Genomic DNA, 144,179 nt, shown 5'->3' with positions numbered 1-144,179 from the left:
GAAAAGCTATGACCAACCTAGATAGCATATTAAAAAGCAAAGACATAAGAGAACAAGATGGTGGAAGAGTAGGTGGACATGAAATACATCTCTTTCAATGGATACATCAGGAATACATCTTCAGACACAGAAGTGCATGCAGAACACCAGATGAGAGCGGATAGGAGTACCTGACTAGTGGAAAAGAATATATAGAACCAAGCCAACCTGGGTAGGATGAAGGCACTAGGGGGAAAAGCGGGCGTGTTGGTAGGACTGGACCTGCCCCCAGGGGTGGGGGAGCTGAAGCAGGGGCCGATCCCCACAGCGGGGCAATTGTCTGAGTCAGAGGGGAAGCATTTAAGGCTGAGGGTGAAAAAACTTCCCTGTGACAGCCTAAATGGAATGAGAATGAGACAGTCCTTACCACAGCCATACATACCCCAGACAGGGACGCAGGTCCCCTGGAAGGTGCAGTGGCTGGGAGCTGGAGTTTAGGGATTGTGGGGCAATCCCAGGGCAAGAGCTGCTGTTGACTGTGGAGAAACGGATCCAGGTGATGTGGTGGGAATGCCAGGGGAGGAAAGCCAGGCAGCCATGGAAGCAAGGTGATACTGCTGAGTCACGCAAAGGGGGTGGAGCCATCACCATAACCTCTCTTTCACCACAGGCCAGCATCCGCAGCTGAACGAAAGAGAGACCAGCTCATCAAATGCCTAACGCACTGAACTACAGAATAGGACCCCACGCAGGGTGCCCCTTTAAATGCCTGACATGCAGATCTACAGAGTAGGACCCCAGCCAGGGGGGCCCCCTCTATGTGCCTGATGCACCGAACAACAGAGAAGGACCCCAGGCAAGGGAGCCCTCTAAGTGCTTCAATGGGTGGAGCTACAGAGAAAGATTGGCCAAAGAGGCCTTCTGATCACCAGCTACAAGAGGCTTGAAAAAAGACTCTGATAGGACCATAACTCCTGTGGTGGAGGCAGACCGTGTTGCTGCAAACTTGGTGCCTCCAGGGTCCTTGCAAGCCAAGCAGCTGTGCCACCTTCACGCTCAACTCTCACTGGGGCAGAGCTACCACAGGAAAAAAAAAATCTTGCATCTATGCATGCAGGGTTGCTTCTGTAGTGTCTGACTCTTTGCGACCTTGTAGGCTTCTCTGTCAGGGAGGGGAGTTCTCCAGGCAAGAATACTGGAGCGTATTGGCCAGCACTGGCTGCCATACCCTTCTAGAGCACTATATTTCCTGCTGCCCTAGCCACCAACTCCCCTGAGTACCTGGTGCTGCCAGAACCTCTGCGACCCAAGCAGCTGCACCACCTCCACACCTGGCCCTCACAAGAGCAAACCCAAGTCCTCCAGGGCAGCCTCAGGAGCAAACCCAAGTGAATGACCCACATGCAGAGGTGGAAATAAAACCACAATTGAAACCCAGGGACAGTGTGACTAAGAAAGAAGACCCCCAAAACTTCCCACCAGCTGTACAAGCTGAAGATTAAATCCACACGACCAACTAGGCAGACTCTGTATCTATGGAATATATAAAAAGTCATTGAGCGCTCCCTCAAAAGAAAATGCAGTAGTTCTGATAGCTGTGGATGTTGGAGGCAAGAACACACAGGAGTAGGACCAGATCAGAATATGAGCTGCCCCCACAGCAGGTCCAGAGACCAGCAAAGTGTTGGAGGGCATCCTAGGGAAGTGAGGTGGACTGTGACTCCCAGCGAGGGAAAGGACTCTGACAGCAGTGACTCAAGACAAACTCTGACAGCAGTGACTCAAGACAAACATTTATTATTCTTATGTTTTGACTTGTTTTATAGATTCTTTTGCATTTTTTTTCTTTTTTTTCCTCCTCCCCCCTACCCCCACCCCCCTCCCGTTGTAGTTGTTGATTTTATTGGCATTCAGTTCAGTCGCTCAGTCAGGTCTGACTCTTTGTGACCCCATGGACTGCAGCACACCAGGCCTCCCTGTCCATCACCAACTCCCGGAGTTCACCCAGACTCACGCCCATCGAGTCGGTGATGCCATCCAACCATCTCATCCTCTGACAGCCCCTTCTCCTCCCACCTTCAATCTTTCCCAGCATCAGGGTCTTTTCAAATGGGTCAGTTCTTTGCATTGGGTGGCCAAAGTATTGGAGTTTCAGCTTCAGCATCAGGCCTTCCAATGAATATCAGGACTGATCTCCTTTAGGATGGACTGGTTGGATCTCCTTGTAGTCCAAGGGAAGCTCAAGAATATTCTCCAACACCACAATTCAAAGCATCCATTCTTCAGCACTCAGCTTTCTTTATAGTCCAACTCTAACATCCATACATGACTACTGGAAAAACCATAGCTTTGATTAGACAGACCTTTGTTGGAAAAGTAGTGTCTCTGCATTTTAATATGCTGTCTAGGTTGGTCATAATTTTTCTTCCACAGAGCAAGTGTCTTTTAATTTCATGGCTGCAGTCACCATCAGCAGTGATTTTGGAGACCCCCAAAATTGTCGCTGTTTCCGCTGTTTTCCCATCTATTTGCCATGAAGGGATGGGACCCGAAGCCATGATTTTAGTTTTCTGAATGTTGAGTTTTAAGCCAATTTTTTCACTCTTCTCTTTCACTTTCATCAAGAGGTTCTTTAGTTCCTCTTCACTTTCTGCCACAAGCGTGGTGTCATCTGCATATCTGAGGTTATTGATATTTTTCCAGGAAACCTTGATTCTAGCTTGGGCTTCATTCAGCCTGGCATTTTGCATGATGTTCTTTGCATATAAGTTAAGTATGCAAGGTGACAATACACAGCCTTGACATACTCCTTTCCCGATCTGGAACCAGTCTGTTGTTCCATGTCTAGTTCTAACTGTTGCTTCTTGACTTGCATGTAGATTTCACAGGAGGCAGGTAAGGTGGTCTGGTATGCCCATCTCTTGAAGAATTTTTCACAGTTTGTTGTAATTCACATAGTTAAAGGCTTTGGCATAGTCAATAAAACAGAGGTAGGTGTTTTTCTGATACTTTCTTGCTTTTTTGATGATCCAGTGGGTGTTGGTAATTTGATCTGGTTCCTCTGCCTTTTCTAAAACCAGCTTGAACATCAGGAAGTTCACAGTTCACATATTGTTGAAGCCTGGCTTGGAGAATTTTGAGCATTACTTTGCTAGCATGTGAGATGAGTGCAAATTGTGCGGTAGTTTGAGCATTCTTTGGCATTGCCTTTCTTTGGGATTAGAATAAAAATGGACTTTTTCCAGTTTTTCCACTCAGCCACTGCTGAGTTTTCCAAATTTGCTGGCATATTGAGTGCAGTATCTTTCAGGATTTGAAATAGCTCAACTGGAATTCCGTCACCTCCACTAGCTTTGTTCATAGTGATGCTTCCTAAGGGCCACTATGAAATCTAATTAAGCTTTTGAGTTTTTTTTCCTCAGTCACATTTTTTATTGTTATTGTAAACCTCTACCTCTAAGTTGGGCTTTTGCAATTCTATAGAGGTTTTTTTTTTCTTTAAAAAAATTTTAAAACCTATTTTTTTCTACATTTATTCCTTTGATTGCCTCTCCTACTGTTTCTTTACCCTTGCAGTTAATCTATAATGTATATATAAATCTTCTTCATCTACCTCAATTTGACTTTGCATACCTATTCTTTTTCTTTCCTTTCCTCTCAACATATTTGTTAGTTTTCTTTTCATTGTTTTATCCCCCAATTGGCACCTTACTTTAGTTTTGTTTTCCAGTTTGTGCTTTAGTTAGTTTTGTTGTGGTGGATATAGTTTTTGGTTTCCTTCATTCGGCAGATCAATCTATTGTACTTTATTTTTGTTGGACTGCTTTGATTTTGCTTTTGGGTATATATGTATATGTGTATATTCAGTCACACTTTTTATTGTTATAAACCTCTGTGTCTATGTTGGGCTCTTGCAGTTCTGTGGAGTTTTCCTTTTTTTTCTTTCTTTTTCCATTTTTTCTCTTTTCTCTTATTTAAAAAAAATAAATTTAATGTTTAATTTTTAAAAACTGATTATATTTTTCGACATTTATTCCTTTGTTTGCTCTTCCTACTGTTCATTTCCCCTTACAGTTAATCTCTAATGCATATAAATCTTCTTCATCTACCTCTGTTTAACTTTGCATATCTAGTCTTTCTTTTCTTTCTTTCCTTTCCTCTCAACATATTTGTTGGTTTTGTTTTCATTGCTTTATTCCCCACTTGGCACCTAGGTCTAGTTTTGTTTTCCAGTTTGTGCTTCAGTCAGTTTTGTTTTTAACTGGTAAATATAATTTTTGATTTCCTTTGTTCCCTGGGTCAATCTACTGCACTTTATTTTTGTTGGACTGTTTGACTTTGCTCATGGGTGTATATGTATATGTGTATATTCCATTATTTTAGTTATTATTTGCCTGATTTTGTAGTTGCCATTTGTCTGGGGTTCATCTTTGGTTTCTCATTTTTGGATATTCATTTTAATCTCACTTAATGCCATAACAAACCACTTGTAGAATGTTTGTTCCTGACCAGGGATCAAGCTCTGAGCCTTTGGGGTGGAAGCACTGACTCCAAGACCCTAGACTACCAGAGAACTAACCCTAGGTTGTATCAGATAGTGAGAACTCACACAAAGGAAACCACTTGAATACAAGACCTGGCATCACCCAACCACCACTAGCACCCTGTGCAGGACACCTCATCTAAACAACAAACAAAACAAAAATACAAACCCAATTTTCAGCTGACAGAATTACCACCTCACTCAGCCTTGCCCATAAGAGGAAAAACAAACACACAAACAAAAACTCAGCACAAATCCCACCCTATATGAAGCTTACACAAACCACTGGGAGGGCAGAAACAAAAAGGAAGAAAGCTTTCAACCTTGAAGACTGGGAAATGGAGACTTCAAACATAGTAAGTTAAAAAAAAAAAAATGAAAAGGCAGAGAAGTACTACACAAATGAAGGAACAAACTAGAAACACAGAAATCCAAATAAATGAAGAGGAAATAGGTAAACTACCTGAAAAAGAATTCAGAATAATGATAGTAAAGATGATCAAAAACCTTGAAGACAAAATGAAGAAAATTTAAGAATCAATTAACAAAGACCTAGAAGAATTAAAGAATAAACATACAGAGACAAACAACCAAATTACTAAAATTAAAAATACTCTAGAAGGAATCAATAGCAGAATATATGAAGCAGAAGAACGAATCAGTAAGCTGGAAGATAAAATGGTGGAAATAGCTTCTGAATAGTAGAATAAAGTAAAAAGAATGAAAAGAACTGAGGATAGTCTCAGAGACCTCTAGGACAATATCAAATACACCAATATTTTAATTATAGGGGTCCCAGAAGAAGAAGAGAAAAAGAAAGGGTATGAGAAAATTTTCGAAGAGATTATAGTTGAAAATTTTCCCAACATGGAAAAGAAAATAGCAAATCAAGTGCAAGAGGGATAAAGAGTCTCATACAGGATAAACCCAAGGAGAAACAAGCCAAGACACATAATAATCAAACTAACAAAGACTAAATGCAAAGAAAGTATATTAAAAGCAGCAAGGGAGAAGCAACAAGTAACATACAACCGAAGTCCCATTAGCTCAACAGCTCATCTTTCAGCAGAAACTCTGCAGGCCAGAAGTGAATGGCAGGATATATTTTAAGTACTGAAAGGGAGAAATCTACAATCAAGATTATTGTACCCAGCAAGGATCTCATTCAAAATTAATGGAGAAATGAAAAGCTTTTCAGACAAGCCAAAGTTAAGAGAATTCAGTACCAGAAAATAATCTTTGCAACAAATGTTTAAGGGACTTATATAGTCAAGAAATACAAAAGAAGAAAAAAGATTTACAAAATCAAACTCAAACAATTAAGAAAATGGCAGTAGGAACATATATGTCAATAATTACTTTAAATGTAAATGGATTAAATGCTCCAACCAAAAGACTCAGACTGGTTGAATGGATAAAAAAACAAGACCTATATATATGCTGCCTACATGAAACCTACTTTAGACCTCAAGACACATATAGACTGAAAGTGAGAGGATGGAAAAATATATTATGTGCAAATGGGAAGCAAAAGAAAGCTGGAGGAGCAATCCTGATATCGGATAAAACAGATCTTAAAATAAAGAAGATATCTGACAAAATCGATCTTAAAATAAAGAAGATTACAAGTGATAAGGAAGGACACTACACGATAATCAAGTGATCAATCCAAGAGGAAGACAAAACAATTTTAAATATCTATGCACCCAACATAGGAGTACCTCAATACATAAGACAAACAGTAACAGACACAAAAGGAGAAATTGACAGTAACACAATAATAGTAGGGGACTTTAACACCCACCTCAAACAAGTGGACAGATAATCAAAACAAAATTAATAAGGAAACACAAATCTTAAATGATACGTTAGATGAGATGGATCTCATTGATATCTTCAGGACATTCCATCCAAATGCAGAAGAATACATCTTTTTCTCAAGTGCACATGGAACATTCTCCAGGAGAGACCACATCTTGGGTCACAAATCAAACTTCCGTAGATTTAAGAAAATTCAGATCATGTCAAATATCTTCTCCAACCACAATGCTATGAGATTGATATCAATTAGAAGAAAAAAAATGTAAGAAACACAAACACATGGAGATTAAACAATACATTTCTAAATAACCAACAGGACAGGTTACTGAAGAAATCAAAAGAGAAATCAAAAAATTTCTAGAAACAAATGACAATGAAAACAGGACAACTCAAAACCTATGGGATGCAGCAAAAGCGGTTCTAGGAGGAAAGCTTGTAGCAATGCAATCCTACCTCAAGAAACAAGAAAAACATCGAATAGACAGCCCAACTTTACACCTAAAACAACTGGAAAAAGAAGAACAAAAAAGCCCCAAGATCAGTAGAAGGAAAGACATCATAAAGATCTGAGAAGAAATCAATGAAAAACAAATAAATGAAACAATAGTAAAGATTAATAAAACTAAAAGCTGATTCTCTGAGAAGATAAAATTGACAAACCTTTAGCCAGACTCACCAAGAAAAAAAGAGAGAAGATTCAAATCAACAGAATTAGAAACGAAAAAGGAGAGGTTACAGCAGACTATGCAGAAATACAAAGGAATACAAGGTACTGTTGTGAACAACTACATGGGAATAAAATGGATAACCTGGAAGAAATGGCAGATTCTTAGAAAAGTTCACTCTTCCAAGACTGAATGAGGAAGAAATAGAAATTAGGAGCAACCCAATTACAAGGACTGAAATTGAAGTTGTGATTAAAAAAATCTCCCAAACAACAAAAGCCCAGGACCAGATGGCTTCACAGGAGAATTCTATCAAACATTTAGAAAAGAGCTAATGCCCATCCTATAGAACTCTTTCTAAAGATTGCAGAGGAAGGAACACTTCCAAACTCATTCTACAAGGCCACCATCACCCTGATACCAATCCAGACAAAGACAACTTAAAAAAGAAAGTTTGGGTCAATATCACTGATGAACATGGATGCAAAAGCCTCAACAAAATTTTAGCAAACAGAGTTCACCAACACATCAAAAAGCTCATACCCCATGATCAAGTTGGGTTTATTCCAGGGATGCAAGGATTCTTCAATACATACAGATCAATCAAGGTGATATACCATATTAACAAATTGAAAGATAAAAACCTAATGGTCATCTCAATAGATGCAGGAAAAGCCTTTGACATAATTCAGCCCCCATTTATGATTAAGATTCTTCATTACATACAGATCAATCAAGGTGATATACCATATTAACAAATTGAAAGATAAAAACCTAATGGTCATCTCAATAGATGCAGGAAAAGCCTTTGACATAATTCAGCCCCCATTTATGATTAAAATTCTTCAAAAAATGGGCATAGAAGGAACCTACCTCAACATAGTAAAGGCCATATATGATAAGCCTACAGTAAACATTATTCTCAATGGTGAAAAACTGAAAGCATTTCCCCTAAGATCAGGAACAAGACAGGGGTGTCCACTTTCACCACTATTATTCAACATAGTTCTGGAAGTCCTAGCTACAGCAATCAGAGAAGAAAAAAGAAATAAAAGGAATCCAGAGTGGAAAAGAAGAAGTAAAGCTCTCACTGTTTGCAGATGACATGATACTATACATAGAAAACCCTAAAGACAGTATCAGAAAATTATTAGAGCTAATCAGTGAATTTAGCAAAGTTGCTGGATACAACATCAATACACAGAAATCACTTGCATTTCTATATGCTAATAATGAAATATCAGAAAGAGAAATTAAGGAATCAATCCCATTAACCATTGCAAAAAAAGAATTAAATGTCTAGGAATAAACTTACCTAAGGAGACAAAAGAACTGTACACAGAAAATTATAAGACACAAATGAAAGAAATCAAAGATGACATAAACAGATCGAGAGATATTCCATATTCCTGGGTAGGAAGAATCAATATTGTGAAAATGACTATACTACCAAAGGCAATATACAAGTTCAACGTGATCTCTATCAAATTACCGATGGCATTTTTCACAGAACTAGAAGAAGAAAATTCACAATTCATATGAAACACAAAAGACCCAGAATAGCCAAAACAATCCTGAGAGAGAAGAATGCAGCTGGAGGAATCAACCTTCCTGACTTCAGATTATACTATAAAGCTACATCCATCAAGACCATATGGTACTGGCATAAAAACAGAAATACAGACTAATGGAACAAGATAGAAAGCCCAGAAATAGACCCATGCACCTATGGGTACCTCGTTTTTGACAAAAGAGGCAAGAATATACAATGAGGCGAAAACAGACTCTTCAATAAATAGTGCTGGGAAAACTGGACAGCTAGATGTAAAAGAATGAAATTAGAACACTTGCTAACACCATACACAAAGATACACTCAAAATGGATTGAAGACCTAAATAAATGTAAGACCAGAAACTGTAAAACTCTTAGAGGAAAACATAGGCAGAACACTCGATGACATAAATCAAAGCAAGATTCTCTATGACCCACCTCCTGGAGCAACACAAATAAAAAGAAAAGTAAACAAGTGAGACCTGATTAAACCTAAAAGCTTTTGCACAGCAAAGGAAACTATAAGCAAGGTGAAAAGACAACCCTCAGAATGGGAGAACGTAATAGCAAATGAAACAACTGACAAACGATTAACTTCCAAAATATACAATCAGCTCATATAATTCAATGCCAGAAAAACAAACAACCCAATCAAAAAGTGGGGAAAAGACCTAAACAGACATTTCTCCAAAGAAGACATACAGATGGTTAACAACCATATGAAAAGATGCTCTTCATTAAAGAAATGGAAATCAAAAGTACAATGAGATATCACTTCACACCAGTCACAATGGCCTTCATCAAAAAGTCTACAAACAATAAATGCTGGAGAGAGTGTTGAGAAAAGGGAACACTCTTGTACTGTTGGTGGGAATGTAAACTGATATAGCCACTATGGAAGATGGTATGGAGATTCCTTAAAAAACTAGGAGTAAAAGCATCACATGACCTAGGAATCCCACTCCTAGGAATATATGTGAGGAAACCAAAATTGAAAAAGTCGCATGTATCCCATTGTTCATTGCAGCACTATTTACAATAGCTAGAACATGGAAGCCACCTAGATGTCCATTGACAGAGGAATGGATAAAGAGGTGGTGGTGCATATACACCGTGGAATATTATTCAGCCATCAAAAGGGACACACTCAAGTCAGTTCCACTGAGGCAGATGAACCTAGAACCTATTACACAGAGTGACGTAAGTCAGAAAGAGAAAGATAGATATTATATCTAACATGTATATATGGAACCTAGAGCAATGGTACTGAAGAATTTATTTACAGCCAGTACTTTGGCCACCTCATGCAAAGAGCTGACTCATTGGAAAAGAGTCTGATGCTGGGAGGGATTGGGGGCAGGAGGAGAAGGGGACGACAGAGGATGAGATGGCTGGATGGCATCACTGACTCGATGGACATGAGTCTGAGTGAACTCTGGGAGTTCGTGATGGACAGGGAGGCCTGGCGTGCTGCGACTCATGGGGTCGCAAAGAGTTGGACATGACTGAGCGACTGAACTGAACTGAACTGAACTGAATGGAGAAATGGACATAGAGAATAGATTTATGGACATGGGGAGAGGGGAGGAGAGGGTGAGATATATGGAGAGAGTAACATGGAAACTTACATTACCATTTGTAAACTAAATGGCCAATGGGAATTTGCTGTATGGCTCAGGAAACTCAAACAGGGCTTCTGTATCAACCTAGAGGGGTGGGAAGAGGAGGCAGATGGGAGGAAGGTTGAAAAGGGAGGGGCTATATCTATACACATGGTTGATTCATCTTGAGGTTTGACAGAAAACAGCAAAATTCTGTAAAGCAATTACCTTCAATAAAAAAATAAAAAGCAGAGATATTACTTTGCTGACAAAGGTCTGTCTAGACAAAGCTATGGTTTTTCCAATAGTCATGTATGGATGTTAGAACTGGACTATAAAGGCAGCTGATCACTGAAGAATTGGTGCTTTTTAACTGTGGTGGTGGAGAAGACTCTTGAGAGTCCCTTGGACTGCAAGGAGATCTGAAAGGAAATCAGTCCTGAATATTCATTGGAAGGCCTGATGCTGAAGCTGAAACTCCAATACTTTGGCCATGTGATGTGAAGAACTGACTCATTGGAAAAGACCCTGATGCTGGGGAAGATTGAAGGCAGGAGGAGAAGGGGACCACAGAGGATGAGAAGTTTGGATATCATCACCGACTCGATGGACATGAGTTTGAGCAGTCTCCAGGAGTTGCTGATAGACAGGGAAGCCTGGTATGCTGCAGTCCATGGGGTCACAAATAGTCAGACACGACTGAGCAACTGAACTGAACTGAACTGAACTGAATGCAGTATTGAACTCCAAAACAAATATAAAATTCCATCGAAAAGTGGTTGAGTTTCAAAGTTTTGCAGCTTGGAAATTTTTATTAATTACCTGAAATATTCATCGGATTATTTAAATATTTTAATATTAAATTGCAAAATGAATCTTTACATTATGCTCTTCTATATATTCTTGACTAAATGTGTGTAGTTTAAAATTATCACAATACCCCACCCAGTAAAACTGCAGTGTTTCTAGATGGTTATTCAGAAAACATCTAGTTGAACTTGCCTAAGATTTTTCTGAGCATATGGCAAAGAGCAGGGAGCTAACAGTTTCTGTTACTTATACTCACTGGATTTTTCTGGGTTGATATATTTCTGGAACTTTAATATTACTCAAAATAAAGTAGAGAAAACAGCGCAAGGAATATGATTATTTCTGACTGGTGCTTAATCCCCACTGTTGATGGAAACCTGGCAGTTGTAACATAGCAACAGAATCTGACGGCTTTGAATTTTAAGTTACTTTATAACTTAAAGGTGGATGTTTCAGTTTCTCTTCTGCTAATAACTGAGTGCCTATAATTATCACATTGTCCTGGTTTTTTAATGTGCAAAATTGGGTTATAATGTTGACCTTTTCTTTGTGTTTCCCTTTTTCAGAGTATTACTGTTTTCCAAATTTTTTATAGTGGAGTATCACTATGCATATATCTGGATAAAATAAAAATATATAACTAAGAAAATCACCACAAAGGGAATATTGAAATGAGAGAAATAAAATGAAACTGGGAGTAATAAAATGTTTGCCAAGAGATACTGGGTGCTTGTTGGATATGGGCCATGATTTTCACTCTGTGTTTTCTAGCAGCCAACAAAAAAGCAATGGTTTACATAATTTACAGTGTCAACAAGATAAAGCTGATATACCAATAGCCATACCAAAAAAAAAACCCCAGTTGCACGAGAAGCCCCATGCTCCCAGGAACTTCTCCACAGTAAATGCATTAACACTTTCATAGGGCAATTTCTTATACAATTCTTCAAAATAGGCCAATGAGAGCACCCCAAAGTGTAATTTTGTATGATCAATCTAGATGGGACTGTAACACTAAAATTCAGGCACCAATTTTCTTGTGGAAGCACCTAGAGAGACATGGAAGGATTACGCAACTTTAACGCAGCTTTAATCAACCATGTTTCTTTCAAATGAGTCTCTGTTAAGAACTGGATTGCCTTTACAACACACTGTCAGTTACATTTCAAGTTTATTGCCAGTTAAGTTTCAGTGGAGCTGGCAAGGAGAAATGACATTCTCTTGTTCAAGCTGAGTTCAGAAAGGACTGTGAGAGAACAGAGAGCCACCCTACCTATCCATGCAGATGGGCTGAGGAGTCATCTGTGGGCAGGACCAGGACTCTCCTCATGATCATGAACCATGGAATGATATCGTTTAACAGAACAGAAAAAAAAAAAATTAAAGTGAAATGATAAGCGAAGAAACAGACATTTAAATAGGTGAAGTCTAACAGAATGGGAAAGACTAGAGATCTCTTCAAGAAAATTAGAGATACCAAGGGAACATTTCATGCAAAGATAGGCTCGATAAAGGACAGAAATGGTATAGACCTAACAGAAGCAGAAGGTATTAAGAAGAGGTGGCAAGAATACATGGAAGAACTGTACAAAAAAGATCTTCATGACCCAGATAATCATGATGGTATGATCACTCATCTTCACATTCTGGAATGTGAAGTCAAGTGGGCCTTGGAAAGCATCGCTATGCACAAAGCTAGTGGAGGTGATGGCATTCCAGTTGAACTATTCCATATCCTTGAAAGATGATGCTGTGAAAGTGCTGCACTCAATATGCCAGCAAATTTGGAACACTCAGCAGTGGCCACAGGACTGGAAAAGGTCAGTTTTCATTCCAATCCCAAAGAAAGGCAATGCCAAAGAATGCTTGAACTACCACACAATTACACTCATCTTACATGCTAGTAAAGTAATGCTCAAAATTCTCCAAGCCAGGCTTCAGCAATATGTGAACCGTGACCTCTCTAATGTTCAAGCTGGTTTTCGAAAAGGCAGAGGAACCAGAGATCAAATTGCCAACATCCGCTGGATCATCGAAAAAGAGAGTTCCAGAAAAACATCTATTTCTGCTTTATTGACTATGCCAAAGCCTTTGACTGTGTGGATCACAATCAACTGTGGAAAATTCTGAAAGAGATGGGAGTACCAGACCACCTAACCTGCCTCTTGAGAAATCTGTATGCAGGTCAGGAAGCAATAGTCAGAACTGGACATGGAACAACAGACTGGTTCCAAATAGGAAAAGGAGTACGTCAAGGCTGTATATTGTCACCCTGCTTATTTAACTTCTATGCAGAGTACATCATGAGAAACGCTGGACTGGAAGAAACACAAGCTGGAATCAAGATTGCTGGGAGAAATATCAATAACCTCAGATATGCAGATGACACCACCCTTATGGCAGAAAGTGAAGAGTAACTAAAAAGCCTCTTGATGAAAGTGAAAGTGGAGAGTGAAAAATTTGGCCTAAACCTCAACATTCAGAAAACGAAGATCATGGCATCCGGTCCCATCACTTCATGGGAAATAGATGGGGAAACAGTGGAAACAGTGTCAGACTTTATTTTTTTGGGCTCCAAAATCACTGCAGATGGTGATTGCAGCCATGAAATTAAAAGACACTTACTCCTTAGAAGAAGTTATGACCAACCTAGATAGTACATTCCAAAGCAGAGACATTACTTTGCCGACTAAGGTCCGTCTAGTCAAGGCTATGGTTTTTCCGGTAGTCACGTATGGATGTGAGAGTTGGACTGTGAAGAGGGCTGAGCGCTGAAGAATTGATGCTTTTGAACTGTGGTGTTGGAGAAAACTCTTGAGAGTCCCTTGGACTGCAAGGAGATCCAACCAGTCCATTCTGAAGGAGATCAGCCCTGGGATTTCTTTGGAAGGAATGATGCTGAAGCTGAAACTCCAGTACTTTGGCCACCTCATGTGAAGAGTTGACTCACTGGAAAAGACTGTGATGCTGGGTGTGATTGGGAGCAGGAGGAGAAGGGGACGACAGAGGATGAGATGGCTGGATGGCATCACGGACTCGATGGACATGAGTCTGAGTGAACTCTGGGAGTTGGTGATGGACAGGGAGGCCTGGCGTGCTGCGATTTATGGGGTCGCAGAGTCAGACACGACTGAGCGACTGAACTGAACTGAAAACAAAAAAGTAGAAATAAGGTTTAATTTTAAGGTCAAAAAATGTATAAAGACAAATATAATTTTTAAAATATGAAAAAAGCAATTAAATTAAGAAAATGAAAGTTGAAAATAAATAGATGTCGAAGAAGCTATGTCTAAACGGTAAAAAGTTAAGAAAGAGGTTATTAAGACTAAAAGTGGCTTTTAAGACTATAAAATGAAGTTACATTACATTTATTAAAAGTGTAGGAATAAGTTTTTAAGTTAAAAAATAAGAAGCAGAAAATCTAAAATACAAAAATAACAAAAAATTAGAAAAAGAAATGAGGAGTAAAACATCATACAAGTTATTAATAGCACGTTTTAAGTCAATATTGAGGTGATGAACCAAAGAAGTAATTTTTAGTTCAGGCAGAAAACTCAGCCGCTCTGTAGGCAGGCTGGCAGGAGGAGTGCTTCGAGAGGAGGGTTGGAGGTAACCTTAAGTCATTGGAAGGTGTGTCCTTCCTGAAAGAGCAGAGCTATGCGAATTCTTTACCCTACATTTTAGCAGAGAGCCTCACTCTTGTTAGAAACATTCAGAATTATGAACAAGACTGTGATGAACATTTGTGTATCTACATCTTTAATATACATTTTTACTTCTTTGGAAAAGTACTGAATGTTAGTTGATTAAAGTATGTAGACACTAAAATTTTTAAAAAATAATACATAGTGTCAATTTTTCCTCCTGTGGCTGATAGCAATTTATATATAAAGTAGCAGTGCATAAAACATTGATTTCACTTCCCCCTTGGCTAACCCTAGTAATATACACTGTTTTCTTTGGTAATCTGATAGTTGAAAAATACCTTGTTTTAAATGGCATTTCTTTGTTTTGGAGATTGAGCCCATTCTCATGAAAGGAAAATTTATTTATTCAGAACTTTTCCTTCATCTTTCCTCTGTCTGCTAATCTTGACATAAATATTAGAAAGCTTCTTGCAAGGTAGATAATTTAACTGGCAAATAACTTTGGAATAGTTAATACATGCAAAACATATTTGTTCATATTCCTTTTGCTAAACAGGTCTTTCCCAAACTTCCTGATCAATAGTTAGTTCTCAAATCTGGCTTGATTCCTAAGAAAATTAAAATAATGATTAATTAGTGACAATAGTTGTTTGAATTCCCAATGTTTGTTGGTAACATAAAACACATTGCTCTTATGAGCATCTAGCTAGTTTAATTCTAATAAAAAGTGAGGGATTTCTCTGGCAGGGGGCCCAAGTTTGACAGACAGTAAAGAATCTTCCTGCAATGCAGGAGACCTAGGTTCGATCCCTGGGTCAGGAAGATCCCTCAGAGAAGGGAATGGCAACCACTCCAGTATTCTTGCCTGGAGAATTCCATGGACAGAGGAACCTGGCAGATTACAGTCCATGGGGTCGCAAAGAGCTGGACATGACTGAGCGACTAACACCTTCACTTTCTTCACTTTCACAGGGAACTAGATACCACATGTTGCAACTAAGAGTTCACATGCCACCACTAAAAAAGATCCCATGTGCTGCAAGGAGGATCAAGATCAGATCCCTTGCGCTGAATCAGGATCTGGTGCAGCTAAAAAAAAAAAAAAATTAAAAAAAAATTAAACAGAGAGGCTACAAATTAAACCCAAACTGCTCTATTGAATAACCAAAAATAGTTGTTTTTATAATAATTGAGCTATATTATCACTTTTTGTTTTTTTTGGTATTATCAGAACTTAAAAATTAAAACAAAGTGACAAAATTGATATTTAAATTACAGATAATATATCACACAATTCAAATTTTCTGAATATAATTTAGGAACCTACACATTTTTATTCTTGTCTACTGCATATTGAGTTTTCTTTGTTTAGCTTTGAAATGTTTTCTTACCACCCATTTAGAGGATATTGAGTATTCAGAAGATAGGGGCAATAGCTTCTGTATTCTAAGATCAGTGAATGAGAAAATATTAAAAATATTTACATCCCTAAAAAAACAGTTCCAATATTGAAAAAGGAAGGCAGATGTTCTCACATTTTAAAATTAGATTTCAGATTGCAGTATATATAACTACAGGAAAAGTTTTAAATTTCTTAGAGAAAATAGTAATTACAAAACAGTCAAAGTTTCTAAGTAGCTTATATGCTGGTGGCAATTGTTCAAAATGCATAAAATTGTTTGAAAGCCCTAAAAAATTTCAAGATTAAAATTTCATTAGATTATGTTTTAGGGTTTTTTGCCTTTACTTTTAATAGAATTTGTTAAGAATAATTTTCAGAAAGCAAAGAGTCATTACAGTGTACATCTAAGACTTAAATTTTAGAAAAAATGTTTGACTAGTCGAGCATAAAAAACACTCCCAGCATCAGGTGCCTGAAATAACTAGTTAAGTGTTAAAAAAAAAGTTTTAAAAATCATTGCTAATGTGGTAGCAAATGAAGAAAAACCATCAGAGAGCAGAAGTGACAAGAAAACACCAATCCAGAGAAAAAATGAGCACTGAAGTCACTGTTTGTCTAGAGAGAACCTAACAATCGTCAATAGCGCAGGGCCTGGATATTAAAGTCCCAGGCACCCAGGGAGGCTGGAGGCAAAGCATGGGTCTAGAAGGCTATCATAGAAGGCTGGGTCAGAGATAACTTCAAAAATCTGAGACCCCACTTCCCACAGGACAACACCCTTAGTGACTGAACTGGAGGAGAAATTCCCCCTTCAGAGGAAGATGTTGAGAGTATTTGCCAGTCTAGCCTGTGTATTGTGATTTTTACTATTTTATGATACTTTAATATTTTGGAGTCTTGCTTATCTGGGAGAGACTGCCCTGCCCAGGGCTCCCTAATTCCTAGAGTCAGCGAACAACTACTTGAGAGCATGCCTTTCATATGCAAACCAAATGATCCTGAGTCCATATCCTCAACCATCTCCTTTACCTAACTCACACACCAAGCTAAGATGCCTTTTGCTCTACATCGCCCCAAGACCATGGATATTCATGCTACTGTGTGACTTAAAGTCCAAGCCAGTAAGTAAGCCAAGGTGATTCTGGACTGGTAGTGACCCCAAGAGCCCAGCAAAAGAACATGGAAATATTTTGGGGGGAAGAACTTACAGTACATTTTTCAAATATTTCTCCGAGTTCCAAAGAATATCATTTCCTAATAAAATGTCATTCAAAACATGAAGAAATAAGCCATAAGTAAGGTTAGCAGAAACAGAATGTTATGAACCATATTCGCAAAGCCTGCATATATTTAGATGTCAGGGGAGCATGTAATTTCCTTGGTTCTGTCTCGCCACAGCAAAGATTTGAAATGGTGGATCGGTGTTACAGCTCGGTTACAGCTCAGTTTTATTTGGCAAGCAAAGGATAGTACACCCCCGAGGCGTGAGGGCAGGCTGACCCCAAAGGAGAGGCCTCAATCCATCCTGGCTTCCTCCTTTTATATGTTTGTCTCCTCCCCTGCCTCGAGCCTGCCCTGTACAAACTGGCTAGCAAGAAGGGGGTGTGTTTCTTTCACCTGAAATTCTCACTCCAGTCCATGGATCTTCTTTTGCTTCGTTTTTGCAGGCTTTTCTCCTTCTTTGTGTTATAGCCACCACCATTTGGGACTCCTTTTTCCTATTCTAACTACCTAACAGTAATAATCAGAAAAATATAAATAAATGAGTATTTTTTAATTCCTTAAAGAAAAAGAATGAATCAAAAATATAAACAAAGATCAGATTACTGTTGATAAAGAACAAAACAGAAGCTCTAAAAATTAAAATTAGATTTAAAAACCTGATTGATGGGTAAAATACTATACTATACAGTTGAAAAAAGAATCACTACATGACAAAGAAATTACCTGGGGTGCAGCAGAGAAAGAGAAGGAAATGAAAATACGTTTAAGAGAGAAAAGAGGGAAGTGTTCCCACATGCTCCTAATGATAGTTCCGGAATAATAAAATGTAAAGATGGTGTAAAGAAACTATTTGAAGAGATAATTATGATTTCAGATACACCAATATCAAATTCAGGAAAACCAGTGAATTCCAAAGAGGTAAATAAAGCCAAGAGAAGTTTGTTTCATTACCTCTTGCGGTTGGGAATTCTATCCTAGACTGTACTTCTCTTAGGGAGTGCTGGTAAAATAACTCTGTGCCTAACCTACACCCTTGTAATTGTGGGAAACAGGTATCTTTGCCACACCACACAGTGGGAGTACAGGCCACGTCCCCTTGCAGTTGTCTCTCATCTCATCTCTTGCTCCTCTCTTTTACCAGTTTTAAGTCGAGAAAACCAAGTACCCTGCTGGTTCACTAGCTTAGAAAATTTCACAAGGTGGATGATTGTGGTGGAGTCACATTGAATTAATTCTCAGAGCCACACAATATTATGAGAGACAGTGTAGGGAGAGCTTGCAAAGGGGCACCTCTCTGAGAAAACGCTGAGTACATATGTATTGAGTCTTCCTCTTGGACAAGGGAGTCATATAGGAAGGCTTTGAAGATAAGGAAGTTTGTTCTGCACACAGAATGCCCGCTGAGGCTGATGTACCAGTCAAGACATCTGTCTTAAGGGCATGAGAAAGAACACGTAAGGAAAGCGTAAGACACAACAGTCTCCAGAAAACAGGGCCTTGAGAAAGAAGCATTTATATCCCCACAGATGATCAGCAGCCATAATTTAGTGGAAAGAGTAAAGGTTCTGGCATCCTCAACACTGTAGGATGGGGCAAAATAAATGAAATACTCCTCCTCATCGATTGGAGGAGTACGGAAAACTGCTTCATCACCTCTGATTCCTTTAAAAGATGACTTCTGGTCTTCCTTCTTTTTATATAGTGCAGAGGAAGTAGGGAGGTGGAGGGCTGGGGTGCTGGATGGTTCCAACTGAGCTGAAATAGTGCATCTCCGCCATGCTCTCTTCAAAGTAGTTGGCTCTGCAGCTGATAGTTTTTTGATTTTAGAATTTGATATTACTTGACATAATGTAGATTTGGACATTTATTCTGGGAAAATAGGAAAATATACTTGCCTCACTTGGCGTTATATTGTGAACCCTAGACATTAATTCTGGGACAGTAATAAAGTTTTCCAGTGGTGGTCTACCAACACCATGTTATAACATCATAGCTTATCATCATTGACAAACATTGCCTTTTCCATAAATGTGATTGTAAACATCAGTGACAATCATTTAGTTATCTGAACTCTGGGAGTTGGTGATGGACAGGGAGGCCTGGCGTGCTGCGATTCATGGGGTCGCAAAGAGTCGGACATGACTGAGCGACTGAACTGAACTGAACTATATTAAAAATTAATGTTTGTAGTAAAACAATACACATTTTAAAATATGGACAACAGTAGTTGCTGATAACTTCAAACTATAAATAGCATTAGAAATACACAGTGAAGGTAAAGTCTGTACAGGTAAATATAGATAAGAAAGCCGTGTGGTTTGCTGAATTGTTCAGAATGAATAGTATATAGAGTTACTCAACCTGAGAAAATTTTAGGGTGTTAATTTCCTTTATAAATTCAATTACATTCTTCCAAGAGACTTATTCTGAGTCCTAAACTATGTAACACTTGGGAAAAAATTCATTTTCTATTCTCATTTCTATTTCCTCTATTCTTAATCAAATTAGTATAGTACACAATAGTAAAAAATTTGGCTATGTAAAACATTTTAATCTAGTCTCTACAAATTAGTATGAGAAAAACGCAAGTTCTTTCTACCTAGAATATTCAGCCAAGGTATAATTAAATAAAAAGTTGATTCAAGACCTTGCCTTCTCACCTTATGGTCAAAGATCAATTGAGTTTGTTTTTATTTAATATTTATTTCTTCATAAATTCTTAACGACTTTATACAACTGTTATTTTCAGACTTTGGTCCTTCAAGAAAAACTCAAATCCCTGTCACATCTAACCTCTTTCAAAGCTATTATACTTCTTCAGGGAGGAAAAAAGATTAAGAAATCCTAACTCAAAGGTATGACAATAGTCTTACCCATTGATAAGCTTCTCAGTAATTAAAAAGTAAAGAATAGGTGTGATGAATGAAGTTTGATTTTGATGTGATGCTCAGTATATATCTTTAAATGAATTTAGCACACTTGTAGTTGATACAATTAGGAAAAATGACAGCTCTTGGAAACATAGCTAAGCTGACTCTCGCCTTCTGATGCAACATTAAGCTCTCTAAGGAGACTTGATCACACACATCTGCATTATATGAATGACTACTGGTTAAATGAAATTTGGCAATGATTGGTCTTTCCCTATCATTTCCATATTCAGTTAAAATAAAGAGCAATATTTTTCATAAATCCACAAAACCACACTTCAAGGAAAAAGAAATATTTTTTAACAATTCCATTTTATGGAAGAATTATATCTTTAGGATATACTATAAGAACTTCATTTTGGAAATGTCTTCTAATTATTCAAAACAAACATATATGAAATGGTTCCCGCATTTACTGATTTTTTATAGTAATAAATTGGCTAAGATGCATAAGAAAAAAATAGGTCCTCTGACCTCTTTCCCAAGCTACCAATTTAGAAGTCCTATCATTATAGAAAAGAACTAACTTTAAAGTTCCTTAAGATGCATTCTTCAGTCTTGAATATATTAGGGGAAAGGGCAGGACATTTTATTGACAAGAACTATTGTTTCTGATCGTCTCTTCTTTTTGAGAAATTCTACTGCTGCATATGATTTGTTTCAACATGCTAAGAAAAACATTGTTATAAAGTTTCACTTTTGTAACCTATGTTTGCCCTTTTAACATTTTCATAATTTTGAATAAGCTAAAATATTATGCTTCACTATGTTATTTGTGGACATACTTTTTAATGTTCGATATGTGTTAATGAAGCAAGCAGACACTTCTTGGGTCCTCTGGTGTCACTTCTTGCCTCTTGTAGTCATATGGAATAGTCTAATGTATGATTTAATATCAGTATTACTGTTTCACTATTACTGTATCAGTATTACTATTATTATTTGCCTCTACATGTAATCCAGAACTTCCTGAAACATAGATGATTCTACCTCTTAGGATTGGAAAAATAAGAATAGGCTTGACATATCTTAAATGATATCAAACACTAAGATCAGTTCAGTCAGTTCAGTTGCTCAGTCGTGTCTGACTGTGATCCCATGAACTGCAGCACCCTAGGCTTCCCTGTCCATCACCAACTCCTAGAGCTTGCTCAAACTCATGTCCATCAAACCAAACTGATCACATGGATCACAGCCTTGTCTAACTCACTGAAACTACGAGCTGTGTTATTTAGGGCCACCCAAGATGGATGGGTCATGGTGGAGAGTTCTGACAATACATGGTCCACTGGAGAAGGGAATGGCAAACCACTTCTGTATTCTTGCCTTGAGAGCCCCATGAACAGTAGGAAACACTAAGATGCTTTCAGAAATATCTGAGGTAGTATGGAAAAAGACAAGAGGTTAGTTTGTGAGAGGGCTTCCAGGGGCCAGGATTTCAATTTTAATGTCGAAAGGGAAATAAATGATTACAGATGAGTTGAGCATGTTAAGCAAGTTAAAGGAGATATGATTCTGTGATGAAATAAAAATGGCACAAGTTAAAAAGTGGTTGTAATGCTCATACATGGTTCCACTGCTTGTACAAAAATGCAATGTATTAACCTTCATTCCTTGAAACATACACTGAAGATTTTATTAACTATAGGCTTTTAAAATACAAAAGTTGATCCCTCTTTATTTTTTAATGAAGATAAAAATTTTGACACAGACATATGCAAAAGATGGGAAAACTACCATGCTTTCAAGGTGGGGAAATGCATTCAAACTAGTCAATAAAAATAAAATATCAGTGAATCAAAAGAAAAGAGTATAGATCAACAAGACTGTGTAAAAAAAACAGGAAAAATAATGAGGAAACTGCAGAATGCTTGCATTTTAATAGCACAAAAGTGAGGCCAACCAAGAATACAGAGGGAATTTGTCCAGGTAGTGTAGGTTTTAAGGAAAAAAATTGTGCTTTTAGGTTGCCCTGGCAACAGGTGTGCCTTCTTATGTGAAGACATTATAATGAGAAAACCACATGAACATGAAGTAAATTACAAATAGAGGTGGCCCTATCTTTCTTGGACATAGGTTTGGAAATGAGTTTGGAATGGGTGTACGCCATCAGCTTAAGATGAAGTCATGAGACTGAAGATTTGAATGATATCCCAGAGTGAGAAGTTGTATGCTCACAAGCTTCTGAGGATGGCACAAACCTCTTGTTACTTTATTCTTATTTTTTTTTACTGATTTCAGTTGAAGTCAGGAAAAATAAATAATGTACACACATACTCTCTTCATTATCACTCCTGGGAAGGGACTTGGACTGGGAAACTATGGGAGGTCATTTTTCTGGCAGTCTGTGTAAGGTGGTTTTGGACCCAAACTACTGTAGCAGTCTGGGCTCTGGGTGACTCTCCTGGCTCCGATTAACACACCAGGTCTGGATATACCCCTCACATGTAATGTTTCACTTCTGTTAGATTTATTTTAATAACAGAAACACAGTGTTTCTTGAGTCTACCACGTTGCACTGACAGCAGCACGAAGTGCTAGAAAGTCCTTGCTTATATTGAGCCAAAATTTTCTTGTCAGTTATTTCAGTCTGTTAGTCCTACGTATGCAGTTTGAAAAACATTTTAATCTAGTCATGAGCTCCAGTGAGTTTAAACTGTCTCTCATAATATGTTTAACAATGATATGCCTCCTAGTAATCCTTTTTCTGTTAGTAACTCTAATGAATAAGAATGTATGCCCTATCCAAATGGTCTAAGAGAACACAGTTTTCCTACAGACTTCTCGTTTCTCATCTTGCAAAAAAACAAAATTAAAGACCTGGATCTGAGTAATAAAACTTTTGGGTTTCTTGTTTTTTTCTCTCTGGAGGATATATATATATCAGTAACGTGAAGCTTCCAGATAACTACTTTTCTTCTACTTATGCATCAGGATTGGGTTTCTGATTCAGAGAAAGGCGGTAAAATAAATAAAGTGAAGTTATTAGTGTTTTTGTGAAATAGGCATTTCCTCTCTTTCACACACAATTATGGAAAGTTCATTCAGTAACACTGGTTAAATTTTTGATTCCTGGAGACTTTCTAAGATGACACATATTGTGAATGTGAGAACTAGGTGAAGGGTTTTAGCGTGGCTATATCCTTCAAGATTTACTCAATTCAAGATTTTAAAGACATCAAAGTTTTTAAAAAAGATATTAAATAATAATAGTAAGAATGTCAGTAGAACATATGTAAGATAAAAGGACAGAACACTTGAACAACAGCTGAAATCTATTTGTTCAAGTTTCTTCACTTCTTGAAGTGGAGATAATAGACTTTAGAAGTCAGATATCAGAAATTTATATCTTGCATGGAAATAGTACACAAATTTTTTTTTTTAGTGTAAGAGAAAAGACAAGTAATGATAAGGAAAATTTTCAAGGATTTATTTGGCAGTATTTCATGAGCATGGACAACATCAAAATCAACTAAAGAAATGGTTCAGATCAGTGCCTGGCAGCTTAAAAAGACATTTTAAAGACAAATGTCAAAAGAGAAAGACAATATAAAGAGCAAATAAATTATGAAGTAAATTAGTATGAATTATAAGGAAATTAGAATATTTCCATATTGACAAAAAATCCAACATTTATTTAGAATTTTAAAGGAAACAAAATAATTCATGGTAGAAAAAATATTCAAATGATGTTTAGAGGGAAAAGGAGGACTACAGTGTATTAATAATATGAAATTTATTGAAACTATAACTTCATTTTTTAATAGGAAGGGTTAGGTGAAATTTAGAGGTAGGATTAGGTAATTGATGAAATAGTTACAGTTTCTTTAAAATTGTTAGTCATAATTTAGACTGTGTTAATTGTTTAAATTGTGTCAGTCACAATTTAGAATAATTCAAAATATATTCTACTGAAATTATACTTTAACAAAACCTGTTAGGTAATTGACAAATGCATCAATTCTGAAAGTGAATAGGAGATAATTTAATAAACTACTTCATGATGTAAAGAATTAATGCAATTTAATAGAAAAATGGTAATTCATCTTTTTGTTCATAACTATTTAAATCTTACATTAATTTTACTTACAAAACTGAACATAAATATAAAAATATTGGCAATTTAGGCAAGCAGAAATAAGACAAATATTTAACAATTCATAATCTATAAAGCAGAGACTTGCTTATTGTTTTATTATGCAGGGTAATAATATGAATCCACTTAAAATTAGTTATAATTTTATATAACTGTCAGCATATGCCCTTTTCCACCAGGAAATACAAGACAAATTTTTGAGCTGCAAACACATTTCCTCATTTAATGGCCAGTAATAGCTGTAATTAGTTCTGGAACCATAATTCAAGCAAACATTATACGATTATAATTAAATATAGAAATCCACACACAAAAATAGTTGTGAATCTGGTACTAGCAAATAAAGTTATCTTTGTTGAAATATTATCACTACCTTGATCGTAGGTAAAAATACAAATTTCAATCAGTAGTCGTGTTCACTCTCAGATTAGGTTGGAACATAAATGGCAATTTGGAATAGACTATCCTAAACATGGAAGTTTGCTCAAAGACTTTCTTTAAAGATAGGTGCTCAGAACTAACAGAAGTTAACATTAAATTTCAACAAGTGGGTTTGTTTAGTTTCTTAGAGATATTAAATATATTATATTTATTGAAAGGTGGGTAAGGTTAGGAAAGTATGAGAAAGACGAGAGCCTAAGGGAAATAGGAGACAGACAAATGGACACAAGAAAAGAGGCAGTGGTGGAGCGGGGCAGGGCAGAGAAACCAAAGGGTAGTCACTGCAGAGACAGTGACATGGAGAGAGCCGAGGAGTATTCTCATTTCCTAAGCAGTGCATCCTACAATTAGAAAGTCATATATGCACATCTGCATGCCTTTTAATTTCCGTTTATATTTATTAGCAATTTCGGTCAGAATTGAATTTTAATCATGATGATTAGACATGGATCAATTGTGAGTGAAATGTATATACAGATTTAATTGTAGTTACCATTCAATATAAAGTAAAGAATCTGCCAGCAATGTGGGAGACCTGGGTTCAATTGCTGGGTTGGCAAGATCCTCTGGAGAAGGGAATGGCTACCCACTCCAGTATTCTTGCCTGGAGGATGCCATGGACGGAGGAGCCTGGTGGGCTACAGTCCATAGGGTTGCAAAGAGTAGGACACGACTAAATGACGAACACTTTCAGCATTCAATAAATCATTCACATTGTGTCACTTTCCTTCTCCAGGGGGGAATCTTCCTGACCGAGGGATCAAACCCAGGTCTCTTGCATTGCAGGCAGATTCTTTACCATCTGAGCCACCAGGAAAGCCCCAGTTTTAAAGGATTTGACTCAAATAACTAAAAATTAGTTACATATGGCTTCAACCAGTTGAAGGAAACTTGTTGGCATGACACTTGGTGGCAGCCCTCAGTAATATGTAACAGGTAAGATGTTTATTTAGGTTCCACTAATTTCCACGTGTTGGTTAACATGGTAGAAAAATGATTAAAATAACGAATGATTATATTAGGCCTTTTTTATTTTGTGTTCAATGTTAAGTAAATACTACAGTGTTCAAAACGCTTTGCTAGGTATGTATTGGTTTGATCACTAGCTTGGGGTAAATATCCGGGGGTGGAGTTGCTGCATCACAGGGTAAGTGCATAGGAGACACTCCTACTGTCAATCAAAACAAAATAATGCAAGAAGCTGCAGATAAGGAAAGGGTTTATTTGGGGTCCTAACCAAATTGTATACAATCCCCTAAGTCCCCATCTTTTGAAGTAACCAACTTTTGCTTTAGTGTCTCCGGGCCTCCCCTGAGTCTCAAAAGCTGGTTCAAGAGTCAATAATTAGGAATGTAAACATGTAGAAACAAAGAATAGCTGTTGGGCTGGGGAACTGGCAACAAGTAGGACTATAGATCAGCCCCATCCCAGAGTTACCAAACTCCCACTTCCCTCAGAGATATAGATAAAGGTCTGACACACATTCCTAAGTTGTCTTTACAGAAACCAGATCCCCATCAGATGAGGACTGCTGACCAAATCACGTAGATTTGGTTCAGTTAAAGCCAGAAGACTGACGATGCTAGAAATTTCACCTTGATGTCAACTAATCCTAGAATCAAGCACAAGCTGATTAGGCACCCCACAGCTCCCCCTCACACTGCCTTTGAAAACCCTCCCCTGAAAACCACGGTGGGGAGTTTGGGTCTTTTGAGCATGAACTGCCCATTTTCCTTGCTTCAGTTCAGTGCAGTTCAGTTCAGTCGCTCAGTCGTGTCCCACTCTTTGCAACCCCATGAATTGCAGCACGCCAGGCCTCCCTGTCCATCACCAACTCCTGGAGTTCACTCAGACTCAAGTCCATCAAGTCGGTGATGCCATCCAGCCATCTCACCCTCTGTCGTCCCCTTGTCCTCCTGCCCCCAATCCCTCCCAGCATCAGAGTCTTTTCCAATGAGTCAACTCCTCACATGAGGTGGCCAAAGTACCGGAGTTTCAGCTTTAGCATCACTCCTTCCAAAGAACACCCAGGACTGATCTCCTTTAGGATGGACTGGTTGGATCTCCTTGCAGTCCAAGGGACTCTCAAGAGTCTTCTCCAACACCACAGTTCAAAAGCATCAATTCTTCGGCACTCAGCTTTCTTCACAGTCCAACTCTCACATCCATACATGACCACTGGAAAAACCATAGCCTTGACTAGATGGACCTTTGTTGGCAAAGTAATGTCTCTGCTTTGGAATATGCTGTCTAGGTTGGTCATAACTTCCTTCCAAGGAGTAAGTGTCTTTTAATTTCATGGTTGCAGTCACCATCTGCAGTGATTTTGGAGCCCCCAAAAATAAAGTCTGACATTGTTTCCACTGTTCCCCCATCTACTTCCCATGAAGTGATGGGACCGGATGCCACGATCTTAGTTTTCTGAATGTTGAGCTTTAAGCCAACTTTTTTCACTCTCCTCTTTTACTTTCATCAAGAGGCTTTTTAGTTCCTCTTCACTTTCTGCCATAAGAGTGGTGTCATCTGCATATCTGAGGTTATTGGTATTTCTCCCGGCAATCTTGAGTCCAACTTGTGCTTCTTCCAGCCCAGAGTTTCTCATGATGTACTCTGCATATAAGTTTGGGGCCCTACAAATAAGCTATACTTTTCTTTACCACAACCCAGTGTCAGAAGGTTGGCTTTGCTGCATTTATGATGAGTGGACCCAAGTCCAGGTTTAGCAACATTAAGAACTGCAGTTCCGGAGACACAGAATCTGGTAACCTGAGGCAGGGCAACTGGTGCAGTCACTATAGTCAGTAATAAAAATGACCGATGTCTGCTCTGGAAGCTTCATGGTTGCTTTCTGGATAATAATGAAGAAATATAGGAAGTAAAAATGTATCAGTTTTGCTGACAAGAATGGGTTCCTGTTTGAAACATGATTTGCTGGGAGAGACAGAGGAGATCGCCATAGGCTGACAGGATTTGAGAGAAGGTCACAGAAACCAGTAGCTGACAGGTTGAAAGGACTGAAAGACACTTGCTGCCCAAGGCCTGGGAGGTAGGATTCAAACAAACGGTCTAAATGGTGCTTTTGGATTTTACTCTCTCTTCCAGGCAAGGGAGAGCTTCCCAGGTGGCTCAGCGGTAAAGAATCTGCCTGCCAATGCAGGAGATGCAGGGTTGTTCCCTGAGTCAGGAAGATCCTCTGGAGATGGCAGGCCACTCCAGTATTCTTGGCTGAAAAATCCCATGGATGGAGGAGCCTGGAAGGCTACAATCCATGGGGTTGCAAACAGTCAGGCATGATTTAGCGACTAATCAACAGCAACTGGCTGGTAGCTCTACGCATGCATCCCTTTATGCCAGGAAACTTCAGGATGGGATGGATTCAAATAACAGTCTTTTGGACACAGGCATCTATGTGCCTAGTTCTAGGGCAGGAAAAGGTGTGGGACTCAGAGATGGATAATAAAAGTACCAAGAATGTAACATGTGGAGCCATGGTTCTATGTGAAAGGACAGGAAAAAACAGTCCAGCCACAGTCCAGGTGCTGGGAAGTGCACAAGCACTGAGTCCAGGGAAAAAAGGAGGGAAGAACCTCTCCACTTATCCTCCCCACCTGCACAGTCACTGCAAACTCCTCCCTGCAGGGAGATCATAGCTTCGTGACACCTGTGACTGTGACCTTTGAAATGCTAAGTTAACTCATACAGCTCTGAACAAAAATTCAAGAAGAGAAAAACAAATTTAATAAAAAGATTATATTTTATTTTTACATATACATGGGCAGCTTCCCAGGAGAAGCAATTAGAGCTTATGGCTTGGGTTGGACAAAGGATGGTAAACTGTGAAGACATGACAAGGCCAAGGGGTTTGAGCCAGTGCAGTGATTTCTGGAAATGTGACGAGGAAGATGAGGGTTAGTTTAACAAGCTCACTGGTACAGATTTCTCTCAGCCTTAACTCCCCATCTCTGGTGATGTCTTTTTTCCTTCTGATACAGAGAAGGTGCCTTTCACCTGCGATTTTTGTCTCCTTCTTTCCAGAAGAAAAAGGAAGATCAAAGTGTCCTGCTTGATCTGCTGCTTTTAGTCAAAATAGCTAACATTCCAAAGAGGCATGTTTTGGGACGACCTGGTCTGAACGGCTACAATTTGTTGCTGTTAAGTCTGAACAAGTAGTAGATAATGTGGGTGTTATATGCGATAATTCCCTACCTTCTAGGTGCTAAAGAGGATTGATTATTCCAATCAGGAAAACCTTAAAATAGAGGGATGTTAGTGGGACACATATTAGAGACAAAATGACTCTATGACTAATGAGTTTTGCCATCCTTTTTGCTGAAAAGAAGCCTCTGGAATTTCTGGTGGTGGTGACACAAGAATATAGTTTCAGATAATTAAGTAAAATTCAAGTTTTGCTTTACTTTTTTAGCCTTGGTTATAAAAACATTCTTTCCCACAGTTGTTTAGAATTTAGATGTTCAATTGAAATTACTCCCCAGTCATTCACAACTCTTAAGGCGGAAGAGACTTTAATTCTTAAAGTATTGTTTCCAGAGAAATTAATATGTCATGTCGAACATTGTTTTTGGATGTTTATTCTGAAAGATAAATTTGATTTCTGTTTGGTTCGTTAGATAAGATACTACAGGCTTCCCTCGTGGCTCAGACGGTAAAGAATCTGCCCTGCAGTGTGGGAGACCGGGGTTCAATCCCTGGGTCAGGAAGATCCCCTGGAAAAGGGAATGGCAACCCACTCCAGTATTCTTGCTTGGAGAATTCCATGGATAGAGGAGCCTGGTGGGTATGGTTCATGGGGCTGCAGAGTCAGAAACCACTAAGCGACTAACACTTTCAAAAGTGGAGAAGGCTGAAGGATTAATATCTAAAGGATTTCTGCAAAGAGTGAATATACAGATATTTTAAATGAGCATTTGTTATTTTATTACACCTTTTCAGTTGTTAAGATTGATTTTATTGAAAGTTGCATAACCCAATTGAAAAAGAATAGTATAGGATCGTAGCAAGTTTGCGAGGGGAAGGAGATTTCTAATCATAGATATAACATGGAAAGGTAAGCAAATGTGTTCAAGTTTGCCTAATTCCCAAGGACAACACTGGCTGTCATGTGTTTCATATTGTCATATCTAATCAGTCAATCAATGGACTTCACAGAGATGCTACAACCAACAAAATACTTCAGAAAAACCTACCTTTAAAGAAGCACAATTCTTCCTCTGCCAAACTGGAGAGTTTCTTAAGATACCCAAGGATATAGTCCATTTTGCTTCATAATTCTATGAAGAAACAAAGGTTTATTTGCCATTTATATTTCCTCTTTCATGGCTTGCTACAAAAATTATTCATAATTTAAGTCTCCAATTCTCCTTTCTGAAAACTCTCATTTAAACTACTGTGTTCTGTTATTTTCAAAGTAGTGTCACAATAATTATGTTCTACCCTGTTAGATAATAAAGATAAAATTTACTCTCAACTTTTTGTGATTTTTTTGGTTTTTGTTGTACCATTCTGTTTCTGTAACTATCCATATCAAGTTAGTTTTCCCTAGTGCTAGACAGACACTTTTGCATTTTACATCATTGCTATTATTGTGAGGAATGGTATTAGGGATGATTAGTTCTGTTTTTCAACAGTGAAATTCCTACACAACAATGGAAGTGGAAACCCAAGCAAATGTAGTTGACGAGTTTTTTTGGTAATTACTTTGTCAATTCACTCAAAAAAATAGATCTATATTGAATGTTGACTAGGAGCCAGGCATTGTTTTACATACTGGCCATACAGATGGAGAGTAGACACCAACTACTTTTCTAAAGAAGCTTATAATCTAGTGGGAGGAGCTAGAGAAGAAATTGAAGGGTGGTAAGTCTATGCTGAAAGAGCAAGTCGGGGAAGAGAGTGGAGGAGAGGAAGGTGTTTGTTTATTTGACTGATGGCTGTGTCTCCCAGAACAGACATACACTACCTACAGACAGGGACTCTTCCCTGTGTTGCTTGCCACCATATCCCAGTGTATACCATTAGATGTGGCACTTACCAAGTGTTGAATAAATGGATGGATACAACCGGTGTTAAATAATTCCTCCCCCTATCCTGATCTACTTTTTTTTTTCACACTACTTTATGTAGAATGTCATTTACTTATTACTTATGTTTATCATTTATTATCTGTGTTGCTGGGCTAGACAGTCACCCGCAGAAGCAATAAGAATTTTTATCCATTTGGTTCACTGATGAATCTCAAGCACCAAGGCTATTGCCTAACAAGCAGGCAGTAGGATTTAATAAAAACTTGTTGCATGAATGAATTTTAGTAAGTGATTTCACTAAAAGGAAACAATGAGGTTATTAACTTCTGACACAAGAATTCTGTTTGCTACTTTTAGCAAGCCAGTTTATTCCTGCCTATAACACACATTCTGATGGCTACTGACAAATTCACAATGTATGTACCCAAGAATCCTAGGAATAAAATGCTTAAGAAACTAATCCTGATGCCAAATTCATGTACCTTGGAATATCAAATGCCACAATGTACTATCTACTCATTCAGCTATCAAAGGGACAGCTTCTCTTCTATTATTAAGATTTTTTAAAAGGGAAAAGTGAGAGAAAAGTATGTAAATGAGACATGACTTGACAGTCCTGGTGTGGATTCTTTCAGTGATTGAAACTTAACACAGAGTTTTGTTTTTTCATTTGAATAAAATGATTTTGATCCTTTCCTATACAAGACACATAAGGCACATCCACCATTTATTTTCTGACAAAGCTAGGGGGATACTTATATTTCAATCCAGGAGTTTCCTTTGTTATCCTAATAAAAGGATCACAGGTTTTAAAGAGTTGCCATTTACACTGGAAAAGCCACAGGCAACTCTAGAAATACAACCTGAGGATCAGAGTTCAGGAAAATGACACCTGCAAATAAATGCCCCATATGAACATAGTTTTAATGCTTACGGCGCAGAAGTCAAGTGCACAGTATTTTTCTCCCTGGATACCTTGAAACACCTAGTGATTTGTTCAAGCATTTTGGAAACATTTCTGTTCATTACTTATACATGACTATTATATTAGATTTTAGTTTCTTAAGGGCAAGACATAGACTTCTAAATCACAGCCTGCCCAGCGTCACGTGTAGGGGATGGGTACTCTCTTAAAAATAGTGAACTTGTGGAATCCAGAAAAATGGTAGAGATGATAAAGAACAAATATATGGATACCAAGGGGGACAGGGCAGAGTGGGAGGAACTGGGGGCTGGGATTGACATGCAAACACTATTGATACTATGTTAAAATAGATATAATGAGAACATCCTGTATCGCACAGGGAATTCTATTTAGCGCACTATGGCGATCTGAACCAACAGGAAGTCCAAAAGGGAGGTGATACACGTCGATGTGTGGATGACTCACTTTGCTGTACAGTAGAAACTACCACATCTTAAAGCAACTACATTCCAGTAAAAATTAGTTTAAAAAAAGAGTGAACATCCTTGAAATCATTTCCAGGTAGAAAACTGTGGGTTATTCTCCATTCAGAAAGTTATGGTCATTTATAGAGACTTTAAAATCCCACCATATTACATAATATGCACTGGGCTCAAATGTGAGCAATTTTTATGATCCTAATTTGCCTCTTTTCTCCCTTATGTCTTGCTCGGGACTTCTAGAAGATTCTATGCTTACACTAAAAATTTCCAAAGTCTGTTTCACACTTTGCCTAGTCCTGTGTAAGCTGCTATCGACAAGGGTTTTATGGGGAAGTAAATTAGAAAACATTATATAAAAATTGCCTTCTGTTAGAGGTTTATAAGGCAAGCTAGGATTTTAAAAACTGTAAGAAAGTCTGCATAAATTGACCCCTTTAACCTTGTTTAACATCACATTTCCAAAACTTGTTTTTTTCTCAGAACTCTTTTTTAACGTAATAATAACTCTATCTTTGATGTTACAAGATACCATCTATTTTAAGACAACTCATTAATTTATGTCCCACCAAGAAAGGAAAACACTGACAGGATGCCTTTGATTTTTAAGACTCATTTAAATATACAGCTGACAAAGCACAAACTCAAGAAATAGCACTTTATTCTACATAATGAAATGGAAATATATATTCTAGTAATGAAAAATTAAAAAATTTAAAAGACGTATTATTGTCCATTTTAGTAATTTTGGTAAGTCTATCAATTCTTTTATAGATTTCCATACACTGTCAGAGGCTGTCCTTTGAATTGTGATATAAACACATTTAATAGTATGTTACCATACCACCTTGAGAGTCCCTTGAGAGTCCCTTGGACAGCAAGGAGATCCAACCAGTCCATCCTAAAGGAAATCAGTCCTGAATATTCACTGAAAGGACTGATGCTGAAGCTGAAACTCTGATACTTTGGCCACTTGATGCAAAGAGTTGACTCATTTGAAAAGCCCCTGATGCTGGGAAAAATTGAGAGCAGAAGAAGGGGACAACAGAGGATGAGATGGTTGGATGGCATCATTGACTCAACGGACATGAGTTTGGGTGAACTCCAGGAGTTGGTGATGGACAGGGAGGCCTGGTGTGCTGCAGTCCACGGGATCACAAAGAGTTGGACACGACTGAGTGACTGAACTGAACTGACCAAACAAACTCAGGGGCTTTCCAGGCAGCTCAGTGGTAAAGAATCTGCCTGCCAATGTAGGAGTTGCAAGAGGCACAGGTTCCATCCCTGGGTCGGGAAGATCCCATGGAGAAGGAATGGCAAGAAACTCTAGTATTCTTCCCTGGGAAATTCCATGGACAGAGGAGCCTGGCGGGCTACAGTCCATGGGGTCTCAAAGAGTCAGACATGACTTAGCAACATTAAAACAACAGTATCACCTCATACATTTCTTTTTTTAAAATTGATTTTTATTGGAGTACAATTGTTTTACAAAGTTATGTTAGTTTCTGCTCTACAGCAAAGTGAATTAATTATACATGCACATCTATCTGTTCTTTTTTAGATCTTTTTCCCCATATAGGTCTTTACAAAGTATTGAGCAGAGTTCCCTCTGCTCACTGTTCCTCATTGGTTATCTATTTTATGCACAGTAGTGTATATATGTCAATCCCAATCTTCGAATTTACCCCTCCCCTCACTCTTTCCCCCTTGGTAACCCTAAGTTTTTTTCCTACATCTGTGACTCTTATTTCTGTTTTGTAGTAAGTTCATCTGTACCACGCTTTGAGATTCCATTTGTAAGCAATATATGATATTTGTCTTTCTCTGTCTAATACACTTCACTCAGCATGCCAATCTCTAGGTTTGTCCATGTTATTGCAAATGGCATTATTTCATTTTTGTATGGCTGAGTAAAATTCCACTGTTACCTCAAGAAACAAAAAACTTGCTTACATTTCTTTAATCACAGTTGTAATATCACACATCATGGTTCTAACTCTAGATTTTTCGAGTGTAAACACTTTGAGACTTACAGGCAGTATTAGGAGAAAGCACCTTAAAGACAACGCCAGGGCTGACAGGGACCACATCAACTTGTCCTCACTGATCACTCATGATACACTTCATTACAGATCGGGCTCCTTTAACCCGCCTCATGATGCCTGCATGTGTGAGTTTCAAACCAGATGTTTAACTCCTCTAGGTGGGATCCATATTTTCACTTCTTTGTATCTTCCCACCATGTTCACCTGGTGTGAGAGTAAGGTCATTATAAATCGTATTTATTAACAAGAGAATACTCTTCTCCATGCAGTAGCCAGGTATAAACACCGCCTATTTGCAAAATCCATTTTATGTTACTATGTTTGTTAGCAAATCACACTTTCGTCTGCCTATTTGTAAAGACTTTTGTTTGTTCTCTTCCCGACCCAGGGATCGAACCCAGGTCTCCTGTATTAGAGGCAGACGCTTTAACCTCTGAGCCACCAGGGAAGCCCCAATGTAATTCTATAGAGACATTAAATCAGAAAAGCCACACAATTTTCTGGTGCTAAAAAACATGTCATTTTAATAATTAAGATACATAAATAAAGTGTTTATGATAGAAACAATAAAGTTGTCTCTCAATTCTGTACAAACACTGAATTTCCAAGCAATTTGTAAGGAATATATTCATCTTCTTACATTCACAATAATGATTGAACAATGATGTTTATCACTTTTAAATTTTTATATTCTACAAATTCACACACTATTAATTTATAGTATTACAGTGCTTGATAATCTTGACAATATGAAATAAAATTCTCCTAATGGTATATAGAAAATAAAATAAAATAATTAAAATTCATTTGTATACTTTTTATTAAAACAAAATAATTTTTTCTGTAAAAATAAATTATGTACTTTGTGTTGAAACATCATTCTATTAAAGTGTTTAGAAAATAGTTACATTCACGTTTTGGCAGTGTGCTGAAACATTCTTGTTTGCCATCCCCTCATGCATGATAAAGTCAGGTGCAAGCTGTTCACATGTGAGAAAAACAGCTTGTTTTCACAGGAAAGGAAATTATGTATGAAATAGAATTCATAAAAAACCCAAGTGTCCTGTGATAGAAATACAAAAATTCACTAAGAAAAAAGCATTTTTCAAGGCCTTTGAGGTGATGCAACTTTTGACTAGACTTATCAAAGGTGGTTTTTAATCATGCTACCCTGTAACTTCCATTAAATTAGCATGTCCATCAGTTGCTGGTTAAAGTTCAATGTTATAATTTAAAACATATTGTTTGGTCAACTGACGGAAGCACGGCAGTTGAACTCATCACTGACCACCTTTCATTAAGGAGCAACAGAAACAAACATCTCCATTCTGCTTTAAGCATGGATCCCAAGAGTAGCACCTTTATCACTGAGCACAAGTTTTCCAGCCGGCAGAAGTCTCTGGAGTGGCACAATATGAAAACTGTCTAATGCTGATGGCAGGGATCCTATTGAGCCAAATTTGCTGGTTCACCTAGAAACTGGTGAAAAACTTGGAACTGATTTAAATTTAACCAGAAAGGAAAAATATGACAAAGATCCAACAAAAGTCCAATGGGTCCAAGAAAGATCTGTCTAGTCAAAGCTATGGTTTTTCCAGTAGTCACGTATGGATGAATGTGAGTTGGGACTATAAAGAAAGCTGAGTGCTGAAGAATGGATGCTTTTCAGCTGTGGTGTTGGATAAAACTCTTGAGAGTCCCTTGGACAGCAAAGAGATCCAACCAGTCCATCCTAAAGGAAATCAGTCCTGAATATTCACTGGAAGGCCTGATGCTGAAGCTGAAACTCCAATACTTTGGCCACCTGATGCAAAGAACTGACTCATTTGAAAAGACCCTGATGCTGGGCAAAATTGAAGGCAGGAGGAGAAGGGGACGACAGAGGATGAGATGGCTGGATGGCATCACCGACTCAATGGACATGAGTTTGAGTAGGCACCAGGAGTTGGTGATGGACAAGGAAGCCTGGTGTGCTGCAGTCCATGGGATCACAAAGAGTCAAACACAACTAAGCGATTGAACTGAACTGAACTGAAGACAGGAAAAAAATGTGTACTTATCCACGAGAAATCCCTGAATGGCAGTTTGGAAACGAGCGCTCTTTCTGCTGTTTCTTCTTCGTCTTACCTTTCTTCTGCTTTTTCTCAGCCTTCTTTTTGCTTGGCTTCTGTTTCTTGCTTTCCTCTTTATACCATGGCCCCCAGACTCCTCCATTGAGCCGAGGGTTACTTCTGGGGTCTTTGGGGGGGTACCTGACAGGCACTGCGGTTTTGTTGAACTGGGAGAGCCTCCGGAGGAGCTGCTTTACAATCCCGGGATACCTGTTGGAAAGGTCCACTCTCTCATAGGGGTCGGCTGTAATGTTGAACAGCCACACGCTTTTGCCCGTTGACAAGGTAATCCGCTCATTGTGCCACCGGTTTGGCCCCAGGTTGCTGAAAGACTGAGGGGGCACCCAGTCGCTGTATCCCGGGTTCCCTGTGAGCAGTTTCCAGTGTTGCACCCTGATAGCAGACTGAATGGCAGTGTTCCAGATCCCATAGCCTGCAGCCCAAGAGCCGTTTTTCGCCTTGGTATAAATGGGGTCAATGTTGTGCAAAATGTCCACACGGGGAGAACGAAGACCTTCGCTTATGGTCTCCCAGACATCATAGCCATCCAATTGAATGTTCTCATCAATCTGCCCTTCAGCCAGTGAAATCAGAGTGGGGTACCAGTCAGTGATGTGCACGAGCTCCTTACACACGGTGCCCTTGTTTTTCAGGAGTGGGCTGTGCACGAAGCCAACAGCCCGGATCCCCCCTTCCCAGTAAGTTCCTTTGCTACCTCTCAGGGGCCAGTTGCTTCCTCCTGCTGTGGGCTGACCCCCGTTATCTGAAGAGTATATGATAATGCTGTTGTTGTAGAAACCGTACATCTTTAGAGCCAGGGTCACATTATTAATTGCTTCGTCTAAGCAGGAGAGCATGGCAGCATACCTGCGTCTGTTTATGTTGACAATGGATCTGTAGTGTTCAAAATACCTGCCAGGGGCTTGCAGTGGGGAGTGCACAGCTTGGTAGGCAATGTATAAAAATATAGGCTTTCTGGGGTCATGGGAAGCTAAGATTTGCTGCACTCTCTGAGTGTACATCTGTGTGGAGTATATGCCGTTGTCGTAGTCCCAGGCAGCATTGTCATTTTCGTACAAGTCATAGCCGCACATCCCAGGACTGTCACATTTGTAGTGTGTATAGTAATCGCCACTTCCCAAGAGGGAGCCAAAAAAGGTATCAAATCCTCTCTTGGTGGGCATACATTCTTTTCTATAAAAACCCAAGTGCCATTTTCCAACCATATGTGTTGAATACCCAACCTCCTTCAGCTTCTGAGGTAGGGTTGCATTGTCCAGAGGTAAGCAGTTGGGCTGGGTAGGTCTTATGATAGAATGTTGAAGTCCGGTGTGTATCTGATACCTAACAAAAGAGTAAAAAATGTGTCAGTGCAGGATAAAAGAGAGATTCCACAGAAAACAATGATTCTTCTATTAAATAATGTTTCTATGAAGATAAATGCTACCCCAAATAAAATATGATCAATTCAGTATTTCTCCTGTTGACCCAAAAGTCCTGCCATAATTAGCTACACATTTAACATCTGAAATGCATTTTCACTTCAAATCAGTACTTTTGAAACTAAGATTCCATTGCTTATTTCAAAGTCTTTTTAAAGTTCTTATAACAGAAGTAATTTGAATAAACTTTAATCATTCAATTAATTATATGATGCACCAAACTAACATGATCAAGGAAAGAGTATAAATTTCAGTGTTTGTAACCAAGCAGGATTCTGTGGATCCTACCATACAGTTGTGCTCATTTCACATGCTAGTAAGGCAATGCTCAAAATTTTTCAAACTAGGCTTCAGCAGTACATGAATGGAGAACTTCTAGATGTACAAGGTGGATTTAGAAAAGGCAGAGAAACCAGAGATTAAACTGCCAACATCTTTTGGATCATAGAAAAAGCAAGAAAATTTCAGAAAAAAACTGCTTCTTTGACTACACTAAAGCCTTTGATTGTGTGCATCAGAACAAACTGTAGAAAATTCTTAAAAGAGATGAGAATACCAGACCCTCTTACCTGTCTCTTAAGAAACCTGTGTGCAGATCAAGAAGCAACAATTAGACACGGACATAGAACAATGGACTGGTTCAAAATTGGGAAAGTAGTATGACAAGGCTTGTCACCCTGCTTATGTAACGTATGTGCAGAGTGCGTCATGCAAAATGCCGGGCTGGATGAATTACAAGCTGGAATCAAGACTGCAGAGAGAAATATCAACAATCTCATATACAAATAATACCATTCTAATGGCAGAAGGCAAAGAGGCACTGAGAACCTTTTGATGAGGGTGAAAGAAGAAAGCAAATAAGCTGGCTTAATACACAACATTCAGTAATCTAAGATCATGGCATCTGGTCCCATCACTTCATGGTTAATAGATGGGGAAGCAATGGAAACAGTTACAGACTTTATTTTCTTGGGCTCCAAAATCACTCTGGTCAGTGACTGCAGCCATAAAATTAAAACATGCTTGCTCCTTGAAAGGAAAGCTATGACAAACCCAGACAGTGTATTAGAAAGCAGAGACATCACTTTTCCAACAAAGGTCCATATAGTCAAAGCTATGGTTTTTCTCGTAGTCATGTATGAATGTGAGAGCTGGATCATCAAGAAGGCTGAGCGCCAGAGAATTGATGCTTTCCAACTGTGGTGCTGGAGAAGACTCTTGAGATTGCCTTGGACAGCAAAGAGATCAGACCAGTCAATCCTAAAGGAAATCAACCCTGAATATCACTGGAAAGATTGGTGCTGAAGCTGAAGCTCCAATACTTTGGCCACCTAATGTGAAGAGGCCATTTGCTGGAAAAGGCCCTGATATGCTGTCAGACACGACTTAGTGACTCAAAAATAACAACAAGGATCCTATGGGGCCTTCTCAGGACAGACCACGCTCCCCCTCCCCACCACTCCCACACTTCCATGTCCTCTCCTGCTTCCCAAATTCCGAAGAATATATTTAATCAAAGAGGTGAGAAAATGCAGAAACAAAGGAAAACATTCAAGTATGAAAAAATAATAATAACTTAGCCATTAAACAAAGTCAAAGAACTTCAGTTTCTCCTCAGTGGCCATAAACAATATTCTGAGCTTTATCTTTTAGCTATTTTGTAGATTCTGAAATCCCCCACCAGGTGGAAGAAGTTAACTATATGCTGACTGCAAGCACAAAGAACCCAGACCAGTTGGAATCAGAAGGTTGAAGATGTTGATTCCTGATTACATCACCTAAACCAATCAGAAGAATATTCATCTTGGAATTTGAGTCTTTTGAGCATTCGTTGCCTGGACTCCTTGCTCGGGGCCCTGCAACAAAAACTTTTTCCTTCACCACAACCCAGTATCAGTAGATTGGCTTTACTGAACCCAGGTGAGGGGACTCAAGTTTGGTTTGGTAATATGCTGTTGTTGTTACTGTTGTTTTTGGTCTAAAGACCTCACTGATGCTGCTGCTGCTGCTGCTAAGTCGCTTCAGTCGTGTCCAACTCTGTGTGACCCCACAGACGGCAGCCCACCAGGCTCCCCCGCCCCTGGGATTCTCCAGGCAAGAACACTGGAGTGGGTTGCCATTTCCTTCTCCAATGCATGAAAGTGAAAAGTGAAAGTGAAGTCGCTCAGTCGTGTCTGACTCTTAGCAACCCCATCGACTGCAGCCTACCAGGCTCCTCCGTCCCTGGGATTTTCCAGGCAAGAGTACTGGAGTGGGGTGCCACTGCCTTCTCCGAAAGACCTCACATTAGCTCCTAACTCATTTTTCTGAATAATTTATTTCAAGCTGATCTGAAAGTACCAAAAATACATATAAAAGTTATATAAAAATCTCCTGTTTGATTGTCAAAACCTGTTAAATCTCTGTAGGGAGAAACAGAAAATCTCTGAATCACAATATATTGTTGTTGAAAAGCCATTTTAGAAAGTGTTTTAGCTAGTGCTAAGGAAAGATTACATTTTTCTAAGAACAGTAGGAAATGAATCCTTTCATATGTTTCCTACTGTCTCTTTTAAGAAAATTACATTCACTTACAATTTAGTATAAGAAATTGAGGTAGCCTTTCTATACATTAAAATTAAATATATGTTGATTTCTGGCATTGTTCTCTTCCCAAGGGTATTTGCCAAGGGCTTTTATCTGCCCTCCCCCCCAGAGAATGGTTATTATCACATAAGTATATGAATTTTCAATTGGGTCAAGATATGCCCACTAGTTCATGCCATCTTAAAAATGATTAATTCTATAGTTTTATTATATAAGTTCAAAACAATTTTTGAATAGGAAATATAAGCATTCTGAGAAAATGAAGTTTGCAAAAAGGGTTAGTGTAAAAATCAAAATATTCCTGGAATCAAATTACAAAGAGTTATATTGAGATAAAAAATAATTAAATCAATTGAATAAAGTCCAACATGTTATATATGCCTTGGATTGACTAGTTTATTTTTAAATGTTCAAATGATAGTATAATGCAACTGTGAGTTCTTTCAAAGTGTCAATTGCAGTAACAGGCTGAAGGTTTATAGAAGCTGTAGCAATGTCCAGGCAGTATTCATATAGGCCCCATCTACTCTGCTTATCATTTAGCTGTTTAAGTTCACAATGAATAAAGTAATGAACTCCAAAGAAACAAGGTTTTAAGAAATATAATTTAGTCATAAATTCATAAAAAGTATTATTGCTCGCGAGTTTCTGATCCAGTTCAAGGTCTCAAACATTAACTTCTAAAACTACTAATTTTTATATAAGCACAAGACAAATTGATAACACCTATCTATGTAAACATTGAGGATATTTAAAAAGGAGAAATCTGTATATTGTGAGACTGTGGGGAAGGATTTGTGGACATGGGTTACTAATTGTCTTATGTAGAAATGTAGTTGGCCAGAGTATCTATTAAATTCATTGAACAGCTAACCAACCGAAGTCTTTCTAATTAAAACTGGGCACTTTTGCACATAGTACTAAGGGCAAAGAGAATTGAGGCTTTTGAAAAGTGTAAAATACAGAAACTGTTCAGTGTTGGCAGACACAGAAGAGAGTACAGAACAATTAATCAACTGTGTGGTCTCTGTCTTCTCCAGCGCAGAATGTTTTTCATATTGGAAAATTTAGAATCAACAATATAAAGGCTTGACAGCAGCTCCTAACAGAAGAGAGCTTTCAGGGAAGCTCCTGCTTAAATGAGTTCAAGACTCTGGAACCAAATAATGTTTGATGCAGCATTAGAGGCAGAGGTTAAGGGTACGTTTTGTTTTGGGAGTCAGAGAAATCAGGGTTTGAATTTGTTTGACTGCTTATTAGCTGTGTGACTTTGAGCAGTACGTAACCCCCTGATCCTCCATTTCTTCATCTGTAAAAGAGGGATAATAATACATACTGGATTGCTGCAGCCCTGAAAGAGGGCACAGATTCTGATAGGGAGAGTGCATTCAATAAGTGATAGGCTTTACTATTGTTATCCCAGAGTTCTGAGTCATGTTACTAACATATGTCTTTCAAGTTTTATAACTGACAGACCTTTCGTATGCTTTCTGTGTTTAGTCCTCATTACAACAGTGAGAAGTAGGATTATTTACATTCATTTTATAGGTGGGAGAATAGAGATACAGAGATATCCCCCCACCTCCTCCAACCTGCTTTACCAGGCTGTGATATGGGCTCCTGAACAACACAGGGATAAACTGGATACTTTTCCTGTCTCCTCAAGAGTTAAGTCCAGCACTTCTTAAAAAATCAAGGAGCAGAGGAAAGATACTGTCAGTCTTGAGAAGTTAATCTAACTTTCTAATTAAAGATAGGAAGAATTTATAAACCAAATAATGAGGCTTGTGCTGATTCTAGAAAAATTTGAGAACGTACTTTTAAGTAGATAATTCTTGAGCATTCTTCTTTTAAAGAATATTAGATAGGATCAAAAAGAAAAGTCCTGCAAAGTTAGCTTCATTTTCTTTCTAAAAAGGAGGAGAATTAAGAAAATAGCTTAGGAAAATGATTTTGTTGTTGTTAAGTCGCTAAGTTGTGTCTGACTCTTTTGCAACCCCCTAGACTGAAGCCCACCAGGCTCCTCTGTCCATGGGATTTCCCAGGCAAGAATACTGGAGTGGGTTGCCCTTTCCTTCTACAGGGGACCTTCCCGACCTAAGATCAAACCTGCATCTCCTGCTTGGCAGGTGGATTCTTTACCACTGAGCCACCTGGGAAGCCCCAGGAAAATGATAAGCATTTGAAAAATCTGCCTTTGATTTTTTCTTTATAAAATAATGAAAAATCAACTGGATGACAGCCCTGCATGTACACAATAAGAATGATCTTATTCTTTCATATCAGTTAATTGCAAAGAGAAAATTTTCATTAACATGATCTTCTCTGGTTTCCAGAACTGTATGGGACAGGCAAGGGGGATCCATTTATTAATTCCATCTAACAACAACAACAACAATAAAAGAACACTGAAACTCAGAGTAATTTAGAGGCTTTCCTAAGTTTTATAGCTGTAAGTTTTGAGTTATACACTAGAATCCAGACTTTGGGCTTTGGAAACTTTCTAGTGTATACTTACAGCTACAGATAGACCCATGTAAAGTACCTCAGATATGCAGATGACACCACCCTTACGGCAGAAAGTGAAGAGGAACTAAAAAGCCTCTTGATGAAAGTGAAAGTAGAGAGTGAAAAAGTTGGCTTAAAGCTGAACATTCAGAAAATGAAGATCATGGCATCTGGTCCCATCACTTCATGGCAAATATATGGGGAAACAGTGGAAAAAGTGTCAGACCTTATTTTTGGGGGCTCCAAAATCACTGCAGATAGTGATTGCAGCCATGAAATTAAAAGATGCTTACTCCTTGGAAGGAAAGTTATGACCAACCTAGATAGCATATTCAAAAGCAGAGACATTACTTTGCCAACTAAGGTCCGTCTAGTCAAGGCTATGGTTTTTTATGCGGTCATGTATGGATGTGAGAGTTGGACTGTGAAGAAAGCTGAGTGCCGAAGAATTGATGCTTTTGAACTGTGGTGTTGGAGAAGACTCTTGAGAGTCCGTTGGACTGCAAGGAGATCTAACCAGTCCATTCTGAAGGAGATCAACCCTGGGATTTCTTTGGAAGGAATGATGCTAAAGCTGAAGCTCCAGTACTTTGGCCACCTCATGCGAAGAGTCGACTCATTGGAAAAGACTCTGATGCTGGGAGGGATTGGGGGCAGGAGGAGAAGGGGACGACAGAGGATGAGATGGCTAGATGGCACCGTCGACTCGATGGACGTAAGTCTGAGTGAACTCCGGGAGTTGGTGATGGACAGGGAGGCCTGGTGTGCTGCGATTCATGGGGTCGCAAACAGTGGGACACAACTGAGCGACTGAACTGAACCGAACTGAAAGTTTGGATTAATTTATCTGCATTAATCTTCAGTATTTATCCATTTCCTTAGTTAAGCAATATTATTGAGTGTATGATGTGTGCCAAGAATTAAGTTTTTGTTTTGTTTTGTTTCTCCCCCTACTCCCAGAGCTGTTATATTAAGTCGGTTGTAAGTAACGATCCTACCAACAATGAAGGTATGAGTTCTCTGAACCCTGGGATTGGGTGGAGTCAGCACTATCAGTCATGGAGAACAGCACTGAATGTTAACGACTTTTCTTTTTTCAGGAAGGAGATGGTTGGGATCTAGGGAAGTTCTTGATAAGAGTTTTTGGCTTGTCAGTGACACTGACTTGGCAACAACCAACTGGAAGGCCAATCAGATAATTCTTAAAAAAAATTACAAAATAGCACATTGATTAACATTAACTAGTGAAGTGAAAGTGAAGTCGCTCAGTCATGTTCAACTCTTTGAGACCCCATGGACACTAGGCTCCTCCGTCCATGGGATTTTCTAGGCAAGAGTACTGGAGAAGGTTGCCGTTTCCTTCTCCAGGGAACTTCCCGACCCAGGGATCGAACCCAGGTCTCCCATATTGTAGACAGACGCTTTCCGTCGTCTGAGCCACCACTTGATCTTAGCCAAAAAGCCAAGAAGCTGGTTGAGAATTCCCAGTCTGGAAGGTAGTTTCTGAAACAGCACAACTGGTGCCTTCCTTTGGCTTCAGCTCATAGATTATTATTATCTACGATTAGAATAAAGAAATCGAAGACATGTTTATCATCTAGGAGGAATAGTTAAAAGTGGATAATGAAAACTCAAAGAAATCTAAGTGACCTGAATTGTTGTTGAAACAAATACAATGAAATATACATAGAAAGTTAAGGAAGAACCTAAAGACTGAAAGGGAATATATGAAAAAAATGTAGAATACTAAATTAAGGGCTTCTGAATGGGCCTACTCTGGGACAATGCAAGCATCAAAATAAACAGTGATAGTAATAAATTATACCCACTGAATAGAACAGGAAACCTTGAATTCATACTAACATGAATAAGTAAATAGGAAAAATTTGATATGTAATGTGATATAAAAGTACCTCCCCACAAAACACTTATTAACTGTATATATGGAAAAGAGTAACCACACAGTGGAAGTGCTCAATTAACACATTAATCAAATGATCAAAATTAACATCATCAGTAATTGGGATAAACCAACATCATGTGCTACCAGATAAAATGCAATAAGAACATAGGATTGATTCTACAGTGTTCTACTCGAAAGTACATAATCTGAATCCAATCCTCAGTAAACATCAGGTAAAACCAAACTGAGGGACATTCTACAAAAAAAGTATCAAGATTATATAAGGCCAACAAGGACTAAGAAACGTTCAGTTTGAAAGAGACAGAGGAGTCATGATGAATAAATGAAACATGTGATTCTGGGCTGGAATGGTTACAATAAGAGCATGAGGAGAACCGGCAAAACCTAAATGTAGTCTGAAAACTAAATGTGAACAATAGTGTTTTCATGTTCTCGACTGCTGTGTTTTGGAAAATGTGGGTAACTATCTTTGTAGGACATACACAAAAAAGTACTGGATAATGATGGGGCATCAGGTCGGCAATTAACTCTCCAATGGGTCAGGAAAAAAAAGTGATTTATGTTGTGCTCTACTTGAAGATGTTCTGTAAGTACAAGATGGTTTCAAAATTTTTAAAAAGAAAATCTAAACAAAAGGCATTACATATTAATTAAAAAAAATCAATTGCCCACATGTTAGTTACATACGACCATGTAAATAACTGGGGAAAGTTGAATCTATCAGACTATGAATTTAATAGAAAGCAAAAAAGAAAAATAAGAGCTCAAGTATATACACTGTACTATTTTATTAATTATAATAATTATAGAAATGTATACAAAATAGAAATTAAATTAGATGAGGTAAAAATAAATATAAATAGAATTTCTGGCATTTCTTCTTGCATTCTAATGAATTATCCTGCATTGCTCTAGGGTATCAGGACTACATTTGCAGATCACTGGTTTAGAAAGGAGATTGTAGACAGATGAAAAGCAAAAACACAGAATTTTTTTTTTAAGGCTAGTGAAGTAGTTTGGGTCAAAGACGATGGTAGCTTGGACTACCATCTAGTGGCAGTAAAATGGAAAATGGAAGTGGATAGATCAAATGCATGCTTTGGACTTAGAACTTTTAGGGCTAAATCAGTGAGGCAAGGATGATGGAAGGACAAAGGAAGAAAAACCAAGAATGACTTCTGGATTTGTGGCTTTCAGAACTTGGTGAACGGTAGATGGACCATCTGGTCTCTGTTTCTGAAGTATATAACTGGGACTAATGGGTAACAGTTGGAGAAGGAAATGGCAACCCACTCTAGTATTCTTGCCTGGAGAATCCCAGGGACAGAGGAGCCTGGTGTGAGGCCGTCTATGGAGTCACACAGAGTCGGACATGACTGAAGTGACTTAGCAGCAGTAGCAGCAATGGGTAACAGTGCAAGGAGCAGATTTCAACTCAAAGCAGGGAAAAAAAAAAAAAAGTTATAGGAAAGAAAAGAAAGAAACACCAAAAAAATCTACCAAAGATACTATAACAGGCACACCTGAACTAGAAAAGAAGTACTAAATGACACTTAAGGTTCCTTCTAGAAAAATCCATGGGTCACGGACTATAGCTTAGTGTTTCCATAAAGAATTCCATATAAGCTCAAAGCAGCTTTACAAAACCAAGTTTATATTATGTACAGACAACTGACAAAGAACTTTCCACAATGTATCAATATATATTTACCTTCTTTGGAACAATATAAAGTTAGATTAAAAGATAGGTTTTTCACACAATGTGTTCTGAATACACACTGTAATCATATTTGCTAAAAAATAAATTAATTTTGAAATTTAGTGGGCTTTTTTTGTCTCCATCTGGCTACCATGTGAAGAAAATTTCGTATGAACAATAGTAAAACTACAGTTGATGCCAAATCTCCTTAAAGCTACAACCACCATTCTCACTTGCCGCCAACTTAAAAGAAAAGAGCTAAGTGGACCTTTCAGTGTGGCATTAGAACACATGAAGAGTTTTGTAATTTTTTAAGATGTTAATTTATATTATTGAGTGCGGGCAGTGGCAGTAATTTTTGAATTCTTTTTAAAAAAATGTCTAATTTAAAAATAATAATAATTCAATATTATTATTTTAATCCAGTTACACATTTAATTTAACCTTATAAATACAACGATGAAAGAAACGAATCCTAATAGTTTCACGCAGATTCTAAAGTCCAGGATGGTTATAGGGTACAAAAGCAGCCAATAGTGCAGTAAGAAATTGAAGGGAAGGAGACAAGTACAAATGATCACAGTTTACGAATCAAATGTCACACAGATATGTATGTTAGAAATATATCACTATTTTCCATATTCTGAAAGGTGTTCCTTTATTACTTCCTTCCAAGTGGCATCCTTTTTTTTGTCTCAAAGCGTATAACTATTTATAGGCGTTAATTTCATTGTTTAGGTAGAGGGTGAGGGTGGGGGAGGGGTGTCACACCAAGTCTGTGCCTTGCCTTTCATCTCATGAACAAACATCCACTCATTTATGAGATGAGAACGCGGCATAGTTTAGATGAATTACTTATTTACCACTCTTCTACCCACCATGAGTCAGACACTGCTAGTTTTGGAGATGGCCAAGTTAAATATCAATAACCTCAGATATGCAGATGGCATCACCCTTATGGCAGAAAGTGAAGAGGAACTAAAAAGCCTCTTGATGAAAGTGAAAGAGGAGAGTGAAAAAGTTGGCTTAAAGCTGAACATTCAGAAAACGAAGATCATGGCATCCGGTCCCATTACTTCATGGGAAATAGATGGGGAAACAGTGGAAACAGTGTCAGACTTTATTTTTTGGGGCTCCAAAATCACTGCAGATGGTGATTGCAGCCATGAAATTAAAAAGACGCTTACTCCTTGGAAGAAAAGTTATGACCAACCTAGATAGCATGTTGAAAAGCAGAGACATTACTTTGCCGACTAAGGTCCATCTAGTCAAGGCTATGGTTTTTCCAGTAGTCATGTATGGATGTGAGAGTTGGACTGTGAAGAAAGCTGAGCGCCGAAGAACTGATGCTTTTGAACTGTGGTGTTGGAGAAGACTCTTGAGAGTCCGTTGGACTGCAAGGAGATCCAACCAGTCCATTCTGAAGGAGATCAGTCCTGGGATTTCTTTGGAAGGAATGATGCTAAAGCTGAAACTCCAGTACTTTGGCCACCTCATGTGAGGAGTTGACTCATTGGAAAAGACTCTGATGCTGGGAGGGATTGAGGGCAGGAGGAGAAGGGGACGACAGAGGATGAGATGGCTGATGGCATCACTGACTTGATGGACGTGAGTCTGAGTGAACTCCGGGAGTTGGTGATGGACAGGGAGGCCTGGTGTGCTGCAATTCATGGGGTCGCAAAGAGTCAGACACGACTGAGCGACTGAACTGAGCTGAAGTTGAATAAGATGGGTCCTGCTCTCAAGGAACTCAGTCTACGTAAGATAGATAACAATGATCACGACTGGAGTAAAAGCTACAACAAAGAGAGCCACAGCATTCCCTGGGTACTCACATCAGGGTCAGGGAATGCTCCTAGGAGGGACCATGTTAGATCTGAGTGTAATCATAGGAGTATCTGGGTGAATTTGGGAGAAGGACAGATATTTAAAATGCAACAACACGGACAAAAGCAGTTTCACAAAGGAACATGACTCTGAGATGATTCTTGAGGGTGGAGGAGCCATCCAGGTAAAGGGCTGAAAGGAAGGCAAAGAGAGAGTTTCAGCAGGAGAAGTATGACGTTCAAATACAAAAAGGGAGAGAGAGTTTGGCCCTCTGAGTACACAGATTGAGACAAATTGGCAGGAGATGAGAGCATATAGACAAGTAGGTTCCAAATTCCAGAGCGGTTCTACAGCCTCCAGCTCTGCTAAGGCTTTTGTACTTAATGGAGTGCTCACGGGAATCCAGAGAAATGTTTCTGAAAAGAGAATAACATGAGTTTTGCATTATAAAAAGCACTCTGGTTGTAGTGTAAAGAATGCATTGGGATGGAACAGGATTTAAGCAAGGGGATTTGTGCTAATCTAAGAGATAAATGTTGATAGTCAAAACGAAGATGGGTAACAGAAAGAATGAGAGAAGATTAGAGATTGTAAAGAGGGACTTTTAATAGGGTTACAGGCCATATGTGAGAAGCATGGGAGAGAGAAATGTTGAGAATGAGTCCAGGACATCTGGTCAGGGTGGCTGAGGGAAAAGAAGCTTCTTGCACTAAGAAATCCTGGAAGAGGAGCAAGAATGAGTGGGAAGACGGTGAATCCAGCTCTGCATCACGTTGGAGCCACGTGTAAGATACCCTCTGGGAGTTTACAGGATGAAACAACAAAGATTTGAGACTCATTAGCATATAGGTCAGAGAAGGCACTGGCACCCCACTCCAGTACCCTTGCCTGGAAAATCCCATGGACAGAGGAGCCTCATGGGCTGCAGTCCATGGGGTCGCTAGGAGTGGGACATGACTGAGCAACTTCACTTTCACTTTTCACTTTCATGCATTGGAGAAGGAAATGGCAACCCGCTCCAGTGTTCTTGCCTGGAGAATTCCAGGGACGGGGGAGCCTGGTGGGCTGCTATCTCTGGGGTTGCACAGAGTCGGACACAACTGAAGCAACTTAGCAGCAGCAGCAGCGTATAGGTCATATGTGAATTCGCCACAGCACATGACACCATCTAAAGACAGAACAGAGACTGAGAGCCACGGAAATGCCAACATTTAGAATTAAAGCAAGGAGCACCAGGGAAAGTCTGAGATGAAACAGCTACTGTGTGAACTAGAGTAGTAGAGGGGAATTAGAGTCACCTGTTTAACAGAGCCATAGCATTCCAGACTGTGAAAGAGCCAAAGAAAGTGAGAATTGAGCAGGGTCACTGGATTTCACGAGCATGTGTGACCTGTTAAATAATATTTTAGTAGAATGGTGTGGGAAGAAGGCCAGACTTTTGTAAGCTGAGATATGACTGGAAAAGTGAAAATGTCTAGATGGTGAGCACAGACTACTTTAAGACTATAAATGAAAAAGAAAAAAGAAAAGAACATGTGTGGCTCAAAGCACTGACGTGGTAAGTACATATGATGCACTGCTGAGTGAGTGCAAGAGCATCTGCCTACAGAATATCTTAACTGCATCATTATCTCTTTATAATAAAAAGTATTTAAGTTCCGTGAGGGCAGGGACTATTCATTGCTGCATCTGCACCACCTAAAATAATACTTGGTGCATAATAGGATCTCAATAAGTATTTTTTTTGAATGAACGAATGAATAAATGTCAGTGTGTATGTATTCACTGAGAGAGAGAAAGAAAATGTAAAGATACACGCCAAACCCTCAGACATGATTATTTCCAGAGGATAATAATTGTGGGAGAAGAAGAAGCTGTCACTTTCTGTTACATAAATTTATATATAGATGAAATCCAGATGAATCAGTCTCAAAATAACTAGCTTATTCTACTAGGACTAATTATTAATATGGGACTAATTTTACCAAGGCATTAGTTATCCTTGGTAAATTAAAAAAGAAATCTAAATGCCAGTTGAATGGAAACACTCATTCATTTTATCAAGGAATTTTCTTCTCAGTAAGGACATCTACTTGGGAGATTACCTTTAGAACAGAATAAAGAGGATGGTATGTGCTAAATGAATTCTGTGCTCATAGCGACCCCACAGACTATAGCCCACCAGGCTCCTCTGTCCATGAGATTTCCCAAGCAAGAATACTGGAGTGGGTTGCCATTTCCTTCTGCAGAGAATCTTCCAGACCCAGGGACTGAACCCACTCTACTGCACTGGCAGGCAGCTTCTTTACCACTACACTGCCAGTGTCTCCTTTTACCCAACAAGGAAAAGGGTAACTTATCACGTAATTTTAAAAACTCACGCCTGTGAATGTCTTTGCTGGTCGTCAGAGCCTGCTGTTTATCCTTGGAAGGCAATTGCTACACTGAGTACAGTTTTCCTGGTCTCCTAAAACACAAGGCTGCAAGTCACATGGTAAGTGGTTTCCTTCTGAAAACATTCTTTTTACTCTCATCTATAATGTGTGTAAATTCTTGTTAGTGTCCATAAAAAAATAAGCTTCGTCCCTAACTAAAGAGACTTTGCCATGACCCCTTTTTCCTGTATTATCTGTTGGATGTATTCCTTTTAATGAAATACTGGACTTTCTATACTTCATTATTAAAAAAAATAAAGTTTAAAACATAAAGACTATCAAACATCTAACTAAATGAACATTCACTTATATAGTTAATTGATTCCTTATCTGCAAAATTATTTACAGAGTAAAATTTAACAGGGAATCCAGAGTACATTTAAAATAATTTAACTTACAGAGACTTTTTCAAGGACACATGTATTCCATAAAGCAAAGTGTACCCATACTGTCAAAATAAGATTTCTATTTTTCTTGCTATTTTCACTACTACCATAGAGTATTATTAAATCAATGTGGAAAAATGTGATTTATCTCCTCTGTTCTAAACAGAAAATGTGCTTAGAGGTGTAGAACAGAGAGTAGCTTAAATATTAAACCACATTTCATGTAACCAGTTTTGCCCTAGAGACAGGATGTGTTAAAGAAATTATCTTTAGCTAATATTTTGCTGAAATTTTTCAATGTAAAATACAGCTTCCTTGTAAAAAATCTTTTAAATTTTTTTTGAAAATATGAATACACTTTTCTCTGTATTTATCAGTGCATCATTTAGCTAATTCCCTTGAAAATAGGACTGCCATATTTCCAAATGTTGGTAAAGTTCAACATTTTCTTTATGGTTCTGACTTTGGAAAAAAAAAATTAGAACTTGATGTATCTGTTCACCAAGTGTCTTCTGTAGAAACTGGACCAACAAAACTGTGGTAACATTCTTGCATCTTTGAGCAAGATTACCTCCTCCCATCCATGGTTTGGAATTCTTTTTCAAATAACTGAGTGTCTTTGCACCTGAAATCAGCCACACAGTGTTGGCTGGATGGCATCGCCGACTCCATGGACACGGCTGTGGGTGGACTCCAGGAGTTGGTGACGGACAGGGAGGCCTGGCGCGCTGCGGTTCATGGGGTCGCAAAGAGTCGGACACGACTGAGCAACTGAACTGAACTGAACTGAGGTTAAAGTACTTCATGATAAACTCATGTGGAAGACATCAGTGTTTTAGCTGCAAGCCATGGCTTACAGTGGCTCAGTAGAGAAAATGACAGCAGTCTTTAGAAAAATTCACAAATTCAGTTTAATGAGAACAATGTTTATTAAGAATTTGCAACATTCCAGGCACTGAACAGTGCAGGGGACAGATAGTGAGAACTTACGATAAATAACTCTATGGGGCATTTATGATATACTAAGTATCAAAAGTAGAGAATGATTTTTATGTTTTAGGGAAGCTTAGGAAAGAATATACTCGATAATTCCTTGAGGCAGTTGGTTGATGCACTTTCAATAAATTAGCATTATTTGTAAAGGAAGCTTGTAATTCTGTTGTAAAGCAGTTGCAACTGAAGGTAAAGTCAGTTACTGAGTAAAAATTCTATTAATTGGTATGACTAAATTCGCAAGGCTAGAGCCGTGCATTTTCATGCAGCCATCATTAGAAACAGAACTCAGACACCAACTGACATGTATTAAAAACATGTATTAAATATTTTCTTTCCTAAAAGATAAATTTATGGACTTCTAATCTATCTGTGGCTTTGCCCTTTTATTGGTGTCTTTTCTAACAGTGATGGCTATTGATTCTGTCCCAAATACAGATATTGAACTATTTTAAATAGCTTAGGATTTATTATTAAAGTGGCAGTATTAACAAGCAATTAGTGCTGGCAGATAAAAAAGTGGAGTTGATATTTTATATTCTGAGGTTTTGAACTTTGTAAGTAGTTAAATGAAAGAAATTTAGCAAATTTAAACAGATTCCCTTGCCCTAATCATTCTTATATATCATCTTTCTTCTACCCCATGTATAAGAATAAGGTTACAACTGACTTAATTTTATATAATAATTCCTTTGATTCAGTTTTTTCCTTTGTGTAGAAAAATACCCAGAGTATTTGCTAAATTATTCTTAAGAAGTTCTAGTATCCTTGAAAAACTTCATAGTAATAATAATTCTAAAAATTAGAAATAAAAAAGAAAAATAAACATGCCCTGAAGACCCCCTACACATGTTTTTGTTTTGGTTTTCTTTTTTGGTTAAGATTATAGAAAATACAATACAGAAAACATAGAGTAAACTGTAAAATGTTACACAAGTGTTGGGCTTCCCAGGTGGCTCAGTGGTAAAAAATCTGCCTGCAATGCAGGAGCCACAGAAAAGGCAGGTTCGATCCCTGGGTTGGGAAGATCCCCTGGAGTAAGAAATGGCAACCCACTCCAGTATTCTTGTCTGGGAAATCCCATGGACAGAGGAGTCCGGAAATGGCAACCCATTCCAGTATTCTTGTCTGGGAAATCCCATGGACAGATGAGCCCGGTGGGCTCATCCATGGGGTTGAAAAGGGTTGGACACAACTGAGAATAAGCACACACGTTAGTTATAACTACTGTTGTGTCTTCTCTTGTCTATGCATTTCCTGTCCACCAACTCCTCCACATCCTTCTCCCACTGCTCTGTTGTGTGCAAATGATGAAACCAAGCAAAGCAAAAGATAATGTCAGCATTTGGGACAAGGGAATTATTGTATTGCCCACTGTCTTTCTTCCTGACAGTCAGATTGGAAATTTCAATTGTCAAACTGATGTTTACCCCACGTGGTTGCTTATTTTCAACCTTACTTGACTAATTTGTCGATTCCTTTAAATGCCTATAGAGGAATGCAAAGACACTGATCTACAAGGAAACCCATGTGCCAAGTACTCAGTTTTACTTTTACAAAATAAATGTTCTGAATAGAGACAGTTTTGTAAGAAGAAGGATTTGTTGTTGTTCAGTTGCTCAGTAGTGTCTGACTCTTTGCGACTCCATGGACTGCAAAAAGCCAGGCTTCCCTGTCCTTCACCATCTCCCAGAGCCTGCTCAAACTCATGTCCATTGAGTCAGTGATGCCATCCAGCCATCTCATCCTGTCATCTCCTTCTCCTTCCGCCTTCAGTCTTTCGCAGAATCAAGGTCTTTTCCAGTGAGTCAGCTCTTCACATTAGGTGGCCAAAGTATTGGCACTTCAGCTTCAGCATCAGAGCTTCCAATGAATATTCAGGATTGATTTCCTTTAAGATTAAGTGGTTTGATCTCCCTGCAGTCCAAGGGACTCTCAAGAGTCTTCTCCAACACCACAGTTCAAAAGTATCAATTCTTCAGTGCTCAGCATTCTTTACAGTCCAACTTTCACATTCATATATGATTACTGGAAAAACCATAGCTTTGACTAGACAGACCTTTGTCTGCAAAGTAATTTCTCTGCTTTTCAATATGCTGTCTGGGTTTGTCACAGCTTTTCTTCCAAGGAGGAGGTGTCTTTTAATTTCATGGCTGCAGTCACCATCCACAGTGATTTTGGAGCCCAAGAAAATAAAGTCTCACTCTTTCTATTCTCACCTCCCCTTTATTTGTTTTATGAATGTTGAGTTTTAAGCCAGCTTTTTCACTCTTCTCTTTTACCCTCATCAAGAGGCTTTTTAGTTCCTTTTTGCTTTCTGCTATAATGGTGGTATCATCTCCATAACTGAGGTTATTGATATTTCTCACTCTATTATGTTATTAGAATGTTCAGTATGCTTATCAATAACTCTGTGATTCTATTACTTGCCCTTGACATTAAAGGTTATTATACTTTAAATTTACTATCCTGTAAAACAACAGAGCTGAGGATTAAAATGGCAAATTCACTGCAGAGAATCTCTACTCACCAGTTTCCTCATTTCCATTTTTATGCCTCAGTTTACTCAGTTGCTTCAGTAACCTGAAAATGAGGTTAATATTAGCACATTTCTCATTGAGTTATTATGAGGATTAAAAAAGCTAACATATACAAAGTGCATGGAGAAGGAAATGGCAACCCACTCCAGCATTCTTGCCTGGGAAACCCCATGGACAGAGGAGCCTGGCAGGCTATAGTCCTTGGGATCACAAGAGTTGGACACAACTTAGTGACTAAACCACCACCCCCAACCCCACCATGCAAAGTGCTTTAAACTGTGCCTAGCACAGAGAAACACAACCGAAAAAAAATCAAAGGGTTCCATGGGGTTACTAGAGTTTTGGCAGACTTCACACGTTTCCCAACCTTTGATTGTTGTGTGGTCTCCAATAGTTACCACTTGTCAAATTTTGGTGTAGTAATCAAGAAGAGGATCAAAAGTATCTAAAAATATGATTTGAATACATCTCCCTTTTTCAGCTATATACCTTTAAGAAGCTAAGTTTTCTTCACATACTTCAAATATAACAACAATGAAAATCCAATTATCTTCTATTAAGTCAGGCATTAAAGAGAACAGTAAAATTAAAAATAATGCTACGTTTCTCACTTCTTTTTAGAAGAGCATAGTTATAGTCATAAAACTATCTTATTTATGTTAATATGTAATTGGTTTGTCATTTTAAAATAAATAAATATTTTAAGATATTCTCAGTTTTAATTTCTATTATGGCAAAAATCAACAGTATTAACTCAAATAAGCAAAAGACTTTGGAGTCTCCTGTGATTTTTGGGACTGCAAAAGGGCCCTGAGGCCTAAAAAGTTTGAGAACCACTGATGTCTTAATATTCTTTTAATTATTCTATGATTAAAATTTTCTGAATAGATATATCAATCATTACTAAACCTAACTAAAAATACTTCTATGAAATAGTATTTTGTGGTAAAAAGAACAAAAGATTAGGAGTAGAAATTCTAACACTGATTCCACTGTTAACTCTCTAGTAAAGTGAAAAAAATGGTTTTTTAAAGCCAAAACAGTATGCCAGTTCTGGTAAAATTCAGTGGTGAAAATTTTCTCTATTGCTTTCTTCAGCTTCTGGAGTAGCTGGCTTTAGTTTTTCCAAAAAAAGCAAAATAAGTAAAGAAAGAAAAGACTATTTTTCATATCTGGGTTGCACTGAAGCTGAAGGGTTTATTGTCCTAGGAAGAAGATGAAATTTAGCTGAGATCAGGGCTCAGCTCTAGGAAGAGATGACCACGAGACTGCGGGAACCCCTAGAAATTAACAGAAATTATTGGAACACCATGGGACTTCTCACAAAGAGATGAAATCAGTTTTAGGCAAATGAAATCTCAAAGAAAAGGGTAAAGTTGAGCAGTAACAAACAGGCATTGGCTAAAGGAAGTCAACTCTCCACGTGTCCACATCCGCTTCTTCAAAATGGAAAAATAAGACATTAAAATGAGTTTACATAAGTAAAATGTCTATGTAAACTATAATGTGCCAAATACATTGATATTTTTAAAGCAACAAGCGGAGCTCTGGATCTGTCCTCGGAGCACATGCTCCATCACTTGGATCCATTGCTTTCTCTTCCTCTACCTAAGTTTCCTCTCCTGTGTGAGGAGCAGGGGTAGTTAGTGAGGTGGCGAGCCACAGAGATGGCAGAAAACTGTTGCTCTGCAACACGACCTCACGTTTCCAGAAAAGTTAGTAAGGCCTCAGAAAAGTATTGGGAATCTTATGGAGAAAGGAGAGGGCAGAAGTTCATGGGTCAGTGACAAGAAGAGGAAGCTGGAAGATAGACAGATGCAGGAACACAGCCTAGGAAAGGCAGAGAAATGATGGGAAGGGCCTTGGCCAGCCCTGATTATGAAAGAGGGTGTGGATTATGGTTACCTAAATGACTGCTCCAAATGACATCTGACATTCATTTAATATGATCAGAGTTGTAACACGTCTTTCTCTTGAGGTTGCTGTGAAAGTTACATCAGATAATATATATAGAGGCCCTTTAGTAAAGAATGAAATATTATACAATTTTAGTGCTGCTGTGCTGTGCTTGGTTGCTCAGTCATGTCTGATTCTGTGTGAATCCATGGACTGTAGTCGGCCAGGCTCCTCTGTCCATGGGGATTCTCTAGGCAAGAATACTAGGGTGGGTTGCCATGCCCTCCTCCAGGGGATCTTTCCAACCTAGGGATAGAACCCAGGTTTCCCACATTGCAGGCGGATTCTTTACTGTCTGAGCCACCAGGGAAGCCCTACAATTTTAGTAATCATTATTAAGTAGTATAAGCAGAAAACAGAGTCCTGTTGAAAAAATATTAAGGTGCATCCTTATTCTGAAAGAATAAGATCGCTTACAGAATCCTGCAGATACCTCTCATAGAGACAATCTGGGTATTGAAATAGCTTTGCATCTAACAGGATTCAAGCTCTGTAAAGTGAGTATTGTCATGTTTTATTAAAGATTTCTAGTAGCAACTAGAAACATACAGTTCTGTGGAAAGGAAGCACTTCCTTCTGTATACTGAACACTTTGTTCTATACCCCTTCGCATTTTAATAGAGAAAGTAACTTGATATTCCCTCGTATAAAAGCCAACAGCTAGTTTCTGGGAGTTAGAAAAAAATAATACTACCATTCTGCCAAAGATCAAAATTATTCTCTAGATCTTGTAATAGGGCAGTTTCAGTATGAATGGTAAGGCTTCTATAGAATGTTAGAGGTGAGGTGAGGTGAAGTCGCTCAGTCGTGTCCGACTCTTTGCGACCCCGTGGACTGTAACCTACTAGGCCTCTCCGTCCATGGGATTCTCCAGGCAAGAATACTGGAGTGGATTGCCATTTCCTTCTCCAGGGTATCTTCCCGACCCAGGGATCGAACCCAGGTCTCCCTCACTGGAGGCAGACGCTTTAACCTCTGAGCCACCACGGAAGCCCTATAGAATGTTAATGTTTACATAAATGTTCAAATTTCATAAAATATTCTTTAGAAAAGTGTTCAGTAGCCACTGGACACAGGTGAGCACACAAAAGAAAAAAAAAAGTCGGTCAGTCGTGTCAAGACTCTTTTCGACTCCATGGACTGTAACCCACCAGGATCCTCTGTCCATGGAATTTTCAGGCAAGAATACTGGAGTGGGTTGCCATTTCCTTCTCCAGGGGATCTTCCTGACCCAGGGATTGAACCCAGATCTCCTGCATTGGAGGCAGATTCTTTATCGTTTGAGTCACAAGGGGAGTCCTGGACACAGGTGAGCAACCAAAGTACACATTTGTAAAACAAGGCAGCAAACATGAAAATTACTCAGGATCACTTGCAAAATCACTGTGCATTACAGACTACTGGTACATTTGCAGAAATGGGTTAGGATAACTATAGGTGATACATCTAAAGAAATACACTAGCTAACATCAGGAAACTCCTTTCACAAAACTGTAAGACTTCTTATATAAAATAAAGAAGGAATTAGGAAGTCTCCAGGGCCTTTCTGTTCTAACAATCTATGAATCAGTGACTTTTACTAGCCATTAGAAGCTGGAAGATGGGCTGAATTCTCCTAAAATGAAAACTTTAAGGAGAGAAATCATAAAGAGTCTGGAGCGGCACAGACTTAGAATCAAAGTCCACACCAAATGGAAGTCCCCATGGGGCATGAGTTATCACCATGACCTGTTTTGAATGCCTACCGTGAGAAAGTCAATCTGCATTCAATGTACCTTATCACCTTTTAGAATAAGAATGAACTGTAGCATTTTTTGAATAGCTTTGAGGTCCAGAATAACCAGAAATGTCACATTCTCATTCTTGAACAATTTAATCTGGGCCACTGCCAAGCTTAAGGAAGGTATTTGATAAAAAGCAATAGCACCAGTAATGATATCCTGGAGCATTAAAGCTGGGGTTACTGCATGAATGGGATGGCTGAACTGTGTGGGCATTCTATGGAGTTGAATTCAACTCACCAAACAAAGAGAGCAGAATATTGTTTAAAATTCTCTGAAACAGGATGTACAGATACACATTTTTAAGTAACCATAACTGTGAAACCACTGGGAAACCCAAGTGTAGAAAGAAAAACTGTAAGTTTTAAACTTTTGAGTCATCGTTGGTTAAAATGAAAAGAAAGGATAGAAATCCATGGTATTTGATGACAAGCCCTGAGTGAAAAGAATCTTGTTGACACAAGTGTTTTGCAACTTCCATAAACAGTGTTGAGTATTACTCATTCCAGTAACAGAAGGAAGAACACAAAGAACCAGGCTGTGAAGAAACTGGGAATTGGGAGGTGTGTGCAAAGGATTTAGAGAAGATTCTTTTAGCTTACGCACACTCTTTCTTAGTATCTTGAATGACAGCTCCTATATTTAATGTTTATTGAGAGGGGACAAGAGGTTCTCAGAGTTATTTACCTGCAACTATAAAATTTATTTAATCTACCAGGAATGTAACTTTTAACCAAGAGACTAGGTTAACCACAAAGCTGATTAAAAAGACTTGCTCACCTAGACTGTAAATGAAGCCACCAACTTAGTGATTATTAACCCATCATTCTAGGAATAATCTCACCAGCCTTGTGTTAATTAAACTTAACACATGGCATAGCTTCTGTTCTTAGTCAGAAAGCTACAGTTACTTGAGTTCAGCTTTCCATTTTGCAAATTACTAAAATAATAGCTGCCTCTAGCCATTTCTAATCCAAATGTAACATAAAATTTCATCCTTCACAACAGCCACATACAAACAGCCTGATGGACAACAACCAGGAATAAGGAGTCTGGGTGAAAACTTCAGGCAGACAGTGAGTCTAAATATCTAAATATCAATGAATTCTCAAATAATTCTAAGAAGAAAAAACTAATAACAATCACTATGCTTGTACAGCATGAACAGGACATAGGTTTTCTTTCCTGTGATCCATCTTCCTCATTCAAATATGAAAGACAGCAATGTCAACATCAGAGTTTGTGAAGGAAGTAATGTCTACCACAGAGAAAAACACTCAAAACTGCAGGAAGTATCTGTCTACTTCTCTTTCCAAGGCAGCCCTTTGCTTAAGTAAAACTTCATGCTTTAGTCAAAGATGTTCTGTTAGAAAAGTACTGAGCCAAAATCCTTGGCATGAAATTAAAAATGAGCCCAAATCAAGCACTGTTATTCATTTTATTAATTCCAGTTACCAACAGTTTGCAGTCAATGAAGAAGTGTAATTTAACACTTAAGTTTTACAAGTGTTTTATAGGTTTTATAAGTGTTTATAAAGAGGATTATTAACAAATATTCTAATTATTCTTTTATGATCTGCTAATTGTTCCATGTTTAATTATGCCATGTGTGACATAATATCCCATCAGTTCTATTGTTATGCTTTTTCCCAAATATATTAGTTGTGTTCTGTAGTTGTTTTATGAAAGTAATGGTAGATTCAACTCCCATCAATCACTATGCTATTTTCAATATGGGAAAACAATAATAATATTTACTGCAGTCCTCATATTTTTGGGCTTCCCAGCTGGCTCAGTGGTAAAGAATCCACCTGTCAATGCAGGAGATGTGGGTTCAATCCCTGGGTCAGGAAGATCCTCTGGAGAAGGAAATGGCAACCCGCTCCAGTATTTTTGCCTGGAAAAATTCCATGGACAGAGGAGCCTGGAGGGCTACAGTCCATAGGGTCGCAAAGAGTCGGACACGACTGAGGACTCCTCCTCCTCCTCACACTTTTACTCATATACTAGAGGAAACAAGAAAGTAGTATCTGATAGCAAGTAGAAAGCATGAAAGAATTTTAGAATATTCGGAAACAAATAACATTATGTTAGAATGCTTTATCTGATGATTTATTAAGCCTGTCAGTTTTGAGTTTATGAAATCAATTTATTACCAAATTCCTTTCTAGTGTACTCTACGGAACAATGTTGTTTGTTGTGTATTGCATACAGGAGTGCTGAGTGAACTATGTGATGATTAATTAATTTTTGTGTCAACTTGGCTAGGCCATGGTACCTTGATATTTGATAAAACATTCTAGATGTTTCTAGATGTTTTTAGATGAGAGTAACATTTAAATCAGCAGATTGAGTGAAACAGATTATCTTCCAAAAAGTGGGTAGGCAAACTCCAAGCACTTGAAGGCTTTAATAGAAAAAGACTGAAGTCTTCTGAAGAAGGGGGCATTCTCCCAGTATAGTGCCTTCATACTCAACAGCAGGGTTGAGTATCCTGAAGATTTTTGGACATGCCAACTTTCAAAATAATGTGAGCCAATTATGTAAAATAAATCTCTCTGCAGCTATTTTTATTAAAAGTAATTAAGTTAAGCTAAACTAAAATTCAGTTTCTTATTTATAGCCACATTTTCAAGGTTTCAAGAGTCACATGTGGCCAGTGGCAGCTGCTGCTGCTGCTAAGTTGCTACCATACTGAATAACACAGATATTGAATATTTTTATCATTGAATACAAGTTCCATTGGACCACATTTCTTTAGCATGAAAGTACCTAGATATACATTTTGAGGGCTTATTACCAATGTGAACTTTGTGCATTTAGTTTCCTCTTATGTAATATAATAGTAGTAGAATTTATCACCTAAGGTTGTTTTGGGAAATAAGTTTTATAATTTATGTAAAGTACTTATTTTTTGTAAGCATTCAGTAATTCTTAGGTTTTACTGTTAGTAATATTACCATAGTCCCTAATTCTAAAATACTAATTTTTCATTACTTAACTATTTCAAAATTAAGTATTTTATAATTAACTTACATATTTAACATGATTTTATTTAATATATTGGGTTCTCTACCATTAATGGCATCTTATAATCAATAAAATATGAAATATCTTTCCAGAGCAATGTATGTGTTTGAAATTTGCATATCAAAGTGGTATAAAATTCTAAAAGCATCGTAAGATGTAAATTAGGCAGGAATACTGAGATGAAGAGCTTGGACCAAAGATAATTTTTTAAATTTTATATCGTAACAATAAAACTTCAAATTTATGTCCTACTCTTCATATTATGAAAGATTTCCAGCGAATATTTACTTATCTGTTTAAAGATAGACAATAGCATTCTCTAGTTTTCTTCAGTTTTATAGTTAACTTCCTCGTTCTCTTCCCTCCTCCCTCCCTCCCTCCCTCGCTTTCTTCCCAAACAATGTGCTGCTTAAACAAAGGTGAATAAGAGCTAGTGGCTTATCTCAAGGAGTTTACAGCCAAACAATAAAAGATAAGGTAAACATCCAGGTAATTTCAATTCAGCCAGTTAAGTGCTTCAATAGGGATGATGGCAGTGTGATATGGAAACTCAAATGTTGGCATTTCAAGAAAGTTCAAAGAAATATTCCCTGGGGAAATATTTAAGCTGAGTCTTGCATATAGAACACGAAAGTGAAGAGGGTAGGAATAAGCCTTTCAAGCAAAGGCTTCATGACATGAACAGGCACAATGGTGGAATTTTAAGTTGCTCAATCTGGTAGGCAAGAGCCAGGGGTGAGGATGTTGGGGAGGGTTTCAAGTGGTAAAAGACAGGTAAAACTAGCTAACTGGGGTGTCTGACGATAGGACTTTGCCAACAGAACTCTATCGTCTTCAAGATATGTTAGCTTTCACGGGATAGCGTAAGAAAATTCCTCTACTGACGAATGGGGAAACATCAAGTTTCAAAGTATTGGAAGTGGGGGACACCGGCATAAAGCCCAGGAGCTGTCCTCAAAGGGCAGGACTGGGCAATGAGGTGATAAAGGTCATTTGGTGGAGACGCTCACTGACATCTGACACACTGACACAATTACCAATGACATTCACACCTATATAAAGAGGACTGTGTAACTCAGAATGAGGACCATTGGCCTGCAAGTCACCCAGAAAAAGAGGTGAGAGGGGCAGTCTTTATTCTTGTGTCTCCAAGGCTGCTCTGCTATTTAAGTGCCTTGGATGTTCAACTCTTCTATTTTCAGGTAACTGTGATAAGTTTATCTCCACAGCAAAGATGTAAGCACTTGGTCAGTGGTTTCCAAGCTAACGTGTCCTCCATGGGGGAGGTACAAGGCATAAAGAAAAGATTAGAAATACTGTGTATATTTTAAAATTCTTAGAAAATTTCTGATTTGGGAGGTACTATTTCTTATAATACATATTAAATAGTATTTGTATGTGTAATACATGATTAAATATATACGTGTATGTTGGGGGAACCTGCTAACCTTTTAATTCCAAGTTGTTTTCAATCAAAAAATAAAACTTGAAAGCCATAAAACATTAGAATCATAAGCATGTCCACCAGCTCTAGGCTCACTAACCATTTTCTGCTTATAATTTGGCTTCCATTCAAGCAGAGAATGAATGCAGTGGTTATGTCAACACAATAGCATTCTATACCATATGAAAATTTGCATTTTAGGATAATAAATAATTACTTGGTCTACGTGCTTATGATGCCAGCTACTAAGCATCTATTTGAAGGAAAAAGATCTGTTTTCAATGCAGTGGCTGAAAACTCAAATACTACACTCTGAACCATGAAAACTTGAGTTAAATATCAACCAGTTAAGTACCAATAATTAAATACTGCTTTTTAGTGTGATTTTTCAATATGGTTCACACATGTTTCTGAGATGAAGCCAATAGAAGTATAAATAAATATGCATAAAAGTAAAGACTGTCAGCGGCTTAGCTTCCTTTGCTTTGGCCCAAATTCAATATTTTGAACAAGAGGAAAAATAAGAGTGAAGTCTTCCTATTCTTTAACAACTTTACTCTCCCCTGGAACCTAGCACGATTCAAAATTAAATGGAAGGAAAGAGCAAAAGTAATTAATGAGATAACCAAAGCTACACAGGGTAAAGAAGAACAACTGAAGGAGGAAAGCCAGCTAAAGAAAGGACAGTCGTACTCCTCTCTACTCCATTCCTCATTTTGTTACTGCGTGCATGCTAAGCCGCTTCAGTTGTGACCGACTCTCTGCGACACCATGGATTGTAGACTGCCGCGCTCCTCTGTCCATGGGATTCTCCAGGCAGGAATGCTGGAGGGGGTTGCCATGCCCTCCTCCAGGGGATCTTCCCGACCCAAGGATGGAACTCATGTCTCTTATGTCTCCTGCACTGGCAGGCAGGTTCTTTTTTGTTACCAAATTTATTTAAATAAATGTTAACAAACCAGCTATTTCCCCCTGGTTATGGTTCAAAAATAATTCTTGGATTATTTTAAGATGGGAGAAGCTAATATCTTTCTCCTCTGAGGAAGTTTTACATGTAAGCAAAAACTCATGTCAAGGTGTTCAGAATATTTGCAAGAAAGAAGTTATAATTTTAAGAACAAATAAATAAAAATCAGAACTGAATTGAAGAACAGGAAACACCTTGATCTAGGAGAAACTAAAATGAAATTTAATATGCTGAATCAAAGTAAACTGAAAGGGTAAACAAAGGGACAATGAAATTATTAATCCCAACCGGAAAAGAATGATGAGAATTAGTAACAAACCAACAAAGAAACCAAGACAGGAACTGAACATCACAGCCTCAAAAGTGGCAACAAGGAGAATTCACTAAAAGGCCAGAAGGGAAAGATGCAAGAAATGAGAGAAAAAGAAAATAGTTCAGAGACTTCAACAATTTGCTATTACTTAGATTGCTAGCGATTCCTAATTTTCGTTCTTAAGCAGGAAATTTAAGAGTATAAATGTATTTTTAAATAATTAAAACTGATGCATGGGCCAAGAAATTCGTTCACTCAGCATACTCAGTCCTCATCATAACTACAATAAAGTAAAATATTCACAGTGAAGCTTAGACTCTGGGAAACTGAAGGGAAATAATGGGGAGAGGATACTATCTATAAATTGTGTTATGTGAAAATCCAGATTTTCCCAAGAAGTTAATGACAAAACATATATGAATTCCTGGAACCACAATATCAGCCTAATTCTGGCAAAACTCATAAAAATCATTCCCTAAACAAGCTTTTTCTTTTATAAGGTAAGAAACATCATAGACTATTTTATTGAATATCATCAATTGTAAATGATCAAAGCAGAGTTTTGTAGCAAAAATTAAGACTCTCTATTCACATTCTACCTTTCTACTCATGAATATCAAGACTACAACCTGTGTCAAGCATGTTTGCTTTCTGATAGTATATTCTTAGTTCTGAAGACCCCTGGCAAGACCCTTCCCCACAACACTGACAGGTGCCCACCACGCTCCGGCTCAGCTCCTCTGTTTGGTCCTTTATTCCTATTTAAGTCACAAGCCAGGTGAAACCTGAGTTTCCTCACATCACTGTCTCCAATTTCATGAAGGCTCTGTATATTCATTCCTCCCTTTGCTCCGATTTTCAACTTCTCCTCAACACCATGTGTCTTCTGGAGCGGGCATAAGTGAAGTTAATTTAATCTTCAATCTTTTCTTGAATGTGATCTTTATCTTCTTGCTGCCACTGACAACTGGCTCTCCTCTGACAGCACTCCATTCCCTGGAGCTCCCTCCAGCGGCGGCCCTTTCTTCCATCTACTCTTAACACTCAGGCTGAAAGTAGGAGAAATGCCCTACCTGCACTTCGTTACTACTTCCAAACAATCCTCCTCCCCATAAACCTGAACATCGAATCCCATGTTATCAGACTAGATAAGATACCAAACTTCAGTTTCTCTTCTCCTTCAGGTTTACAGATTTTTGGCTCTTGGTTTACTGCAAAACACTCTTCAACTCAATTTCGATATCCACATGAATGATTCTCCAATGTCCTGAACTCAGTTCCTTTGCATCTTCTATTCCCATGATCTTGTTCTTGCAGCTACCAACTCCTGAGATCATGTTTTAAATCATATCATTACCATTCATGGGGACCCCACTCAAGTCACAATTTCAAGCACTTCATGATCTAAGCACTGAATTAGTTTTTTCCAGCTCATTCCTTCTAGCACTTAATTTTTTTTTTTAAATTCTGTGCTCACTGAGACCAGCAATCAATTCATTCTACTACCTTTTCACTATCCTTATACCATTGCCTAGTATGAATCCCATGTGAACTCCCTGTTATTACCTTTTTGTACATGTGTGAAACTCTTCTTTCCTTCTAACTTTATCACATTCTTTTAGTAAACTTCAATTCTAAATCTAAATCCAATTTTCTGCCTAAGCCATTTCCTGGGGGGGGGGGGGGGGAACTAAAATGATGTGTGCTAGTCTCACTTTAGAGTTATTATTATGAATTGCAATTGGGCCCTTAGTGATAGCCATCAATTCCTACTATATTTTCCATGTTCATCACCTCTCTCAATTCCCTAGATAAAATATTTACACTCCTCCACTCAATTCTCTAACAGCTCCCCCTTCAGCCTCACTCTCAGCTCGTAAAGTTACTTCTTGATCCACAAGAGGAAGCAGAACCACTCAGGCTCTATTCTAATTTCCACAGAGTACTCATCCCAATCTACCAGCTCCTTGCTTCTGTGCTCATATAGTGCGTGTTCTTTCCTCATTCACGGATAAAGCCAGTCCTCCACCTGGCACATTAGATCTCGTGACCTCTGTCATCTACCCGGGAACATCTTTTCAAAAACCCTGCCACCCTATCTTTAGCATCAGCACATTCTTCCTTTCTATTGAACCAACCCCACCAACTTACATAACACTGTTGCTGTTATTTATTCCATGTTACAAAATGTCTTTTCTTGACTCTACTTCCCTTTCCAGGTTCTGCCCCTTGAAATATTTGTTGACACTTATTTCCACCTAGTTTTCTCCCATTCTCTCTTGAACATATTTCTAGTAGGGTTTTCTACCCACTACTCCACTAAAAGATCACCACTGACCTCCATGTTGTTAAGTTCAAAGGTCAATAATCAGTCCTCCTCTCTCTTGATTCCATGAGTAACTTTCAGCAAGTTGATTAGTTGCTTCTCTTTTACGTTCTTTTTTCTCTTGGCTTCCAGAGCACTCTCTCTTGGTTTTCCTCCTAATTCACTGGCTGCTTCTTTTTAGTATCATTTTGACTCCCTCCATCTACTACTCTTAATTCTGGAGTGCTCAGGTTCAGCTTTGGATCCCATATAACCTTATGGCTTTCAATGTCTTTCATTTATATCTTCAGATATATAATCTCTTTTCCAGACCCCAGCTTCTTGTATTTAATTGCTTACATGACAACTCCACTTTAACATCTAATACTTGCCTCACACATAACAAGGCTCAAATAAAACTTTTTATTTACCTCCCTCCTCAAAAGTCACAAATTCAAAACAATAAGCATAAATTCAAAACAATGGACAATTTAAAATTGTATATTCTAAACCGTGGAGTTTCTCTTTTGTCTCACTGGAATATGAACTGATCCAAGAAAGCAAGAGCAAACAAAACCAGTTTTCTGGTGTAAACCTGATTCAAGGCTTCTCTAGGTAGCTCCAGTACTTAGGTCACCTGGTGCAAAGAGCCAACTCACTGGAAAAGACCCTGATGTTGGGAAAGGTTGAGAGCATGAAGAGAAGGGGGTGACAGAGAATGAGATGGTTGGATGGTATCATTGATTCGATGGACATAAATTTGATCAAGCTCTGGGAGACAGTGGACAGAGGAGCCTGGTGTGTTGCAGTCCATGGGGTCATAAAGAGTTGGACATGACTTAGCAACTGAACAACAACAAAATCAAATAATTAGGGAATGTGTTGTCCATTATATCCTCACCATAATTCACAATGTAAATAAATACAAAATATGATGCTTTAAGCTAGAAAACACATAATGATCATATGGGTAATAATTTTGACTTAGTCTGACCTTCTCCTCATTCATGTAATAGACACATATTAATCAATTTCTGTGGGTAAGGCACAACTTCAGATGCCATGATGAATGCCAATATATAATAAAGGGCTAAGTAAGGAGAACAAGACATAAACAGAAATACATGCAAGACAGAAAATTATTTGTCTGTCCTGAAGAGGAGGAACTAATTTTGCTTGGACAAACAGAAAGGCTGTCACATGGTTTATAATTTACTAGAGAGTAGAGTCTGAGTTTCTGAACTCAACATTCACAAAATGAAGATCATGGGACCTGGTCCCATCACTTCATGGCAAATAGATGTGGAAACAATGGAAACAATGACAGACTTTATTTTCTTGGGCTCCAAAATCACTGTACCTGATGACTAACTAGACAGCATATTAAAAAGTAGAGAGATTACTTTGCTGACAAAGGTCCGTCTAGCCAAAGCTATGGTTTTTCCAGTAGTCATTCATGGATATGAGAGTTGGACTATAAAGAAAGCTGAGTGCTGAAGAAGTGATGTTTTTGAATTGTGTTGGAGAAGACTCTTGAGAGTCCCTTGGACTGCAAGGGGATCAAACCAGTCAATCCGATCAACCCTGAACATTCATTGGAAGGACTGAAGCTGAAGCTGTAATATTTCAGCCACCTGATGCAAAAAACCAACTCATTGGAAAAGATCCTGATTCTGGTAAAGATTGAAGGCAGGAAGAGAATGGGACAACAGAGGATGAGATGGTTGGATGGCATCACCAACTGGCTAGACATGAGTCTGAGCAAGCTCCGGGAGTTGGTGATGGGCAGGAAATCCTGGCATGCTGCAGTCCATGCGGTCACAAAGAGTCAGACTGAGCAACTGAACTGAACTTTCTAAAAAAGAGGACGTTTCCAGGCAGAGGTAGATAGATTAGACTGATGTATTCCAAAGGGTAATATGGTTTGGTCAGCAAAAATTAAAAAAAAGAAAAAAATTGAAGAACATTTGAAAAGCACAACTTGCATTAGGTAGCTGCTTTTCACACTTTACATACAGGCACTTGAGTTTGTAATTTCTGGCACACATAATTCCTACTTAAGAAATCAATATATTGAATGAACACACACACAAGTGAAGGTTGAACTTTAAATGGTATTCTCTGTCAACTCAATCTGTGTATTTTCTACCTCACATAATCTGAAGTTACTTACTTATGGGGTTATTTGTTCCCTATCACTGTGCACTGAAACTAGAATTTAAGTTCCATGAGGTGAGGGCCTCATCTGACTTCTTCATCACTACCTTTATGGTGCACTGCAAAGTGCCTACTATGAAACAGTATGCATGAATGCATGCATGTATGCAATAGGGGCAGCGTATGAAATAGTACAGCATGAGTGTTTTACTACAGGCCTGTGGCAGAATGAAGACTAAGAAATAAGAATAAAGTTAACTATTACAAATGACGAAAGCTGCTTGGAAAAATGGGCACATTGCTAACGACTGATACTTTGTGAATATTCACCATTTATTTGACATTGGGCAGGATGCTATATGGGATTTACACACTAAAAAGCAAGGAATATAAAAATCACAGTGTCCTTTACCTCTCGCATAAGATGAAGACAATAATCTGATCTTCCTCATCATAACCCACACAGAAAAATGTATCTTTCATTAGACACAGAGAATTGCTTAAAGAATTACTATATAAAGAAGAGAAAACTAATAGCTAAAATTAAAAATAATGTACTAATTAAAAAAAAACTTAGTTTCTACTTTTTATACTACACTGAAATTAACCACAAAATTAATCATTAAAAAAAGAAACTAGTACATATTCTTTTACAATCAGACTGAGATTCACTGTAGGTTTTTTTAAATCTAAAAATAATTGGAAGGGTGCTGTCATTGATCACAGAGGTGAAGATATTTTATTACAGCTTGAATTTTTGTTTTGGAGCTCATAAAAGAATAATAATAATGAAGCAAAATAACTTTAAAAACATCTATAAGAATGAAATAAGTATTTGGCTATTCCAAATGAAATATTAATGTGCCTTTAGTATCCCCTGTTTATAGGTTCATATCTCTACTTTTAGTTATATTACACTGAAGTCTATGAACACAGGAACACTAATGCCTCTGTAAAATATGAAAACCTTAGTGAGATAAGGTCCTTCTGGATTAAGCGACAGGATAATGCTGAATGCCTAGAAAATGAGGATAAAGACAGAGAACTCAGAGAAGGAGGTGGAGTTACCAAAGACGGATTTTTATCCACCTTAAAACTTCATCTAGAATTGGCTCTAAGAAAAATTACATTAAAGAGTAAATTCAAAATGAAATACAAATTTAAAATGAGAGAAACATTTTTTCCAGTTAAATCCAAGTATTATGACAGGCCATAAAAAAAAACCCTACTCTTGGGGTAAGGTTCTTATGATTCCCTTGCACAACTGATTTCCTTTTTCTTTTCCAGTTTCTACGAGGCCCTCCTAAAGTAAACCTCTGGATTTCAGAAAAAAAATGGAGATAGCCTTCCAGCTGAGTAGCCTTTGAAAGTCTATTAACAGAGAGCAAATAGCTCTATTTGGTTCTCCATCTGAACTTTTGTGCTCTTCACAGAGTTAGGAACATTGTAGAGCCTCATAAATATTTCCAGAAAGAACAAAATGCCATCTTTCCAGATGAAAATGTGAGATACACAGGGACATCGGAACAGCCTCTATATTCTGAAAATAAGATACACTAGTCAGAGTTCCTAAAGCCTTCAAAAGTTGTATAACAAAAACCCCCACTTTTCAGTGACATAAATAAGCAAGCCAACGTGTAGTTCTTTGGCATCTCAGAGAACTTAAAATAATACAAGAGTTGCTTCTGTGTTCATGTTTGGTTCATCAAATATTTATTTGTTTCATACCATATGGAAGAAATCCTAGGAGCTTAAAAGGTGGGAAGGTATCCCTAACTGCCCTCAGATGACTTACAATGAAATAAAGTATCAGATATAGCTAATTCCCCAGAAGCCCCCAAATAATCACAATCCAAGACAAATGTGCTGTTAAAAACTGTTAGTTGTCACTTAATTCAAAACAAAACATAAATTTAATACCTAATGTATACAGCCATATAAGAAACTCTGTGGTGGAAACAAAAAAAAAATATATATATATACACAATTTACACTTTAAATTACAATCTAGATGAAGCAAATAATTCATGTATATGAATTAGTCATGTACAGTATTCATGAATACATGAATACTGTAAGCAAGACAAAATGTTAAATTAATACTGCCAAATTAAAAGTACAGCAATTCAAAAATAAGAATGCTCAAAGTATTTTTATTCGCTATCTACTGTAGCACAATTCTTAGATTTATTGTTATTGTAGATTAGAAATCAGAGGTTTAGAGAGGTAAGACATGTATAACAGATCATTTTTCGAGACTGTGGATTTGTAGGGATGATAGTGGGAACAGGTAGGAGAAAGTGTCAGGGATCTGACTTTCCTGAAATATGATTAAACTGTTGAGATGCTGAAGGAAGAAGACTGGATACCAATTACAAGGAATCTTGTGTAAATGCGAGACAAGTAGTGAGCAAAAAGGTAAAGAAAGATTAGATCCTGGGGTGACTAAAGGACCTAGTCAAATGATGGTCACAGCCTCTGAATTCATGTTTATACCCCTTCTCACTTTGTCTGTTGTTCTACTCAATTTATCAAGAAGCTTCAGGAGTAATATATTACAAAATAAAGCCCAATGATATAATCTTGTTGCTAAAAAAACAATTACCTACAAAGTACACAAAATATAGAGACATTGTTGAATATGAGGCACTTGAAATAATAGCTGCAAATTTTCAGAGACCCAAATAACAAGGACTCATCTTGTTACTGTTCCAAATAAATCTCAAACAACATCACTCCTGTGACTTTATTCAAAATGAATCCTTGTTCTGGAACCACTTCCATATTTTGTTTTTTTTTTCATATTTAAAGGCCTAATTCAATTGCCACCTCTGCCATGGATCTTTTCTCTCTGCGTCAAGCACAAAGTAGAACACAATAAAAATGACTAGGGAATGCTCTTAGATTTGGCAAGGAGTGGATATGAGTGATCTTTTCAGATCTTCATTTTAAGTTGGCATACATAATGGGCAGTGCTGCTAGAACTGCAGAACTTATTCTATAATGAAGAAGTCCTAAAATATGAAAAATATTTCCCACATGTTTATGTAAATAGCACCCAAGTCATATGTTTATCATAGCCTTAGAATAATTAACTCTTTGGTGGAAATAATAGAACTAAGACCCCCAAAAGATGTGCTTTTCATCTGGAATGCAAAATGTGGAAGTCAAGAGATACCTGGAGTAACAAATTGGCCTTGGAGTACAAAATGAAGTTGGGCAAATGCTAACAGAGTTTTGCCAAGAGAACACACTGGTCATAGCAAATACCCTCTTCCAACAACACGAGAGACGACTCTACACATGAACATCACCATAAGGTCAATACCAAAATCAGACTGATTATATTCTTTGCAGCCAAAGATGGAAAAACTCTATATAGTCTGCAAAAACGAGACAGAGAGCTGACTGTGGCTCAGATCATGAATTTCTTATTGCCAAAATCAGACTGAAATTGAAGAAAGTAAGGAAAACCACAAACCATTCATGTATGACCTAAATCAAATCCCTTATGATTATATAGTGAAAGTGACAAAATAGATTCAAGGGATTAGATCTGATAGACAGAGTGCCTTAAGAACTGTGGACGGAGGTTTGTGACACTATACAGGAGGCAGTGATCAAAACCATCCCCAAGAAAAGAAATGCAAGAAGGCAAAATGTTTGTCTGAAAAGGCCTTACAAATAGCTGAGAAAATAAGAGAAGCTAAAGGCAAAGGAGAACAGGAAAGATACATTCCTCTGAATGCAGAGTTCCAAAGAATAGCAAGGAGAGATAAGAGAGCCTTCTTCAGTGATCAATGCAAAGAAATAGAGGAAAACAACAGAATGGGAAAGACTAGAGATCTCTTCAAGAAAATTAGAGATACCAATGGAACATTTCATGCAAAGATGGGCACAATAAAGGACAGAAATGGTATGGACCTAACAGAAGCAGAAGAAATTAAGAAGAGGTGGCAAGAATACACAGAACTGTACAAAAAAGATCTTTATGACCCAGATAATCACGATGGTGTGATCACTCACCTAGAGCCAGACATCCTGGAATGGGAAGTCAAGTGGGCCTTAAGAAGCATCACTACAAACAAAGCTAGTGGGGGTGATGGAATTCCAGTTGAGCTATTTCAAATCCTAAAAGATGATGCTATGAAAGTACTGCACTCAATATGCCAGCAAATTTGGAAAACTCGGCAGTGGACTAAGGACTGGTCAGTTTTCATTCCAATCCCAAAGAAAACAATGCCAAAGAATGTTCAAACTACCGCACAATTGCACTTATTTTACACACTAGCAAAGTAATGCTCAACATTCTCCAAGCGATGCTTCAACAGTATGTGAACCACTAACTTCCAGATGTTCAAGCTGGATTAAGAAAAGGCAAGGGAACCAGAGATCAAATTGCAACATCCATTGGATCACTGAGAAAACAAGAGAGTTCTAGAGAAACATCTACTTCTGCTTTACTGACTGTGCCAAAGCCTTTGACTGTGTGGATCACAACAAACTGTGGAAAATTCTTAAACAGATGGGAGTACCAGACCACCTTACCTGCCTCCTGAGAAATGTGTATGCAGGTCAAGAAGCAACGGTTAGAAGTGACATGAACAACAGACTGGTTTCAAATCGGGAAAGGAGTATTTCAAGGCTGTATATTGTCACCCTGCTTATTTAACTTTCATGCAGAGTTCAGTTCAGGTCAGTTCAGTTCAGTTGCTCAGTTGTGTCTGACTCTTTGCGACCCCTGAATCGCAGTACACCAGGCCTCCCTGTCCATCACCAACTCCCGGAGTTCACCCAAACTCATGTCCATCGAGTCAATGATGCCAGCCAGCCATCTCATCCTCTGTCATTTCCTTCTCCTTCTGCCCCCAATCCCTCCCAGCATCAGGGTCTTTTCCAGTGAGTCAACTCTTCACATGAGGTGGCCAAAGTATTGGAGTTTCAGCCTCAGGATCAGTCCTTCCAATGAACACCCAGGACTTGTCTCCTTTAGGATGGACTGGCTGGATCTCCTCGCAGTCCAAGGGACTCTCAAGACTCTTCTCCAACACCACAGTTCAAAAGCATCAATTTTTTGGCACTCAGCTTTCTTCACAGTCCAATTCTCACATCCACACACGACCACTGGAAAAACCATAGCCTTGACTAGACAGACCTTGTTGGCAAAGTAATGTCTCTGCTTTTCAATGTGCTATCTAGGTTGGTCATAACTTTTCTTCCAAGGAGTAAGCATCTTTTAATTTCATGGCTGCAGTCACCATCTGCAGTGATTTTGTACATCATGCCAAATGTCAGGCTGGATGAAGCACAAGCTGGCATCAAGATTGTCAGGAGAAATATCAATAACCTCAGATATGCAGATGACACCACCCTTATGGTAGAAAGCAAAAAAAAGCAAAGAGCCTCTTATTGAAAGTGAAAGAGGAGTGTGAAAAATTTGGCTTAAAACTCAGCATTCAGAAAACTAAGATCTTGGCATCCGGTCCCAACACTTCATGGCAAATAGATGGGGAAACAATGGAAACAGTGTCAGACTTTATTTTCTTGGGCTCCAAAATCACTGCAGATGGTGACTACAGCCATGAAATTAAAAGACACTTGCTCCTTGGAAAGAAAGCTATGACAAACTTAGACAGCATATTAAAAAGCAGAGACATTATTTTGCCGACAAATAGCCATCTAGTCAAAGCTATTGTTTTTCCAGTAGTCATGTATGGATGTGAGAGTTGTACCATAAAGAAAGCTGATTGCCGAAGAATTGATGCTTTTGAACTGTGGTGCTGGAGAAGACTCTTGAGAGTGCCTTGGACTCCAAGGAGATCAAACCAGTCTATCCTAAAGAAAATCAGTCCTGAATACTCATTGGAAGGACTGATGCTGAAGCTGAAACTCCTATACTTTGGCCACTGACTCATCTGAAAAGACCCTGATGCTGGGAGGAATTGGGGGCAGGAGGAGAAGGGCACAACAGAGGATGAGATGGCTGGATGGCATCACGGACTCGATGGACGTGAGTCTGAGTGAACTCCGGGAGATGGTGATGAACAGGGAGGCCTGGCGTGCTGCGATTCATGGGGTCGCAAAGAGTTGGACACGACTGAGCGACTGAACTGAACTGAACTCCTTTCTATCTGCTAGATTGGATGTTGCACAATTTGAACTGATTTTTGCTCAAGTAAAAGTTTTAATGTCCTTCAGTTTAATCTCTTAACATGCATTAACAAAAACAGTGCATTAAAAATCAAGAGACATTTTTGAAATCAGAATGGAAATTTATCTGCTGTGATTAGTTCTCTCGTGATCTCTCTTAAAACGCCCATTTCGGATGATGAGACAGGAAAAGACAGAAATAAGTAAACTTTGAATAGTTAGTCGGAGAAGGCAATGGCACCCCACTCCAGTACTCTTGCCTGGAAAATCCCATGGACAGAGGAGCCTAGAAGGCTGCAGTCCATGGGGTCACTGAGGGTCAGACATGACTGAGCGACTTCACTTTTACTTTTCACTTTCATGCATTGGAGAAGGAAATGGCAACCCACTCCAGTGTTCTTGCCTGGAGAATCCCAGGGGCAGGGCAGCCTGGTGGGCTGCTGTCTATGGGGTCGCACAGAGTCTGACAGGACTGAAGCGACTTAGCAGCAGCAGCAGAATAGTTAGTATTATAACTTACTGGTAGAGACATGAATGATACCGGTATTTTGATTGAGTACACATGGAATGGTTCCTAAGATACTCATATTCTAAGGGATTTTGGGTTTTCGGTTTTTTTTTAATCATCTTTCCAAAAAGGGCATTGTGAGCAAGTATGAGAAAAGTAGCTTAACTGCCATTGTAAGTCTGGACCACTGACACATTTCCATATTAAAATCCTTAACACAGTTTACCTTTACGTATTTGACATTTACATAAATAGATGTAACCATTGTTTATAGTACCCTATCTATTTACAGTTTGCCTGTTCTTTGATTCCTTTTTACTCTCTTCCTTATGAAAAGAAAAATAATTTTCCCAGTTTTCACACAGCTTCTTTTCTGATTTGAACCAACAATCTTGGTTGTTGGGAGAGGGTCTTTGGGGCTTAGAAACAGCAATCTGTTCATAGATGCAGGTAGAGTGATCTAGGAAAGCAATTTTTCACAAAGTGCTTTCTTCTACTCTTTAATTCCTCCCACTAAGAATCAGTTCTTGGTGTAAAATAATGTGTCTTGTGGTTACTGGGTAACCTAAAATAAGGGAGGTATGAGTCACTTGTAACTACATTCCCCAGGTTAGAGAAGAAGTAAAAAGTGAGCAGGAATTTACTCCTCCATTCTCCTAGATGTATTTCTCACCACTTATCTGCTTCCTTCATGCTTTCCTACAACTGGAAACCACAGGGATTGTGCTTGCTCTACAAAATTTAAGTGAAAATAAATCCTAAATGTTGTAACCACCATCTTAGAATGACTCACAAACCACTAAGTCTAAATACAACAGTACAATGCAGGCACAGAGACTTTTCACACAGAGAAGATTCCTTTTCATAGCAAGCAGCATTTTAGGAGGATAAAAAAATGTACTGAAAAGAGGAAAATGTTGAGATGTTGAAGGTAGCTTAAAAATGCCATACTTTACAGTGGATCAGTATACCAAGATTTGCACATGAACAGTTCAGAGTAAACAACAAATCAAGAAATGTAATATATACACACAAGTACACACACACAGGCACACACACATGTATGTGCACACAAACATGTAACTACGATTTATATAGTTAACACGCCAAACTCTTCATGTTCATAAATTTACATTTCTCCTTGACCTCAATAATAGCAGTAATACTCCATCTATAACATTTTGTATGTGCATAAATTACACTGTGCATTTTCACACACATTATTACAGTTGAGTTCAGTGGGTAGTCATGAGGAAGCTGATGCAGTATTAAAATCATTTTGATAATCTGAATTATAACTGTTTTGTTTTCACATGCAGTGGTTCTGGGTTTTTATTTTCTCTTCCTAAACACATTTACTACTTCTTAATTTTACAAATTTTAAGGATACTGTAATAATAGTTACAGGTTATTTGTGTAATTTAAAGTTTAATATAATCAAATCTTTATCCATCATCAACAGAATGAAGCGGCATTCAATATTTGGTGATTCACTAAAACACTGGGATGAATGTGACCTATTGATTCCATGAACTAAGTGGAAAACATCCGAATTTTATTTATTTTTTAAAATATAAATTTATTTTAATTGGGGGTTAATTACTTTACAATATTGTGTTGGTTTTGCCATACATCAACATGAAGCCACCACAGGTATACATGTGTTCCCCATCCTGAACATTTCATACAACATTTGACACATATAGTCAAAATTTTCAAACTGTTATGTTTAGGTACTTTAATTGTGATGTAAAAGTGAAAAAATAGCTGTATCTTTATTAAATAGAAAACAAACTGCCTTTATTAAATAAAGAAATTATATAAACTGCATTTTACAAGTTACTTAAATTTTGCTTTCCATTTTTGATCATTTAGCTTGGGAAACCTTATACTTTCTTTGTATAACAATAACATGTAAAACATATCACTAAATTTACCTGATACAAAGTATTTTCCTCAATTATAGCTTTTGGAAAGCAAGTTTTTAAGCTTTTTATCTAACAAAAATTTATTAAAATATAGAATTTTGTATTATTATATTATGTATGATGGGGTTCAGGAAACACTACCCCAAAATATGGCAACTTAGTAGATTGAATACTTTAAGCTTGAAAGAGTTCGAGGAACCAGCAGAAGCAGAAAGGTCACTCTGAAATTCCTGCTTCTTCCCTGAAAGCAGGAGATAAGCCTCCCCTGAGAAAGGGTGCCCCCTCTGCCAGGAGATAGGGAGGCATTCTTATCACCAGAGAAGGGAAATTTAGAGAAGGTTGTATAAGCATCTGGTTGTTACTTCTTCACCATTTACTATTCACAGCCCAAATCCCTTTGTTTGTCAATTTTTCACAAATTTGTTTTTGACCCAAAGGTATAAAAGCTTCTTGCTCTGGTTACTTCCAATCTCCGTTCTCTTGTGAAGGGTCCCATGTACCTGTAAACATTCAGTAAAATTTGTACTTTTCTCCTGTTCATCTGTCTTACATCCATTCTTAGGCCCAGCCAGAGACCCAAAAAGGGTAGAATTTTTCCTTCTCTACGGGAGAAATATGCTTGTGAATTATTTATGACTTCATTCTACTATCTTATCTACAGGAGTCTGAGTGGGGAATTACTTGATGAAATGTCTATTCTTTCATACAGATCAGTAAACTCAAATGGTTCACAATCACCAAGAAATTTGAACCAGGAAAAAAATGGAAAATTATTACTCTTTACTTCAGAATCTTCTTTACAATTAATAGTTGTAGATTTGAACATTCCCTGTCCCTGGAACCTTAAAATTATGCAAACTGCCGTATTCTGTAATATCTGCACAGCTTCACTTATTTTAAAACGAACCATGTAAGCTTTTTATGCCCTGATACTAGTTGCAAGCATGCTGTACTCTAGGGTTTTTTCCAAGCATATTGTTAATGTTATCCTCATAGCCTTGAATTTTACTGTGCTTTACTGAGTTTATCTATTGACGTCTAGGCAATCATATTTTAGACCCCAATTCCAAAGCTTATTCTGGGAAACACAGCAATCTATTGGCATGAATTATACAGCACTGCGCAGGAGGAGATGTGCACAGCCCCGTGCTGTTCCGCCTCTTCCAGGCTTCTTGGATCTCTTCATTTCTGTATGTCTTCATTTGGCTTTGCTCTTCATTTTTCTGTTATGTCTTCATTGCAACAGATGTTCAGCGAGTTTCTTGAAGTCCATCTTTAAGAAACATGCAATCTCATCTATGGCACTTTTTTTTTTTTCCTGGCTGGAAGTGAAGATATGGTGAAAACCAGAAATCATCTTTCCTATATGCTTGACTTTCATCGAAGGAGGAAAAAGGGATGTGGATGAAAGTTAAGGAAGCACACACTAGAATCTGCCATCTCTCAACAAAGTTCATAATCTGCATACAGTGAACTAGGACGGGTATTCAAAGACGCGCTCTCATTGGACCAATATTTAGTGATGCCCCCTTCCGTGTCTAGCTTAAAAACAGACAAGAATGATGCTAACAGCCGAGTGTCAGTGAGGTTTGATTTCAGGCTGTCCCTGTGCTAAGGGTATTACTTTCCTTCTTCCTATATATTTCTCATAATGACCCCATGGGTTATATACACTAGTGTTATTTTATATTTATTTATTGCCATGCTGCATAGCATGTGGGATCTTATTACCCCAACCAACGATTCAACCCATGCTCTCTGCAGCGGAAGTACAAAATCTTAACTACTGGACTGTCAGGAAGTCCGCCAGTGTCATTTTACATATGAAAAAATGAAGGCATAAAGAGTTGAAGCCAATGGTCTCACGACTTAAAGCACTTTTGAAATGTGTAGAGTTATCCTACCCCATATATAACATATTAGTTCCTCGTGCCTCCCACCACCCCTGCAAAGCAGATGAAAATCATGTTATTATGGCTCAAAGCCTCTTCTCCACTTGATTTTTAAAGGCTCTCTGGAGGAAAAAAAAAAGTTAAGGGGAACTTTCTTTCCTAGGTTTTTCCTATGTTTAATCTGGGAATGGAGTCAGATGCTGTAAATGCCAGGTCTCTAGGGGTCCACAGAAATGCATGCTACACAGATGCAAACTTCATGATTTCTCAGGAAATAAAAAGAAGTTCTAATAAAATGTACTGACTCGTAAGATGGGGTTGTCTGAAAGGAGAAACCTGCTTCTGAAAGAACAGCTTCTCTATTTCCCTCCCTTCGAAGCAATTTCAGCTGTCCAGCACTGTCCTGAAGGAAATCCACTGCATAGAAGAAAGGAGATTCCCCTTCTACACCCTCCTCGTTCCTTTTATGCTGCCCCTAAACCTGCCTCCCCCTGCACCTCATGCTTACTTTACCGCCAGCTGGTGAAGGGAAAGCTCTTTCTAGCACAGCAGATGTACGAAGTACCAGCCAGATGAGCCCTGGACCCGGCAGTTGGCTTGGTTTGGTGATAAGGAAACAGCTCAAGAGAAACATAGGGATGGGGCACTGAACCATTTTGCAACAGCTGTGAGAAAATCTTGAATGAAAGAAGAAAAATAGAGGGAGCAGAGGTAGGAGGGAATAAAAGGAAGAGAAAGAGAGCAAGGGGCGGGGGAAAGAGAGAGAAAGAGAGACTGACTTTATTTCAAAGGGCCTGCAAATTCTATTTGGTTCTGTAACATGAATATCAAAATACTGCTCACCAGCTCCTTGGGCTTATGCTAAAGTGTCTGTGTTCTCTTTATTTTTATAGTCACTAAATATAAAGGCTTGCATATTAAGAGGCTATGCTTTTCTGATTATACCGTAACTAGGCATAGAAACAGGAATTGTTTTCTCTGGAGTCTGTTGTGAGACAGCATTCTATTCTTAAAGAAATGTGCATACAATTGAAACACTGGCATACAGGCTTGGCCAGGATACTATGTAATTCTGTTTACAGCACTTTCTCATCCAACTGCACAAATCTGGGAGCACGAATTGGGGAGTAAAAGAAACTAAATGAAGGTTTCCATGTTTAAACAAACAAATATAAAAGAGGGAAAGGAATCAGAATCACAGAAGTTTAACGTTATACAGGGAAGGCATGTAAAGGCCCCAAGAGCAAAGTTGTAAAGAGCCATACCTGTTTCCTAGTCTCACTGTCTGTTCTAGAAAGCCTCCAGAGATGGGAATTTCAGTTTCTCACGACAGCTCATTTTATTTCTGAGGAGTCTGCTAATAGAAGGTTCTTATTTGGACTGATCCAGGCTCTACTTGTCTGGAATCTTAATAAATGCAGACTCTCTTCTCCATTACAGTTCTTCAAATATGTGAAGACGGTCGCCATGCTGCAGAGCGGTGTCAGCTCTTCCGGCCAGTCCTCACGCGCAGCGGTTGCCAGATCTCCTCCCCGGCACGCAGGCCAGCTCGTCGGTGTCCTTCTGCAAGTCGGGCTCTGTGAAGTGAACGTGACGCTCCAGATGTGGTCTCAACAGTGCAAAGTTCAGCAGGACTATGACCCTCCTTGGTGTTCAGTCTATACTTCTGTGAGAAGTCGCATCAATGTATTGGCAGTTCACATGGCTGGCACATGATGAGTTCACAGGCAGCTAAAACCTTAAGTTATTTTTCTCCTGTTTGGTTTTCTTAAGCTAGATTTCCTGCATCTTGTAGAACAGTTTAGTTGGTGAATCTGCACAGAGAATTTCCCATTTCCTGATTTTTTTTTTAATCTCATTCTTCTTGCCACTCGATAATCCAGAAGATACTTGATTCTGTTGTCCAGTATGTTAGCTACTCCATCCCTGTCAATTTTGGTAAATATGTGTCTTCACCTGATTCATGTGTTAAAGACTTTGAGGGGACAGCATTAACTCAGAGCAAAGGCTTATAAAATGTTATTGGAGGCCTGCCCTCCGATTAACTTTGATTGATTTCACAGTTCACTTTGAATGGCTCACTCAACGTTTTACTTATCATTAAGTCTATTTTTTATTTAAAAGGATTGGCTTTTCCATAAAATTTGTTGAAACTGAGATATTGTATACCTGTGACTTCCCTGATGTTGGCATGCCCAAAGAAAATTAAATGAGGGATGTATTCTCAATAAATGTGGGATAGATTCTCATGATTGAATTTTACTCAATAACAATTAACTGCCTAGTTAAGCAGAATTTTTAATCAAGGCACCATAATTAATTAAGCAATCTTGCTCCTAAAATTCAGACTTCTCTCTTTTTGACACTGGGATGCTGCTGCTAAGTCACTTCAGTCGTGTCCGACTCTGTGCGACCCCATAGACGGCAGCTCACCAGGCTCTCCAGTCCCTGGGATTCTCCAGGCAAGAACACTGGAGTGGGTTGCCATTTTCTTCTCCAGTGCATGAAAGTGAAAAGTGAAAGGGAAGTCGCTCAGTTGTGTCTGACCCTTAGCATGGACTGCAGCCTACCAGGCTCCTCCATCCATGGGATTTTCCAGGCAAGAGTACTGGAGTGGGGTGCCATTGCCTTCTCCCACTGGGATGCTACATACCTTCAATTTCTGATGCATTTACTTCTCAGTTCTCAATGGAATGGCTGCTTTCCAATTTTTTCACACATATGTTACTGTTCAAAATATGGCAAGTAATTTAATCCACTGTGGAGTCTCAATTCAACCAGCTGTTCTTACAATTTCTTAATCCAGGTAACCAAGTGCCTCAGTACAAGGATAAACCCTTGGATGAGGTAGTGCTGAAAGCAGTCACTAGAGGGCAATACAGGGCTGAGAAATAGGGAGTGTACTGGGTGATGGCTGGCAAGAGCAAGATACCTTTGGGCTGAAGGCCAGTCCTCTGTAGGAGAAGCCAAACTTTTAGGCTTATCTAAAAATTCCAGTTTATATACACGGTTCACATAACTGGGGTACAATTGGGATGACCAAGAATGGATCTGCCAGTCAGCACTCAGATGGAGGACACAGCAAGGACACAGATTTCTAGGAAGTGTGATATCAACATCAGAAATATCCTCAACAATTGGAGTCTTGGTGTATGGCTGAGGTCTGTATTCAAAGCGAAGATAAAAAATGGCGCAGAGTCAGCAATGATACATACAATTTACTGAGGGTTTACTACATATGTCTAGCAATAAAGCAACACCATCTCCCATTCTTGGAACCACCTTTGGAAAGTAACAACATCCTTATTTCATAAAAAGGAAATTATGTGCAAAACTGGGATATGAAAAAAGGTCTGTGGAGCACCAAAGCATGTATTCTCAATGCTGAAAGATTATACAGCATCCTAACTCAATAATTAGAACTCTGGGAAGAGAGCATGGCAAAACCTGTGACAACTGACTTCAAGGTCCTGGCCTTCTCTCTTAGAACCTGTGAAGAGTGAACACATTTATCTTGGGCTTCTATTTGCTAGTAATCGTAATCATATTTCATTAATTCTTTACAGTTTGAAGCTCACTGTGCTTTTTTTAAGGAGGGTATAAACAAAATACATTCTATTTTCTTTAAAGTCTTAAAGTAAATGCATACTTTGTAAATAAATCATTTTTTTTTTAGTTCTATGGATTTAATAAAACTTTGTGCAGTAAATATTCTCACTAACAGTTTGAATTTCAAATAGGATCTGCACCTTTTGACCCCAGATATTGGCCACAAAATTTAGCACCAGATCAAGTTAGTGAAAATGCATACTAATGAATTAATGGAGGAAATATTTAAAGAGGTAAAAAAGGGTTTATAATCTTAGTATCTGTAAAGCAAACAAAACAAAAACCCACCATGATTAGTGGTAGCATAGAAAAGGATTTTAAAACTGCTGAGTGTTAAATTCCTTGGAAGAAAAGTTATGACCAACCTAGATAGCATATTCAAAAGCAGAGACATTACTTTGCTGACTAAGATCTGTCTAGTCAAGGCTATGGTTTTTCCTGCGGTCATGTATGGATGTGAGAGTTGGACTGTGAAGAAGGCTGAGCACTGAAGAACTGATGCTTTTGAACTGTGGTGTTGGAGAAGACTCGTGAGAGTCCCTTGGACTGCAAGGAGATCCAACCAGTCCATTCTGAAGGAGATCAGCCCTGGCATTTCGTTGGAAGGACTGATGCTAAAGCTGAAACTCCAGTACTTTGGCCACCTCATGCGAAGAGTTGACTCATTAGAAAAGACTTTGATGCTGGGAGGGATTGGGGGCAGGAGGAGAAGGGGATGACAGAGGATGAGATAGCTGGATGGCATCACTGACTCGATGGACGTGAGTTTGGGTGAACTCCGGGAGTTGGTGATGGACAGGGAGGCCTGGCGTGCTGCGATTCATGGGGTCGCAAAGAGTCAGACACGACTGAGCAACTGAACTGAACTGAACTGAACTGAGTGTTAAATAACTTAGATGGAAGTGAAGATAAAGTGCTGGGGAAGGAAAAAGATTCAAAAAGGAGCAGAAGTGATGATAAGGTCACTGATGTCAAAGATGTGTGACACAGTTTGAATAAAACTGTTTCAAGAATGTGAGATTCAAAACACCACTGTTTTTAAGTATATTGAAAGCATTCTAGAACAAGCTTTAGGACTAAGTAAATGAGTGTGGTTCTTCATAACTTTACTGTTCTGAGTTTCTAATGACTTTCTCAACAGAGAAGTAATTAAAATAATATATTAAAACCAAAATCTATTTTAGACTTTCTGAAAGGATGTCTTCTGGTTTCCTAGAGTCACTGACATCTCATTAGATAGCTGAATATGTCTATTACTTATCTGAACACATGGAACTCTGTTAACAGTGGGGTCTCCCTTCTCTTCCCAGCACATAAAAAATATTCCTTGCAATCAAGAAAGATTTTTCCTTGATATTAATGTGTGTTTCCATAGTAGCTTTCTCTGATTTTAAAGAAATACTATCTGCAACTGGTATGAAATAGAAAAAAATTTCAAGTTCATATAACACAAATCTGTAATTCATATTATTTGCGTGTTTTCATCCTTAATGAGGATACAGATTTCAAATGCTTATAAAAGAAAAAAAATAAAATGTTTATTTCAAATTTTGCTCCAAGTAGAAACATGTGTTTCAAAAAACTGAAATGTCTTCATCTCATTGAAAGTTAAACATAGACTGTACTTTAGAAGTCCACATCTATCTCTTTTAATTCATACCACACTGTTTCAAGAACAAAGACTTCCAGTTACTATAGGCATTTTTTGATGTACAGGTATTACTGATAGGTGGGATTTATCTCACAGCAGCGAGAGAGATGAAGCCAGCTCACACTGGGCAGCCGAAGAAGGCAATGGCAACCCCCTCCAGTACTCTTGCCTGGAAAATCCCATGGATGGAGGAGCCTGGTAGGCTGCAGTCCATGGGGTCGCGAAGAGCTGGACACTGCTGAGTGACTTGCACTTTCACTTTCCTGCATTGGAAAAGGCAATGGCAACCCACTCCAGTGTTCTTGCCTGGAGAATCCCAGGGATGGGGGATCCTGGTGGGCTGCCGTCTATGGGGTTGCACGGAGTCGGACATGACTGAAGTGACTTAGCAACAGCAGCAGCAGCATACCGGGCAGCAATCTAATGGCCCACTTGCTGAAAATAGAGCCACACCTTTTAAATTTGTGCTCTTTCTGCAACGTCCATAAACATTCAATACCTATACCCTGGGAGCCAGATGGAAGCCCTTAGAAATAATTGCTAATTTGTTCTAATGCAGTAATGCTTCTGCTTTGTTATTTTCTATGTACTTATCTGTCTTGAATTATTTTGGCTTCCTCCTTTTCTCCTACAAACAAAGCTATGTTCTTTTCTATTCTTCTCTCAGTTTCTTGACTGTTTTCTTTAGCATATGTGAGCACACAGCATCTGTTTTTGAGTCTATGACAGATGGATGAAATTAATTATTGGAGAAATCTGAGGAAAGAGAGATCACAGGCGAGGGATAACAGAACGGTAGAGCAGGAACTGAAAACTGGAAACACCCATTATTGGGAACACACTAATGCCCCTTTCAGGGTCTTATTAGATCCAGGGCATTAGGTCCAGTGTGAGGAAGTCCTTGAGCCGTCATGGCAGATATATTACACTTACTTGCCCCTACCCCCCAAATTATTGTTAAAATCTATCAAAGTAAGTGGACAGACTGGTTATTATTTGGATGTTAACTCAACCGATTAGCTAACTTCTTTCAGGTCCTAAATCTACATGGACTCATGGTAATCTGAATGATTATATAACTAAATAAGCAAGTTTGGTAAAGAGAATCAACTGAAATACTCAGAAGCCCAGGTTTCACACTATCTTGCAGGCGCTGTGCCAGAGTTTTTATTATAAGAGAACCTACTAGGATGTAGCCTATTAAGTTTCTCCAAGCGCCAAGCTCACAGGAGTAAAGCTCAATAAATACCGTGAAAATAATAATGATTAACATGTGCAGAGTGCTTTCTAGTCTACACATGGCTTTGTTTAACCTTCATAATTGTTATAATCCTCATTTATATATAAGGGGACTGAATCGTATGGAAGTAAATTGCACTAGTTAAGATCACATAGTAAATATACAATGGAATATTACCCAGTCATTAAAAAGACTGAATGTGACTCAGTTCTAATGAGGTGGATGAACCCAGAGCCTGTTAAACAGAGTAAAGTAAGTCAGAAAGAGAAAAACAATATCATGTAATAATACATATATATGGGATCTAGAAAAATGGACTTGATGAACCAGTTGCAGGGAAGGAATGGAAACTCAGCTCTACAGAATGGACTCGTGGGCTCAGTCGGGAAAGGAGAGAACAGGATGAATGGAGAAAGGAGCATCACCATGGACACACTGCGAAGTGTGAAACAGGTAGCTGGTGAGGATTTACTATGGACATATACCGTAGAGAGGCCAGCCTGGCGCTCTGTGATGACCTAGAGGCCGGGATGGGGGAGGAGAAGGAGGCTGGACAGGGAGGTGAGATATGATTAACCATGGCTAATGGCACTAGCGGTAAAGAATCTGTCTGCCAATTCAGGAACCTCAGGAGTCACGGGTTTGATCCCTGGGTTGGGAAGATCCCCTGGAGTAGGAAAAGGCAACTCGTTCCAGTATTCTGGTCTGGAAGATTCCATGGAAGATGAGCCTGGAGGGCTGCAGTCCATGGGTTCTCAAAGAGTCGGACATGACTGAGGGCGTGCACACACACACACAGCTGATTTGCATTGTTGTGTTGTATAGAAACTAACACAGCACTGTAAAGCAATTTTCCCCCAATTAAAAATAAACTAAAAAATAAATAGTAATATCACAAAGTAAAAGACAATGTTTTAAACCATAACGTTCAAATTCCAAAATGAGACTTTCTGATTCCAATTCTAGTGTTATTTATACAATGTTGTGCTGCGTCTTTTCAAAATATTTGAACAAATTCTACATTGGAGGTAAAATAATGTTGTGATTATACTTTTTAATGTATTTTAAAGAAAATATTGCCTTTTAATATCTTCCAGCAATAGGTTTTATGGTTTAATATTTCATGAAGATAATGTTTTTGAGCCATCTGTAGTATAGAAACTGAGTCTTTTTAAACTGAAACTTTGGCTATGTTATTGAAGTCAACTTAAATGTTTTTGTTTTGTTCCACTTTATTTTATTCTATCTGAACTTTTTTTCTGTGTACTGAAACTTGCAGTTTGGGTAGATTATAGCCCTAGCCAATCTAAAACCTCATGCAGGGGTCAATGTCACGGTCATTGACAAGTACTCTACACAAAAGTGCCAAGAACTCAAGAATAATGTTATGCCTCAGAATAAAGATCACTGATTTAAACAAAATCTGCTAAGAAAATAAAGTTTCAAAGCATACTAATTTTGATTACCTTTGATTAAAGTGCTGTTACAATTATAAAGGTTTCTGAACCAAAAGATACATATTCATTTCAGTGAGGGAAAAATAGTTAACCATGTCTTTAATTAGATAAGACAATGTAATCTCTAAGAGTAGTTAATGTGCTTTCACATGAAGCCTGTTGGAGCTCACACTTTTTATAAAAAGGCCTGTATCATCTCTATAGCAGAAATATTCCAAAAAAGTTAAAAGCAATGCTCTTGCTTGGAGCAACACATGAAATTATTTAAACAAGGAATAGCTTAAGAAGTTCTGAGTAGCTAAACTAAGACTGCTTTTTATTTTAATCACAAACGACAACTTTGTAATTTTAACAGAAACAAAGAAGACAATGAACTGACCTCTTTCTTGGAGATTTTGATCTTGTCCAGAGGCCAAAATAAACGGGGGACCCCCTCACAGCAGAGCCTCAGTGAAGCACTGGACATGGTCCAGGAGCTGTGTCCACTTTTGAAGATGACCAAATGCTTCCACTTGTGAACTGGGTTGAGGGACAAGGTCCCTGCACTAGCCAGATGGGGCCTTTATAAACAAGCTGTGGAGGCGGCTACAGTGAGGAGTGGTGGTGTTCTCTGCTTCTGAACACTGGGCTGGGTTTAGGGTAGGACTGGGGAAGCCTGCCTTGGAAACCCGGGGAGTCGGACTACATTCGTGCACATGCATGAGACTGGATTTTGCAGTAGAGGCTTGTTTTGGGGTCAATATTTGCTTCTGTGGACCAGCTTCCCTGGGCCTAGCTCAGTATTCAAGAGGCTATGAGTAGAGACAGCAAATCCTCCTCTATCCTGGGAGACACATCATCCTTACTTTGTGAATCTGGAGTCCTCTGCCTCATATAGTCCGACTGAGAAACTCAAGGCAAAATGCATCATTCTGAAACATAAATTAGATTATGGCACATCTGCTCAAAACCTTTTCCATGTCATCTCATTGCTCTTGGGTTAAGTCTCAAGGTCTTTATTATGTCTGGCCTCTGCCTTTGCCTCTGCTCTCAACTCCCACCATGTTACGCTTATGCACCCCGGAGTCCTGGCCATTCCTCAGCCACGCCGAGCTGACTCCCTTCGCCACTGTTGTCCCATCAGCTTGGATCAGTTGTGAGATTACTTTGTCCCTCATTCAAGTTGCAAATGTTTCTTTGTCACAGACAACTTCCCTGAATGCCCTATAGAAATAGGGCAATTCCCTTTATTCTCTTTTCCATAAGTTGCTTTTTTTTTTTAATATTGCTTATCACCTTAGCACTGTATTGTCTTTTTGTTTATATATATATATATATATTAGGTATAAAAGCACTATTAAAAAGTCCTAATATGAGAAATTTAAATGATACCACCTAGTAGATAACATGCAATCTGTTTATCTTCATTGATGCTTTTTTCTTTATGTGAAAAAATTTCATGTAAATCAGTTCTATTAGGAAGAATGCAATGTTCGTTGAATTATTGTATTTTATTTTATCCAGTTTATATTAGTTTATTTTATAAGTTTTATTTTGTTGGAGATTAGCTAGTCACAAAAATGTTCTTTCTGAATCACATATATTTATTATATATAAGTGAGAGTATAAATATATCTGTATATACCATTATCTAGCTTATGAAAACTAAGTGCTTTGCTAACATTTACTTCACGTCGAGTTCTTATTACATGTGTAATGCAGTCATGAAGAAACAGAAAAACACTCCACCAAAACAAAAGCTTCAGGAAGTAAGGCTAAAGAATGAATAAAGGTATTTATAACTTATGAAAATGGTAGCTTATGGGAAGTATTCTAAATCCCACTGACTGTGAAGAAGCTTAACTGGAATTTAAAACTGGTTAAGCAGGGGAAACTTGCTGCTTATGCAGTTGAAAATAACCATGACTTTTTCAAATCAGAGAATGCTTTGGATGTTCTCTTCATTATTTTTTTCAGTAAAAATTAACTTTGGGAAATTCTTCAGCTATCATGCAGCTCCAACTTAACATAAAGCAAATATTGTCCAAAGCTGCTACAGAAGGAATGAAACTCATTCCCAGATTTTTCTAGATAATAATACATCATCGTACTTATGAGAAGACAAAGTACATAATTCAGCCTCTCCCTATTATATCCTGATTTTAATCAGAAATTAATATATTAAGAACATGTGTAAAAGAAAAAAAATCTTTCCACTTATATTAAGTAAAATTAAATTATTCCATAAGGATAAAACAGTTTTATAACTTTAAAAATTCTGATTAGAAATTTATAGTAGAGATATAACTGTTATTCCACAGAACGTGAGAAATCCAAATGGACATAAAATATTTGGAAAAATGAACAACATATATTTAGGCTTCTTTGCCAACTATGCCCAAATGGTAGCTATTTGGCATACAGTCTGATGACAATTTCCCTTTTTCACTCTTTTCTTTTTTCTGCCTTTATATTTCCAACTGACTTAGGTTTCTCTCTAATTATCTGGAACGAGAGATAATTTAAACTATAACCAAATATTCACTGAAGCCCATCTCTTAACCAAGATTGGATAGATGGAAAAGGTTAAAACTGACATGTATTGAATATTTTCTCAAGTCAGCATTGGAAAAGTTGAATAGTCACTGAGCTAAGCTAAAAAATTTAAAAAAAAATTTTTTTAAATGTCCTTGTCCGAAAATATGAGAATACTATTGGGGAATATAGTGATTTTGAAAGAGAGTGAGATAAAGCCTACTATATAAAAAAACACCTAGAACAAAATAATTGGGATCCAAAGGAACCTCCTCTCTTCATAAGGTGTAGTTAATACATATTGTTCCCTTAGAACATAAAGAATTAAGAAAAATAGGAGACAGGGATCTAAGCTAATAAAAGCAAAAATATTAAGAAATATTACAAATACACTAAAAATCAGTAAGACATATATTCACTTAACAGATATTCAGTGACTGTTTACTACATGCCAAGCAGTGTCACATATAGAGCAAATTTAAATTTTTAAAGACAAGGCCTATGCCTTTGAAGAGCTCAAAGTACAATGGAGAATATGGTGATGAAAGCTTAGTACATAAAATACATGAATTGAAAAGGAGAAACCCATCTGCAGAAAGAAGCCTAAGAAGTAAAATTTGACTTGAGTTTTTTAAGGATAAATGACATACACAGGATGAGAAAGGGGTAAAAGGCTCTTCAAGAGGAACAGCATGAAAAGGCATAAAAGTATGAGAAAGAGGTAAGTTCATGAAATGGCGACATGATCAGACATATAAGTAGATTAACAGGGTACTTGGAGAAGAGATGAGAAAGAATTCTGGAAAGACAGCAAGGGACTAGTTTGCGAGGGGTCTTTTGTGTCATGATGTAGGCTCCCTATTGTCAAGAAAGAGCACTATCCAATATGCAACTGAGTGAGCTAATTTCACTGGCTTAAGGGGAAAAAGTGGTGGAAAAAGAGAAGGGTGCCCATGGACATTTCACAAGCTGTTGCAATCGTACAGGTGCATAACTATGTGGGTTATCACACAGATAATACATTTAACTTTAGAATAATTAATGTTTTTAAGAACTATGAGTAGATCATAATTATGAAATTTTTTAGGCAGGGCCAGGCTTGGGGAGGCAAGTCTTGAAGGGGACTCATTACATAGTAAGTTAATAGCATTAAGGCTTCTTTAAGCATCTTATTTTAAAAGTTAATTTCAGAGTCCCCTCCTGAGAAAAGGGAACACAAAAATAAATCTTGTATGACTGCAAAGCTAAGCAATACATTTTATTGGAAAATAAAACATAAAATTAAATCAACTATTTAAGAATGGCAATGGGTCTTTTAAAGTTCTTCTGCAACAATGTGACTTTTAATTCCATCAAGTAGGAAAATTTCTACATCAATCTTTCCAGGATATAACATTGAAAGACAAAACGTAACAACTCCAAAGTTCTCTTTCTATTACTGAGTACAAAGCCATAGTCACAAATGCATAACATATCCTCTCATAGTTCATGGCCACTGATTTGTTTGTATATTGAATACAATGGTTTGTTTCTTTAATGTTTCTTTTTTTTTTTTTTTTAAGTAACATTAACTTGTAAGAAAGACTCCAAATTGCCTATGTGAGGAAAAACCTTAATAGATAGAATTTCATCCACATGGCTTAAATACATCTTTTAATCTTATGATGTAATGGCAGTCATAAAACTTTTATGAATAAATAACAAATTGGTCAAGCACACAGACCTTCTAAGACATCTCTTTGGATATCATCCCCTAAATCAGGAGTCAGTGATTACCATTCTGGAAAAAGGGAAAGGCTACCCAGTCCAGTATTTTGGCCTGGAGAATTCCATGGACTGTATAGTCCAGGGGGTTGCAAAGAGTCGGATACGACGGATTACCCTTCTATTCTCCATGCTAAGGTGCTCGAGAAAACCATTTTGTACTGAGTGACATATACAAGTGCATAAAATCTTTTAAAATGTGCATGTTGTTTTGGGAACCTTTTTAAAAGAAACTGTAAGCCAGCACATGGAAAGTTACAGATGTGGCCCAAGTCTGCCTGGAATCTAATTAGAGATGCCTTCCAGCTGTTGCTAGTGCCTGTAGCCTCTGTTTCCTCTTACTCTCTCCTTCCAAACTGCCATGGAAATGAAAGCTGAACAGCAGTTCTCCTTATGCAGCTTGAACTGAGTGAGGCTGCCTAGTAAAAAACGAGGTGAAGAATCAGCCAACTTACTCAGTGTCCCTGTGCATAAAGCACTGCAATGTGAAAATCCAGCCGAACTGGAGAGAGCTACAGAAGCAAAATTAGTGTCAAAGAAAAACTTGCATGCTTAACCAGGAGCAAGAACAGTGTTATCAAGGTTATGATTAAAGAAAGACAGAAGGCAGTCTAACGTTTCACTATGTGTAGAGAGATTAAGGAATGCATTAATTATTTTTCTGTTTGTACTATATCTCCCAAACCAGACACCTATCATAATTAAAGAAGGTCTGTAAATCATTAGTGTTAATAAATATCAAGCCTATGCATTATAGACTTGCTATTTTCCTCTTTATATAGTAACCTGAATATTTTGTCTTTAGCTCTTATAAATACACACCCACACATACACACACACACGTCTATGTAACAAGGCTTAATGCATAGCATATTTGGAGGACACTGACCTGGATCCTTAAGAATAAGTAAGATTTCAAATAGGCTGAGAAGAGGATGATTGCGGCACAATTTTACCTCTCTCACGTGTTTAATCACTCACTTCACACTAAACTCCCCTCTATTTTCTGCTGTGCCTTCACCCACCTCTTCAAGCATTTGTCCCTATCTTGAAAATGCCCTCTCTTTGAACCTGCTACTTTTTAAATCACCACATATTTCTCTCTTGCTTTTGTTTCAAGGCCAAAGCCCTTATATAGGTTACACACACTCTTTTTATTTCTATTTCACTGATCCTTTTAATAACCTCTCCAAAATAAAAGTTTTTTGAGTTTGGAGGGGCAGATAAAATGTCTTTCTTCTTTAAATAATGATTTTAAGGGACCATAAATATTGTAATAATAACTAGAACTATCTGAAAAGAACATTTCTCTTCAGGCAAATGTTATTAAGAAATCTGCCTCAAATTGCTGCAGACATATTTTTGAATGGCTTATCTAGAATATACACCTCATAAGCCAACAGTGCACGGTGCGGGGTTGGGAAACGGAGAAATGATTTATTTATCCTCAGTCCAGTGCTCCGTCACATTAACAGCTTTACCTCTAAATATGCATGACATTTCCTTTAAAAAATCTTCTGTTTAATGTTTCAAATGCACAGAACAGTCCTGACCCAGCGAATAAATTTCCTAATGTTGAATCATTCTGGCCAAACATGAGTCAGAGTAATAAAGTTCCTCAGGACACTCAGCCATTAGAATATCAGGCACATATGTGAACCTGTGAACAATTTCAGTCTCAAGGGAAACAGAGTTTTTAGCTTTTATGAATGGCCAGGGTAAGAGAGAAATCACAATAAATTTGTTTCATGTCCTTTTTTAAAACTGAAGTATAGTTGATGTATATATTATATATGTTACAGGTGTACAATAAAGTGATTCACAATTTTTTCATGTCTTATCTTTTCTGAATTTCAACATTAGAGGAACTTCAATTTGCTATCTTTTTTAATTTATGTAGGTACAATGATCATGTGTATATTTAAATACAAATTTTACAGACGCTATATTTTACTTTGTATTCATTTAGTTTGATTCTTTCAGACCATTTGGCAACTATAATTAACATAGGGTTAACTCACCAGAAGATTGTATGATTGCATAGTAGCAAATGGTATTTGGTTTCTGAAAATGGAGTCCAAATATAAAGCCAAAGGGCATGGTTTAAAGTTAGAATATTCCCCACTTTGAATTCTGATTAATTCTTATTTTGGTTAATGTTACTATAATCTCCCAGTCCCCTGAACAGAACTTTTCTGAAAATCTTCTAGTTTCTCCTCCACTTCAAGCTATGTTCATTCAGGTACTAAGTCATGTCCATTGTATCAATAACTGTCTCTTAAATTTTTGTCTTCTTTCCCTTTCTTAATATTATGACTTTTCAATTTCGCATTTCTCATCTGAACAGCTGATTCCCCTGCTACAGAATTAGGGAAATACTTATGAAGCAGTTGCCTTATATCAGGCATTTTATAGAACATACAAAGGAGAACAAATTTTCAGTGTTAGTTCCCAAAAACTGTTCTGCAATGAGCTTACCTACAAACTAGTTATTTTTTATAACTTTTATTTTATATTGGGGTACAGCCAATGAACAATGTTGTGATAGTTTCAGACACACAGCACTGACTCAGCCATACATATGCGTGTATCCAATTTCCTTCAAACTCTGCCCCATCCAGGCTGCCACTGCAGCAACATGGATGAACCCAGACATGACCACACTGAGCAGAAGTGAATCAGCAAAGAGAAACATCATATGATACCCCTTACTTGAAGAATCTAAAAAGAAATGATACAACCTAGTTATTGAATGGGCCTACCTGGTGGCTCAGCTGGTAAAGAATCCCCCTGCAATGCGGGAGACCTGGGTTCGATCCCTGGGTGGGGAAGATCTCTTGGAGAGGGGATCCACTACCTACTCCAGCGCTGGCCTGGAGAATTCCAGGGGATCGCAAAGAGTTACTGAATAATATTTTCCTTCTACTCTTTTCTCTGTACTGGGATACTGAAATGGTATTTGATGACAGGAGAAAAACTTGAAAGTCTTAACACATGAAAAGGCTTCTCTGCTATTTCAACACTGTTGTTTCATCATTATTTTCTATGTGCCTCCATGTCTCTCTCCTCCTTTGGATGTCAGTCTTTCATGCCCTCTCCACTGCAGTATTACAATGAAAAGTGAAAATGTCAGTTGCTTAGTTGTATCTGACTGTGATCCCATGGACTGTACCCCGCCAGGCTCCTCTGTCCATGGGATTCTCCAGGCAAGAATGCTGGAGTGGGTTGCCATGCCCTCCTCCAGGGGATCTTCCCAACCCAGGGAGAGAACCTAGGTCTCCTGCATTGCAGGCAGATTTTTTTTTTTCCAGCTGAGCCACCAGGGAAGTATTACAATACCTCAAGATTATTAATTGCTTCATCTTTAAAAGCATTAAAATGACATCATTATTTGTAAGAGAAAAAAAGCCCCACTGTAATCAAAGCACTTTTTGAAGAAAAAAAATGTATTTAAGACATTTAAAAAATGTGTTTAAGAGACTGGTGACTCTGTTGCTGCTGCTGTGTCATTATTTTTACATTTTATACACCAATGCCTGTATCCTATATTCTTGAGAGAATGACTGTATTACTGAAAAGGTACTATTTGTAGAACTCAGTCAGTAATTCATCTTCCTTGACATGTTGGAAAATTACTCCCAGAGTAGATTAAATAGGTCTGAGTATCTCAAACAATGCCCCAGGAGCCCTGGAAACTGAACAGAGGGGCTCTGAGCCTGCATTAGAAGGAAGGGGTTGAGGCCGGGAACTCCCTCCAGCAGTCCTGCTTTCATCTGTTTTGTATATGGGGCTATTCCATCAAAGAATTCACTTGAATAAAAAGTTCCACGGTTAAAAAAAAAAAAAGCCTGTAAATTACAGAACAAGTTTTAAGTCCAACAAGGAAATAAACCAATTTACGTATGGCAGACAAACATGCATGAACTGGCCAGCTCCTTGAGGTCAAAAGTAAGTCATGGAGAAAGAGACAGCAGTGCAGTTCCTGTGTAGACAGGCTGGGATGTGTGCTCAGACCCCGCTTCTGAGACCAGGAGAAGGCCTCCAGCACTTGGGAAGTGGAATAACACTTACGTGACAGGACAATGTGGCATGGCTACAGTTTCACACAAAGATTTAAGATTAAGAGACTCAGAGGAGGGACTGGAAAGATTCTTTCTATTCAGCGTTCTTTAAGAAATAAATCATTGAAAATTTCCTTTCCCATCAGTAGGAGAGTTTTTGCAGTGCTTGTCCTTAAAATCCAGGAAAGGGAAACATCCTCTGGTATAACCTTTTGATCTCAGTTGTAGGCGGTTAACTAAGGTGCATGCATGGCAACAAACATTCCTCTCAGCATAGCTTTTCTCAGTGTCTGCACAGCTCTTGACCGACTCTTTGGTCCAGAAAAACAACAGCAGAAGTCAGCAGTAATACAACTTGCTGAGGTGGTTTATAAGCTATTCAGGAAGTGTTTTACTACTGTGAAGAGCAAAAAGAAGAGATCATTAAAGTGGAAAGTTTTCGTCAATGACTGTTTTTCTAAAAATAAAAGCAGGTATTCTACTTTTAGCCATTTTAAACTGAGACGCAAAATGGATATAAATGAAAAACACTGTATTACAAGGAGCAAAGCCTTAACATCATAACTCTAACATTACAGGTGCAGAGCTAAGCACAAAGCATTGTCCAGACTCTATGGTCTTGACAGTAATCCAAGAGAAAGGGAGAAACGTGTGACTGCGTGCATGCTTGTTTGCATACACTTGACACCTAGTCTGAAGTAGCAGCACTTTCAGCATGATAGAAATCGAGAAGAATATTGAATTCATACACCAGGTTTTCCTGTTGGTTCCTTTTTTTTTTTTTTTTAAATCAACCATTGAAGACACTCTAGATGTGCAGGGTTTGTGTGGTTAAGTGACAAGAATGATGAATTCACCCAGTCAATACCATCCTGGGACAGCCTTGGGGCTGGACAGCCATCCTTGCTCTAAAAAGCCCCCTCTTCCACATTTACCTATGCTGTTTTTAAAGGTCTTTCATTTGAAGTATTAGGAAGTGGCTAAACTAGAACTCAAATGCAGATCTTCTGACCACTCTTCTCTTCTAACCATAAAATGAAATATATATATATACATGTATATAATGAAAATATACATATTACTACAATCCTTCAAACATCAAGGAGTCAGCAAAGGAAGGAGAATGGAGAAACAGAGGCTATTTTTCATCAGTGGGCTTTGAAATGTACAAGGTAATTGTCAAACAGGTTTCTCTAAATCATGACTTAATCTGCCTGAGTGAGTCCTTGTTTGTTTCCATTTTTGTGTTTTTGCTAACAGCAGAATGAATGACCTTAAAGTTGTACTTAATTCATTTTTCTTTCCAATCATACAACCCACTTGTATTCTACCCCAAAATTCTGTCTGCTCTGCCTGTGAAATGTACTCAGAGTTAACCTTCTCTGTCCGCCCTCTCCACAGCCCATCATCTCTCAAACAGGTTAGTGCTTTGGTCTCTTTACTAGGTCTCCAGGTCTTCCTGCTGTAAAGCTTATCTCTAGGATCTACCCTCAACACATCTGCCGAAGCAATTCTGTTAACACCCAAGTTGGGTGGTGCCACCCCTCTGCTCTTCACTTAGAGTGGAAGTCAGAGTCCCTGCCTTGGTCAGCAATGCACTACAGGACCTGGGTCCCTTGACCACCTTGACCTCCCCTCCCCTTACTCTCCCCTGCCCCTGTCTGACCCAGTCAAGCTGGACTGGCCTCTGGACAGTAAGTGAGCAGACCAGGAGTGCTCCTGTCACGGGGCCAGTGCAGTTACCATTCTGTCTGCCTGGAGCAGTGATGTAGGAGGCTCCCTCCTTCACCTCCTTCTTAGTGAAGCATTCCCTGACCTCCATGATTTTGCCCTCTTCACCCTTAACCCTTAATCTCTTAATTTCTGCCCTGTTTCCTGGTATGTTTTCCTTCACAGGGCATACTGCCTCCTGTGCGTCCTATGTCGTGCGCACGTTACAGTCGTGTCCCACTCTGCGACCCCATGGACTGTAGCCTGCCAGGCTCCTCTGTCCATGGGATGCTCCAGGCATGAATGTTGGAGTGGGTTGTCATGCCCTCCTCCAGGGGATCTTCCCGACCCAGGCATCAAACCCGCATCTCTTACGTCTCCTGTACTGGTAGGTGGGTTCTTTACCACTGCACTACCTGGGAAGCCCATTCTGCCTCCAGCACACTATATATCTGATCTAGAAGTGTCTCCTAGGAACAGAATATGAACAACATGAGAAAAGAGAGTTTCGGAGGTTGTGTTGACTGAAATGTTTCCCAGTGCCTAGAACAGTATCTAGCAAAAAGTAGGTGCTTAGTATTGAATGAATGAATAAATGAATTTCAAGGAAATAAAAACAAGAAGCCCAACCACATCAAGGATCGTTACCTCCTGAACTATTAACTGGTAATGGGAAGTTTTAGGAAGACTTACACCAAGTTTGACAAATTAGTCAATGCATAGTTTCTCCCCTAAAGAATGTCTAAGGATTTGCGTTTAACTTTGGGGATTTCCTTTACAAGACTGAGAAATATTTTTAACATTAACCTCAATGTTAAACATTAACGTTGAGGTTGATGTTCAATATTTAACATTAACATTCACCTACCTCACACATTTGTGATGTAGACTGAGTGGCAGTTTAACATTTCCTTCAAAAACTCTAAATTACCTATTTTTGTTTCTGTTGTTATTTTGAAATCTGAGATCATTCAGAGCCACACCAGAAAGGAGATCTGCGGAACTTCCTTGGTGGTCCAGGGGTTAAGAATCCGCCTTCCAATGTGCTTTAGAGCCTCCATGCCACAACCACAGAGAAGCCAGAGGCTAGAGAAGCTAGAGAAACCTGTGTGCCACAACTAAGCCCCTACAAAGCCAAAGAAGGAAAGAAAGAAAAGCGATCGGAAAAATGTTAATGTTAGAACCAAGTCATTAAATTAGTTTAGCAAATCTCAGACTCCTGATCCCAATGCCTCAGTTTTCTTTTGAAGGTAAGTGATGACAATGAATTCCTCAGCTATGCTAGGCTATGTACAACCCTGTAGAAAATTAGGATATACATGTATATGGAACTGATGCCAACTTGATCAAATTCATAGTTTGAGTTAAACAAGATCCCAAAATAAAAGTCCACTTTCTTTAGGTTGGCCTTGTAGTAGAATGGTTCTAAAAGAAAAAAGTAATGTGTCAAAATACCTACATTTCCTAGCACCTTTAATTTCAGGATGCATAAAGTGAGTGCTACATAAATGGTTAAAAAAGTAAAAAGAGAGAGATAAAGATGGTAATAAACAGTCATGGAACATTAAATGCCCAAACTGTACTGTTATCAATCAATGTTATTATCAATGTTATCAATGTAGTTCTCAGATGCACAACTTCAGCATTATCAGACAGAGTGACAGAGATATGGCATCTCAGGCCCCATTCTAGACCTTATGAAAAAAACTTCTGAGGAAGAGCCCAGAGGAACAAAAGGAATGAAGGCTTTAGCAAATTCTCCAGTGGTTAATATTTTGATTAATAATTTAAGTATTAAAAATTCTGAAAAGTAAACTTATAACATTACCCTTAATTTATATATAAAACAAATGAAAAACAAGAATGCACCCCAGTGTTCTCAAACTGAATGGGGAAGCCAGTTTGAAATGAGTTCTGGTTCTTAGAACAACTATATTTAACTCTTTGTTGTTGAACAGGATATTCATTTATTTCTACTCTAAAGATAAGCTGTACAGCTAGCTATACCAAATCCATCCTGTCAACCATCTGTGTAATGTAGTGGAAAATCATAGTTTTGGGGTTGGAATTCTAGTCTCATTACTTACCATAGGACTTTGGCAAAGGCATTTTACTTCTGAGAGCTTGATTTTTTTCTTATGTAAAATGTGGATATTAATATTTATACACAAATTATGAGGCTTAGAGAATATATAGTTTAGAAAATATGTATTATATATTACTACACACATATAAAATAATATATGTGCCAAATAATACTTAATACTTAAGTGCCAAATAAATGTCACATCTCTACTTCTATGATTTTATCTTCAACTAAATCTTTTAGATAGAAAAATGTACAATTAAATTAATTTTATAGCATTACAAAGACATCCAAACAAGACTCAAAGTAAAAAACTGAGTTTAGGTATTTGAACTGATACTTTTAAAGACTGTTCAAAAAATCTAAATTAAACTTTAATTGATGAATATGAATTACTCAGTTCACATAAACTTATTATACATTTATTATGGCTTTATCTTCTGTAAGAACTTGATGTGTTCCAAAGATATAACATAGTCTTTAACCTCATGATATTCAATCTCAAAGATAATCTTTAAATCTAATAAAGCAATTAAAAACTTCTTGAGTTTTTCAGATCCAAGATTATGGCATAATCTTTCTGTAAATTTCTAATAACAGATTTAGTGAAAATCTTAAAATTTTGATCATCTATAGTATACATTAATATTATAGTATACATTATTATGGCATACACAAATACAATTGATATTATAGTATTAGATTATATTATCAGAACTGTAATATACATTGATAATTATAATACTGTAATATATTGATAACTATAGTATAATATAGGTAGATAATTATTGATAAATATAGATTGATAGATATAACTATAGATTAATGTAGTATAAATTAATAATTTAGAATGTAGTTTCCAAGTATAGATAACTCATGAATCTTTGCTAGGTAGGAAAGCAGAGAAATTGGGTCAATTAACTTTTTTTCATGTTTTTGTTTGTAGATGCAAGGAACTAAGATTCATTCACATGCAGATGAAAGTGATTTTGTAGAGATTAAAAAAATTAATAATAAATGAGAAAAAGGGTAAAATGTAAGAATCAGGCGTCTGAGGAGGGAAGGAGCTCTGGGAGGTGTGTGTCTGACAGACGCAAGTGCTTCTGCCTATTGGAGGAAGGAAAGCAGACAACGTGGCTACTGATGCCCCTGGGTTCGGAAATTTTGTATCGGTAAGAGAAAGCGATAATTCACTATTGCCTCTTTTCTCTCAGTGGAATTTTGAAGTAAAGTAGTGAGCTGATGAGGGCATATTGGCAGCTTGAGATCAGAAATCTTGAAATAGTAGTTCTGAAGAACTGGACACACTGAACACAAAAATGCCCAGTGATTAAAGGATCACTCAGATGTCTGCTGCTATGCCCGCCTACTCACTGGACCTTCTCAGACCCTGAATGTTGCCAAATTATGCTTATCCAGTTTGTCTGGACACTGCATGGAACAATCCAGTACTCTCACAGGATCTTGTCAGTTTCCCCAGCCTTTTTCTCATGCAGGGCTACTTCCTTACCTCCTCCAACAAGTCGAGAACAACCAAGTATTGAGAAAGTAATCAATGTATCTCCTCAGCAAGAGGACAATGACTTAGTAATTATTTTCTGGCTTTTCTCTCCGCCAAGCCCAGGTACTTGGTAGACTGATACTCACCATATGATAGAGATATGATATTGATTCAGTCTGGTCAGTGGAGAGAAGAGTCCCATTCATTGCTTTAAAATGATCAACAATGTTCTTTGTTGGAAAAAGTTGTGTGCAACATGCCTTTGAATTCTAAGAATCCTCTCATTTGTATACTGACTGCTGCCTCTTATATAGGCTAAAAAAACGTGTACCCGTGTATAAAGGTGTAAACAAGTAGTAGTGGAGGGGAGCTGGGGGACGTAGATAGTCGGGAAGGATGCAATGCTATTTTTCCAGAAGACAATGAAGAACATTCTAGAAAAGCGAATTCTGCTTAGAAGGGAACAGGGCTTTAAGGGGAACAGCCTTGGTATTCTGGTAGTGATAATGAAAAGAGGGAATAATGGAAAGTGTTAGGAGACTGTACCAGAATCTTGTCAGAGGCCAGATTTTGAAGGTCCTTATATGAAATGGTTAGGAATTGGGCTTTAGTCTACAGGCAATGGCAGCTTCTAAAAGATTTTATGCAGCGAGTGGCATAATTTTGACTGTGTGATTTTGACAGAGATTTCACTCAGGTCTTGGCCTGCACTGTGGATTCAAATGCTGCAGGTAGTATAATCATTTAAGAGGTAATGAAATAGTGATCATAAAGCATACGAAATTCCAATCACCACGAAGCCTAGAACAAAATCTTAATTCAAAACTCTTTATTGCACACCTACTGAGTGGTCATCCCTGGGTTAAGCTAAGCTAGCATGCAAACATAAATAAGTTATAGAAATTATATTCAATAAAATGTTTTTTTAATTACTGTTGATTGAAGGAATTTGAAATAATTAATCACTGGCCTTTCCACTACCCAACTTTTAATTCTCATTTAGTGTGGTACTCTTAAGGTTACTGTTTAAACATACATCTGGCTTTTGCTTGTCACAGGCTTAGCAGGGTTCCAACAGATTCTGCCAAGCATGATGAGAGCAACACGCCAAGCGTGACAACCAACAGCAACACATACAACCTCCAAGTGCAGAAAATTAAAAGAAAAATAGAGCCCTAATCACCTTCTTGGACACTTCAGAACTAAAAATATCATATGAAAAACCGTGATGGATAAAACAGATTAAAACTGAAATATAAGGGATTTACTTGTAAATTTTTGTACTTATAGATTGAAATTGGAAAAGAGATATGAGTACACACACAGCTTTTAAAAGAACAAGTAGTCAGTTCTTTTAAAGTCAGTATGTGATTAAACATTAAGGAGATATAGTTCTAAATATAGAGGAATTTTTACTTAAAAATTATGTAATACCTGAAAGTCTTCCAATTATTTTCCTTATATGTTATCTCAGTTAAGTGCTACAACCTTTGAGATTGTCATTACTCCTATTCTACAGATAAAATCATGGAGTCTCCAAAAGATTAAATTACTCATTCAAGGTCATAGTCTGGACTTTCCTAAATCAGAACTGTAATTCAGATTTCCTCACTATATTCTGTTATTTCTGCTCTGTCACATGGTCTGCCGGAGGGAAATAAATAAGTGTTTACTCATCTTTCATTCATTCATTCTTCATGCCTGTTAGTACAAAGCACTGGATTGGCTGCTGTGAAATTTATGGAGGTAATAAATCAGCCTTGCTACTCAGGGGACCAGCGTGGGAACGAGGTGGAAAATCATGCCTAATAAGACAGTAACAGAAAGAATTATGTAAGGTCATCAATGGAATAAATATTTCTGGCTAAGGAATCATGGAAACCTATATAGGAAAGGTGGCATTTTAGCTGAGTCTTAATGAGCGACTGGCATTAGGGCCAAGTGAGATAGGGTGTGAATTCCAAGGAGTGGAAACAGTCTGTGCAAAAGGAGGGAGAAAGTCAAGTATGAGACAGGCTCGAGAAACACTGAATCATTCTTTTCGCTGGAGTACAGAGTTTAAAGATAAAGAAAGATAAGGCTAAAATGGTTTTTGAAGACCAGACTAAGGTATTTACAAATTTCATGGCAGAAGGAATGGGGTCATGAAAACAGCAAGGATATTGTTGAAGCCACACGAGTTTAGATTCCAATACATGTTCTGCTGCTTAGAAGCTGAAACACCAAAAACTTACCTAATTTCTCTAAAACATTCATATACCTATGAAGTGAGGATATACATATTTGATAAATATTTTTCAAAATTATAAAAATATTTTACCCTCAGGGTGATGTGAAGGTCAAATGACAGGATGTTTGAAAAGCAACTGGCACAAGGAAGCCCTCAGTAAAAATCACTTTCCTTCCCCATTCTGCGGTAGTCATTGGGAACCAGAGACTCCCTAGTTTGCTGAGGCTGATGATATAATGAGTCATGTCCAAGTAAAGTAAATGTGGTGGGTGAATTAGGGAGAGAGAGGAGGAAAAGCAGGAGGGACAAAAAGTCTTTTTTGCAATAAAGCACACAGGGAAATCAATGTCTCAATGAAGTTACACTCTTTGGAATATTTAATATCTGGAATGAGAAAAGAACATTGCTACACACTCTAATTATAACAAAGTAGAATACAGAAAAAGACTACATAAAAATGAATTCCATAATATTGCTACAGTAAAAAGTTCAAACGAAACTAAACTTTGAAATAAAAAGTTTCCACGCTGAGCTCCTGTTAGAAGCAGGAGTTCCAAGCTTTTGGTTCCTCCCTTGTCTTTGATCTCTGGGAGAGGTCATAAGGATGAAACAAAATGATCTGAACTTCAGCACCTGGATAAATTTACACCTTACAGGACAGCTATTCAGGAAACTCATCAGATTTACCTGAATAGGAATTCATTTCAAAGGGTGTCTTTTAAAAGACTCAAGTAGGGTCTTTGATCATAAGGGTGTGCCGATAGCTTACTTGACTCTGATTCTACTGTCAGGAAAATCCATATGGTAAAACAAGAAGAGACAGCTATTTGTTGAATGGTGTCATCTATTGAGCCATTCTTTTTGAAATGGATATGTGAGGTTTTTAAAGCCGCCCTGTCCATTTGCTGTTACATTCATTTTCCAAAGCCAAAGTGTTTCTTCCAAACTTCTCCAACTACAAACATTTTTCTAAATGTTTATGTATTATTTAAATATTTATGAATGCAATAAGTGAACTCTTAGTAACTGGTATTTATTGTGTACTTTTAGGGTGTGTAACACTACTTAAAACTAGGTCTTGGATAAAAGAAATGGATGGAAGAAGCATGCATGATCCTTAATGTTTACAATCTAAGTGTATGTGTGTGTGTGGGGGGAGATGTTGTGTGTATGTATCACATGTCTGTGAAATGGAACAATCAGGAAACCTTTGCTTTCTTGAATCTTTGTCCCAGGCTGGGTCCTGGGACTCTTCACTGCCCTGCTGCAATGTTTGTACCTGGACACAGCTCTCTTCAAGCTACAAAATACAAAGAAACAATATAGGACTAAAAATAACTGTGTGCCTGGGCACCTGGGGCAAATTTGCACAAAAAGATACAAAAAGACACACACACACACACACACACACAAAATCCCCACCAAAACTGCCATTTCTGAAGATCCAGGAGCAAAAACAGGGTACTGTGCATGTGCCCTGCACTCAATACCACAAAGGGAGGGGCAAACCATCTAAGCCACTCCTCCAGTCTGACCCCTGGACACACCCCTACCTTCAATCCATATAAGGAATAAGCCTGTCCCTTCTCCTTGGGGGAGGAGCAATGGAACTTGTTCCTTATTTTGCTCCATCCTGCAGCCAGCACAGGAGCCCCAGTAAAGCCTTGCCTGAATTTCTTATCTGGCCTTTAGTCAATTTCTATTGACTGGAGAAGGCCAAGACTCTGGCTGATAACAAAAGAATTCAATTACTCTTTCAAGGTTTTCAATACTGAGGTAATTGTTAGCTGACAATTTCATATCTGAAAATGATAGTTTCTAAACTACTGGAAGACACATTCCCTTGCTGCTACAGCCCACTGCAAAAAGCCAACACAGATCCTGTCTTCCTGGACAAAACCCCCAGATCTCCTGACTGTGTGCCTGACACTACAGTGTGGCTGCAGTAGTTGGCTACGGATAGCGAGGAGGCCCCACTCTGTCAATCTCTAGAAAGAAGCTGTAATTACAATTTGACACTTACATTTCCTAAGAGATCATCTGGAAAAATTCCCACCATGCTTTTCAGCTTCTTTTATTTGAATCTTCACAAGAACTGCAGTCTTTCTCCAATCTTTCCAATGTATCGTTCACTCAGAGTCTAATCTCTCTCTATGTATCACTGTATATTCTCTGGTCTGATTAAATCCTTCTCCCCTCTTAACTCCTTCTTTCCAAAGAGCCTTCTGTTACTAAAAATCTGTCATTAGCAAAATCCTCTATGACCTCATCTGTTTCCTGGACATTCCTTCCATCTTTTTGCTCTGGCTGATTGCTGGTTATCCTCTCAACTTAGGACGGTTCTTCTACCCATAGGCCAATTATCAAGGATTCCAAAGCAGGGATTGGGTATCTTCCTAGTAGCACTTCTACATGGTTTGGCTCCTATTTCTTTTTAAAGGCTCAACTTTTTTGAAACGTCAGGCAACAGATCAGAGGCTCATCATCTTTCCTGCTATGGGCTTCCCCGATGGTTCAGTGGTAAAGAATCTGCCTGCCAGTGCAGGAGATACGGGTTTGATCCCCCTGGAGAAGGAAACGGCGACCCACTATAGTATTCTTGCCTGGAGGATTCCATGGACAGAGGATTCCGAGGGGCTCCAGTTGATGGGGGTCACAAAGAGACAGATACAGCTTAAGAGAACTAGACAACAACACCAATCTTTCCTGTTAGAGTCCTCCAAATCCAGGCCCTGCACTCTCACTGCTGTGAAATTCCAGCAACTGGCTTACTGCACTCTTTAATACAATTTCTCCCATTGTTCTTAATGGTTCAAATATCCACCCAAGTGATCCATCAACTCCATGTCTGTCTCACACTGTGCCTTCATTTCTAAAGCTTTATCCTCCATCTCACAATTCTCCTATCATTTCTAAAAACTGCACTAATAAAATTTTGCTTCGGCATGCATTTCTCCAACTATCATTATCTACCTTTCCAGTTTTCCAAGTTGACTGTAGTATCCTCACTTCAACCCTAGACAGACAATCCATTGACCCTGACACTTTTTTAGAGAATATAAACTGCTTATAGTCTTCCTCTTTCCCTTGCCAAGTTTAGAGTCTAAAGACCCACTCTATTCACTTGGCAAAGCTCCAAATCTAGTGAACACCTCTGCAACAGTGCTTCTGCACTCACACAACTGAACACGGTGCAAGAAAAACAAGCGAGGACTGGTCTCTGTTTAAATTTATGACCACAGATCTCAAATGGGTTCTCATCGCTGCCCAATATTTTTACAGCACTTCTCTATTTAATTCACTTTCTCACTCTCCTGGAATATTTTCTGTCTTTAAACCTTAAGATTTTCGTTCTCATCTAATGACCTCATTTATTATTTCACTTAGAAAGTAGAATAATCAGAAGAAAACTACCTCATTCTCTAAAACCAAATCCTTCAACTCCTGTGAATCTGTACATCCATACCTGCCCTTCTTTCATATTAAAATGAATGAACTAGTAAAGAATAGCTTAGGCAATTTGGAAGAAGAACAAGTAAAAGGACTTACATTCCAAATATCAATATTTATTATAGCGCTACAATAGTTAAGGGAATGTAGCGTTGGCAGAAGAATGGACAGAGGTCAATGGTGTACAATAGAGTCCAGAAACAGACCCAAACACATACCTTTTCTGGTTTATGAAAAAGATGACACTGTAGTAAGTGGAGAAAGTATATTTTTTAACAAATAGTGTAGATTAAGTGAGTTTACATATGGAAAACAGTTTGTTTGAATCATGATTTATACCATATTAGAAATTAATTCCAGATGAATTACAGATGTAAACAAAAAGAAAACTATAAAAATTTTTTAAAAGACCACTGTAATGATCTTGATTTAGTCAAAGATATCTTAAACAGAACATCAAGAAAAAGATTATAAATAAGCCAACAATAAATTTAAAACCCTCTGTTCATCAAAAAACATTAAGAAAATGAAAAAAAACAAGTCACAGAATGGGAGAAGTCATTTGCAATTCAAATATCTGACAAAGGAATAGAATATAAAAATAACTACCACAAATCAATAAGGAAAAGCAATCACCTAATGAAAACTCAGGCAAAAATCAGATACAACTAAATATCCAGTCCATAAAAATATGAAATATGCTCAATTTCTTCAGTCACCAGGGAAATACAAACCAAACCATAATAGTATACCAGTGGATAATAACCAAAATGACTAAAATGAAAGAGATACGTACCAATGTTAGCAATAACGTGAAGCAAACAAACTTTCCATCACTAATGACAGTATATGGTGGCTGAGCCACTTTGGGTAAGTGCTGGGAAGTATCTACAAAAACTGTATATATATATATATACATATATTCCAATTATCCAGTAATCCTGCTTTTTATAGATACCCTAGACATATACAAATATATTCACCAAAAATATATGCAAGTATGTTTATGGCAGCACTATTAATAATGGCCCAACACCAAAACAACCCACATGTCATTCAACAGAATGGAAGAATATAGTATATTTACACAAAAGAACACTATTCACCGATGAGAATAAGTGGATTATAACTCCAGCTAACAATATGGGTGAATTTTACAATAAAATGTTAAGAGAAAAAAGCCAGACATGAAAAAATACCTTTTCTACAATTCTATTTATATGAAGTTCAAAAACAGGCAAAATAAAGTGTTAGAAGCTGGGTCGTGATTACCCTTGGGGAGTCGCAGGGGTTGTTTTTTTTTTTAAATTAATTTATCAAATCAAATATCCCATTACAAATACACATTATTTGATTTATCTTTGCATTTGTTAAATGATCATCATGGTATTTCAAGTGGGAAAAAATGAATAACAAAATAGAACACAAAAGTATTGCCAAAGATATATATTCAGCTCAGATTGCCAGTTTTTTCAACTCTAAAGTCTGCATGAAACACATCTAAATTTTGCAAAATTTATAACTCTCTTCTGAGGCCTTCATTATATTCTCTTAAGAAGAAATGATGTCATTGCTATATGTCTTTATTTGAAAAACTATTTTTTTAAAAGGTGGGAAAATTACTTTGAAATAAATCAAATGTAGGCAGCTGCTTTCTCAATCAACCTTTCTATCTGTAGTGTAACTTTGAACACTTACAGTGTTGTTTCTCAAAGCCCAGTACACAGAATGTCTGCATTACTCTCTCTCCTGGAATCGACTGCCACATCTTCTCAAAGTGGGGATAACAATAATAATCACCTCATAGAATTGTTGTAAAGATTCAATGAGATAAAAATGCATTATCTCGGAACACAGTAACTGCTCAGTAGATGCTAGTGTTTAATATTAACACTCAGTTTATATAGTATCATTATTAGAATAACTGGATATATTTGTTGAATTACTATTAATTTCTGGGCTCAACCCCAGACCACTGAAGCTGGAAGACTATACTTCAGCTACTAGCAGTTGGGCTGATTCTTTTGCACAAACTTGAGAGTCACTGTCCAGAGATTAGGGCTTACTTCTTTGCTCCTCACAGTTCCAATATAGGGATCTGTACACAGTGAATGCTTATTGACAGGCTGGCTTATGCTCAATACTGCCAAACTGATATGATGTAATTTGTTACAGAAGTTGGAATTTATCATAGCTATGTGCAGTATAAGGGAATAATTTTTACATTTTGACTCGAGCAAAATATAAAGCAAGGATTGTTAATAGTATCAAAAGTAGCTCCAGCTTCAATCACTTAAACTCTTCCTTCATAAATGTGACAGTTGTTGAATTCTATCATATTCCACATAACCTGTTCTTTCCCTTAATATAATTAATTAATTTAGGTTTTCTATTAACTTTAGAGGATCCAGAAATCATAGAAAAGTACCCATGTAGAGAGAGGACAAATGACCATATTTTCTGGGCTTGCATTATGAATATTAGACCCAGAACTAGGCTTCTATAACCACTTTCTTTCTTACATCTGTGTTCATTTAAGGAAGGTTCCAGCAATTTGTCTAAAAGGAGAACTGAAAGTGCAAAAGTCTTCAACTGTTTAATTCAAACAGAAATTTAAGTCAAATCACAATAGTTATTTGAACTTTCCTTTCTATAAAACAGTTACACAACTTGTTACACTGAACAGAAAAATTTAATAAGGAGAATCAATCTTTTTCTGAGATGTTTGCATTGAAAAGACAGGAGAGTCAACCTTTGACAACAAAGAAAAATGAGAATTTATTTCCACCTTGACTTCTGCTTCATGTCATTAATTAAACATCAAGATTAAAAGATAAAAACCTAGATATTTTATCAGTGCAAGACAATGCTTAGGAACTATATGTTCTTTGGTGAAAAAAAGTCTTAAATGCTCTATTGTGAAAGATAAATTAATACCATTTAGGTATATGTTTTTCAATTACTCTTGGCTATCTGAATAAATCCAAATTCTATAAATTTAGTCGAAGAGTTTCAGGGAAGCATTTACGACAAATTTATTTCAAAAACCAAATATAAGGATGTTTGGATTAGATATAAAGAACTTGACCCCCAGGCCATCAGATGGACTTATTTTCTAGCCAGCAGTCTGCTACTTTATAAATACCAAATGCCCCTGACTTTCTGATGCCACAGTTAACCTTTAGAATGACTCTGAAGTACAGTGAGTCTTCTTTACTCTCACAGGAAATGATTGGACTTTTTTTTTTTTTTCTGGCAGTGATGCTAACTTCTGACAGTTTGCTAAGCAGTGGAAATCGGGTAGTAAGCAAAAGTCTCTGCAAGACAGAGATTCCTACAAAATAGTCTTTATTTTTCCAATGGATACTGGCTACTCTTATAGGAACCAATTCCAAGAACAACTTCACTGAAGCAAGCCTCCCCTGAAACTGAAATCACAAGACTCATTCACTGAAACCTCTAAGGCTTTTCTTCTACCTCTGTCCAATGACTAAACCTCTGGGTCTCCTAGTTTATCTCCATTCCACAGGCTGAATTTGGATAAGCAAACTAGTTATAGTAACCTATATTCGGACAAGATAGAGTAAAAATATGAATATGAGTGAACGCCTTGAGTAAGAGATTCAGCTATTTAGCAAAGTAACAATAATATTAAAAACACTTTCTTAAGCATCCAAATAATCTGATTTTTTCTTAGAGTTAATCAGAAAATCCCCAGACTTGTGAGGTACAGTGGAAAACTTCGGATGAATTTTAACTCATATCGAGCATTTACCACCGTATTTTCTCCCATTTTGAGAACTGCCTTGGTGATTACATATTGCCTTTCCTAATGATCTTGTAAGAGAAAATTACCTATCAAAGACCCAGACAGAGTCCCATGTACACTGGCCAGACTTTACACTGCCTTCCATGTTTCTTTGCCCTTCTCTCTGTGATTACCTGTGGCTTTGATTATTCAATTCTAGATTTACAAATAAACCAAGAGTCCAGAAAAATTTCGGTCTGTGTCTCTTATCAGTGACGGTGACTAGGAATTCTGACACCTGAAACAACATCTGAGCAAGCTCAAAAGCCAAAATCCATTTAGAAAAGAACACTTCTGGAGATCTCTGGTTGGTAGATGGGAGTTTATAAGTTCTGATCTCATTTTAAAATTCTGAACACACTTCACAGCAGGCTCTGAGAGTAAGGAAAATGAGACTAATCTAGTGAGGAGACTTTCAAGATCGTCAACAGGACATCCAATTTAATACCCACCACAGCTAAATGCATTTTATCCATCCATTCATTCACTCATTCATTCATTTAGTTTCCCATATTTACTGCAACTCCATTAAGTTAGGGGCTGCATCTTAATTAAATGCTTAAGATATCTGCAAAGAATAAAGTAACACTTACTTTCCAGTAATAAACTGACTCCTGGACGGTGTGCAAATAGGCTGGACATAGTAGTTCTCCAGTTTAACTCCTTCGGCAGCAAGCTTGTCAAGAGTGGGAGTCTTTATCTCTGATCCGTGGTAACCCACATCTCTAAACCCCTGATCATCCGCTAGGATGAAAATGAGATGGGGCTGGGACACGGCAGTTACGCTGGGCTCCAGTCTCTCTCCAGTTTGAGCTCGCAAAGCCCCTTCTTCCTCCTCCTCCAAGCCCTGGCCCCAGGACAGGTAACCGTAAGTGAGGAGGCTGAGAACCCAGAAGCCTGCCAGCGCCCCCATGGCTAGCATCTTTCTGGGCCAGACCCAGGTCTGTGGAGAAGGTGGCGGAGGCAGAGGCCCCGCGCAGCCCCTGGGGGCCATTCGCTCTGGTCCCAGCTGAGACTCCAAAGCAGAGCAGCGCACCCCGCGCCGCCGCTGGCGCACGCATGCACGCAGGAGGGTCAGACTCAACAGGCGGTGGAGGGGCTCCACCTGGAAAGAAGTCCTGTTCTCCTCTCAGCTGTCCCCACGTCCAACTGTAATCTTCTAGAAGTGGTGGCTTAAGGGATGGGACGTGTGAGAAAACAAGGAGTCGCTTTTCTCCACCAAATTGCACTTTCCCCCCCTCCTGGCTCCCCAAAGTAGCTTCCACGCAAAAAGTCAAAGCCTCCACCCAAAAGTTCCCAAGAGGAAAACAAAAAAAATCAAGTAAGGAACTGAGAATCACCTTGGGCAGGAACTCCTCGTGGCCAGAGCTTTTCGCCCTCGAGGTTGAGGAGCTGAGGAGGGTCTTGAGGAGGAGTTGGGAGGCGCGCGCACTGAGGGATGTGGGATCGGCCGTCGGTCTAGCAGTCCCCTCAGCTGGAAAGTACTGGGAAGCTGAACCGCCGATAAAAAGCTCTAACCCAGGCAGATAAAGAGCTGCAGGCAGTGAACCGGCTTCCGGGTCACTTTCTCCACGCTTTCAGGGCTCTCTGTTTCTCTTTCCTCTCCCAGGCGTTTGCCAATCTCCCCGACACTCACCAGGCGGCCAAATGAGTAAAAAGCAGCCCGCTTAACCGATCTCCCTCCACCGTTGACCACCCCTTCTCTGTAGGAACTTCTCCTCGTCCCTGGAGCGCACGGGGACGCAAATCGGTCCCTGACCCCGCGCCTACTCTGCGCCAAGCCCACTTGGTCTTCGCGGGGTTGGAGCGCTGCAAGCTGCGTGCGTTTTGTCAGCTAACCAACTTAGTTCTGGCACTCGGAGTTCTTGGCTGCCTCCACCCTCTTTTCTCTCCAGTGAATCACAGAACCGTACTTTCTGCTTCAGCTCCCCCAGGAAGAGGGGGAGGGGTAAAGTCGGTTTAGAGGTTCGATCGTGCCTTTTTCCCTTCCGGGAGGAGGATGGAAGAGGTAAGAGAGGCTTTGTCAGGGGCAGTGCTGCTCGCTGTTTGAGCCCTGCGGGACCGTGGGCTACAGCTTCCCTGGGTCTCCAGGAGGACTGCCTTCCGTCCTTCCGAGATGGGAAGACGGCTGCGGGAGTGGGGAAGAGGGAAGCGGGCGCTTTACTTCCAGGGTCTGCAAATCAACATCCCGCTCACCCATCCCGAGAGCTGCGCCTGCAAACTTTTTCTAGCTTCTGGAGGGAGTGAGAAAGGAAGCGCAGGAGAAACAACAGAGTGCGCAGACACACTGTCTTTTCTGGTTTTCTTTTACTAGCCTCCCCCTCCCCCAATTTTTCCTACTTCTTTTATCCCCGCCTCTTTTTTTTTTTTTTTTTTTCCCCAAACAGTCGCTACTACAAGTTGAATTTCCTTTGGCTATTGCTGGCCTTTACAGTCTGACTTCCTGATTAGCGTCTCTCTACGTGAAGATACTGAAATCGCCTTTTCTTTCCATCTCCCCACACTTACCCACAGCTGTCTCCAGCCAAGAACATGCAGAGGAAGAAGAGCTGCACGTTCCACCCCCAGGAACCACGAGGCCGGTCTACACTCCTGCAGTAAAGAAACCTCCATTTCCCATCTAGAAATTCGGGGAACTCTGCCCGCCCCCGCTCCCCTTTTTTAGAACTGTGGAGTAAAACAAAAGCTTGTCTTGATTGTGAAGATACGCCTGCTTTTACTAGAGTCGTGTTTTTAAAGCCCTGCTCCAAGACAGGAAGGGGGTTTAAAGTATCTGATGGGGAGGCAATCAACGCCAGGAACCACTGAGACATACTTTCCCCCTCCACAAAGTTATTCAGCAGTTATGTATTGGGCACTACTATGTGCTGGCACATAAAATGACAGATTCTGTTTGTTGCCTAGATACAAATCTAAGTTTTACTTAGCTATTTATCTTTATGTATTTATTTACTTATTTATTTTATTGAAGTATAAATATTCCATCATGTTGCTAAAGTTACTAGGCAAAATGTGTAAAATGGAAACTTAACACCTTTGAAACTTTCTATGTGCTCCATGCAGTTAATTTTGCTAACACGTGTGGTCTTCCATTAGGCTGTTTTCTTCTCTGAGGCCATTCTGGTTAGTCTGTGGAGAGATGGGCAGTTTTAGAAGACTGCTTGGGAATGTGATCTTAGCAAGTCTGTGAGTTAAATCACCCAAATATGTAATGAGAGAACTGAGTATTGGGAGACTGAAAGCACTGTGAGGTAATGCTCCCAGCTCTGGGCCTGATCAGGTGCTTCCATAGAAAAGAGGCAAATGAACATTCAGATCAATCCACTACTTTTAGTTGGGGAGAGTAGAAGGCAATGGCAGCCCACTCCAGTACTCTTGCCTGGAAAATCCCACGGATGGAGGAGCCTGGTAGGCTGCAGTCCATGGGGTGACTAGGAGTGGGACACGACTGAGTGACTCCACTTTCACTTTTCACTTTCATGCATTGGAGAAGGAAATGGCAACCCACTCCAGTGTTCTTGCCTGGAGAATCCCAGGGACAGGGGAGCCTGGTGGGCTGCCGTCTATGGGGTCGCACAGAGTTGGACACGACCTGCAGCGACTTAGCAGCTGCAGCAGTGATATAACACAAGAAGTGTCTCTGTTGCTACTGCAAGAGGGAAGGCTATTTTCAGTTCAGATTCCAAGCAAGAATAAAAAAAATAAATGTTCAGTTCAGTCGCTCAGTCGTGTCTGACTCTTTGAGACCCCATGAACCACAGCAAGCCCCGCCTCCCTGTCCATCACCACCTCCTGGAGCCTACCCAAACTCATGTCCATTGAGTCAGTGATGCTATCCAACCATCTCATCCTCTGTCGTCCCCTTCTCCTCCTGTCCTCAATCTTTCCCAGCATCAGGGTCTTTTCAAATGAGTTAGCTCTTTGCATCAGGTGGCCAAAGTATTGGAGTTTCAGCTTCAACATCAGTCCTTCCATGAACACGCAGGACTATCTCCTTTAGGATGGACTGGTTGGAACTCCTTGCAGCCCAAGGGACTCGAAGAGTCTTCTCCAACACCACAGTTCAAAAGCATCAATTCCTTGGCGCTCAGCTTTCTTTATCGTCCAACTCTCATATCCATACATCACCAGTGGAAAAACCATAGCTTTGACTAGACAGACCTTTTACCAAATACCATGTACTAACTGTAGTATTCTGTGTACTGATAAACACACACACACATATGCTCTAAATATTTATATAGTGTTTTACACTCTTTACCTCCTCTCCTTCTCCACCAACCATATAAGGAATTTACCAATTCAACAAATATTTGAGGAGTTGGGCCAGTGCTACAGGCTGGAAACATAATGGTGAACTAAGTTTGGCATAGCTTTTGTTCTGAAAAGCGTTAGCCAGTCATGTCTGACTCTTTGCAGCGCCATGGACTGTAGCACACCAGGCTCCTCTGTCCGTGGAATTCTCAGTCAAGAATATTGGAGTGGGTAACCAATCCCTTCTCCAGGAATATTCCCAACCCAGGGATCAAACCCAGGTCTTCTGCATTTGCAGGCAGATTCTTTACCATTTGAGTCTCCAGGGAGCCTCACGTGAAAGTTTTAGGCACTCCTATCTAACTCTTTGCAACCTGGTGGACTGGACTGCAGCCTCTGCTCTAGTGGAACTTAAATTGTGGTGGGGAAGAAATATACTGATGATAAACTAATCATCACCAAACTCTAATACCTATTATTCTGTGGTATTCTGTATAGCTATTCAGATAAGTATTCAAAAGTGAAGAAACAATTCAAAGAAATTTTAAAAGAAAGTTGCCTTAGACTGGGTGTGGTTAGTGAGTGGGGTGGTATAAGAAATGACCTTCAAATTGAAGGCAATGTTATTTTGCTTGTTATCCCCTTTATGCAGGAAATTTAGACTTAGAAATCTGTCTGACTTCAAGACCCATGTTTTTCGAAAGATATTCTTCCCATAAGTGGCTTTAAGATGTTTGCCAGCCACACAGCACAGAACACAGCTGCTAGAGTTGGAGAATTCTAATTCCCACACAAGGCATGCAGACAATCCACAGGTAGGATGGAAAGGCAGAACTCAGCCCTAAAAAAGCCACTTCTAGAATAAACAAGACTAACACAAAAGGAGACCAAGAACTGTTTACAATTAGTAGTAAGAGCCAAGGAACAAGAATGGTCATGCCATGGCAGACCAAATGAGATGTGACTTGAAGGGTAAAATCCATCAGCTGGGTGCCCTACCCATAGTAGGGAATAGGTAAGGGTTATATCCACATCCATAAGGAAGACCTGAGAATAAAATCAGAGGCAGTTGAATGGTCTAGCCTTTATTGTACCTCTACTGATATTTTAACTACATAGACATCACATTTCTAATTATAGGATTGGGTTTCATGCACTCTAAGCAATAGTTCTAACATCCTCATGAAATCCAAAGTTAAAGGCCCTCAATAACTTCTAGTTCTTTTCTGAGCTGGTATTTTGGTGTTCAGGCATCAGCTTCCCTATGGAATCACATCTTAGGTTTATTTTGGCTTGGATGTGGTCACATTGCAAATATACTCCTCTAGTTATAGAATGATTATATAAAAACTAAAGGTATTATTTGGCTCAGTTTAAAAAAATGAGAAAAGCAGGATTGTTTAGAGATGAAATTAGTGTGAACTGATTATTCATGCAAAACAATCAGGAGGTGAGACTAAAGCTATGTCTTAAAGTATGATGGAAATTTGGGAAGGAAAAGAAGAAGTTGAAGGACATTTCATGTAAAAGAACAGAGAATACCAACCGGCTGAGACACATTTGGACTGGAGGAGTTTGGGAAATAATGTTAGAAAGTTCAAGTGACACCAGATATTAAAGAGCTTTGAAAGGTATGAAGGGCTGGAACTTGATTCCAGGGGCATCAGGAGTGATAAGGTCCTTTAAATAGGACATAGCATGATACTATATTCTATTAAATCTTATTAAGGTTATTTCTGGGATTTATAGAGCTAAACTACAAATGAATTGCCTCAGTCAATAAAAGTTTGAAGAATTGTAGTTTCACCCTGAGAGTACCAAGCCTCTTGAAGATTTTTGTTTTAGAGCAAGACATGATAAAAAAATACAGGAAAAGAAATCCCAGGATGTTTTTAGGGAGAGATTTTAGGGAGTAAAGACTAGAGTCATACAACTGTCAAAATGGGTAAAATTTCTACAGTAATATATTCCTTATGATAAAGAACTATGCTATGGCTATGTCCTCTGACACCATTTTCTCCTTCTGAGGAGGAAGATGAGATGGCTGGATGGTATCATTGATGCAATGGACATGAACTTGAACAAAATTTGGGAGATGGGGAGGGACAGAGAGGCCTGGCATGCTGCAGTCTATGGGGTCACAAAGAGTTGGACACGACTAGGAGACTGAACAACAACAAATGGCTATGTCATCTGATGGAAGAGAGCATTCATTCAAAGTGTAGAAGGAGTAAGCAAATCAACTAAGAGGAACAAAAGGGACAAAGGAACAAGAGACACAGATATGACTTCATTTAATTGGATAATGTTAATGGAAAAGTTTACTGGCTGGGTAAACTGGCAGGATCCTCACTACCAGAAAGGGGAGCTCAGAGTAAGGTACCACAGTGTGGCCTGGAGCCCCTCAGTGGACATACCAAGGATATTGGATGGTCAGGGGTGAATGGTGGCATGAAGGAGTGGATATGAGAAGCCTATCTGTAAATAGAGAAGCTAAGAAAGCCACAGATGAGCAGAAAAATGGGGAGCTGCACCAGGATATCCTTGAAATATTTATATTGCTTCTCATCATAAATATGACATTTTCTGTAGCCTCCCCAGTATGGATGGACAGAATTTCCCTAACTTGCAAACCACATACCCCTAAACAAGATTTTGGTTTGTTTTGTCTTTGCCTAGTAAGATAAGCATGCCTGTTAACGCTATTTTCTTTTCTGCTGTAGGTTATTTATTTTCAGCTAAACATGTACTCAGATACTTAACAGATACAGCTAATTTTTAAATGCATCTTTAAAAGATGTGAAGATAGTCAATCCAGGGGTTTATAGACTATAACAAGATTTAAAATCCTAATTGCTGCTTGTTTGGGTTTATAAGTATATTAAGTTCTTAAAAATGAAGAACATCACTAAGTTTAGACTTGAACACAAATTGTCTAAAACATGGTTGTCCTATATAGTCATCTTCACATGGCTTCCATATAATGAACTTCTTGTTGATCATTAGTAACTCTTTATTAGGCAGGCCATGGATCTAAAGCTACTTTGAGTCGTTTGTGCTCAGCCGTTAAGTCATGTCTGAATCTTTTGCAATCCTGAGGGCTGTAGCCTGCCAGGCTCCTCTGTCCATGAGATTTCCCAAGCAAGAATACTGGAGTGGGTTGCCATTTCCTCCTCCAGGGGATCTTCCTGACCCAGGAAGCATCTTCTGCATTGGCAGGTGGGTTCTTTTACCACTGAACCACCTGGGAAACCCCTACTTTGAGTCATGTTACAAGAAACAAAAGCTCTCTGAATAAGGCCAAGTAGGATGATTAAATGTCTGGTTTAGTAATTAAGATCATTTGCTTTCTTTGAGAAAGTCTCTGTTGAAATAAGCTGTAATTTATAATGATGAGACACTAAATTTTCAACTTAGTAAAACTGTAGCTAGGCTTCCCTGGTGGCTCATTGGTAAAGAATGCATTTACCAATGCAGGAGATGCTGATCTGATCCTTGGGTCAGGAAGATCCTCTGGAGAAGGAAATGGCAACCCACTCCAGTATTCTTGCCTGGGAAATTCCATGGACAGAGGCCTGGGAGGCTATAGTCCATGAGGTTGCAAAAGAGTCTGACACGACTTAGCAAGTGAACAACAACAAAATTGTGGCAGCCCCAAAGTAGCAAGGTTTTTGACATTAGAAACTCGGAAAAGCTGAACTCTTAGAGAAAAGATTTTTCTTCCATTCTGTAAACATCTTTACATGAAAGCAGGAATTGAAGTGAAAGTCGCCCAGTCATGTCCAACTCTTTGCGACCCCATGGACTATACAGTCCATGGAATTCTCCAGGCCAGAATACTGGAGTGGGTAGCCTATCCCTTCTCCAGGGAATCTTCCCAATCCAGGGATTGAACCCAGGTCTCCTGCATTGCGGGAGGATTCTTTACCAGCCAAGCCACCAGGGAAGCCCAAGAATTATGGAGTGGGTTGCTGTTCCCTTCTCCAGGAAATCTTCCCAACCCAGGGATTGAACCCAGGTCTCCTGCGTTGCAGGAGGATTTTTTACCAGCTGAACCACCAGGGAAGCCCCATGTGAAAGCAGACTTTTAAACAGGCTGCTTATTATGGGAAAAGATGGTAATTTCTATAATTTTAAAATCTGTTTTTATTGCTTAAATTGTAAATAAACTTCTATATTATTTACATATAATTTTCTTTTTAGAAAAATCAGTTCCTAAGCCTGGCTGCTCATTAGAATTCTCTAGTGATTTTTTAAAAGGAAATTCCCAGTTCCACCCAAAACCTAATTAAAATATCCAAAGTCTGAAAATACTTAAATGAGAAGAAACATTCCAGGTGATTCTCATGTGTATTGAGTTTTGAGCACCAATGATTTGAATTGAAGGCATTAAAAAAGTTTTAATGGGATTGCTTAATGGATAAGGTTGGTGAAGTTTACCAAATATTAATATAAAGTGGGAGACACAGCTGAAAAATAGGTGGATAAGCTTAGAGTCAGAACATTCTATGATTGAGCATCTAGTTTTTGTAATATGGCAGGAAAAAGTACAGTTGGGATGTGACTAAACCACCAGGATCTAGAAAAGAAGAGAGAAGCATTAGCGTCTAAGTTGGTGATTATCTGGGACAACCATCTGTGCGGGCATTGGTGGATTCCCAGGCCAAATGTAAAGGGGTGCTGACGTCCTGTGATTGAAGTGGTCTGGTGTCTGGTCTCAATGGGGTGAAACAGATGTGAAATACAGAGTCAAGGCTAATCAGTAAGAGTAACTTCTTGATTGGATATCTAAGAAGTAGCATATTCCTGATTATTAGCTTTATGAATCTATAGTAATCATATGAATTTAAGAATGTAAGAATTGATTGAAATAAAGACTAAAAATTGTATGAATTTATGTGATATTCAGTAGTAAAATCAATAGATGTTGACTTGAGAAAAAGAATGAAGGAAGAATGAAGGATTATACCTAGTTTCTGGTTTTGGAGAAGTTGAATGAATGGTGGTGCCATTTATAAGGACAAGAGTCATGAAATAACTAGCAGGTTTGGGGAGTAGATGGCAAAAAATTACTTCAGTGCTGTTGAATTTGAGGTCTGTGAGGATCTCAATGGAGGAGTGCAGTAGGTAGGTGAATATTTGTGTCTGGGTGCTTCCCAGGTAGCACTAACGGTGAAGAACCCAGCTGCCACCAGTGCAGGAGACATAAGACACATGGGTCCCATCCCTGGTTAGGAAGATCCCCTGGAGGAGGGCATGGCACTCCTCCAGTCCATATGGTCACAGAGAATCAGACTGAAACTACTTAGCCCACACACCCACACACATACATGGGTCTGTACCTCAGGGAACAGGGCAGACCAGAAAATTTCATCCACATCTAGAGTGGGTAAAATTTCCCAGGGAAAGGTAGAAAGTGGGAGTGAGAAAGGGTCTAGGACAGAACTATGCTTAGTGGCTCAGTTGTGTCCAACCCCTTGCAACGCCATGGACTGTAGCCCTCCCCTCTGTCCATGGGGATTCTCCAGGCAAGAATACTGGACTGGGTTGCCATGCCCTCCTTCAGAAGGACAGAACCATACAGAACTATTTAAGGACAGGGAAGATGAATAGGGGTTCACAAGGAGACTGAGAAATAGCAAGAGAAATACAATTGCAAAGAAGGTGAAATTTATTGGACATTACCTAATAATGGAATGGTGCCAGCACCATATGAAGTGGTTTTTCATGAATTGGCTCAGTGTTCTTCACAACCAAACCTTTAATTGTGCAAATAAGTGCTATAATTTTATAACAAAATGGGAAGCAACAGAAGGACATCAAAGAGATTAGGATATCAGATAGCAAAGAGCCAGGGAGTGGTCAATAGAGTCAAGAGTAAAGAGGATAGTGAAATGAACACAGTACATTCTCTGTGAATAGCTTACTAAAGCTTTTTTCTCATGTGTTTACCAACATTGACAATGACAGAGCTCTAAAGTTTTAAAGTATTGATAACAAAGTAGGTTGAAAAATAAAACAAAGTTTTAGTCCAAAATCTATAAAGATAAACCCTGATAATGATCAAAAAATATATATTTCAGAACAAACTAGATGAGAAGTGTGGCATCCTTATAAAGAAAAGTACATATTTATATTAGAAGATGAAAAAAATAGAATATAAGGTTTTGACGAAACTTTCTTCTTAACGAAGGCTCAAATATTGTAAAGACAGTTAAAAGCATGTACTCTGGAGCCATTCTGCCCATTTGCTAGCTAATAAGTTACTTAACCTCTCTTTGCCTCATTTTTTCGCATTTGTAAAATGGTAATAATAGTGCCTATTGAGTATTGTGGCTTATCACTTAGCTGTTGCCAAACAATACTGCTTAACAAACTACTCCAAAACTCAATGGTTAAAAGCAACAATAATTTAGTCTTATAATCTGTGCATCTATTGGACGAGCTTTGCTCTAAGTGTTTCCTGGCCCTCCTGGTTCAGTGCGATAGACGCATATTCTTCTTATGGCCATGACTGGAGCACAAGAGAGCAAGCCAAGCTGGGCAAGCGTATTTCTATACTCAGCTTACCTCTTTGCATCCTACTCACCAATGCAAATCTTATCACCAAGTCCAGAGTCAATCCTAATCCTAATCCCAGGATTAATAGGAAGAGTTAAAGAAATAAGGCCAATAATTAAGTAGATCAAAGTTATTCTGAGCATTAAATGAGTTAATATTTGAAAAGCACATAGAACAATGTGACAATTGTAAGCATTTTAATATTTGTTTTAATTTGCTCTTACTATGATAATTATTCCTAAATTATAAATTATTTCTAAATTTAATGTCATTCAATCAAAACCTCAACATGAGATAATCTCAAAAAGAAGAGTAATGGGAAGATCCAGCCTAACCAGATAATAGAACATATTATTATACAATAAATATTAAATGCTGATTAATGAAAGAAAGGAGAGGCCAAAAATGGATACATATATGAAAATAAACTTTTCAAAATGGAAGAAAGGATTAAGCACAGAGAGATAAACATACCTGGATAATTATGTAACCACAGTAAAAAAACAAAAGAATAATTAGCACACACCCAGGGAAAAACACATCCAGTTGAAGCTGGAGAGCTTAAAAATTTAAGTGAAAGGAACTCCAACAGAAAATTTAATTAACTATATATCAGATATACGGGGAAACTATTCTATTTTTCGTATTTAATTGATACAAAAATTTCAGTGGTAAATGATTGATTATGAAATACTTTTAACAGAGTATTAAATCAGAAGTTTTAATAGAGGTGCCAAGATTCAAGCTGTGATTTTCCGAAGAGGTATGCCAGAACAAGATACCAGTTCTCAAAGGAGATTATTAAAAACCAGTTTGGCAACTCTGAAAATTCTTACCCATGCCAAGGCAATAAAGGGTCAGAGTGTATGGAGATTGAAGAGGATTTGTGAAGACATATTTTCATAAAGTAGTTGGTGTGCCCTGAAAACACCTAACCTGCCTACATGGTTCTAAGGTGGGACATACTGACTCTGAGGTTCTGTGGTCTGCTATTTAGATGTTGCTTCAGAAAGCATCAGGACTGGCTATCAATGAATAGCAAAGGAAGAGAAAACTCTGGCCAGTTCTCCCAGAGATTGTTGGGGCAAAGGATGCTTGAGAGTTCCCTGGGAACCAGATGTGGACTACCTGTGAAAAGAAGCAGGCCTGGAATTATCTCAGTTGTGTTCAGAAAGGTCTCCTGCAGGCTCAGGCAGACCACCATAAAGAGAATCAAATGGTAGCTGTCCATTCTGAGAGGGTGCCTCTTTAGAATAGACCTCTTTAGAATAGATGCCTGTTCCCATGTCAAGAGAAATGCAGAGAAGACACTGTAGGGGGTCCATATGAGGAAAAGTCACCCTGAACACCTGTTAAGCCTAGAGGCAGCACAGGGTTCATTCTAGAACTTACCTGACTCCCTTCTCTGTTCTCCCTTCCTGTACACTGATCCTAGAGGAGTAGAATTTGAAGTTAACAAGCTAGGGTGGGAGAAGTGGAAAGACTAGGCAGGGAACAGAGAACTAGAAAACACTCTAGGTTTCTAGACTGAAGTAAGACTGATCTGGGGAAGGGACAAAATATTTGTTATATGATGAAGTTCAGAGTTTTCCTAATTATATATGATTGAGCATCCTAATTCTGAATTAAGATCAGCTTTTGTGATATATTGGCTTCCCAAGTGGCTCAGATGGCAAAGTGTCTGCCTGCAATGCTGGAGACCTGGGTTCGACCCCTGGGTTGGGAAGATCCCCTGCAGAAGGAAATGGCAACCCAATCCAGTACCTTTGCCTGGAAAATCACATGGACAGAGGAGTCTTGTAGGCTATAACCCATGGGAGTCTCAAAGAGTTGGACACGACTGAGCGACTTCACTCACTTTTGTGAAATACAGTGACCACAAGATTATTTGTTATTTGGGAGTGAGGAAATCTGTGTGCAAGAGACATCGGGCTCATAGAATTTAAAGAAACACTTAGAAATAAAGTCATAAGAACTTTGTTATGCTTGTTCAATGTAACATATATAAATTTTAACTGTATGAAAATTAGTTACTAAAGCTAAACCTTGAAATGAAGATAAACTGGTAAAATATTTCTAGTACGATAGTAAGAAATGGGGCTTCCCATGTGGCTCATGTGGTAAAGAATCTGCTTGCCAATGCAGGCTTGAGCCTCAGAAGACACAGGTTTGATCCCTGGGTTAAAAAGATCCCCGGGTTGAAAAGATCCCCTGGAGAAGGAAATGGCAACCCATTGCAGTATTCTTGCCAGAATAATCCCATGGACAAAGGAGCCTGGTGGGCTACAGTCCATGGGGTTGCAAAGAGTCAGACATGACTGAAGTGACTGAGCATGATAGTAAGAAAAGAGATCAAGTGCCTTTCATATAAAGAGTTCATTTGAATTTATAAGAAAAATATCTTGACCACCAATAATAAGTATGTAAGAATTTGGGCAAACAATTAATGCAAGTAGAAATCAAAAAAATGTAAAATTAATAATCTTTTTTGCAATGAAGGAAATATAAAGTAAAGCAAATTATTATACATTTTCATACCTATTAGTAAAAAGAATCACATATGATATGTAATATTAGTTAAGATTGGAGTGGAATAGGTACTCTGCTGTGAGCAATATCCCTAAAAAACAGTATGACAATAGATACTGCAATACTGTATCACAAGCCATACAAATATCACGACCCATTAGATCAGTAATAGCATTCTTTGACATTTATCTTAAGAAAATAATTCAGTAGAATAAAAAAGGTTTACTGATGAAAGAGTCAGTAAGTAAGTGTTAGTCCCTCAATTGTGCCTGAATCTTTGTGACCCAAAGGACTGCAGCCCACCAGGCTCCTCTGTCCTCAGTCCATGAGATTTTCCAGGCAAGGATACTGGAGTGGGTTGCCATTTCCTTCTCCAGGGGATCTTCCCAACCCAGGGATCGAATCCGGGTTTCCTGCACTGCAGGCAGATTCTTTACCGACTGAGCTACAAGGGAAGCCCACTTCCCTTGTGATGAAAGAGTCATGCGACCACTATTTATAATCCGAAGGATGGAGAGAGAAGGGAAGCCTCAGAGTTCTGAATCAGATGGGGTTTCAGGGTCAAATTCTTCCGTCTCTCTGTGATTAAGGGCAATTCACTTAACTTTTCTGAGCTTCAGTGACATCAAGTAAAAATTAAGAGTAAGAAGAATTCTAGCCCTAAAATGATATCCTATGTTTCATTTTTATATTCCTTTTCTCTCTCCTTAATAAACATATAGGATTTCTAGGCCTTCGTCTGTTAGAACCAGCTAAACTAATGAAGTCAAAAAGATTTCGAAACAGAAGCTGAAGAGTAGAATTTGTCTTTTCAAAATTCTACATCATCTTCTCACAGTGAATTTATATATAGTTATTCGTTGTAGGTTTTCATATCTTATGTCATTAAAATATATCCTCAACATTTGTAAATATGTTACTTCTTTCCTTACTTGAAAAATAGATTCCTTACCTGAAGGCTAGATTCAAGTTCTAGGTCTGCTATCCACCATGGTGCAAGCTCTCAATTTTTTCAGCAGTCAAGAGGGAAAAGAATACCTTCCCATCTACTTGCACATGGCTTCCCAGGTGGCTCAGTGGTAAAGAATCTGCCTGCCCGGGCAGGAGACATGGGTTGGAAAGGTCCCCTGGAGGAAGAAATGGACACCTGCTACAGTATTTTGCCTGAGAAGTCCCATGGACAGAGGAGCCTGGCAAGCTACAGTCCACAGAGTCACAAAAGAGTCAGAAATGACAGAGTTACTGAGCACTCACACATATACTTGTACAGTGTGGTTCTAAAAACAAAATTGAGACGATAAAACATAAAAGTGTTTTAAAAGCTTCAAGCACCATATAGGTCCTTCATCTCGCCCCAGTTTTCTTTACTTTTCTGACTTCAGAAAAACCCTTTGTCTCTGTAGACTCCTGAAAAAGGAATGACTTGGTAATCATCTGAAAAAAGTGGTTGGAACTCTAAGCCTAGGGGAGTGGTTGTGGAACAATCTGGTTAACTTTACACGTAAAAGTAAGAGTAGATATGGATACTTACAAATCCACAACCAGCCAAGATCAACCCGTAGTGAAAGATCATTACAAAATCATAGCCTTCTAGCATAAGGTAAACATCTTGGCTAAGCCCACCCCTAACATTACACAGCTGGTCTCAAGACTGAAACTGGATATCTATGTGTCATATCAGAATATTCAATATTTATGTCATGCTGTGCTGTGTGCTCAGTTCAGTTCAGTTCAGTCGCTCAGTCGTGTCCGACTCTTTGCAACCGCAAAATCGCAGCACGCCAGGCCTCCCTGTCCGTCACCAACTCCCAGAGTTCACTCAAACTCATGTCGATGATGCCATCCAGCCATCTCATCCTCTGTCGTCCCCTTCTTCTCCTGTCCCCAATCCCTCTCAGCATCAGAGTCTTTTCCAATCAGTCAACTCTTCGCATGAGGTGGCCAAAGTATTGGAGTTTCAGCCTCAGCATCAGTTCTTCCAATGAACACCCAGGACTGATCTCCTTTAGAATGGACTGCTTGGATGTCCTTGCAGTCCAAGGGACCGTCAAGAGTCTTCTCCAACATCATAGTTCAAAAGCATCAATTCTTCCGCACTCAGCCTTCTTCACAGTCCAACTCTCACATCCATACATGACCACTGGAAAAGCCATAGCTTGACTAGATGGACCTTTGTTGGCAAAGTAATATCTCTGCTTTTCAATATACAATCTAGGTTGGTCATAACTTTCCTTCCAAGGAGTTCAGTTCAGTTCAGTTGCTCAGTCGTGTCCGACTCTTTGCGACCCCATGAATCGCAGCATGCCAGGCCTCTCTGTCCATCACCAACTCTCGGAGTTCACTCAGACTCAAGTCCATCAAGTCAGTGATGCCATCCAGCCATGTCATCCTCTGTTGTCCCCTTCTCCTCCTGCCCCCAATCCCTCCCAGCATCAGAGTCTTTTCCAATGAGTCAACTCTTCACATGAGGTGGCCAAAGTATTGGAGTATCAGCCTCAGCATCAGTCCTTCCAATGAACACCCAGGACTGACCTCCTTCAGAATGGACTGGTTGGATCTCCTTGCAGTCCAAGGGACTCTCAAGTGTCTTCTCCAACACCACAGTTCAAAAGCATCAATTCTTCGGTGCTCAGCCTTCTTCACAGTCCAACTCTCACATCCATACATGAACACTGGAAAAACCATAGCCTTGACTAGACGTAATGTCTAGTAGTAATGTCTCTGTTTTGGAATACACTGTCTAGGTTGCTCATAACTTTTCTTCCAAGGAATAAATCTCTTTTAATTTCATGGATGCAATCACCATCTGCAGTGATTCTGGAGCCTCCCAAAATAAAGTCTGACACTGTTTCCACTGTTTCCCCATCTATTTCCCGTGAAGTGATGACACCAGATGCCATGATCTTCGTTTCCTGAATGTTGAGCTTTAAGCCAACTTTTTCACTCTCCTCTTTCACTTTCATCAAGAGGCTTTTTAGCTTCTCTTCACTTTCTGCCATAAAGGTGGTGTCATCTGCATATCTGAGGTTATTGATATTTCTCCTGGCAATCTTGATTCCAGCTTGTGTTTCTTTCAGTCCAGCGTTTCTCATGATGTACTCTGCCTATAAGTTAAATAAGCAGGGTGGCAATATACAGCATTGACGTACTCCTTTTCCTGTTTGGAACCAGTCTGTTGTTCCATGTCTAGTTCTAACTGTTGCTTCCTGGCCTGCATACAGATTTCTCAAGAGGCAGGTTAGGTGGTCTGGTATTCCCATCTCTTTCAGAATTTTCCACAGTTGATTGTGATGCACACAGTCAAAGGCTTTGGCATAGTCAATAAAGCAGAAATAGATGTTTTTCTGGAACTCTCTTGCTTTTTCCATGATCCAGCAGATGTTGGCAATTTGATCTCTGGTTCCTCTGCCTTTTCTAAAACCAGCTTGAACATCAGGAAGTTCACAGTTCATGTATTGCTGAAGCCTGGCTTGGAGAATTTTGAGCATTACTTTACTAGCATGTGAGATGAGTGCAATTGTGCGATAGTTTTAGCATTCTTTGGCATTGCCTTTCTTTGGGATTGGAATGAAAAAGAAGTAAGCGTCTTTTAATTTCATGGCTGCAATCACCGTCTGCAGTGATTTGGGAGCCCCAAAAAATAAAGTCTGACACTATTTCCACTGTTTCCCCATCTATTTCCCATGAACTGATGGGACCAGATGCCATGGTCTTCGTTTTCTGAATGTTGAGCTTTAAACAAACTTTTTCACTCTCCTCTTTCACTTTCATCAAGGGGCTTTTTAGTTCTTCTTCACTCTCTGCCATAAACGTGGTGTCATCTGCATATCTGAGGTTATTAACATTTCTCCTGGCAGTCTTGATTCCAGCTTATGCTTCCTCCAGCCCAGCGTTTCTCATGATGTACTCTGCACATACGTTAAATAAGCAGGGTGACAATATGCAGCCTTGACACACTCCTTTTCCTATTTGGAACCAGTCTGTTGTTCCATGTCCTGTTCTAGCTGTGTGCTCTGTCATGTCCAACTCTTCGTGACCCCATGAACTGTAGCCCACCAGGCTCCTCTGTCCATGGGATGCTCTAGGCAAGAATACTAGGGTGGGTTGCCATTTTCTTCTCCATATGTCATGCTAACAGACTATTAAATAAAATAGCTTCTACTCTCCTTTATACAGTGAATTCCTTTGGCTTGAAATCTCTGACTTCCTCAGTTTAGCTGGTGTCTAACTTGCTTGTGCCCTAGAAATCCTGCATTCTCTTATTATAGGAAGAACAAGAGAATGTACCTGGGAAACAGAGATATCATGACTCCTTTTTTTTTTTTGGCCATGCCACATGGCATGTGGGCTCTTAGTTCCCCAACCAGGTATGGAATCCCTTCCCTCTGCATTGGAAGCACAATTTCTTAACCACTGGGCCACCAGGGAAGTGTATCACTTGAGAGCTGGAATGTATAGTTACCTTCAGAATGATCTGGAAGCCTATTTAGAGTTCCTGAACTTGTCAGAGTTCCCTGTCATTAGTTGGTGGTTCAGGGGGCCCCAAGTCCATGTTCATGCCTTTCTCTTTCTGTCCCAGCTCCTGCACCAGAAGGCCTTAGATACTTGGTGTGCAGACCCTCCAGACCACACAAGATCAAACTGTATCCTGCTAAATTGTCTTATTCCCACCTTGATCCAGGGAGCATACTCTTGTGCTGCCCACTCTCAGGATAACAGATCTGTATAGGGATCTTTGCATGGAATTTTGTGGTCCAGTATATTCCACATATGATCTAAAAGAGGGTATGTGGACTCTGAGTAGATTTCCTGCCTTCTGGGAAGGAAGAGAACTGGAAGAGAGCCAGAGAGCAGGTCCTTTACAGGGTGGGACCTGGGGTGGGTGCCCCTCTTGCTAGGTCTACAGTACTATTTATGGCTTTTTAATTTATTAGCCTCTTCAACTGCCCAATCTCTTTCCTGCCTCCACGATAACCACCCTTAGGCATAGTTTCACTTTGGGTCCCCTAATCCCTCAAAATGAGAAGTCTTTGCTCATGCCTTACTTCTACTCTTATTCCTACCCAATATATTTTTGTTATAATTATTTCAGTGGATGATCATTTTCTTTCTTAACATGTGTGACCAGGCTCCTCTACTATGTATTCCTTCACTCCGCTCACATCTTGTTAATCAATTTTTAATGTGCTTGTTTTACATCTTTGTTTTGTCTTTCCTCCTGCCTTTCAATTCCTTCAACTATCCCCTGTCGAGGGTCCTCTATTGCTCAGTCATTGGAAATATATACAACAGGGCATAAAACACTTATTGTCCATGCTTTCATGGAGATTGCAGTTTACTGGGAGAATTGATAATGGGTAACTAAGAATGCTCAAACTACCGTACAATTGCACTCATCTCACACGCTCAAAATTTTGCAAGACAGGCTTCAGCAATATGTGAACCATGAACTTCCAGATGTTCAAGCTGGTTTTAGAAAAGGCAGAGGAACCAGAGATCAAATTGCCAACATCCACTGGATCATGGAAAAATCAAGAGAGTTCCAGAAAAACATCTATTTCTGCTTTATTGACTATGCCTTTGACTTTGGATCACAATAAACTGTGGAAAACTCTGAAAGAGATGGGAATACCAGACCACTTGACCTGCCTCTTGAGAAACCTATATGCAAGACAGGAAGCAACAGTTAGAACTGGACATGGAATAACAGACTGGTTCCAAATAAGAAAAGGAGTACATCAAGGCTGTATATTGCCACCCTGCTTATTTAACTTATAGGCAGAGTACATCATGAGAAATGCTGGGCTGGAAGAAGCCCAAGCTGGAATCAAGATTGCCGGGAGAAATATCAATAGCCTCAGATATGCAGATGACACCACCCTTATGGCAGAAAGTGAAGAGGAACTAAAAAGCCTCTTGATGAAAGTGAAAGAGGAGAGTGAAAAAGTTTGCTTAAAGCTCAACATTCAGAAAACGAAGATCATGGCATCCAGTCCCATCACTTCATGGGAAATAGATGGGGAAACAGTGGAAACAGTGTCAGACTTTATTTTTGGGGGCTCCCAAATCACTGCAGATGGTGATTGCAGCCATGAAATTAAAAGACGCTTACTCCTTGGAAGGAGGGTTATGACCAGCCTAGCTGCTGCTAAGTCGCTGCAGTCGTGTTCGACTCTGTTCGACCCCAGAGAGGGCAGCCCACCAGGCTCCCCCGTCCCTGGGATTCTCCAGGCAAGAACACTGGGGTGGGTTGCTATTTCCTTCTCCAGTGCATGAAAGTGAAAAGTGAAAGTGAAGTCACTCAGTCATGTCCGACTCCTAGCGACCCCATGGACTGCAGCCTACCAGGCTCCTCCGTTCATGGGATTTGCCAGGCAAGAGTACTGGAGTGGGTTGCCATTGCCTTCTCCGATCAACCTAGATAGCATATTGAAAAGCAGAGACATTACTTTGCCAACAAAGGTCCGTCTAGTCAAGGCTATGGTTTTTCTAGTAGTTATGTATGGATGTGAGAGTTGGACTGTCAAGAAAGCTGAGCGCCAAAGAGTTGATGCTTTTGAACTGTGGTGTTGGAGAAGACTCTTGAGAGTCCCTTGGACTGCAAGGAGATCCAACCAGTCCATCCTAAAGGAGATCAGTTCTGGGTGTTCTTTGGAAGGAATGAAGCTAAAGCTGAAACTCCAATACTTTTGCCACCTCATGTGAAGAGTTGACTCATTGGAAAAGACTCTGATGCTGGGAGGGATTGGGGGCAGGAGGAGAAGGGGACGACAGAAGATGAGATGGCTGGATGGCGTCACCAACTCAATGGACGTGAGTTTGAGTGAATTCTGGGAGTTGGTGATGGACAGGGAGGCCTGGTGTGCTGCAATTCATGGGGTCGCAAATAGCCAGACATGACTGAGCGACTGAACTTAACTGAATTAGTTACAATTGTAATGAGTGCTTTGAAGATGATATGTATAGTCCTATGAGAATCTAAAACAGGGGCCCTAATCTATATGGGAGGGTTTCCCAGGTGGAGCAGTGGTAAAGAATCTGCCTGCCAATGCAGGGGATGCAAGAGATGGGGGTTTGATACCTAAATTCGGAAGATCCCCTGGAGTAGGAAATGGCAGTTCACTCCAGTATTCTTGCCTGGAAAATCCCATAGACAGAGGGATCTAGTAGGCTACAGTTTATGGGGTTGGAAAGAGTCAGACACAAGCGAGCATGAATGTGCACTCATGTGCACACATGCATGCACACACACACACACACACACACACACACGCACACTCTATATGGGAGCAAACATATCCCAACTTAGGTAAATTCAGCACTATTTTATTTACTTTGGTTTCCATGCTGTTGAGTATTGTTTGATTTTATGCTATTCAGTCTCAGCAGAGATTTTCTGCTGTTTAGTAATTCTTTTAATGATTTTGAAGCTCCTCTTCCGTACCTTTCTCAAGTCTAAAATGCAATCAGTGTAAAGCAGGCTCTGATGTAATTGTCATCTACATGTGATAAGCTCATGCCAGAAGGATAAGGCCAAATTTAATAGTGAAAACATGAGAGAGGTAGGTTTCCCCTTCATTTTAAAGCCTAGACACTCTCAGCTTCTATCTATGTCTGGATGCGATATCTCCTAAGAATCATCGTATCTATTTGCCTTGATTGATTTCTTACTGTTTGACCTTTTATTACTATTTAAACTATAAGGAATTAGAAAGCAGTTACCTTCACTAGCAAATGCAGCCTGTTTGGCTACTGAAACTATAATAACATATTCAAAAAATAAACTAGTATTTTTGAGTTTTTAGTCATTTTCTGATAGCTTTGGTTAGTGTAAATAACACATAAATTGCTAATCTGCTCACATTTGGATGAAATAATACAGCAGAGCTAGGATTTCTGAATCTAGCATGATGAGACTATATCTTGAATCTGTATTAACATTACTGGCATCGTAAAATGAGGATGTGCTGTTTAGTTTCAGGTTTATCTCTGAAACTGCTTCTTCTAAAACTGTATCAACTATGGATGCAAACAAAGAAAAGGAGGACTGAAAGTAGATCCCTAGAGTTTCTAAGTGCTATGATCTGAATGTATCTCCCCAAAATGTATTTGTTGAAATCCTAGCCTGTCAAAGGTGATGGTATTAGTAGGTGGGGCTTTTGGGAGGTGCTTAAGTCATGAAGGTGGAAACTTCATGGGGAGCAATGTCTTATAAAAGAGGTTCCAGAGAGATCCCTGTTTCCACTACGTAAGGACACAGCAAAGAGGCACTGGATAGTAAGAAATGGAATATTTCCTGTCACATCAGTAAACAAAGGATGCCACAATCATCAGCAGTTGCAACCACCATGGATGGTGAGTTGGTGAGTCCTAAGGGAATTCAGCCATGAAATTAAAAGACGCTCACTCCTTGGAAGGAAAGTTATGACCAACATAGATAGCATATTAAAAAGCAGAGACATTACTTTGCAAACAAAGGTCCATCTAGTCAAGGCTATGGTTTTTCCAGTAGTCATGTATGGATGTGAGAGTTGGACTGTGAAGAAAGCTGAGCACCGAAGAATTGATGCTTTTGAACTGTGGTGTTGGAGAAGACTCTTGAGAGTCCCTTGGACTGCAAGGAGATCTAACCAGTCCATCCTAAAGGAGACCAGTCCTGGGTGTTCTGTCGAAGGACTGATGCTGAGGCTGAAACTCCAGTACTTTGGCCACCTCATGTGAAGAGTTGACTCATTGGAAAAGACCTTGATGCTGGGAGGGACTGGGGGCAGGAGGAGAAGGGGACAACAGAGGATGAGATGGCTGGATGGCATCACTAACTCGATGGATGTGAGTTTGGGTAAACTCCAGGAGATGGTGATGGACAGGGAGGCCTGGCGTGCTGCGATTCTTGGGGTCTCAAAGAGTCGAACACGACTGATCGACTGAACTGAACTGAACTGAAGGGAATTCAGGAAAGAAACAATATCTGCCATCTAGCAGCCATCAGACTGCAGTCACTCACTATGGTGAGTCCTGGGGAAACTCACAGAGAAGGCAATGGCACCCCACTCCAGTACTGTTGCCCAGAAAATCCCATGGACGGAGGAGCCTGGTAGGCTGCAGTCCTTGAGGTCGCTAACAGTCGGACACAACTGAGCAACTTCACTTCCTCTTTTCACTTTCATGCATTGAAGAAGGAAATGGCAACCCACTCCAGTGTTCTTGCCTGGAGAATCCCAGGGACTGGGAAGCCTGGTGGGCTGCCATCTATGGGGTCACACAGAGTTGGACACAACTGAAGTGGCTTAGCAGCAGCAGCAGCAGGGGAAACTCAGCATGTGACAAACACAGGATACTGGACCCAGAGAGCAGAGATGCATATCAAAGGAATGCTTTCTGTGAACCCAAACGCTTGCATCTTCCCACACATAGAAAAGTGCTGAATTCCTTAACTTGTGATATCTGGTTTTCTCTAATCAATAATAATCAATGGTCATACTACCTGTCCTTGTTGAAAACTTCTATATAACCTGGCTCCTCCCCTTGACTCCTGGTAGCAGTTCTTTTAGGGTTACTTAAGATGCTGTCTCCCACACTTGAAGTCCTAATTCCCACTGAATAAAATATAACTCTCAACATTTAGACGGCACATATTTTTTAAGTCTTTGATAGGAACAAAGAAGAAGGTCTTCAAGAGAACACAACTATGCTGGCACTTCGATCTTGAATTCCTAGCCTCCAAAACTGTGAGAAATGAAGCTCCCCAGTCTGTGGTATTTTGCTATAGCAGCCCAAATGGACTAAGACTCTAAGTAATGAAAAGAAGTGCCCACTTTTGTTCCACATATAATTTAAAACATCAGGATCCTATATCATCATAAGAAAATCCAACTTAGTAGTGATTTTTCCATAATAATAACTTTAATGCCTTTTTGAAATTTCCAATATCAAAAATTTCACCTTCCCCCTAATATTTGTGATATATTGGCTTCTATTTTTAGGCTCAGCCTTTTGGGCAAACTGGTCATAAATTCTTCCTATCTCTCTGTATGCTGCTCTTTGCAAAGGTCCTCCCATCAGGAGAAGGAATCAGTATTCCCCTCCTTGAATCTGGGCTTGACTATGTGACTTGCTATGTTCAAAGGGGCCCAAGTACAATTAATATAAATGGAGGTTTAAAAAGGGCTTGTACTTGGGGACTTGCCTGTTCTGTTTCCATTTTTCAGAAACTCGAGAAACCAGAGCTAGCCTCCTGGAGGATAGGAAACTACATGAAGCAGAGATTAGTTGTCTGTCCTTCCAGAAATGAAGCCCACTAGGCCTAACTAGTTATGAAGGAGGCCATCTAAGATCATTAGCCCCAGGTGAGCTACCTTCTAGGGCTTCTCTGGTGTCTCAGACGGTAAAGAATCTGCCTGCAGTGCAGGAGACCCAGGTTTAGTCCCTGTGTTGGAAGATCCCCTGGAGAAGGGCATGGCAACCCACTCCAGTATTCCTACCTGGAGAATCCCATGGACCGAGGAGACTGGCGGGCTACAGTTCATAGGGTCACAAAGGGTCGGACAAAACTGAGTGACCACAGGGATCAGTCAAGCTTGCACAGACCAGAATTGCCCAGCTTACTCAAGAAATCTTGAGCAAATAAAGTGACTATTATTTTAAGTTACTCAGTTTGGGTGTTGCTTACCATACAGCAACATCGTGTTGCCAAACCACCCTGTGGGAAATTTGGCTCTGCCTGTACCCAGGCCATGATTTAAGGCCGGACAGCAAAAGGTCAGGATTGAAGCATGTTTTTCCTAAAAAAGAAGCATGCTGAACTGAGAATGGAAAGACCAACAAGGACTGATTCCAGGTACCAGAGTGAGGAGAAAAACGAGTTGAATGGCTTCTTAGAAAGGAGATGCCAAACTAGAGGGCAAAAGGCACCTGGGAATACAAGTCATGGATCTGATGGACATGGTAGGAAGTCTGTTCTGACCTTAACTTTTGTCATATAATAAGCCTTTTGTGAAAGAAGTTCCTTCAATATTATACATACAGAATTTTGACATATTTCTGGCAGTATTTGTGGAAAAGAAGTAAATTCAATGGATATTTTTCCATTAGGATATTTCAAGATGGAGAGTTTCTGAGTTTCTCCGCGATTGTGGGTCTCCTATGGAGCATGTTTATCGCGAGACTGTCTCAGCCGCTCCTACGTATCTGCGGATGTGCCGCTTTTCTTATTTCCTCACATGAAGGAGCTAGCTGTTCAGCTAGTTTCAGGCCTCTGACGGAGGCCTTGCTCCATGTGTAGTTGCAGACTTGGTGTGTCGGTAAGAGGAACGATGCCTCCCTGGACCTTCTGCAGCCTGGTGCCGCCTGTGTGGTGTTGGCCACGACGGAGGCTTTGTGACAGAGCGCATGCCTTTTGGTCCCATACAGGCTCAGCCAAGCCCAGCTGACGTGCATGCGTGTGACATGGGAAGATCCCACCCAGACTCATGGACCCTGGAAACAGCTGGTAACTATAACTTTGTATTTGCTTCACAGACAAGTAAAGGGAGGCTTTGAGTTGTTAGTTGACTTCTCAAGGTCATATAGCAGATCCGAAAAACAATTGGCAATGAAAAGCGAGGGGTGTCTCTTGCCTCTGCTTTCAAGCTTTCCTTTCTTTCATGACATCATGCTCCCTATGCTTTTTAAAGTAGAGGCCTTCCTTCTTCTTTATAAATTAAATACTGGAAGATTTTAATTTAGAAAAAGTTAAAAAAGCATAGCCCTCTGTAAAAATATTAATGAAGTCAGTTCTTATACTCAGTTATTCAGAAGGAATTTAATTTTCAGAAAGTGGAAAATAAGTGGAGTTGGCAATGACTATGCTATAATATTTAGATGGAATATAATATACTGCTTAGCCCCACACTGCCCCCACTCCAGTCTCTTAGGAAGCGTTTGATTCTTAAGTTGCTGGGTCGGCTGTAGCAACACTAACTAACAATGTTTGGTGATACTAAAACATATGCAGATGTTTTACATTATTATTAATCCAAAATGGTGGACACTAGTTTTGTTGATAAGTCTTTTAAAATATCTTTCAAAATTGCATTCCATATTTTAAAATGTTGTTTTCCAGATTTCCATATGAAAATAATACTATGGGAAAGGCATTTCATTGCTTTAAATATTATAGTAATTGATGTAATTTCTTTTTGATACCAAAGATTCAGCTAATAAAAATAAGGTTTTATAGGGCATGTTTTCCCTTGTGGCTGTTTTCTGTTTACTTGCCACAATTAAAAAAAAAAAAACATTTTCTGCAGATGTTTCTCTTAGCATATTGAGAATTCTGAGCCATAAAGTCTGCTTATGAACTACAGTCTGATTCTAGTTTATAAAAAATATCCACCTTAAAAACTTTCGGAAATAGAATGTATTCTGTCTCTTTTAGTTTAGTACTGCATGGAAACTAGTTTTGTAGAATTCATAAATTTCTTTGGGTGTGAATGAATTTAAGGAGCCGACAGTTCCTTTTTGATATGTTAATAGTTTGAGGAAAAAACTTACATGTAAATATACATTAAATCATATAGTATCTTTTTTGTGAAACTAATGAACTTATGTGTCTCTGAATTCAACATAGAATAATGTATAATTATAGGTGTATGGTTAGTCTAATAGGAGCTTTTCAAATTTATAATTTGATAGGTGGAAAATAATTATGATTTGATTAAGCATTCTTTCTCTCACTGCTATAAACTTTAATGACATTTGTAGTGAGAGAATTTCTAGTTCTTATTTTGTGAAGTAGAAAAAGTCAAAATGTAAGGGAAAGAAGTAAATACTTTAAGTGCTAGAAACGATAGACTGTATAAGGAGTGGTAAGCAAATAGTGGTGTTTCAAATAATTTGAGAAAAGATTGTAGCAGAATAATGAAAGGATAATTAAATATTTAGAGAAAATAAAAATATATAATGGCAAAACCCACTACAATATTGTAAAGTAATTAGCCTCCAACTAAAATAAATAAATTTAAAAAAAGAAAAAAATATATAAACATGGAAAGAAGTCACTTTCAATAAAAAGGTATCTTTTCCCCATACTGTTCTAATTTTAACATGTTGATGTCATGTCTATTAGTTGAATTTCTTAAATCAGTGTTATTTTCTGGAAATAACTAGAGGAATCTGTTATAAAAAAGTATATTTTGTGTTGTGGTTCCTATTAAAGATCCATGTTGTTGAACTAATACATTGATTCTGAAATAACAAGCAGCTGAATGTAGTTCCACTGTTACCATATCCTGAAGTTTTATAGAGCACACGACTATAGCAGGTTTAACAAGGGGTACTTGCCTCCCACCCACTCAGCCCCCACTCCAGTTAAAACATGCAAGAAAATAATACACAGTGAAACATCAAAAGTACCTTGAGTGTAGAGTAACTTTGTCTGGGTGTTGCCCAGCTTATATGTTTTCTCATATAGAATATAAAATTTATTTTTCAAAGTTCCAGATAAGTGCACACAAGATGAGGTTTCTTCTGTGTATATTTTTATTAATCTAATATTAAAAAGTCAGTTACCTTGCACAATGATGAATTACTTGGGTTTCCTCCAATTGATTTTCTACATTCAGCAATTATATTGAAAAAAAACAAAACAAAACCAAGAAACAGATCTGTTTCTTTTGTGTTTGTCCCTCTAGGACATTAAGTGCCTTTTGTCCAGAATGCTTATTTTAGCTTATAACGATGGTGCATTTGATTAATGCCTGCCTCCCCAACCCCACTGCAGTAGTGAGTAGGTCAGGCTTTGCTAGCCCTAGGGCTTAGCACAATGTCTGTTCTATAGCAATACTTAACAGGCTGAGCAGGGGTTCTTTCCTTTGTAGGAATATGGAGCCTAAATTGAAAAATAACCATATTAACCCCACCCCTCCATCTCCTTGTGGAAGATTAAGATGAAGCCCTGTTCAAATCAGCTTAAATAGAAGGCAATGGATGTATTTGATTTTCTAGTGCACAGTTAGCCAAACAAGTTGTTAACAGCTGTGCCCCAGGAGACAAGATTTCCACTAGGAATGCCATCGTTAACTAAGAGGATGGAAGCTGAAAGTCTATTTGGGTGACTGCTGGGAGAGTTCCTCCTTCATGCTGAAGGTGAACACCAGCATCATAAACAGATCATATGGCATGCTTGAGAAGGAGAAAGGGCTTAAGGTGTGTTTCTCCATACACTATAGAAGTCTAGAGATAGAAGAGTTGCTGGAGTTAATGGAGGAAGTGAGAATAAAAGAGAACAGAATGTGAAGATTTCAGTAATATGAGAGGAATACACATCTGGCAATAGGAGAAGCAGAAAGGAAGAGGAGAAAAGGGGAAGGAAGAAGAAGAAAGAGCGAATATGAAGGAGAGGGAGAGAGAAGAAATTGACAAGGGCACACAGAAATGCCATTCTGTACCCCTGGAGACATTCTTTGAAGGATCTCTTTTATTTATTTTTTTTGAAGAATTCTAAAACAAGAAACATCCCCAACTCTGAAAGCTGCAAGGAAATCTGCTACTGGTCCTGTGAGGAAACAGCATTTATGATAGCTGATGATAATGAGTATCGCCTCTTGGAGAGGTTGGGGACTGCTTCTTCAATCATGTCTCTAAGACATGGGAATAAGGGCCATGGAAAAAGGGCAGGATCAGAATCAGATGTACTGAAGCTTGACTCTAGATAAGACCTTTAATAATGTGTTTAGCTTCTCTAAATAGCCTAGTTTCTACATGAATGGGCTAATGTCCTTTATAGTTTTTTATTGTGAGGGTTATATGAAACAATTGGCATATCACAGGAGCGTCAAAGTGTGATTTCCATGTTAATGTGTTATTTCTATCTTCCTAAGACTTTTTCAGAGATCAAGTGGTGATACATAGTTGATGTGGGGGTGAATGATAATTCCATGAAAAAAAATGGAGGTATATTTACAGTGTACAATTTTTCTTGTGTAGGAAATTCAAAAGTTTGGGTTCATAACTGAAGTTTGCATTCCTACTGACAGTTGAATCTTTCAGACAGAGAACAACTGCAGAGTGAAAGGTCTGTTTTGCATATGCTGTAAGTAATAGTTTTGTGATGTACTTCTGGCTTTTAGTCAGGTGTGGGGTTAAGGATGGAGTGCAATCCAGAAAGACCAGCTTTCAATCCAGGATGTGAATGCCAAGAGATGGAGATCATTGGGGTATCTTAGAGGCTGCCTTCCGCAATAACCAGGAAAGAAGGAAAGTGAAGTCACTCAGTTGTGTCCGACTCTTTGTGACCCCATGGATTGTAGCCTGCCTGGCTCCTCCGTCCATGGAATTTTCCAGGCAAGAGCACTGGAGTGGGTTGTCATTTCCGTCTCCAGGGGATCTTCCCAACCCAAGGATTGAGCCTGGATCTACCCACATTATAGGCAGATGCTTTACTGTCTGAGCCATCAGGGAAGATCCCTCAGAAACCAAATCCTACTTTTAACAAGCCCATGAAGGTAGTTGGAATTACTGCCGTTGTCAGGAAGGACCCTGTGTTATCACGGCATATGTAATGTTGCCTTGAGCTAATTGCACTTTACACTTGCTGAAATGTATGCTCTATTTAATACATTTGTAGACTTGACCATAGAATTTCCTTTTATGATCTTTTTTGTGTATTTATTGTCTTTCTACATTTTTAATGGCATTTTGTTCTTACCAGTCCTTTGTTACCACTGCACCATCCTCCCCTGATGGAAAAGAGAGCTGTAAAAATGTTTAAGAACAACTGACAGAGGAACTGAATAGGGAATTGGATACTGTATTCAGTTTAGGGCCAAAAGCAATAAATTGTAAGTTGACAATTTGAACACCAAAGATCTTTCCTTCTAAAACAGGGGTCCCCAACCTCCAGGATCTAGTGCCTGATGACCTGAGGTGGAGCTGATGTAATAATAATAGCAGTAAAGCGCACAATAAATTTAATGTGCTAGAATCATCCCAACCTCCCCAACCCTAGTCCATTGGAAAAGATCCAGTGAATTCACAAATAACAACAAAAACAAAATAAAAGTAATATAAAAAATAAATATAAATACAAGTAAAAAGGAAAAATAAACTAAAAAGCAAATAAAAATCAGTATTAAAAAACATTTAAAGATGACAGAATAAAATCAAAGTGTATAGTTGAAAGAGAATCTTAGAAGTGATTTACTCAGTCTCTCATTTTAAAGGTATGGAAAGTGAGCAGTATAAACCTCAGTTTCCAAGCTGCTGATCAAAGATACCCCAAACATAGTAATGTAAAACCAGACTCCTCACCCTCCCTGCAAACATGGCCCATTTCAGTCAATGGTGTCTGCAAGCCCCGAACCTGTGGGTCCCTGTGGATACTCTCGTCTGCTGTATCCAATTCATCATAAAACTTGGTTGATTTCACTCCTCAAATAAAGTGTATTTGAATCCATTTACTTTTCTCTCTCCTACTAAACATCACTCTGGTCCAAATGACCATAATCTACATTCCGGATTCCTGTAAAGTTCTCTTCCCTGGTTGTGCTTTTATACCTTTCTAATCTAGCAACAGTTAGAACTGGGCATGGAACAACAGACTGGTTCCAAACAGGAAAAGGAGTACGTCAAGGCTGTATATTGTCACCCTGCTTATTTAACTTATAGGCAGAGTACATCATGAGAAACGCTGGACTGGAAGAAACACAAGCTGGAATCAGGATTGCTGGGAGAAATATCAATAACCTCAGATATGCAGATGACATCAGCCTTATGGCAGAAAGTGAAGACGAACTAAAAAGCCTCTTGCTGAAAGTGAAAGAGGAGAGTGAAAAAGTTTGTTTAAAGCTCAACATTCAGAAAATGAAGATCATGGCATCCGGTCCCATCACTTCATGGCAAATATATGGGGAAACAGTGGAAATAGTGTCAGACTTTATTTTGGGGGGCTCCAAAATCACTGCAGATGGTGATTGCAGCCATGAAATTAAAAGACACTTACTCCTTGAAAGGAAAGTTATGCCCAACCTAGATAGCATATTCAAAAGCAGAGACATTACTTTGCCAACTAAGGTCTGTCTAGTCAAGGCTATGGTTTTTCCAGTGGTCATGTATGGATGTGAGAGTTGGACTGTGAAGAAAGCTGAGCACTGAAGAATTGATGCTTTTGAACTGTGGTGTTGGAGAAGACTCTTGAGAGTCCCTTGGACTGCAAGGAGATCTAACCAGTCCATTCTGAAGGAGATCAGCCCTGGGTGTTCTTTGGAAGGAATGATGGTAAAGCTGAAGCTCCAGTACTTTGGCCACCTGATGTGAAGAGTTGACTCATTGGAAAAGACTCTGATGCTGGGAGGGATTGGGGGCAGGAGGAGAAGGGAACAACAGAGGATGAGATGGCTGTATGGCATCACTGACTCGATGGATGTGAGTTTGAGTGAACTCCAGGAGTTGGTGATGGACAAGGAGGCCTGGCGTGCTGCGATTCATGGGGTCGCAAAGAGTCGGACACAACTGAGCGACTGAACTGAACTGAATCCATACTCCACAGATTTGGTACAATAATTATTTTAATGCAAATCCAATGCCATCAATTCTATTTATATTTTTTTAACATTGCTGTTAACTTTGAAAGCAAAATTTCTAACGAGTCCTCCTAGATTCTGCAGGATTTGGCCTCTTTTTATCATATCTGATACTGTCTTCTCCTTACCTAAGGACCTAAAGTTCCATTTCGAAGTACTCTGCTGCTTCAGTTCAGTTCAGTCACCCAGTCATGTCCTACTCTTTGCGACCCCATAGACTGCAGTATGCCAGGCTTCCCTGTCCATCACCAACTCCCAGAGTTTACTCAAACTCATGTCGATTGAATCAGTGATGCCATCCAACGATCTCATCCTCTGTCGTCCACTTCTCCTCCCACTCTCAATCTTTCCCAGCATCAGGGTCTTTTCCAATGAGTCAATTCTTCACATCAGATGGCCAAAGTATCAGAGTTTCAGCTTCAGCATGAGTCCTTCCAGGGGATATTCGGGACTGATTTCCTTTAGGATGGACTGGTTGGATCTCCTTGCAGTCCAAGAGACTCTCAAGAGTCTTCTCCAACACCACAGTTCAAAAGCATCAATTCTTTGGCACTTAGCTTTCTTTATAGTCCAACTCTCACATCCATACATGACCACAGGAAAAATCATAACTTCAGGCCTTTCTTTAAAGACTTTACTCTGCCCAGACCAGTGTTTTCTGCTCTGTGTGTCCAACCTATTCATATCTTGGATCAGATATCACTTCCTCTAGGATATCTGATGCACATATTAACCTTTCAGATGCAGTCAAATTTCACCTACATTTGTAATAATATTTTTAATTTGTGTGATTATTTGGTTACTTCTTATCTTCCTCACCAGATTGTGTTAGGACTGAGAAAATGAATGTTTTGTGCGCTGTATTATTTCAGTATTGGGCACAGAATCTGAGATCTTGAAACACTTTTATGAATAGTATCTGAATGAATGAGTTGGATCCTGGACTCAGGAATTATTGTACCAACTCATGATCCTGGTTGCTTAAGTCAGGTCCAGTGCGACTTCTACCACGTTTACCTGCCTTTTCCTCCCTTGTTAAATAAATAGTTCTATCTTTTAATTGAAAGTGAGAGAAGCATGGGAATTCTATTTCATAGTGAGTTCTTAAAGTGGAAGGTGAATAATCACTGAAATGGAAAAACAAGGTCAGTTGTTCATAATGGAGTTTGTAAATAGAAAACCTTACTGCATACAAGTCTCAGTGCGATAAAGTACAGAGAAACATGGAACAATAGGGAAAAATGAATCATTTTACCATTATTATGATAAAATAAAAGAGGAGACTATAGACATAGAAGCCCACTGTGTTTCCCTTTGCCTGGCAAAGCAATAAAGCTATCCTTTTTTTAATTTCATATTCCGCACCCCAAAAAGTAAAAATATTAAAAGCAGGGACTAAATGTGTATATTATTATAAGTGGGCACAGTGTAGAAAGTACGTTAAAGGACACAGGACCAGAGAAAAAGCACAGTCACACTACCATTGCCAGCACACCTGAGCGAGATGGGCAAAGCCACAACTGCTTTTTAAGCTGTAAAATGTAGTATCACAGACTTTTCACTTTTTCTAGTTAGTTCTCAAAAACTTTAGAGAAACTGATCATGTTGATATTTGTGTGTGTATGTGTGTGTGTACATGTGTGTCAGTTGCTCAGTCACGTTCCACTCTTTGAGACCCCATGGACTGCTGCCCACCAGGTTCCACTGTCCCTTGGATTCTCTAGGCAAGTGTACTCGAGTGGGTTGCCGGTTCCTTTTCCAAGGGATCTTCCCGATCCTGGATTGAACCCAGGTCTCCCACATTGCAGGCATATTTTTTACCATCTGAGCCACCAGGGAAGCCCTATTGATATTTGGTTAGAGTATTCCCCAGCCCTCTCACCCCCTGGAAGGGAAAAATAGTTTCAGTGACCTACTAACCAAGTTTGTTAGAATCACTTTGTCCACAGAAAGCTTCCCTGTAATTCACACTGGGCTCTGAATAAACATTCTAACTTTTGGAAGTAGTTTTTTTTTTAAATCACAATATTTTTCCCCAAACAATAAGATCTATTTTGAATATTGCAACTGAAGAGCTTGGAATTCTGCTGTCCCCTGTGGAAGAAGTAAATAGAAAAGACTGCCAAAAATATACTAAACACCTGGAAAGGATGGGCTTTAAGCCCTCTCTCAGGAAGTGATCGTGCTGTACACCTCACACCTGGATGGAAATATCCATTCTTGCTAACTTCCTGAGTAAGAGTGTGTTATTTTAAAACTGACAAACGAAAGACTTGCCTAGACCATATCTGATTGTGTAATTGTTGTTAAGAATGATCACTCTAATAAGAAATTGCTGTTGCGCCAGAATTCGCAGGTACTGATTCAATATTTTTTGGATTCTGTACAAAAAAAGTAAAGTAATAAATATAATTTTAAAAGTACTTATATTTGGAAAAAAGGAAAAATTAATGACTAGAGAGAAAAGAAGAGAAAGATACCTGTATCTTTTTTACTTCATACAAAAATCTTTGCTGTTTATATATGGGAGGTGAAAAGTTTTCAAGTTTTCTTTATGATTTATATGAAAATTTATTAATTTCTAATGGAGATTTGGGTTTGACCCTGAACACATAGGCACATTGTTTTCAACCTCAAGGAAACAGAATATATTAAATCAGGAATTGTATTTTAACTTAAAAAAATCATTAATTGGAGACAGAATTTTCCTTTGTTGTTTATTTTACATTACATGAAAACCCTTCAATAAGTAGTTTACTTATGATATTTGAACAATGAATATCAGTGGCACTCTTGAATTTAAGGTAATGATGTTCATGGCAAGTTATTTGTGTTTTGGGAGCTTCAGTGTCTTAATCCATAAAATAAAGATAGTTGTTTGTGAAGATATATGCCTATTCTGACAACTTTATATAACTCAGTATTAAACAGCAAAATTAAACTATAAAGGAAAACTAAAGGAGTTAGAAATTAAACACATCCCAAACACACACAGAAAGCAACTTTCCAGGTTTCCCCATCTTTTTGTTATAGGAGAAGTAAACACATTTTTGGCTTTCAAAGGTATATTTTAGAAATATTATTTTATCAGTGACTATAAATGTTAAGCAAAG

At 38.8% G+C, this 144,179-nt stretch overlaps 1 protein-coding gene across 1 annotated transcript; it reads right to left on the bottom strand.

Annotated features, from left to right (window-relative positions):
• Positions 1-35,769: 35,769 nt before the first annotated feature.
• ARSJ (arylsulfatase family member J) lies at positions 35,770-111,158 on the bottom strand. The gene is made up of 2 exons (XM_052642096.1): positions 110,758-111,158; positions 35,770-37,656 (listed from the first exon to the last, which is right to left on the bottom strand). Exons 1-2 carry the CDS (start codon positions 111,156-111,158, stop codon positions 36,258-36,260), a joined length of 1,800 nt encoding a protein of 599 aa, XP_052498056.1. The 3' UTR covers positions 35,770-36,257.
• Positions 111,159-144,179: the final 33,021 nt, after the last annotated feature.

The sequence above is a fragment of the Budorcas taxicolor genome, chromosome 6 (genome assembly GCF_023091745.1).
Source record: "Budorcas taxicolor isolate Tak-1 chromosome 6, Takin1.1, whole genome shotgun sequence".
In the NCBI taxonomy this organism is placed as follows: Eukaryota; Metazoa; Chordata; class Mammalia; order Artiodactyla; family Bovidae; genus Budorcas; species Budorcas taxicolor.
Note: the sequence above shows the minus strand (reverse complement) of the source record. Positions and strands in the feature narration are given on the sequence as shown.

What these genes read in the sequence shown, in the direction of transcription:
- ARSJ (XM_052642096.1), bottom strand. Translation starts at nt 111,158, where the DNA reads ATGGCCCCCAGGGGCTGCGCGGGGCCTCTGCCTCCGCCACCTTCTCCA. An exon ending in AGTCAGTTTATTACTGGAAA is followed by an intron (nt 37,657 to 110,757) that starts GTAAGTGTTACT and finishes CTCTTTTGTTAG; the next exon opens with GTATCAGATACACACCGGAC.